Raw genomic sequence first — 131,986 nt, 5'->3', positions numbered from 1 at the left:
AGTTGTTGCCGTTCCTGGGTGATTTATAGTTATTGCCATATTCTCTTCTAAATCCATAACCGGTTCTTTGTTGAAATCTATTGTCGTTTCTTGGTGCGAAGTTTTCGCGTGGTTCGTAATTATTGTTTCTTCGTACTGTGTCTTGTGGATTCCACTGCTTTTTGCTTTCGTTTTCACGTGAGCTTCGTCTTTTTCTTGAATCATCTTCCGAGAATATGAACTCTAGTTTCCTTAGAACACCTTTAAATGCTTCGACGTCATTGCCTCCGCGCCCTACTAATGATTGCTGGTATTTCAATGGTAGCTTCATCGCGCATAATTTAATCAACTCTCCGTCACTGTATGGTACATCTAAGAATTGATTTTTGTTTGCCATTGCTTCGAAAAATTTCCCGGGACTCTTCTCTCCTGAATTTTCAAATATGGGTTCTGTAATAATTTGTACTTCACTCTGTTCTGTGCTTCGCTGGACGAGTATCGTGAGAGAAACTTCTCTCTGAAATCTTCGTACGATCGGCATGTCGCTGCAACATTCTGCATGGTTTCTGCGACTGTTCCTGACATGTGTGCACATATAAAGTCTAATTTGTGTGCTAGCGTCCAGTGTTCTGGTAATCCTACTCGGAATTGATCAATAAAAGTTCGTGGATGTAATGAGTTTCCTTCTCGAAAGTGTTGAAATTTTCTGACTGTGAGGAAATGATCGTTGTCGTACTTCGTCATAGTTCCATATGAAATTCGCGATTCTTCACCACTTTTGTTTCTAATCATTTCTCTCGTCGTTCTTTCCTGTTGTGGTAGATCCATTGGATATTGTCCACTGTAACTTTCGCGTACCCGCGGTGCAGGCTGTCTGATTTCACGTATGTTACTTTCCGCCTGTAATTGGAATCGCAAATACATAATATCTTTGTTAATTGCTTGTTTTTCCGGTGCTGTTACAGATACGGATGTGGTTGCAGACTCAGTGCTTGTTCGATCCTGTTCACTACGCTCTTCAATGATATGCAACAATTCTGTCCGCAATTTCTGAAACTGTCGCCTCGTTTGCGCTTCTATTTTGACTATGCGGTTATCATATTTCCTCAGCGCTGCTTTTGTGATACGTTTGTGTAACACACTTTTTTCAACAATTTCACGCGCTGTACCTGCTGCTTGTCTAGTAATTACGTTTATCTGTTTCTTTCGTTTCTTGACTTCTCCCTGGGTGTTGTTACGTAATGTTTTGATCTCGTCCTGAGTGTCATTACGCAATGTTTGTACGTCCGCTTGTTCCTTGTCAATGTCTGTTCTCAATTGATTGTGACCTATTATTAAGTTTCCTATCACTTCTCGAGATTCTTTTGCCTCGTCTTCAATATGACTTAGGTGTAACTGAATTTTTTTGTTTTGTTCTTTAATCTCACGCATTTGTCTCGTGGTTTCCGCATTCTGAATTTGAATTTGGTTCGCTATGTCTTTATTTTGCCTTGTCATGGTTTCCGTAATTTGTTGTAATAATTCTGCCAGATTGGTGGGTCCTATTGCGTTTTCTTCCGACGTCCTATGCTCTGTGTTTTCGCCCAAGTGTTGGTTCGCAACCGATTGCATTGACCTCTGCTGTGACACGTTTCTGCTCGCATTCCTTGTACTCTGTGGTGAGGGAGCTCTGATTACTTGTACTATGGGTTCTACGTATTCAAGACGCAAGTTAGAATCCTCATCGCCTGTCTCTCTACTTTCCTGCTCCTCTGTCGTATGCTGACCTAAGTTTTATGAGCCTTGGCGTACATTATCCTCGTTATGGTGCGTCATCTGTCCTATTTCTCGCGATACTGCATCGTCTGTTGTACTGTCCTCTATTCTCTGTCCATTTTCATGCTGGGTCTCTACCTCAATTAGGTCAAGGTCTCGATTTGTCATTGCTAATCTTTCCGAATCCCTTATTTTCTGTTTTAAAAGCAATTCACGCGCCCTACTTCGCGTCACAATGCGCTCATACGATCTCACACGTTTCATAAACTTTTTGTTCACACGACTTGGCAAACCATTCACTTACTTGTTGGGTCAGAACCAACTTGTCAACGATGTATCCGCCACATGTGCGCTTCCATTGGAGAGAAAACTTAATTCTAACAATTTTCAAAATTCATAACTTAATTATGCTATTGCCACTGCTAGAATTCTCACTTTTTCTTGAACACTTTTACTATCTATCGCTGCAGCTACTGTTTTCGACTATGTATAACTTTAGAGGAGAGAAAAAAAAATTTTTTTACAAAAAATTTTTCAACAAGATATTTTTCTGACCTAGTTAGGCATGTGGTCGACCTTCAATCATGGTATTTTACCATCCTGGCAGGGTCGCCATTTTCTAAACATTCATGGTGGTGTCTGTTTGTACTATATCGTGTCTCCCAACCACTTTCGCGCAACGACGCTCTGACCGTGTTTTTTAGGGAACTAGTTTGAACCTGGGACCTGTTGCTGGTAAGGAGACGCCAGACCACACATGACGTGTAGAATTCAGAAGAGTTCAGTGAGAGTAGCGATGATATAATCAAATGCTTAATGATCTCAGCGTCAGCTCCACTGCACTCCCTGTAAAAGAATCTTAATTCTAACTAAATATAGTGGAAAGGGTTCAAGGCTTTCCTACTTTTAGTTAGCTGGTAAAATAACGTCGAAAAAGCAGTTAAGTTTACCACTGGAAATTTATTCTAATCACAAAACATCGTTTATAAGTTTGCACTATTGATAAAAGGAAATGTTTTAATACAGGATGGTAAAAACCAACTGCGTTCAACAAAAATGTGAACGAATATTCCCTGAATGGGTTTCCAAGTTCTACAATCGACCTATGCCATATCACATCTATAATCTATGTTAAATTTAAGTTTCACAAAAGAAAAAACTGTCATAATGGTCTACAGTGACCCTCAATTATCTTTAATTACTTATCTAACCTGTCGTAAATTACAGTGGCTGATGTGGCTTCTCAATAACTATAAAATAGAAAAATCATCGCGTTTCAGATTTTTACTTCAAGTGTCAAATGTGAACACCATTAGTTTTAATTAACGATCGACACTAGTATTACTTAAAAAAAGGGGGTGTAACAGATGAGACTTCTGCAGTTCTGAGTGAAGCCTTATGCGCTCAAAAATGCGGCATCGCGTGAGTTCATTACCTTGTCGGTGTTTAGGCAGCGTCAGGGCGGCAGCGGCCGGCGCAGCAGCCATCCAGCTCGCCGTCCCGGAACCAACTCTTCTCTAACTTTTCGTTACTACAATTTACCGAATTTGCTTTAAAAAAACTATCTGGCTGTGTTTTCATCTGACCAATCAGGGTCTCAATGTTAACCTTTAGCTCCGCCTACAAAAATTCTGTCTATCCAATGAGAAACGTTATACTTTTCGTGGTGGGGCAATGTTTTTTAAAGTTTGCAACGTAACAGAGACGCTAAAAAGTCTCACGCTAAAACCTGCAGCTAGTGTGGTCCTTTTAGCGTTATCGTAAGATCTATACTGCTCTTCTGGAGGGCTCTATCTTTTAACATGGGCTGGGGAGTGATTCTAATGTAACAGACACGCGAAAAAGTCTCACGCTAAAACTTGCGGGTGGTAGTGGCCCTTTTTGTGTTATCGTAAGATCTATATTGCTTTTCTGGAGGGCTCTAGCTTTTAACATGGGCTGGGGGTGGTCCTTGACATACCTGAGACGCGAAAAAGCCTCACGCTAAAACGTGCGGGTTGTATAGTCGTACAGGTAGGCTCGAGGCGTGGGTGCCCAGCCCCTCCCTTATCTAGCTTAACACGGTTCTGCTCTCGGCTTCTGTCCTCGTTTCTCCCCTCGGAACTGCGTCTGCCTCACGGTGGTAAGGTACGACATGCATTTAGGCATTCTTGTGTTAGTCTGTGGCATTCCATTTGCTCACTCGTTACTTGTATTGCTTTGGTTAATTTCATGTCACGATTTATTGGGAGCTATGTGACATACTAGTAAATTTGCTTATTATGTCAGGGTTTTCACGTAAGGTGTTGGATTTGCCTGACACCTTACAACCGATGCTGATGATTTGCTGTCGCCGTACCATAGGAACACTGCATACTATCCCACAGACGACTGTTATGAAAGCCCAAGACATCACGCCGCATAAAGGTGGTCTTAGCCGGCCGGAGTGGCCGAGCGGTTCTAGACGTGTCAGTCTGGAACCGCGCGACCTCTACGGTCGCAGTTTCGAATCCTGCCTCGGGCATGGATGTGTGTGATGTCCTTAGGTTAGTTAGGTTTAAGCAGTTCTAAGTTCTAGGGGAATGGTGACCTCAGATGTTAAGTCCCATAGTTCTCACAGCCATTTGAACCATTGGAAAGATGATCTCATCTCTGAATACGATGGATAACACACATCCCGGAACCGTGGTTTCCTGATGAAAAAACCAATGACAAAGCTGCTCCCGATATGCAAAGTCTGTCGCTAGTAAGCCCTGCATACGCTGTAGGTGGTAAGGGTCGTAACAATTGTCATGGAGAATGTTCCATACGGTCGTCTGGCTTACCCTTACTAGCGGGCCAACTGCCTGGTATTGTCAGAGCGGTCTCCTTCCACAATGTTAATCACATTTTCCTCCAAATATCGTTCCCGAACTTTTCGGGTACGTCCTTCATTACCTCCTGCTTCCTGAAACAACCCTGTCTCAGAACACTATTCAAACGTTGAATGCTTTGACTGTTTTCGGCGTGGATAAGTCTTCTGATACAACCTCGCAGCCCGCCGCCCGTTGTCATTTGCCTTTCTGTAAGTAAACACAATGTCCGCAAACTCTCGATTCGAATACGGAACCGTTGTGTACAACGCTACATCACCACACTACATGGTGAGTCAGCAAGAGAACTGAATCGGACACAACATCACGAATTAGCTATGGCAGGAGAGGGCGCTAGGGAATGACGTATGAGGAACAACATCACGCTCTAGGAGGAAACTATGCTTACTGTAACGGTGCATGTATGGTACAACGCGTATTAGATCGCAGTCTCTGTGAAAAGTATGGTTGAATAAATGGTTTGTAGCATGGAAACCATGCATTTCCTAAGTTCATTAGACCAATTTTGTTCCCTATCCTCTCATCGATGAGTTCCTGGAGTTTGTACACGATGGAAAAAATCACCCTGTATAATTGAATACTGTTATTATTATTTTGCATAATTATTGCTGAATGTTCACTTTACTACTTATTAAAATACAGAAGTTTCCGCAAGTAATTGTTTTAATCCACAAAATGAAGCGAAGTGTACAAAGTATTTACAGAAAACGGGTACATATTTTTGTATAAATTTTACATCTAAAATCATTAAAAAAATCCCGGAAGAGCATTACCACATAAAGAAAAATTTTCCTTTTTCTAGAAAGAATTCAGGACGGAACCGGTTAATATTTGATCTTCCTCTTTCCGAGAATTTTCAGGACAGTCAGACGCACCTACTTTAAGTTACAAGTTTGTAATTCACTGAAGAATCGTAGTTACTTCATTATTTATTTGTAATTTGATGCTCTTGGACAGTCACAAGTACATTTAAAACGGAAAAGTGGAAATATCAAACGTTCCAAATTAAGAATCTCTTACACGTCGGGAGAAACAACAAGCAATGTATCTAAAAATGGTTCAAATGGCTCTGAGCGCTATGGGACTTAACTTCTAAGGTCATCAGTCCCCTAGAACTTGGAACTACTTAAACCTAACTAACCTAAGGACATCACACACATCCATGCCCGAGGAGGATTCGAACCTGCGACGGTAGCGTTCACGCGGTTCCAGATGTAGTGCCTAGAACCCCACGGCCACCGCGGCCGGCAGCAATGTATCTCTTTCTGTATACAGCTTACCTATGTCCAAAAAATTTCAGAAGATGTTCTGCTACCACGGAATTACGCTGCTTACCTCACCATTGCAAAGAATAACGAGAGAAATTAGGAAATAAATAATTTATTAAGAACATTCAACCAAACAACTGACTGGTTCTAAGGGCCATTAAGAAAGTGTTTGCTTCAGGTCCCGTTATTACTGTAGCACTGCATTTAATTTATGATAATACAGCTACAGAAACACAACAGTAATGTTTTAGCTTATAGCGCTGCAGTCAATAAAAATCAGTTCTCATATCTTTTACATTTTTACAAAAGAATAACATAATTAGCTTCAAGGAAAACATCTTTCAGTACTGACTCCTGTTTCGTAAACAGCGCCACTCATGGGACGAGATATTGCAAAGTTTACCTTACAACTTCCTGAGTTTTCGAGGGAAAAATGGCGATATCGTCAACAGGTCTATCCAGAGATCCGGCAAAACCAAACAATGGGCTGCCCTGAACGATTTTTGCAGCGGCACAGACATCTCGATGTAGAAGCAGCCGACCACTACATACATACGCTCCTACAATTCTGAGTAAAAGAAAAAAAGCCATCATTTGTGAAACACCGGTTGAAAGGCGTCTCATAACGTCGTTGCCTCTTGTAAACTCCTCCACTTGATCCTCTTAAGGAGTGGATTGTCTAGTGAGCTGTAATTGATGGCAGGATCCTGTTCTTGATAACGAACTTCCTGAGTCCCCGGAATAGGCTGCAAGGTCGGATATGTTTTTCCAGCGTGGCCACATCGTCCACTTTCTGGTCGTCGGGTGATAGATCATTTAATCCTAAAATTCTCCGGAAGATGGATAGGCAGAAATGGTTACTTTTCTTAGCACCAATGTCCACGGACCATACCCATTTAGACGCTAGCGTGGCAGCATTGCTGAAAGGTGCAGTGTGCAAAGAAAAAGTAAAGAAAACAGAAACTGATCGTTCGGATAATGGGTAGTGCTGCCCTCATAACAGAACTCCAGGACTACCTCAGAAGAACTGCACATGGTGATGAAAACCCCTGTTGAATGGCCAAGTATACATGCCAAGCAATTCATTATTTACACTACTACATAAAATAATAGAATAACGCCCCAAAGAGGATTAATCTAATAGTACTGTCCAATGTAATAATAATACCACCCAACATCTTTACACTCACCTATCCGGGAACCCCTCTACAGAATATGGATACGAAAAGTCAAATCAGCTGACACCAAAGTTTTCGACCACTCGATAACAGGTAGAACAACGCCATAAAATTCAAAACACCAATTGGCTCGCAATATTTACGTTTTGAAAAGCAGTGTCCCGCGAAATAGTTATATCGAGTGGCGAATGAACATAGTACATCCCAGAAAAGAATGTGAAACATGGTGAACAGTGCCTGTATGGCAGTAGTAAAAGTGGTAGTGCCACCTCCAGACCAGATGTGAGGAAAAGCAGATCAACAAATCGTAAGTAATTACTTTTTTACAAAAAAGAGGAACCGCGGCGTGAACTTTTTCATAATCTAAAACTACCAAAACTGTATCCTTATAGATCCCACTGATGGTGCCTTAGAACAAGATAAGGCTAAACGCGTATGAGATAAATAAATTAAGAACAAGCAGGAAAAGGCAGTTTTATTTACAAAACAAGTATTTATATGCTTGCTGTGGAGGATGGCCACGCAAAGAAACATGTTATGCATTATCGTGTTGGAGCAAAATTTGTGCTGGATTCTTCTCCGATCGAACACGTCGGAAACGGTTTTTGAGTTTATTCAGAGTCTTTACGTATGCCTGTCAATTGATAGTTGACCCTCTTGACATCACATACACCTCAATGACCCCATCACAATCCCATAAGACTGTCACCATGACTTTCCGGCAGAGAGGGGTTGCCTTGAATTTCTTCTTCTGTGGTGAATGAGTATGATGCCGCTCCACGGACTGTCCTTTTGTTTCCGGCGCAATGTGATGCACCCAGCTTTCGTTCAAGTGGTTCAAATGGCTCTCAGTACTATGGGACTTAACTTCTGAGGTCATCAGTCCCCTAGAACTTAGAACTACTTAAACCTAAGTAACCTACGGACATCACCACTTCCATGCCCGAGGCAGGATTCGAACCTGCGACCGTAGCGGTCGCGCGGTTCCAGACTGTAGCGTCTAGAACCGCTCGGCCACCCAGGCCAGCCCAGCTTTCGTCCTCAATAAAGATCCGTCGGTCCCAAAACGCTCCAAAAATTCAGATGAAATGACCTTTCTTTGAATCTTGTGGTACGCTGTGATCATGCGTGGAACCCATCGTGTGCACCTCTTTGAATATCCGAGAGTCTAGATCACTGCAGACGTATTTCCAATGCTGACCGACAACTGTAGTGCCAACTGTTGAATTTTGATGCACCGATCGGCACGAATAGTGGCATCCGCACGATTCGGCAAGTCTGGAGCAGTGGCTGTGACAGGACGTCCCAAGCGTGGCTGATCGTCGAGCTATGTTTCTGCGTTTCCTGAGGCTGTTACTTTCCTTACTCATCGACCAACTGTACTCCTATCAACTGCATTACTTATCGAACGACCCTCGTACATTCCGTACTTTGCTGAATGTATTCTGGCAAATATATGGAAATGATCGCCAGCAAAGATACATTGATGTTTGGTGACAAATTGGACTGCATAAATTCTTATCTTTCTATTGTGATATGATTACATCAAAGTGACTGTCATCCTACAGATTCAATTATGTTATATTACAGAACAAAATGTACTAATTTTCTGATATCATGGCGGAACGATAGCTATCATGTTTAACACTATCACAGAAACAATCAGTCCAGTACGTAACAATTATTTACTTATTAATTCTGGTAATCGGTTTCGGTCTAAGCCACCCCCTTCAGAGCAGAAAGTCCCTGATGTTTGAAACCGACTAACGGAGCCGATGTGCGTACCGAAAAGAACCGGTCGACAACTGTTTGGTACCGAGGATGGCTGAAAGCGAGGGGAAACTACACTCGTTATTTTCTGAGGTCATACAGAAATGTATGACTGAATGATGGTGGCACGGTCATGTGAAAAATATTAAAGAGGTATAATTGTCCCCCATTCGTAGCTCGCGGGGGAACTATTTACGAGGATGTCATCTTCACGAAAAACGAAACGGGCCTGTTACTTGGAAATATTAAATCCCATAATCGGGTACAGAATTAACAAAGGGAAATCGATAAATTGAAGTTACTTGCTGTGGGAATTATTGAAGTGTGGTGACAAGAAGTTTCCTTTTCGGTTCGTACAGGGTTACCAGCACAAAATCAAGTAGAAGTAAGGCTAATAATGAAAAAGACATCATCATCATCATCATCATTTAAGACTGTTTATGCTTTTCAGCGTTCAGTCTGCCCTGCATAACCCCCCTTATAAAATTCCTCCATGATCCCCTATTCAGTGCTAACATTGGTGCCTCTTCTGATGTTAAACCTATTACTTCAAAATCATTCTTAACTGAATCCAGCTACTTTCTCCTTGGTCTGCCCTGACTCCTCCTACCCTCTACTGCCGAACTCATGAGTCTCTGGGGTAACCTTGCTTCTCCCATGTGTGTAACATGACCCCACCATCTAAGCCTATTCGCCCTGACTGCTACATCTATATTCCCAGTTTTTCTTTGATTTCCTCATTGTGGACACCGTCCTGGCATTGTTCCCATCTACTAGTACCTGCAATCATCTTAGCTACTTTCATGTCAGTAACCTCAACCATGTTGATAAGATAAACTGAATCCACCCAGCTTTCGCTCCCATACAACAAAGTTGGTCGAAAGATTGAACGGTGCACAGATAACTTAGTCTTGGTACTGACTTCCTTCTTGCAGAAGAGAGTAGATCGTAGCTTAGCGCTCACTGCATTAGCTTTGCCACAACTCGCTCCCAGTTCTTTCACTATGTTGCCATCCTTTGAGAATATGCATCCTAAGTACTTGAAACCGTCCACCTGTTCTAACTTTGTTCCTCCTATTTGGTACTCAATCCCTTTGTATTTCTTTCCCACTGACATTACTTTCGTTTTGGAGATGCTACTCTTCATACCATAGTCTTTACATTTCTGATCTAGCTCTGAAATATTACTTTGCAAACTTTCAATCGAATCTGCCATCAGAACTAAGTCATCCGCATATGCATATTTTGTGTTCACATATCTTAATCTCACCCAGCCAGTCTATTGTTTTCAACATATGACCCATAAATACACTCTTGGAAATTGAAATAAGAACACCGTGAATTCATTGTCCCAGGAAGGGGAAACTTTATTGACACATTCCTGGGGTCAGATACATCACATGATCACACTGACAGAACCACAGGCACATAGACACAGGCAACAGAGCATGCACAATGTCGGCACTAGTACAGTCTATATCCACCTTTCGCAGCAATGCAGGCTGCTATTCTCCCATGGAGACGACCGTAGAGATGCTGGATGTAGTCCTGTGGAATGGCTTGCCATGCCATTTCCACCTGGCGCCTCAGTTGGACCAGCGTTCGTGCTGGACGTGCAGACCGCGTGAGACGACCCTTCATCCAGTCCCAAACATGCTCAATGGGGGACAGATCCGGAGATCTTGCTGGCCAGGGTAGTTGACTTACACCTTCTAGAGCACGTTGGGTGGCACAGGATACATACGGACGTGCATTGTCCTGTTGGAACATCAAGTTCCCTTGCCGGTCTAGGAATGGTAGAACGATGGGTTCGATGACGGTTTGGATGTACCGTGCACTATTCAGTGTCCCCTCGACGATCACCAGAGGTGTACGGCCAGTGTAGGAGATCGCTCCCCACACCACGATGCCGGGTGTTGGCCCTGTGTGCCTCGGTCGTATGCAGTCCTGATTGTGGCGCTCACCTGCACGGTGCCAAACACGCATACGACCATCATTGGCACCAAGGCAGAAGCGACTCTCATCGCTGAAGACGACACGTCTCCATTCGTCCCTCCATTCACGCCTGTCGCGACACCACTGGAGGCGGGCTGCACGATGTTGGGCCGTGAGCGGAAGACGGCCTAACGGTGTGCGGGACCGTAGCCCAGCTTCATGGAGACGGTTGCGAATGGTCCTCGCCGATACCCCAGGAGCAACAGTGTCCCTAATTTGCTGGGAAGTGGCGGTGCGGTCCCCTACGGCACTGCGTAGAAACCTACGGTCTTGGCGTGCATCCGTGCGTCGCTGCGGTCCGGTCCCAGGTCGACGGGCACGTGCACCTTCCGCCGACCACTGGCGACAACATCGATGTACTGTGGAGACCTCACGCCCCACGTGTTGAGCAATTCGGCGGTACGTCCACCCGGCCTCCCGCATGCCCACTATACGCCCTCGCTCAAAGTCCGTCAACTGCACATACGGTTCACGTCCACGCTGTCGCGGCATGCTACCAGTGTTAAAGACTGCGATGGAGCTCCGTATGCCACGGCAAACTGGCTGACACTGACGGCGGCGGTGCACAAATGCTGCACAGCTAGCGCCATTCGACGGCCAACCCCGCGGTTCCTGGTGTGTCCGCTGTGCCGTGCGTGTGATCATTGCTTGTACAGCCCTCTCGCAGTGTCCGGAGCAAGTATGGTGGGTCTGACACACCGGTGTCAATGTGTTCTTTTTTCCATTTCCAGGAGTGTATATCAGTTCATGATATACAGTATTATAAATTTACTCTTTCTGATAAAAACACGTCCAGATCGTTATCTGTCAAAATTCTGCCATATCTCACCCCACATCCACCACTGCTGGCGGCTCACCTCCAACGCTACGCGCTATTTACATCCAACTGCCCAACACTACAATAGCAAATAATCCAACAATGCAAACCAGCCACAGACTTCACACAGCACAGTCAGTGCTACGTGGCGTTACCAACATAAAAACCTAAACAGCCTACTTACACCTTATGCATGTTTCTTGTTTACAGAGTATTTTGGTGGGGATATGCACTGTGTGATCAAAAGTATCCGGACACCTGGCGGAAAATGACTTACAAGTTCGTGGCGCCCTCCATCGGTAATGCTGGAATTCAATATGGTGGTGGCCCACCATTAGCCTTGATGACAGCTTCCACTCTGGCAGGCATACGTTCAATCAGGTGCTGGAAGGTTTCTTGGGGAATTACAGCCCATTCTTCGCCGAGTTCTGAAATGAGGAAAGGTATGGGTGTCGGTCGGTGAGGCCTGGCACGAAGTCGGCCTTCCAAATCATCCCAAAGGTGTTCTATAGGATTCAGGTCAGGACACTGTGCACGTCAGTCCATTACAGGGATGTTACTGTTGTGTAACCACTCCTCCATAGGCCGTGCATTATGAACAGGTGCTTGATCGTGTTGAAAGATGCAGTCACCATCCCCGAATTCGTCTTCAACAGTGGGAAGCAAGTAGGTGCTTAAAACATCAATGCTCTGATAGTGCCACGCAAAAAAAACAAGGAGTGCAAGCCCCCTCCATGAAAAACACGACCACGCCATAATACTAACGGATCCGAATTTTACTGTTGGCACTACACACGCTGGCATTCGCCATACCCACACCCTACCATCGGGTTGCCACATTGTGTACCGTGATTCAATCGTTCAATCGTCGAATGTTTATGCCCCTTACACCAAACCAGACGTGGTTTGGCATTTGCCGGCGTGATGTGTGGCTTATGAATAGCCGTTTGACCATGAAATCCAAGTATTCTCACCTCCCACTTAACTGTCATAGTACTTGCAGTGGATCCTGATGCAGTTTGGAATTCCTGTATGATGGTCTGGATTACACATTACCAACCTCTTCAACTGTCGGCGGTCTCTGTCAGACAACAGAAGAGGCCGGCCTGTACGCTTTTGTGCTGTACGTGTCGCTTCACGTTTCCACTTCACTAACATATTGGAAACAGTGGACCTAGGGATGTTTAGGAGTGTGGAAATCTCGAGTACAGATGTATGACACGTAACACCAAATCAACTGACCACATTCGACGTCCGTGAATTTCGCGGAGCGCCCCATTCTGGTCTCTTACGATGTCTAATGACTACTGAGGTCGCTGATATGGAGTACCTGCCAGTAGGTGGCAGCACAATGCACCTAATACGATAAACGTACTGTATTAGTTTGAGGGTGTCCAGACACTTGGATCACATAGTGTATTTTGCTTTCCGGAGGCCTACGTTGTTCTGTGTGTCCTAGTATGAACGTTTGCCTCTGCCTTAAAAAATGTCAACTCACGTTTCATCAACACGTGTACGTTGATATAATGAATATAACATCCACTACTGTTTGTCTGAATACCTTTGTTTTATAATTACACATCTCGTTTGTGCCTGTATAGTATTCAATTTCCATGCCGTTTAATTTGTTTGTTAACCTTATCTCGTATACATCCTTGTCCTTAAATACTCGCACTTTCAGCGATCTGGGCCCCAGTTACTGAAAAGTGGCTCGCAGAATACGACGGCTTCTACAATATGCATTATCTACTTTGTTTATAATGATTTTGAGAACAGGTGGCGATGATCTGGTGGAAACTGTTAAACTGGAGATGTTCAACTTCAAAATACTGACGCAACTTACTCGAACATCTAAAAAGATTCAGGTGATATATAGGAAGATTATTGTGATCTAACATAACCCATCAAGTTTCAAGTGATACCGAAATGCATTACACTTGCCTGTTTATTTATTTTCAGTACTATACTTACTGGAGTGAAATTTACATCAATTTGCCGGTACCGGCAGGAAAATACTCTCTCAGACGTACCGGCAGGAAAATACTCTCTCAGACGCGAAACTGCAGCTTGGGCTGGCTCACGATGCCTTCACTTAACCTGGAAACTTGCAGGGATTCTGGTTCAAAGTATGTCTGAGAGTTTCCTCTGAAGCTGTCGTGATACTTACTGTGTAACGAAGGGAGTCAAGCCGTAATCAATACATGCTTGCCGTGAATTCACTTCCATATGCACCGGACAAATTCGAATACTCCTTCATGTCAAGAAGGACAGTGCTTTTGTTAAATGTCTTCACAGGGCAGGCGAGAGAAGATTTTTCCACTCAAGGGGCGTATCATTTGGCACCCCTGGCTCTCCTCACACAGACATGAGTTGTCTTTACTTACGCTCTTAATAACTTTAAAACACATCTAATTCTAGTGATCGAATGCTTGTTTTCTCCTTTTAAAATAGACATACAGAAGTAAATTTCTGAATCCTCTTCCAGAAGTAGAGACTAAAAGAAAAAACATTCGTGTCCAACTTAATGGCAGATTAAGACTTCATTTCTGACCGGGATTCGAACCTGGAATCTTTACCTGCGTGCGTTTTCCCAGTCATGTATGTGTGTGTGTGTGTGTGTGTGTGTGTGTGTGTGTGTGTGTGTGTGTGTATCCCGACTCACGACCAGTCTCACCGCTATATAGCTTGAACAGTTCAGTCGGTGTTGGCTGGCCCAGCCGGAAGAGCACTTGCTCATGGAAGGCAAAGGTCCTGCGTTCATGTCTCGCTCGGGCACATAGTTTTAATCTCCCATAAAGATAGACTTTTTCGCGCGCTTAACTGCAGGATGAAAATTATTCTGAAATTTATTTGCATTTAGGGTATTTTCTGAGATCTTCAAAAGCTTCTAATGAAAGCAGAAACAATTGCACCTATTGTACTGTTCCAACATCAAATAATGGGTTGCTTATTAAATCAAGAGGCTCTCATTATACTAAAAGCATCCAGTTTAGAACCTTAGCTGTTGTCACAACAACATCATACACTTACTCAATGTACTACCTAACAGGTTCCAAGTCATCTATTTGGCTTTGCCGCTAACGGGCTTTTATAGATTTAATACATGCTTCTTCAAAATACCCCATCGATTAGTAGGCGCAGGAAAGAAATTGAAATCTTCTTGCCCGATACTGAAAAAGTTGTTAGAAATAGGATAAGATAGCCCTGAATCGATCACGCAAGCTTTTAACAAAGGAGCCACACATGGAACAAATTTTTTTAACTCTTTTTCTTTTCCTTCATATTCGCATAACAATTTTGTCCTGGGCTTTGCATAACTTTCAAGACAATCTATCAAATACTTTAAAGAAACGTCAGCTTTTCACCAGTAGTGTCTGTAATTGTAATAAAAGGAAGGAAATGTTCTTCGATAGTTATTTCTTCACCAGGCTCTATCTCAACATAACTAATGACAATTGAAATTTGTTCTGTGTGACACAAGGCACGAGTACCGTCTGAACTAACTCACTAATATGTTGCTTTTCTGAAGTTCATTTAAAATATAATGTTAGAGTGATGAATGCATTTTGTATTACTTTACTGAGACTATGAACAATGTTGTCATGAATACATACCCTTCGCAAATACTGCTTCAACACAACAGCAAATTTGATGGTGTGTTCTATTAGGTTCAAGAAATTCTTTCTGTTTTCGTTGAGGAGAATATCTGTTGCTCCTCTAAACGCCAGCCTTGTGTCCACAGGAATTGTGTTACGCGAAGAATACCAGCATTCAGTTTCAGCCGGAACGAATCTTTGATGTTGCCAAGAAGCAGACATGTGTGTAATTTTTGCCGTCATTACTATTTACATGGTTTGGGGATTTTTTGTGTTTTGCTTGAATCCCGTATATATATATATATATATATATATATATATATATATATATATATATATATATATATATATATATATATATTCAGTCTCAAAATCCTGCCGTTCCTGCAAGTAAGATAGCTTCAATGCTGAAAAGTTTGATTTTTGAAACAGAGTAAATGAACAACGCCTTGTGGATTTTTTCATCATCGGACAACATTCTTTTGTTTTCAGTGGGAGTGTAGATTCCACCTCTCTTATACAGAGGAAAATTGACATCAGTTGGTTCAAAACCGCATCGTTATACAAAAGTTTGTGGTATGCTATCAGTTACTTTCTCTGGCCATTGTTCCGTAAGTTAACAATGTGTGAGTCAGGTTGTCCTTCCGGCAAAATAAAATGCAATCTCTGAAATGTTAATAAACTGATAAGCAGCTCATACTGCGGTCAAGCAGTGAAAAATTAATATTATATGTACATCTTACCACAGTGAGCCACACGAAAAACAAAAAGACAGTACTTTCCGATCCTTCTACAGATGTCTACGGAATACATTGTCGTATAAAAGTATATTTTTACTCAGTACAAGGGCGGATTAATTCGAGAAAAATCATTAAATGTTTGCACTTTCACAGAATGTTAAGATATCGCTACGTAATATTGCCTTCATCAGATTTTCACTGATACAGTACTATCTTAATTTTAACCATTCGTTGGACCTGGAATTGTTAGTACACAATGCTTGGATCGATGCAAGAAATGCATTGTCTCCATTAATAAATATTTGGACTTGCCAAAACAACAAAATATAACTTTACGGCAAATCATAAAAAAATGTTCACTAGGTGAAATCAGTTTTTACAACTGCAGATGGTAAACTTGCGCGTTGTTCGTCAAGCCTCTGAACAGGTAACATTAAGACAGACAAACAAGCTTGATGGTGTACAGGCAGCTTATTGCAGACTGCTCCAGCACTTCTCCATAGGGCGTGTGCATTCGTGCCCGGAGAAAGCGTGGTGAGGGGCGATATGTCACACATCTAGACCGAAACAGTGGAACTTGTCAACGTAAACTGCAACCTCCCCTTCTCTAACACGTGATGCAAGTGAGTGTGATCGCGTGAACGTAATCGGATGAGAAAATTAAAGCAATCGCTCTCGAAATAATAATTAATTAGAGGGGAAAGTAAACAAAAAAAGTTACTTTTACAAATAACTTATTGAACTTTCTTTTTACATAAATTTTGAGTAATTTTTATAAAGTAGTGCAAATCACGCACAGCAACGACAGCGAATTACTTCATGTATATCTAAATACCACACAGCAAGTCGATGACGTTATTTCTAAATTCGGTCACCAGTACAATCGGGTTAACTATTTGCTTATCGAAACAGTAGATATCACGTATCTTATCTAAGCAAAATGAGAGCCAACGAAATAGTTCGTATCTGAAGTCAACAGGAAACACTTCTAGAAATAAGATAGAAAAAGTTAGCTATGGTTTTAAATTACCAAACAATATCAAAGTTAATAAATTGAAAAAAAAAGTGTAACTAGTCGTTACATAAATGCTTAAGTGATGCGCTGTCCCTGTTACGAAGAAAACTGCGTTACCATGCAATAGCGTTTACCTACAGAGGAAAAGTACGTTAACTTCCCCAGTAAAGATTATAGAATTTCCCTGTTTTAAATTGTTTTGAAAGTTTTGTTTCAACTGATAATGATCAAACTTCAAAACAGTCGCCACGCCGAAATACGAAAAACAGAGAATACAAAACTCTAACGAAATTAATTACGATATTAAAAGTTCAAAAACTTTTTTTACCAGTCTTATTGAATGCATGTTATTTTTCTCTATTACTGTACTAATACCCTCATTCCAGTTATAAAGATGTGCACTGCATTTGATTGTTTTATTGAACAAATTGGCTGAGACGCCAATAGCGAATAATTTTTCTTCAAAACAAAACTGGTATAAATTTTGAAATACGTTCTTTCTTTTGGCAGATTAATGACACTCAGCTATATTACAATAGGGAAGTTGGAGGTGGTAAAGTAACAATGAATGAGGCTAATTAGAAGGTAGTGGAGAATTTTACGTAACTAGCGTTGTTATTCGGGTATCATTAAATTCGAAAATTGAAAAAAACGCCAGCGGCTTAGCAGTTGCACCGCGAAAATTGCGTGTTGAAGTTAAACGCTGTAGTTTCTGTTGGTAGAGCCGAAAGGCCGATTACGTCAGCGTTTCTCCTCACACGTCTTCTCCCACCGCGAAGACCAACCTCGTCATTTAGATTTTTTTTCATCAGTTTCAGCAACTTTTCTTAGAGAGTGTCGGTGTGAAGAAGTAGCACACTAGTTGCGTTAAAAAATTGTATTTAACGCAATGTAAGTTGGCGGTAGCGGAATCGTTCTGCAGTCGGCTTCAATTGTTAGTTCTCTAAATGTGCTCAGTACTGTTCCCCGAAAAGAATGCCGCTTTCCTTTCAGGGATTCCTGTTTGAGTTCCTGAAGCATATCCATCATACTTGAGTGTTGTTCGAACCTAAAAAATCTACCTGCCAGTCTCTGAACTGCTTCGATATCATCGACCTGGTGCGGATCCCAAACACTCGAACACTACTCAAGAACAGGCCGCACTAGCGTCCTATACTGAATAGCCAAAGAAACTGGTACATCACCCCAAAATCGTGTAGGGTCCTCACGAGCATGCACAAGTGCTGCAAAACAACATGAACTCGACTAACGTATGTAGTAGTTCTGGAGGGAATTGACACCACGAATCTTGCAAAGGTGTCCATAAATCCGTAAGAGTGCGAGGGAGTGGAGATCTCTTCTGAAAAGCACGTTTCTAGGCATCCCAGACATGCTCAATAATTTTCGTATCTGTGGAGTTTGGTAGACAGTGAAAGTGTTTAAACTCAGAAGAGTGTTCGTGGAGCCACTCTGTAGCAATTATGGACACGTGGCGTGCCGCATTGTCCTGCTGGAATTGCCGCAGTCAGTCGGAATACACAATGGACATGAATGGCGCAGGTGATCAGACAGGATACTTACATACGGGTCACCTGTCAGAATCGTATCTAGATGTGTCAGGGGTCCTCTATCACTCCAACTGCACACGTCCCAAACCACAACAAAGCCTCCACCTGTTGACGTGCATGGTCCATGGATTCATGAGGTTGTGTCCATACCCATACACGCCGTTCCACTGGATAAAATTTGAAACAAGACTCGTCCGACCAGGCAAGAGTCCAATGTTGGTGTTGACGGGCCCAGGCGAGGCGTAAAGCGTTGTGTCATCAAGAGTACACGAGAGAGCCTTCGGTTCCGAAAGCCCTTACCGATGATGATTCGTCGAATGATTCTTACGCTGACACTTGTTGATAGTTCCAGCACTGAAATCTACACAATATGCGGAAGGGTTGCACTTCTGTCACGTTGAACAATTCCTTTCAGTTGACGTTGGTCCCGTTCTTGCAGGATCTTTCTCTGGCCGCAGTGGTGATTGGATGTTTTACCGGATTCCTGATGTTGACGGTACACTCGTGATATGCTCGTACGGGAAAATCCCTATTTCATCGCTTCCTTGGAGATTCTGTGTGCACCGACTATAGCGCCACTTTGAAACTCTCTTAAATCTTGATAACCTGCCATTGTAGTAGCAGTAACCGATCTAAAAACTGTGCCAGACACATGTGTTATACAAGCGTTGCCGACTGCAGATCCGTATTCTGCTTGTTTACATATCTCTGTATTTGTATACGCATACCTATACCATATTCGGCGCTTCATTGTATATGTGGTCTCACTTGCAAATGAACCAAACTTTCACAAACTTCTCCCAATAAACCGAAGTCGACATTCGCCTTCCTTACTACAAACCTCACATGCTCGTTCCACTTCATATCGCTTTCAACGTTACGCCTGGTAATTTAAACGACGTGACTGCGTCAAGAACACTACTAATATTGTTTCCATACATTATGCTTTTATTTTTCCTACTCACCCGTATTAACTTACATTTATTCATACATTTAGAGCTAGTCGCCATTCATCACATCAATTAGAAATTTTGATTAAGTCACCCAGCATCGGTAACAAACAACCGCAGATTCCTGTCCACCCGGTCATTGTTGTACATATACAGTAACAACGTTCCTATTGCATGTCGCTGAAGCACTCATAACGATACTTTGATGAAAACTCGCCGACCAGGACAACGCACTGGGTTCTATTACTTAAGAAGTCTTCCAGGTACATACATACCATCTATTCAGTATGCTGGTATCTTTGCTAACACTATGCAGTGGGGCACCGTGTCAATTGCTTTCCAAGTATCTTCAAATATGGAATCTGCTTGTCCCCCTTTGTTCATAGTTTTCAGTATTCATGTGAGAAGAGGCAGTCTGAGTTTCTTCGCATGAGCCATGCTTTCTAAAACGGAGCCCACTGGTGGATATAAACTTCTCGGTCGCGAAGAAATTTATTATATGTAGACTGAAATGTGTCCACACCGTCACCACATGAAAAAGGCTGAGTTGATGATGACGGAGAATATGTCCAAGGATCCTGCAGCAAATTGATGTTAAGGATATTCGTGCCTCTCAAATATCTGCACCTTTCATTTTCATGACGTAATCGCTAGAACGTCCCGGAAAGAAACCGCAACTGCGTACCTAGACTTCAAATTCGTTAATTTATCTGAACTTGCAACTGAGGAGCAAGAAATACGAGGGTCAGTCAAAAAGTAATGCCTCCTATTTTTTTTCTACGTTTAATTGTCAGGAAATTTAAATGCAATTACATAGGTTGAAAACCACAACATTGAGGATCATTTTGTCATTTTTCAATGTAATCTCCGCCCATCTCTACAGTTTTGGTCCATCTTTGAACAAGGGCATGTATCCCAGCACGGTAAAAATCACAGCTCTGCTTCCTAAGCCATTGACGCACGGATGTTTTGACGGCCTCCTCATCTTCAAAATGAATCCCACGATGAGCTTGTTTTAGTGGCCCGAACAGATGGAAGTCTGATGGTGCCAGGTCAGGGCTGTATGGGGGATGAGGCAAAACTTCCCATCCAATTTTGACAATCTCGTCAGAGGTGTGACGACTGGTGTGTGGTCTTGCATTGTCATGCAAAAGAAGAACATCTGCCATTGATTTAGTTGGGCGAACTCGCTGAAGACGTGCTTTAAGTTTTTTGAGGGTTGTGACGTATTGAACAGAATTTATTGTGCATCCCTGCTCCAAAAAATCAACCAGAATCACACCCTCTGTATCCCAGAAAACTGTTGCCATAACTTTCCCTGCCGATCGCACAGTTTTGAATTTTTTCTTCCTCGGCGAGCTTGTGTGACGCCACTCCATTGACTGCCTCTTTGATTCGGGTTCAAAAAAATGCACCCATGTTTCGTCCCTGGTCACAATTTTTTTCAGAAACTCATCTCCCTGCAAACGGAAGCGCTGCAAGTGTTGGGAGGCTATTGTTTTCCTTGCCTCTTTATTCTGATCGGTTAACATTCTTGGAACCCACCGTGCACAAACTTTTGAGTACCCCAATTGTTTAATAATCGTGATCACACTGCCTTTACTAAGAGAAATAATGCGACACACTTCATCTGCAGTCACCCGACGGTCACCACGAATGATGTCATCAACTTGCTGAATGTTGTGTGGAGTCACTGCACTCACCGGCCTGCCGCTCCGCTTTTCGTCAGTCAACGGTGTTTGCCCTTCAGCTTCCTTACAACGACGAACCCATCGTCTAACAGTGCTGACATCCACTGTCACAACACCATACACCTTCTTCAGTCTTTCATGAATGCGTATGGGCGTTTCACCTTCTGCATTCAAGAATTCAATCACACAACGCTGTCTCAAACGAACATCGATGTCGGCCATCTTACAAACTTCTGCTGTGCTGCCACCTGTTGACACAGAAAGTTACTACTGCAGTGGATTGCAGAAGAAGGTTTGAGGAATGGCGCCAAATTCAAATTTTTCACTTAACTTAATTTTTTGAAGTAGAAAAAAAATGGGAGGCATTACTTTTTGACCGACCCTCGTAGTTTGTGGGACGTCTTCTGTTCCCCTCTCGGACATAAACTAGAACATTCACGGATTCACTAAGAAACGTACTCAACTACACGGCAAATGTGAACCACTAAAGACCGTAAAAGTAACAAGAAAACCTGCGCGTGCACCTTGGCTAACTGAAGAACTAAACCAACTCGTGAATCTCAGAGACGCTGCACATTGGGCATACAAACTACACCTTATGCCTGAAAATCACATTGCTTACAAGCAGAAGCGGAACTGAGAGTCAAGCTGTATGAAATGCTAAACTCAATTGTGCCCATACATCAACCGACAACAGAAGTAGACCAGCAGTGGTATGAAAAAACCTGCATGATCCTGGTTACGACTGTAGCCACAAAAAATTCTATCTAAAGCAAATTACTTGCAATATCGTCAAAAAATCCATCATGCGTACCAGATCAGCATCTGCTGGACACTATGTCCTCTCATTCCAAATTATGAAGTTTATCACTGACCCACTACTGCCAATTGTGACAGATATCTTGAACCACGCATTAACAGAAAGTGTTTTCACTCGGGCCTGGCAGCAAGGACGAGTTAAGCCACTATCTGAGAAGGACGCTGCCGCAGCACTATCTGATTACCGACCTATTTGCATTCTTCCTGCACTGCTCAACGCCTGAGAATATATACTCCTCGTCCTGCTAAGAAACAATCGAACTACCTACTAGACGAATATCAATGAGGTTGTCGTAAACATCGCAGCACGATATCGGCCTTTATAAAGGTTAGACAAGACCTGACACTTGTCATAGACGCACAAGAGTCGACTATGACGTGATTATTAGACTCCAGCAAAGCCTTTGATACTGTCAACTTCGACATTTTACTTCCCGAACTTAGGAGCCTAAATTTATCGGCAAGAGCAATGCAAAGGTTTCTCTCATATCTGAGGTCTCACCAGCAATGCCTAATGTCCGACATCATGAAGTCACAATAGAGGCAGGTAGTATCATACGTCCTCCAGACTTCAGTATCAGGCCCTGTACACTTTTCATTGTATGTCAATGATGTGTCATCAGGTTTGTCCTACTGCATGTACAACATGTACGCTGATGATCTCCAGTTGTATGTAAATGCAACACCAATAAACTTGAAGACAGTTACCGAGAATCTCAATACCTACTTGTGCGCACTATCAAAATGGGCACAGAATACAGGGTAAAGCCCATCCAAAACGCTAGCGGTACTGGTTAGTCGTTCTAGGCTTATTAGCTCGCAGTTTAGGGAATACCTACCACCTTTAGTCCCAGATGGGAGGAATATCAATTTCTCTTCCTTAGCAAATACTCTAGGACTAATGATAGATGAAAATCTAAATTGGACTTAGCACGTTCCTGCGATGTGCAAGAAGGCATCAGCATCAACGTCCAATAAAAATACATAGAGATCTTCCCTCTTGACCTGAAAAAGAAACTTGTAAAAACACTTATACTTCCTTTCTTTTCACAAGTCCGTCTTGATCACACAGATTTATTACACTTTATTACTGGTTTCGGCGTACTACCGTCCTCAGGTCTGTTACAAAGATAAGTATTGTGTAAGCGACAGGTTCAATCAGTTGACGCTAAATCTAACAAGCCTTAGTGATACATAAAACATAAAATTATAAAATGTTTATAACCGCATATAACAGCCATATATACAATTAAAATATTCTGATGTAAATCATCGACAAGTTAAACATGTGAGTACATGGAATGTGCTGGTAATAAGATTGAATCTGGTATTTGTACAAGACACTAATGCCAGTAGAGGGCAATTTAGCTAGAGCGCATATTAAAGCAGTGTCGCCAATGTCATGATTAAACAGCCTACGGAATATCAGAAGAGCTGTGTGGCTGGATTGAAGAGTTTTTAGCAAACAAAAAAGAGCATGTTGTTCTCAATGGAGAGACGTTTGCAGACGTTAAAGTAACCTCTGGCGTGCCACGCCTCTGGCGTAGCGAAATGCAGGAAGATCTGCAGCGGATAGGCACTTGGTGCAGGGAGTGGCAACTGACCCTTAACATAGACAAATGTAATGTGTTGCGAATACACAGAAAGAAGGATCCTTTATTGTATGATTATATGATAGTGGAACAAACACCGGTAGCAGTTACTTCTGTAAAATATCTGGGAGTATGCGTACGAGACGGTATGAAGTGGAATGATAATATAAAATTAATTGTTGGTAAGGCAGGTGCCAGGCTGACATTCATTGGGAGAGTCATTAGAAAATGTAGTCCAGCTACAAAGGAGGTGGCTTACAAAACACTCGTTCGACCTATACTTGAGAATTGCTCATCAGTATGGGATCCGTATCAGGTCGGGTTGACAGAGGAGATAGAAAAGATCCAAAGAAGAGCGGCGCGTTTCGTCATAGGGTTATTAGGTAACCGTGATAGCGTTACGGAGATGTTTAGCAAACTCTAGTGGCAGACTCTGCAAGAGAGGCGCTCTGCATCGCCGTGTAGCTTGCTCTCCAGGTTTCGAGAGGGTGCGATTCTGGATGACGTATCGAATATATTGCTTCCCCGTACCTATACTTCCAGAGGAGATCACGAATGTAAAATTACAGGGATTCGAGTGCGCACGGAGGCTTTCAGACAGTCGTTCTTCCCGCGAACCATACGCGACTGGAACAGGAAAGGGAGGTAATGACAGTGACACAAAAAGTGCCCTCCGCCACACACCGTTGGGTGGCTTGCGGAGTACAAATGTAGATGTTAATTGCAGCTTGCACAGTCATTAGTTAAGAAACTTCTTAAAATTACTTCTCATAGCAAAACGAGCGTCTGACAATAAAACGTAACTGATGTGAAATTGGTTTCATTCTTAAAATACCATAAAAAGTACAAATACTAATATCATACAGCCACTAGCCTAAATAGGTGAAACATACAACTTATATAAGCTAGTATAAAAAGTGAACAATAAAATATCTAAAAAATCTTGCTGCCTGAGAGATCAGTTACCATAAACGTAGTTGTAGTACAATTAATAAAATAGTAACTGTACATTAGAAGTCAAAAAATGGCTAGTCGATATCATATCCAGCGTTGGGCTCAATAGCGACCTGTAGTAGTGTCCATGTTTTGCTGTGGTGGAGCTCACGGAGGAAGGTCCAGTCGCTCCGTCGTCGGCGCACGTCGATCCGCTGGGGTGCTCCACGCTGCTCAGGCTAGTAGGTCTCTGCATGTATCAGAACAAACATTTCGGCTAAACTCATTCTGTTCATTCAGCAGTAATTCCCGTTGTCTTCATTTCTTCGGGTACGTTCAGTAACTGTACGTTTCGAGCCATATGCAAAACTTTCATATTATTGTCTATGCTTCTTACTAAATGTCTTTCTCTGTCTAAATGTGAACCGAAAGCGCTCTTGTATTGATTATGCGTAACGAGTCTGGAAATTCCTTCCTGTCTGACCGATATAAAAACTGTCACAGTCTAGGCAGCTGATCTTATAAACACCAGGTCCAAAATATTTATTGCCATTGCTGTGAACTTTGTGCCGTAGCTTACAAGGAATTGTACCTTTCGTTTGAAACCCAGTTTTTATTTTCGTTTTATCTGAAGGTCTGCGCAATTCTGTCGGAAAACGCACCATTGTACGTCATAGCGACAAACTTGTTGCCCTCTGGTTCTATTGACTCTTACCTGTCAGATATCTTTGATTTTAGTTTGTAATAAATTTTCATTACATCACGATCTTTATATCCGTTTGCTTTACCTACTTCTCTAATCACGCTTAATTTCTCCGCCTTGTCAAATGGGGCAAGTGGTAGTTTTAGCATCCTGTTGATCATAGCCCTGAAGTTTGCCCATTATTGCTTCCTTGGGTGACAGGATTTCGCATTTATATTAGTGTCTGTGGCCATTGCCTCCCTAAATACGCTAATCTTATGTCTTCCATCTCTTTTAGTTAACCTAAGATACAAAAAAACTTATACTTCCCTCTTCAAATTGCACTGTGTATTTAATTTTTTCGTGCATTTCATCCATTCTTTTCGCTGTCTCGCGTATTTCACTTTCGCCCCTTTGTACGGTAGTATGACATCGTCTACATATCGTCTGTAATAGCCATTTTTTTTCGCAGACGTAAGGATGTTGTTCAAAAAGATTATTTTCTAGCTCATCTACAAATATCTCAGCTAAAGTACCAGACAAGCTGTGACCCACTGCAAGTTCACCCTTCTGATCAAAAATCTTGTTGTTAAATTACAATAGTTAAATGACAACACAAGTCCTAAGACTTCCAAAAGTTCTGCTATTTCACCCTGACTAATTTTCTTGTACGTTACCAAGTTGTTCCTTATAATTTGCGGACAGCGTGGTTAATCTCACGAACATAAAAATGGTGGATAATGAAATTATTAGGACAGTGGCGGTAGGAGCACACTCTTCTTTGTTGCAAGACGTCATTCAAGATGGTGGCGTGTAGACTTTGCAGCAGCGGATGACATCATCCAAGGTGGCGGATTTTGGCAGGAATATTGGACAATTGGATTAACTCCACTAACCTATCACCCTACCCCCAAAAATGGTGAGAAGTTCAAACTTCATCAAGTTAATCCAATACACCACAGTTACCTCTACTAACCTATAAAAATGGCAGGAAGATACCTCCACTAACCTAAGTCGCCCAACCGCCACCTCTTCCTAGGGATTGCTGGGGAGACGACTTGACCTGTGCTGGACGTAAGCCTTTATTTTGCATGCACTATTTAGTTAACAATTAGAGGCACTACCACCATCCAATGTAGTCGCCATGGGGTCTGAAGTCCAACTGATCTGATCTAGTATACAGTACTGCCACTAGAGCGCTCTGTAGTCCATTCCGTGACATAATCCAAGATGGCGGCCATGATGTCAGCTGATCCAAGATAGTGGAATTTATCGGGAAACTGTGTTCACCACGAGGTGTGGACCTAGTACACAGTGCAGCCACCAGAGAGTGATTTCGACCATTCTGTGACATGACCCAAGATGGTGTGTGGGGAGGGGGGGGGGGGGTGGAAAACAGTGTATTCACCATGAGAGATGGACCTAGTACACAATACTGTCACCAGAGGGTGCTGTCATCCATTCTGTGACATAACCCAAGATGACTGTCTGGAGGGGAAAATGACTCTGCATGCTCTGGGCTGCTGGAGAAAGGAAGGAGTGTACCTTATTTATTTTAGAACAATTTATTTAGGGATGGATTTTGAAAGATAGTATATTTATCACTTTGATACAAAGCACAGTCATGTTCTGACATGCTTGGGGTCATGTCACACAGCCAACAAACTTGTAAACTACTCCTAAATAACGCTCTGCAGACACGCAAACAACACCTGAATTGCCGAAATAATTTCAGTACAGACCTGCAAACTGCTCCTAAATAATGCAGTACCCCAATGTGCAGACGCGAAATCAACTCTTAAGCTGTCCAAATAATGCATAGCACATCCTACAGACCTGCTAGCAAAATAATACACAGTCATGCAATCAATGTGCACAAGCACCGGCCACCGTCCCCTGTCCACTTGCTCGCACAGAAGGCTACCACAAACACTCCCAGAATTTGAGATGCAACATGTCAATTATGCATATGTCAAACCACGTACAGGTGCGCTCAAGCATGAGGCAGCAACATCCCTTTCATACTTGACAACTGAGAAATTCCTCTCGAAAATCCGCCTGCTTCGATAACAGTACTTATGTCATCAGCTGACATCTTGCCCGCCATCTTGGATTACGTCACACAATGGATGACAGAGCTCTCTGGTGGCAGTTCTGATTACTAGGTCAGTTGGGCTCTGGACCCCATGGCGATTACACTGGGTGGTGATAGTGCCTTTAATTGTTTAACTAAATAGTGCATGCAAAATAAAGACTTACATCCAGCACAGGTCAAGTCATCTCCCCACCAATCCCTAGCAAGAGGTTGCAGTCAGGCAATGTAGGTTAGTAGACGTAGTCCAAGTGACCTTTCTTTCCCCCCATTTTCTTAGGTTAGTAGAGATAACTATGGTGTATTGCATTATCCTGATGTAATTTGAACTTCCTGCCACTTTCTGGGGGAGGGCTTTAGGTTAGTGGAGGTAGCCCAATTGACCTATCTCCTTACCAAAATTCAAACTTCCCTCCAAAATCCGCTATATTGGATGACGTCATGTGCTGTTGCCAAGTCTACAAAAATGGTTCAAATGGCTGTGAGCACTGTGCGAATTAACTTCTGAGGTCATCAGTCGCCTAGAACTTAGAACTACTTAAATCTAATTAACTTAAGGACATCACACACATCCATGGCCGAGGCAGGATTCGAACCTGCGACCATAGCGGTCGCTCGGTTCCAGATTGTAGCGCCTAGAACCTCATGGCCAGTCCGGCCGGCGCCGAGTCTATACACCGCCATCTTGGATGATGTCATCGCCACCATCTTGGATTACATCACAGATGAGAGTGCCCTCTCGCGACAGTACTGTGTACGAGATCAGTTGGACCTTGTGGCAAACACACTGGATGGGTTTTTCTGCATCTAATTGTTTAAAAAGAGACTGGCGCAGGCAAAATAATAAACGTTTGTGTCTAGCACAGGTTGAGTCCTCTCCCCACCAATCCCTAGGAAGAGGTGGCAGTCTTATGACAGGTAGCCCAAGTGCCCTTTCTTTCATGTCATTTTCTTAGGTTAGTAGAGACACCCCAATTGACCTATTTTCCTGCCAAAATTCAAACTTCCCGCCCGTTCATAGCATGAGGTGGCGGTCAGATGACTTAGGTTAGTGGAGGTAGTCCAAGTGACCTACCTTCCCGCCATTTTCTTAGGTTACTAGAGGTAGCCATAGTGTATTGCATTATCCTGATGGAATTTGAACTTCTCACAATTTTCTTGGGGAGTGGGCTTAGTTAGTGTAGGTAGCCCAACATAACTACTTTACTGCCAAAATTCAAACTTCCCGCCAAAATCCGCCATCTAGGATGACGTCATGAAATGTTGACAAGTGTACACACTGCCATCTTGGATGATGCCGCCAACTTGGATACATCTGGCGACAATGAAGAGTGTGCTCGTACCATATTGTCCCAATGCTATTGAAATGGATCTTTTGAATAAGTGTTTACATTTTAGTATCACTCCGAAATCGAGTCCAGGCATAATTAAAAATACCTTGTGGAGGTGAAAGTTGCGTGAGACATGGCTAAACTCAATAAATTCGATCAAATGGATACAGCAGCAAAAACTAGTAAATGTATATCCAAAGTAGGTCGCTGCAACCGTAAAATTCAAAACATTAAAAAACGCAAAATATTAAAAGCCTAAATCAAAAATTGGAAATAGTTAAGGCTTTAATTACGAGGGCTGACAAACGTAATTCGATTGTCGTGATTTATGATTGCGATTACAGTCATAAAACAGTAAAGTTTCTTGCAGATAATAATATAGTTGAGGTCAATAGAAATCCTGTAAACAAACTCTCGTTATGCTATGAGAAGTAATTTTAAGGAAAACTAATGAGTGTGCATGCTGCAATTTAATCATGACATTGGCGACACTGGTTTAGTATGCACTCTAGCTAAATTGCCCTCTGCTGGAATTAGTGTCTTGCATACATACCAGACGCAGTCTGAGTATTACCAGCACATACCATGTACTCTCATGTTTAACTTGACGATGGCTTACATCAGCATATTTTAATCGTATGTATGGCTGCTATGTGCGGTTATAAACATTTAATAATTTTATATTTTATGTATCACTGTTGCTTGTTAGATTTTGCGTTAACTGATTGAACCTGTCTCTTACACAAAACTTGTCTTTGTAACAGATCCGAGGATGGCAGTAAGCCGAAACCAGTATAAAGAGTAAGAAATCTTTGTGATCAAGACGGACTTGTGAAAATGCAGTTCCAAAAATTATTGCGGACTCATTTACAGAGTCTATGTCTTCAGTTATTTGACTTCCAGTTATTGATTACCTCGATTTTATCCTGCAAGTTCTGTCTCAGGAGAGATCACGGCCTCTGGAAGTGGTTACGAATGCCTTTGTTCGTCATATCTTTGATGATCGATCCTTTGATCATATTTCTCCATCATGTGAGCAAGTATTGTAGCTGTGTGGAGACAAGCACAGACATTTCCCCACCGCCTTCTCTATTGTCTTACCAACGTACACTGTCAGTCATATCCTCCCTCGACCTTAACATTCTTGTGTGAAGCATTCTTTCTACCCTACACCATCTTTCATACGCTTTCTCGAATTCCTTCTCATTAGCAGGAACCCGACTGTAGAATAAGCTGCCGCTTGATATTGGAGAACAGAATAACCTCTCCAGCTTCAGAAGATAGTTACTGACCAACCCTGTATAACATTCCTTCCAAACAAATCTTCCTCATTTCCCAGAATTCTTAGTTGGTGGAGTCTCCTTAAATTTCTTTTCCCCAGAACTCGCTGTATCAGAAAAAATCTATGTTCGACACCTATAAATTCTTTTTTTTTTCTCTGTCACTATCGTTATTGTTATTATTGACAGATTACTACTATTATTATTATTATCATAATCATCATCATCACCTTTTGTGGCAGCAGCAATTGTAACAGAAAAATTGCCAGTGTTTACTTCGTTAGTTATTTTATTTACTTATTTATTTATTGATTTTGAGAAATCTGTCTTACGACTGGTTTGATACGGTCCGCCACGAATTCCTCTCCTGAGTCAGCCTTTTCATCTCAGTGTAGCACTTGTAAACTACGTCCTCAATTATCTGATGTACTTATCCCGATCTCTGTCTTCATTTACAGTTCTTACCCTCTGCAACTGCCTCTAGTACCATGCAAGTTATTCCCTGATGTCTTAACACGTGTCCTATCATCCCGTCCCTTCTTCTTGTCATTGTTTTCCGTATATTCCTGCCCTCGCAGATTCTGCAAAGAACCTCCTCGTCGCTTACCTTATCCGTCCACCTACTATTCAACATTCTTCTGTAGCATCACATCTCAAATGTCTCTGTTCTCTTCTGTTCCGATTTTTTCACACTCAATGTGTCACTGCCGTACAATACTGTGATCCAAACATACATGCTCAGAAATGTCTTCCTCAAATTAAGACCTAGGTTTGATACTAGCAGACTCCTATTAGTAAGGAAAACGTTTTTCGCTAGTGCTAATCTGATTTTTATGTTCTTTTTGCTCCGTTGTCATGGCTTATTTCGCTGCTTAAATAGCAGAATTCCTATACTTCATCTATTTCGTGATCACCACTTATGACGTTATGTTGATCGCTGTTTCTGCTGCCTCTCATTTCTTTCGTCATTCTTCGATTTACTCTTAATCCATATTCTGTACTAGTTAGTTTCTACAGTCTATTCAACAGATTCTGCAATTCTTCTTCACTTGCAATGAGAATAGCAGTGTCATCAGTGAATCTTATCACTGATATCCTTTCATCTGGAATTTTAATTTCACTCTTCAACCTTTATTTTATTTTCGTCATTGCTTCTTCAGCGTATAAATTGAACAGCAGGAGAGAAAGACCATATACCTGTTATTTCACCCTTTTTAATCCGAGCACTTCGTTCTTGGTCTTATTGTTCCCTCTTGGTTCTCGTTCGTATTGTATGTTACCTGTCTTTCCCTACAGCTTTACCCTATTTTTCTGAGGATTCGGAACAGCTTTCATCACTTTACATTGTCAAACGCTTTCTCCAGGTGAACAAATCCTATGAATGTGTTTTTCTTCAGTCTTGCCTCCATTATCAACCGTAGCGTCAGAATTGCCTCTCTGCTGCTTTTACCTTTCCTAAAGCAAGACTACTAGTCATCTAACACATCTTCAGTCTCTTCTGTATATTATTCTTATCAGTAACTTGTATGCCTGTTAAGTTGATTGTGCGATGATTCTCACACTTGTCGGCTCTTACCATCTTCAGAATTGTGTGGATCATGTTTTTCTGAAACTCTGATGGTACATCTCCAGTCTCAAGCATTCTATACAGCAACGTGAGTTATTGTTTTGTTGCCATTTCAACCAATGATTTTACAAATTCCGCTGGAATGTTATCTATACCTTTTGCCCTACTTGATTTTAGGTCTTCCAAATCTCTACTTAATAATGATGCCAATACTTGATCCCCTATCTCTTCCATATTGACTCCTGTTTCTTCTTCTGTAGTGTCATCAGGTATGTCCTCCCCTCACAGAAGCCCTCAACATACTCTCTCCGCCTATTTGCTCTCTCTCCTACATTTATGGTTACTTTGACTTTTCTTTATGCTGAGTCAGTCCTTCCGACAGTCAATTCTTTTTGGATTTCTTCACATTTTTCATGTAGCCATTTCGTCTGAACATCCCTGCTCTTCCTATTTACCGCATTTCTAAGTAACTTGAATTTCTTTATTCCTGAATTTCCCTGCACATAGTTGTACCTCCTTCTTTCGTCGATCAAATGAAGTATTTCTTCCCTTACCTATCGTTACCCACGGTTCCTAGTTATCTTCATTACACCTATGTTTTTCTCTACAATTCTGTGATTTCCCTTTTTAGAGATGTCCTTTCTTCTTCAACTGAACAACCTACTGAGCTACTCATTATCTCAGTTTCTATAGCCTCAGAGAACTTCATGTCTTTTAATTCCATATTACTTCCGTATCTCACTCCTTTTCGCATTAATTCTTTCTGGCTAGTCCCTTAAACTCACCCCACTCTTCATCACTGCCAAATTGTGATCTGAGTCTATATCTGCATCTGCGTTGGCTCACGCCTTACCCTACTGTATCTGATTTCAGAATCTCTGCCCGATCGTGATGGAATCTAACTAAAATCTTCCTGTACCTCATGGCTTTTCCCAAGTATATCTCATCCTCCTCCTATTGCAATTCTTCGCTATTACCATCTGAAATTTATTGTAAAACTCAGTCTTTGTCGTTTCTCGTTCCTATTACGAAGCCGATATTCTCCCGTAACCCTTCTTCTGCTCCTTCCCCTACAACCGAATTCCAATCGCTCATGACTATCACGAATATTATATTTCATATCCCTTTACGCACTCAATTACCTGTTCAATATCCTCATATAGTTTATCTCCTCTCCAGTGCTTGCGACGTCGACATTTTTATTTGAACTTTGCTTTCGATTCTCATGAGAACAATCCTACACTCAATTGTTCACAGAAATTCATTCTCTGTCCCCCCTTCCTATTCATAACCTTCCTATTCATCCCGTTATGCCATTTTCCGCTGCTGTTGATATTACTCTGTCTTCGTCTAGCCAGAAATCCTTATTTCCGTTTCACTTCACTGACGCCCACTATATCTAGAATGAACCTTAGCGTCTCCCTTTTCAGATTTTCTAGCTTCCCTACCATGTCAAACTTCTGACATTTCACGCCCTGACTCGTAGAACGTTATCCTTTCGTTGATTCTTCAATCCTTTTCTCATGGTCACCTCACCCTTGGCAGTGCCCTCCTGGAGACCTGAATGGGGTCCTAGTCCGGAATCTTTGCCGATGGAGTGATAATCAGTACACTTTTTCAGTTTCAGGCCACATGTCTTCTGGATACACGTTAAGCGTCGCTAGTGCAGTGCTTTCCATAGCCTTCCTAATCTTGCTGCCGTTGATCATTGCTGACACTTCCGCCACCCCTAGGAGAAGAGAGTGCCCTGAAAGTCTGTCTGCTCCTCCGCCATTCTTGACAAGGCCGTTGGCAGAATGAGAGAGGCTTCTTATTTAGGAAGTCTTCGGCTGCTGTTTCTGTTGATTTTAATTCAAAATTTAAGCAGCGAATCCGGGGCCGAGAACGTTTTGATTACTCATCGAAAGCCCTGCCCCTAACCAAATACTACAGTATTGGCCACACTTAGACTCAAGAGATATGACAAATACTAATACTATCACTGATTGACGTGAGACTGAAAGCCAGCACCTTGTGATCCGTTGCCTAGGAGAAAAGTATGTGCACCACATAATCATTTTCGGATCTAGAGGAGATATAAAGGATTTCGTGATTCCCAATGGTCTCTATAGATACTCAGATCATTTTAATACAATTTGCCATATTAAAATTATTATTTCTTAGGCAAGTATGATTTAAAAAAATTATTGTTTGAAACCCTGGTCCGATTTAAGAGAAGAGCTGATGGCCCAATAAGTAAATAAAATAACTAAAATAAAATAATTTCGATGGAAAAAACTCTAGTATTACACAAATCTCAGATCAGAATGCTTTTCGAAATGCTCAATCAAGTTGTCCAGTCATGTAACAGTTATTTCGTATAAGGAGAGAAAGAACAGCTTCTGATCTTGTACAGATTGATGATAGTACTTTATTTACTGAAGACAGTGTACATAAAATATGAATCTTCGCAAGCTGCAGTAGCGACTCCGGAAACGTCTACTGGAAGTGCTCCAGGGGCAGTTCTCTGCTCTTGTAGATCTGCGACATGAAGGCCAACGATGCTTTCGCCGTTCTGGTTTTGTTTGTACTTTCAAAGTCAACTTCATACAGCCCGCGTTTTATTCTGAAAACCGAAAAAAAATTGTATCAGAAACGAAAAAGTATTGTATATAGTCTTTGAACATTTTCTGGATGAACAGAGTAACAACCACACAGATTACGTTGAATAAAAAAAATTATAAGAAATGCAATAGCTTGAGAGTATAGAACGGAAGACGAATTTACCTTCTTTTCTAGTTGTTAACCTACTACAAAAGAAGAGGGAAAACAAGTCACTGTGTGTAGATTAATGGTCTTTCAAGTACTATTTCTCACATTAACGTAAGTTACAGATAATTCCTGCGTTAATGAGCACCTGACACGATTTCACTGTGTCTAAATGTATGAACACATTAAGGTTAAATGGATCTTTTTTTCTTTCAACATTGCAGCACAGTCAGCAATCGTGATAATCTAATATATAAGAAACTATCAGCCTTGATTGCAGTAATGAAACTATCCTTTACCTAGGTTTCAGCCCAAATAATTGAGCCTTCTTCAGAAGATATACCTGAATCTATAATTTGTCTAAGAGAGCATGGTCTGGAAATAACGCTAAAACAGCCTGAATAGGCCTAGTCACATTTTAAAAATGCGGTACGCAAGTTGTAAGTCACCACGAAGACTTGAGCTCTGGCGTGTGCCTCGTCTTCATGGACGCCGTGCGGTGGGCCTCGGCAGGTCACGTGAGTATTGATGAGTTTTCGAGTGTGTCCTGTATACCGAGAAGCAATGGAGATTTTAGAGGATTCAATGGGAAAAATAAACTATGGATGGATACCAGCGTATGAGGCCGTCATACACCGAGGCAACAGAGCGTCGCATTCATAGCAGACAAGGCTTGCTTACTCGGCAGTGGCCCCGTAGCGTGTGTGTGTGTGTGTGTATGTGTGTATGTGTGAGTGTGTGTGTCTGTGTGTGTGTGTGTGTGTGTGTGTGTGTGTATGTGTGTATGTGTGAGTGTGTGTGTCTGTGTGTGTGTGTGTGTGTGTGTGTGTGTGTGTGTGTGTGTGTGTGACAGAGAGAGAGAGAGAGAGAGGAAGAAATTAATTTTCTGGTTAATAGTGTCAATTCCAGTGTGCAAACAAAACTGTTGCACAAAAACCAACACGAGGAACATGAAGAAATGCACCATAAAAGAATGTCATGAACCGCAATGGTACACATGTGTACTGCAATTGGCAAAAAAGAAAAAAAATTAAGGAAACAACTTTGTCATCAGTAAAGAATGTAGTTCGGCATCGTCTCTAGGTAGGTGTCCAGTGTGCCAGTGACATTCAATAAGCTAACGAACCTCCGGGAACCTTGGAGAGTTCAGTTATCGCTGGGTGGCTACCGATTTGGTGAATCTGGGTTTCCTGAGATGGAACCTGTCCTCTGGTACCGTAAGCTATCCGCAATGACTATGTTCGTAGTTCGAGGATCCCCCCCCCCCCCCCCCCCCCTCCCCTGTAGGGATCTTTTTCTTCATCCATCACGCGTACAATAACTGCCTGGACACACCACATCATGCTCCAGTTTTCTGTATACGCCACTCCCCACCCCACTGCGCCCTCGGTACACACTGTTTTGGATTTATAGACAGAGATTAACACATTTCTTCGGGATGTCCTCTGATATACAGTAGCAACGTGAGCAGCTGCCGCCTACTGCAGCTGTCAAATGTTAACTGATGCTTGGAAAATTAGATGCAGCTCTCCATGCGCTCTATGCTGTGCAAGACTCTTTATCTTCGAATAGCTACTACAACTTACTATTTTCTGAATCTACTTGACATATTCATCTCTTGGTCTTTCTCTACAGTTTTTACCCCATACACTTCCCTGTATTACCAAACATAATTCTCTGACACCTTAGAGTCTGTAATTTATACCGATTCCTTCTTTTAATCAAGCTGCACCAAAAATTTCTTTTCTCTCCAGTTTTATTCATTACGGTCTCATTAGATGCGCCATCTACAAATCTAATGTTCCACGTTCTTCTATCGCACGAAATTTCAGAAACTTCTAATTCCTTGTCTGAACTGTTTGTTGTCCATTCGGTACACAAGGCTACATAAATAACTTCAAAAAAAGACTTCCTAATACTTATATTTATATTTGTGTTAACAACCCTGAGCCGTGCTGCGGCTCGCATTGGTAATGTTGTAGGGCCGGCCGGTGTGGCCGAGCGGTTCTGGCGCTACAGTCTGGATCCGCGCGACGGCTACGGTCGCAGTTTCGAATCCTGCCTCGGGCATGGATGTGTGTGTTGTCCTTAGGTTAGTTAGGTTTAAGTAGTTCTAAGTTCTAGGCGACTTATGACCTCAGCAGTTGAGTCCCATAGTGCTCAGAGCCATTTGAACCATTTTTGAACTGTTTGTAGGTACAAAGAAGGTAGCTGCGAAGAAACCATGGGTAACAGAGGAAATACTTCAGTTGATTGACGAAAGGAGGAAGTACAAACATGTTCCGGGAAAATCAGGAATACAGAAATACAAGTCGTTGAGGAATGAAATAAATAGGAAGTGGAGGGGAGCTAAGACGAAATGGCTGCAGGAAAAATGTGAAATCATAGAAAAAGAAATGATTGTCGGAAGGACAGACTCAGCATACAGGAAAGTCAAAACAACCTTTGGTGACATTAAAAGCAACGGTGGTAACATTAAGAGTGCAACGGGAATTCCACTGTTAAATGCAGAGGAGAGAGCAGATAGGTGGAAAGAATATATTGAAAGCCTCTATGAGGGTGAAGATTTGTCTGATGTGATAGAAGAAGAAACAGGAGTCGATTTACAAGAGATAGAGGATCCAGTATTAGAATCGGAATTTAAAAGAGCTTTGGAGGACTTACGGTCAAATAAGGCAGAAGGGATAGATAACATTCCATCAGAATTTCTAAAATCATTGGGGGAAGTGGCAACAAAACGACTATTCACGTTGGTGTGTAGAATATATGAGTCTGGCGACATACCATCTGACTTTCGGAAAAGCATCATCCACACAATTCCGAAGACGGCAAGAGCTGACAAGTGCGAGAATTATCGCACAATCAGCTTAACAGCTCATGCATCGAAGCTGCTTACAAGAATAATATACAGAAGAATGGAAAAGAAAATTGAGAATGCGCTAGGTGACGATCAGTTCGGCTTTAGGAAAAGTAAAGGCACGAGAGAGGCAATTCTGACGTTACAGCTAATAATGGAATCAAGGCTAAAGAAAAATCAAGACACGTTCATAGCATTTGTCAACCTGGAAAAAGCGTTCGACAATATAAAATGGTGCAATCTGTTCAAGGTTCTGAAAAAAGTAGGGGTAAGCTATAGGCAGAGACGGGTCATATACTATATGTACAACAAACAAGAGGTAATAATAATAGTAGACGATCAAGAACGAAGTGCTCGTATTAAGAAGGGAGTAAGACAAGGCTGTAGCCTTTCGCCCCTACTCTTCAATCTGTACATCGAGGAAGCACAGATGGAAATAAAAGAAAGGTTCAGGAGTGGAATAAAAATACAAGGTGAAAGGATATCAATGATACGATTCACTGATGACATTGCTATCCTGAGTGAAGAAAAATTAAATGATCTGCTGAACGGAATGAACACAGTATGGTTTAAGAGAAAATCGGAGAAAGACGAAGGTAATGAGAAGTAGTAGAAATGAGAACAGCGAGAAACTTAACATCAGGATTGATGGTCACGAAGTCAATGAAGTTAAGGAATTCTGCTACCTAGGCAGTAAAATAACCAATGACGGACGGAGCAAGGAAGACATCAAAAGCAGACTCGCTATGGCAAAAAAGGCATTTCTGGCCAAGAGAAGTCTACTAATATCAAATACCGGCCTTAATTTGAGGAAGAAATTTCTGAGGATGTAAGTCTGGAGTACAGCATTGTATGGTAGTGAAACTTGGACTGTGGGAAAACCGGAACAGAAGAGAATCGAAGCATTTGAGATGTGGTTCTATAGACGAATGTTGAAAATTAGGTGGACTGATAAGGTAAGGAATGAGGAGGTTCTACGCAGAATCGGAGAGGAAAGGAATATGTGGAAAACACTGATAAGGAGAAGGGACAGGATGATAGGACATCTGCTAAGACATGAGGGAATGACTTCCATGGTACTAGAGGGAGCTGTAGAGGGCAAACACTGTAGAGGAAGACAGAGATTGGAATACGTCAAACAAATAATTGAGGACGTAGGTTGCAAGTGCTACTCTGAGATGATGAGGTTAGCACAGGAAAGGAATTCGTGGCGGGCCGCATCAAACCAGTCAGTAGACTGATGACCAAAAAAAAAAAAAAGTAACTGTTGCCCTATCATTGGGGCGACGTCGTGTTTTCCGGGTCGTGTGAGTGGACCAGTTCGGTGCGGACCAAGGAGGAGTCAGGTCTGCACAGTTGGCAACACGCTGGGACCGCTGGCGGCGCACATGGACTGCCTGACGAAAGGGCTGTGGTCACGAGGGTGCACGACTTCGCCGTAAACCAGATACAGCAAGATTTAAGAAGAGTCCATTTCAATGCGAGTAGAGAGATACCTCCACCATTGTGACATCTCGCGATTCTCTACTGTCCTCGGTTCGTGTTGCTGATCGCAGTGTCGTCGAAGGTGAAGAGCAGCGAGTGGAGTGCTTTGGGAAGGAGGATCTGGACTTCTTATTGCTATTTACTGCGTTCGACTTGTTACAATTTGTTAAGTTCAACCGGCGGTAATTTTTCTTGCCTGTGGCAACTCCCAAGTTACCTACTCTGGGGGTTGGTGTATGTAACGGCAGTGTACTTTTCCTCACGTTGCCGCAGCTGTCCGGTAAGGCGTGTAGTTTTGACAGCTTTCTTGATTGTAGGCCGGTTGGTGATTCTTCTACTCTGGTGATAGTGATTCCTTTCTCGTTCTGGGCACTCTAAGCAGAGTATTCTGGGGACGTAGTGTTTTATTATTGCATTATTTATTACAATACCTTGTAATGCCTACATTAAAGGTTATATATGTCTAGTTAATAGTTCGGCTTCTGGAATAAAACTAGCTGTGTAGCGTTCAGTGTTGTGTTACAAAGTTTACCATCATCTTATTTCACCCGTTTGGTGGTCAGTTGCAAGTTCTTTTTCAAGTAACCTTTACTATTGCATTTGCTGTTTTACAATAGGTTTCTAAATTTTTCATATTATTCCCGTTCCTAGAGTGCAAGTGCGTCAGCTGTGATCGTGGTCATTTACCTTAAAATTCTAATTAGGTATCTGGATTTTAGTAGTAAGCCTTAAAACCTTTTTTACAGCCATTCCTGGCGCCTGATGCCATCTGCTGTTTTTGTGGCTACTTGCCTTTATATATTTCAGTACCAGTAATTTGAAAATTGCAGCGAGTTTTAAACAACTCCTAAGTTATTGCCATTTATGGCGTGTAAGGCCTTCTGCCCAGACCACAGGGGCTTGCTTTAAAATGTTATCTGCTGTATCTGAATTTAATGGTGATTTGCTAAATTGAAACTCAGTGAAAACACTATTATTTACACAGTTGTTTATTCCTTCATTAATAACGTGTGGTATTTTTATTCATTGTTGTGTCAGGAATTGCTGTTTAAAGTAAATTGTGTGTAACTGTAAAAGGCCACCAATAGTAATTGATAGGGGCCTCGTCCACAATCGTAACCGAATCCTACCTTCCAGTGACTTCCAGGTTTCAAATCCCCTCTTTTTCAAAAATGCTTTCGTTACTATACAAAAGCAGTAACTTATGTTCTCTACTTCCTGCATCGTCAGTTATTTTGGTGCAGAAATAGCAAAACTCAGCTGCTACTATTAATGTCTTATTTAGCTAATTTAATCCTCACACCACTATGTCCTCTTTTCAAGACTCTACTCGTTCCTCTAAAGTAACTGTTCTTCCACCTCCTTTGTTGTCCCAAACAGAATAACAATGCTATCGACATAACTTAAGGTTTTTATTTCTCCTCTTCAATTTATTTTCTAAATTTCTCCTTCGTTTTCTTTACTACTTGCTGAGTACACAGATTATACAATCCTAATTCACTCCCTTTCTCAACTATGGCTTTCCTTTCATGTTCTTCGACTCTTGTAAACGCCGTACGGTTTCTGCACAAGCTGTATACAGGGTGAAGAGAAAAAATCCCGCGCTCGGACTTCGCAGCGCGATTCCTCGCACGCTAGCAAATACAAAAATGTCTCTCACAGAATTTCGTCCTGCGAACTGCTGCCAGAAATCATGTCGCTAATTCCTGCCGATTATTTTGCGTTATCGCCGGCGGAATATCCAGATTCTTGTATCCAATTAGCTACCTCGTTCAAACAGACTTTCGTTTATGTTTCAGAAGTCCTTGGTGTTGATTTCTTTTTCGTCAGTATACAAAGGCACCAGAGAGGCAATTCTGGCGTAGGGCTTGATATACACTCCTGGAAATGGAAAAAAGAACACATTGACACCGGTGTGTCAGACCCACCATACTTGCTCCTGACACTGCTAGAAGGCTGTACAAGCAATGATCACACGCACGGCACAGCGGACACACCAGGAACCGCAGTGTTGGCCGTCGAATGGCGCTAGCTGCGCAGCATTTGTGCACCGCCGCCGTCAGTGTCAGCCAGTTTGCCGTGGCATACGGAGCTCCATCGCAGTCTAACACTGGTAGCATGTCGCGACAGCGTGGACGTGAACCGTATGTGCAGTTGACGGACTTTGAGCGAGGGCGTATAGTGGGCATGCGGGAGGCCGGGTGGACGTACCGCCGAATTACTCAACACGTGGGGCGTGAGGTCTCCACAGTACATCGATGTTGTCGCCAGTGGTCGGCGGAAGGTGCACGTGCCCGTCGACCTGGGACCGGACCGCAGCGACGCACGGATGCACGCCAAGACCGTAGGATCCTACGCAGTGCCGTAGGGGACCGCACCGCCACTTCCCAGCAAATTAGGGACACTGTTGCTCCTGGGGTATCGGCGAGGACCATTCGCAACCGTCTCCATGAAGCTAGGCTACGGTTCCGCACACCGTTAGGCCGTCTTCCGCTCACGCCCCAACATCGTGCAGCCCGCCTCCAGTGGTGTCGCGACAGGCGTGAATGGAGGGACGAATGGAGACGTGTCATCTTCAGCGATAAGAGTCGCTTCTGCCTTGTTGCCAATGATGGTCGTATGCGTGTTTGGCGCCGTGCAGGTGAGCGCCACAATCAGGACTGCATACGACCGAGGCACACAGGGCCAACACCCGGCATCATGGTGTGGGGAGCGATCTCCTACACTGGCCGTACACCTCTGGTGATCGTCGAGGGGACACTGAATAGTGCACAGTACATCCAAACCGTCATCGAACCCATCGTTCTACCATTCCTAGACCGGCAAGGGAACTTGCTGTTCCAATAGGACAATGCACGTCCACATGTATCCCGTGCCACCCAACGTGCTCTAGAAGGTGTAAGTCAACTACCCTGGCCAGCAAGATCTCCGGATCTGTCCCCCATTGAGCATGTTTGAGACTGGATGAAGCGTCGTCTCACGCGGTCTGCACGTCCAGCACGAACGCTGGTCCAACTGAGGCGCCAGGTGGAAATGGCATGGCAAGCCGTTCCACAGGACTACATCCAGCATCTCTACGATCGTCTCCATGGGAGAATAGCAGTCTGCATTGCTGCGAAAGGTGGATATACACTGTACTAGTGCCGACATTGTGCATTCTCTGTTGCCTGTGTCTATGTGCCTGTGGTTCTGTGGTTCTGTCAGTGTATCCTGTGATGTGTCAATAAAGTTTCCCCTTCCTGGGCAATGAATTCACGGTGTTCTTATTTGAATTCCCAGGGGTATATATATATATATATATATATATATATATATATATATATATATATATATAGGAAGCACTTACTGCTCAATATTAGAAGTTTCATTACGAGATATCTCAAGACGATTCAAAAAGAAATTTCTCGTATAGTTCATATCACTCACACAAGAATTAATATCTATGGGCTGTAATAACGTAGATATCTAGTGAACTAATTTCAAAGTAACCAACCAGTTTGGATAGATCTGGCTGAATACTTTACTACTGAGACATCGTAGGAAACGTGGTATCTCCGTATACATCTGCACTCTGCAAACCAGTGTAAAGTGTATGACAGAGGGTACTTCCCATTGTACTACGTACCAGAGTTTCTTCCCATTCAGTCTCGTTTGAAACGTGGGGATTATAAGTCGCCTCTGAGCGCGCTGTAGTAAGTGTGACCTTGTCGTCACGATCTCCACAGCAGTATATTGTAGCTGGTTCTAGTATGTTCGAAGGGTCCTCACGAACAGCTGATCGCTGAAACTTTACAAGTAATCTTTCACGAGGTATTCGGCATCTTTAGGCTTCCATCAGTTCACATTTGTCACCATGACTGTCTGCACTGGTTCAGACACACGAGGGCGTGCTGTAAAGTAATAACTCCGAGTTTTTTTCCTCTGTTCTCAATATGGGTAGAGGTATTAGATGTAATGCAGATTACTATCCAGGTTCGCTGCACCCCTCTGCTGCTAGAGGCTTCCCAGTTGTCGCTTATAACATTGCGGTGTATAACGTAACTACGTCAGTGCGTGGGAAACAGCGTCCTGTAATCGAGTTTCGAATTCGAAGAGTTCATTCAGACTTGGAGCTCGCTGTGTATCAACATAACAATCCCAGACCATACATGGGCACTACCTCCTCTGCAACAATCCGACGCTTTGGGTTCACTATCATCGATCTTCGCTCATAGAGTCCCGAGTTGGTCCCATCCGAGTTTTCAAAACTTAAAGGACACGTTGAGGGGCTTGCCTTTCGCAGAAGTGACGGTATCAACAAACTGGTCTCTCGTTGGGAGAAATGTGTTCGTTGCAAGGGTGACTATGTTGAGCAACATACTTGTAGACATCAATAATATACATGTAGAATGTTAATAATACTTGTTGTATTTAAAAAGCTTTAGGCGTTTCCACACAAAAAGTACGGAGGCACTACTATTCAGCACGACCTCTTAAATGAGACCATTTGAACGTCGGTGCATTCGACGGAGAGTCATGTGTTCTACGCTGCAAGCGACCCAAGGAACATATAAGAAACTGTCAGTTTTGAGGAATCAAGGACGGTATTTTAGTGTTTAGCACTTGGGTAAACTCAAATTTCCATCATGATTAAGACAGAGAGCAGTTACACTATTAAAAAACTCACGCGAATCTGTAGTTCCATTCGAAGTTGTCCATAAGGCTCCAAGCATGATAACCAACTACAGGAACTCCATCCATGTTGACAGCTTGAAGCAACGCCGTCAAAAATCTCTACAACAGGAAAATTTGGTTTGTCAATACATGCATCTTCTTGCGGTTGGGATTTAACGCAATTCTTGTCTTAGGTAAACTAGCTGATCTTACTGTGTAAGTATAAATTCTGTTCTGGTCGTTAACACCTCCAGAGTCTGGCAGTCCATTCGCTGTCACGATAATAGGGTAGCCTGGATATTCAGCAGCAATCCAGTTGAGCAGCTTTCGGAATCCTTCTGCACTACGCTGGAAAAGTAGAAATAAACGTCACCAATTTATTATTCACCAGGGTTAGGAACAACACAGTTGGAAATTTGCTACGTCATTATACTTTTGATAAGGTGCAAGTATCTCTTGCATACTACGCTGCGCAACACAATTTAAAGTATTCTTTTTGGAAACTCCGTAAATGTCTCCCACTGCAGCACAGAAGTTTGAAATTTGGCTCAAAGCTGCCTGCAACGTTCCTATATTATTTTGCAAAACCGAGCTCACCTCGACGGCGTCCTAGGGCTCGGCCGCTCTTCAAAAGTGTGTTGACACATCGTAAAAAGGAGACCAAAAGCTCAGAAGTTCATGTGAGAATTAAGGTGCGTTAAATGTTGGAACACGTGAGGCAATACTGACCCTACGACTTATCTTAGAAGAAAGATTAGGGAAAGGCAATCCTACGTTTCTAGCATTTGTAGATTTAGAGAAAGCTTTTGACAATGTTGACTGGAATACTCTCTTTCAAATTCTGAAGGTGGCAGGGGTAAAATAGAGGGAGCGAAAGGCTACTTACAATTTGTACAGAAAGCAGATGGCAGTTATAAGAGTCGAGGGCCGTGAAAGGGAAGCAGTGGTTGGGAAGGGAGTGAGACAGGGTTGTAGCCTCTCCGCGGTGCCTTATCAATCTGTATATTGAGCAAGCAGTAAAGGAAATAAAAGAAAAATTCGGAGTAGGTATTAAAATCCGTGGAGAAGAAATAAAAATGTTGAGGTTCGAAGATGACATCGTAATTCTGCCGGAGACAGCAAAGGACTTGGAAGAACAGTTGAACGGAATGGATACTTTCTTGAAAGGAGGATATAAGATGAACATCAACAAAAGCAAAACGAGGATAATGGAATGTAGTCGAGTTAAGTCGGGTGATGGTGAGGGAATTAGATTGGGAAATGAGACACTTAAAGTAGTAAAGGAGTTTTGCTACTTGGGGAGCAAAATAACGGATGATGGTCGAAGTAGAGAGGATATAAAATGTAGACTGGCAATGGCAAGGAAAGCGTTTCTGAAGAAGAGAAATTTGTTAACATCGAGCATAGATTTAAGTGTCAGGAAGTCATTTCTGAAAGTATTTGTATGGAGTGTAGACATGTATGGAAGTGAAACAGGTACGATAATAGTTTAGACAAGAAGATAATAGAAGCTTTTGAAATGTGGTGCTACAGAAGAATGCTGAAGATTAGATGGGTAGATCACATAACTATTCAGGAGGTATTGAATAGAATTGGGGAGACGTTTGTGGCACAATTTGACGAGAAGAAGGGATCGGTTGGTAGGACATATTCTGAGGCATCAAAGGATCACCAATTTAGTACTGGAGGGCAGCGTGGAGGGTAAAAATCTGCAGCAACGAACAACGCTAAAATACTACATGCTGTTGTACTTATTGTAATTTTTTCCACCAAAACTTCATGATAGTAGTCCGACATTGTTTCGAAAGTGTTTATATATGTTTCATTTCTATGTTTCAAACAAAAGAATTTCCAGTTTGGAATGTCTACAATATAAGGAAAAGGTAGATTGCTACTTACCATAAAAATGACTTGTTAAGCCGCAGACAACCACAACGAAAAGACTCTTGTACATTAGGTTTCGGCCACAGCCTTCGTCAGAAAACGAAACATGTACCCATTCATTCACACGAGCAAGCACACACTTCACGCACACATGACTGCCGTCACCTGCGGTCATGTGTGCTTGAAGTGCGTGCTTGCTTGTGTGAATGAATGGGTATGTTTTTCGTTTTCTGACGAACGCGGTGGCGGTAAGTTACTGTACAAATGTCTCTCCGTTGTGCTTGTCTGCGGCTTAAGAGTCATCTCTACCGTAAGTAACAACGTATCTTTACTTATATTGTTCATTTCTATCATTTTTTACTTAATTATATTTACAGGCGGCATGGTTCTCGCCACATGTTACGTTCCATCTCACTGTTATGTGATAGAACTTAACCGGTTTATCTTATGTAAGGCCACAGAACTGTTGGAGCTCTTGTCATAGTAAATCATAGTGGAGAAGACCATAACAGCAGACTAGGACGTTAAACTCTATTCTTCATTTCTTTTTCTTTTATACCAATAGCTGTAACAAAGAGGATATTCGTTAATGACAGCGAAATGTAATATTCATTCACAACAATTTAGAAATTAGAAATTTCAGCTATTACACGCTTTAATAGAACTGACATAGTATTCAAATGCTTCTGAAATAATGTTTTGAACCGATTTTATCCAAAAATTTGCACTGCAGCAAGAGAGCGTGTTTCGAAAATGTGTTACAGGTAACGTCTGGAACTTACCTCACTAGTGCTGACAATCACGCCTGTGTCCTTGGCTTTCGATGGCGATATTCCAATGTCAGACGGAGACACGTAGCCAGTGCGGAAGTTGTTCACTCCGAAGAAGTCAGCGGAACCTGAAAAATAATTGTTGTTGCTCAGTCATGTGGACCTGGTGGACATGAGAAGAACGCAGCTAATGTCGTCGGCTTAACAGATCTACAGTAGAACTGGACACTTATATGCTTTGTTCCTGTGAATTGCTTCTATAGTTTCAGAACCATAAAATGGGCGGATAAAATACAGGAGAGAACATTGATATCAAGACGGTATCAGTACAAAAATATATGAAAAATATCATGCAGATTGCAGCGTAACAGTATCTTCTTACAGGTGACATCGACTCCTGATTATATTCTTAACATCGCTTCCCGCAGAGTGTTAATATGAAGACAGATTCAGTACAAAAAAACTATTGAAAAATGTAAAGTTACAGTGAAAAATTATCATGTTACAGGTGACGTCGGCTCATAATTATTTTCTTAAACACTGTTTCGCATTGAAATTCTAAGCGCATGTCAAGGTACTGCTCGTAGGAGGCGAACTTCATTCTATGTATGGCGAAAGTACGTCAGGAAAACGACACAGGTTTAGCGTACGTAAGTACATATTTGCGGATGAAACAAATAACTGCCTCTTAGTATAACGTGGCTAGTTATTTTGCTCTGGGATCTGCTTAATTCAGGAGAACATTACATAAAATAGACATGCCTGGAATGAAAGAAAAAAAGAAGATGAAGAAGAAGAAGATAACATTGAATGAAATAAGTCTCAATGAATCACATAAACTCTATCGCTGACCTGCACGGCATACCATATGCCTAATCCCAATACGAGTAATTTTCACGCCGACAACATATTGTAAAATATGAAACTTCCTGGCAGATTAAAACTGTGTGCCCGACGGAGACTCGAACTCGGGACCTTTGCCTTTCGCGGGCAAGTGCTTTACCATCTGAGGTCCCGAGTTCGAGTCTCGGTCGGGCACACAGTTTTAATCTGCCAGGAAGTTTCATATCAGCGCACACTCCGCTGCAGAGTGAGAATCTCATTCTGGAAACATCCCCCGGGCTGTGGATAAACCATGTCTCCGCAATATCCTTTCTTTCAGGAGTGCTAGTTCTGCAAGGTTCGCAGAAGAGCTTCTGTAAAGTTTGGAAGGTAGGAGACGAGATACTGGCAGAAGTAAAGCTGTGAGTCCCGGGCGTGAGTCGTGCTTCGGTAGCTCAGATGGTAGAGCACTTGCCCGCGAAAGGCAAAGGTCCCGAGTTCGAGTCTCTGTCGGGCACACAGTTTTAATCTGCCAGGAAGTTTCATATCAGCGCACACTCCGCTGCAGATTGAGAATCTCATTCTGGATATTGTAGAATAAGTAATCTAAGCATCTACAACTGCTGTTCTGATACGGACGGCTGACAACAGTGTAACGACACAAGTTTATCTCTGATGTAATCAATTTCTTCCTGTGTAAAAGTTGGCAACCGTGACCGGGGCCTCCCCTCTGCTGCGCTGTTGGCATCCACCCTCTGCCGAACCACTGCTGGGTAATCGCCTTCTTTGGTGAAAATGGGGTGTGCAAATATTCCAGCCTGGTCAATAAGAGAAACATACGGTTAAGCTTTCATTGCATTAACTTTGTTATAGCTGCACACGTTTTTTTTTACTTACAGCCGAAAGTAATAAGTATGAACTGCATAGGAGCCATTGCTACCACTCATTTATCTTTCCCACTTTAGATCATGCATATGTAAAATGTTGAAAGAATAATATGTCACAACAAACTGAAGAGACAAATACATCAGCAAAATTTATTGCACAACTTATAGTAGAAGGAAAATACTAAAATTCATTACATTTACTAGCGTAAAGAACGTGTAAATATAAGAATTGAGATTTTCTTGTGATAAGGCAACGCACATCAGTTACACTGATCGTCGGCTAAGGATATGAACATGTAGAGGTGGCGGTAGTATCGAGTACACAAGGTATGAAAACACTCGTTCGATCTATACTTGAGTATTGCTCATCAGTGTGGGATCCGTACCAGATCGAGTTGACGGAGGAAATAGAGAAGATCCAAAGAAGAGCGACACATTTCGCCACAGGGTTACTTGGTAAGCGTGATAGCGTTACGGAGATGTTTAGCAAACTCAAGTGGCAGACTCTGCAAGAGAGGCGCTCTGCATCACGGTGTAGCTGCTGTCCACGTTTCGAAAGGGTGCCTTTCTGGATGAGGTATCGAGTAAATTGCTTCCCCCTACTTATACCTCCCGAGGAGATCACGAATGTAAAATTAGATTCGAGCGCGCACGGAGGCTTTCCGGCAGTCGTTTTTCCCGTGAACCATACGCGAGTGGAACAGTAAAGGGAGGTAATGACAGTGGCACGTAAAGTGCCCTCCGCCACACACCGTTGGGTGGCTTGCGGAGTATAAATGTAGATGAAAAGGGATGTATTTCGGCAGAGCTCTCATTTGTACTCGGGTAATTCATGTGAAAAGGTTTCCGACGTGATTGTTGCAGACGTTGGGCAATTAAGAGACATTTAACGCGGAATGGTAACTACAGGTGAAGGAATGGGATATTTCTTTTTCATTGTTCCAAGATCCACAGCGTCAATAGTGGGCCCAGAGTACCAAATTTCAAGGAATACCTCTCACCAGGGACAAAGCTGTGGCTGACGGCCTTCACTTAACGACTAAGAGCGGCGTTGTTTGCAGAGAGTTGTCGGTACTAACAGAAAAGCAACACTGCTTGAAATAACCGCACAAATCAATGTGGGACGTACGACGAATGTATCCGTCAGGAATATGCGGCAAAATTTGGCGTTAATGGGCTATAGCAGCAGACAACCGACACGAATGAATTTACTAACAGCACGACATCGTCTGCCGTGCCTCTTCTGGCCTCGTGGCCATATTGGTTGAACCTTACACGCCTGGGGAACGGTGGACTGATCAGATAAGTCCCGATTTCAGTTGGTGAGAACTGATGCTAGGGTTCGAGTGTGACACAGGCAACTCGGAGCCATGGACTCAAGTTGTCAACAAGTCGCTGTTCAATCTAGTGGTGGCTCCATAATGGTGTGGACTCTGTTTACATGGAACAAACTGAGTCCTCTGGTCCAACTGAACTGATGAGTGATTGGAAATGCTTGTGTTCGGCTACTTGGACACCATTTTCAGCCATTCATAGACTTCAAGTTCCCAAACAACGATGGAAACATTATGGATGACAGTGGGCCATGTCGCAGGGTCACAGTTGTTCGCTGTTGGTTTGGAGAACATTCTGGACAATGTGAGAGAATGGTACAGCCACCCAGATCGCCCAATATGAATCTCGTCGACCATTAATGGGACATATCGAGAGGTTAGTTCGTGTATAAAATCCTGCACTGGCAACAGTTTTGAAATTATGAGAGGCAATAGAGGCAGCGTGGCTCAGTATTTCTACAGTGGACTTCCAGAGACTTGCTGAATCCGTGCCACGTCGAGTTGTTGCACTACACCGGGCAAAAGGAGATTCGACACAACGTTGGGAGGGATCCCATGAGTTTTGTTGGCTCGATGTACCTCTGAAACAGACTGAAAGACTGAAATTTGTGAGAGTGAAATTAGAGAGGTTATTTCGGTCCTAAGTTTATTCAAATGCACTTGATCGTTATCGGACGCTTACTGAGACGTACGAGTACTATCATGTTGCAGGATGTCTGCTGACTTTGATGCCAAGGACACATAAGAAATTTGGCTACGTAAAATGACTTCTTTCATTATAACCAAAAACCTTGGGAAACACGACATAACGTCCTAAATGTAACGAGAACACTAACGCACTTAAAAGTTTGTTTCTCATATGCAGATACATTCTGTTTGATGGAGGAGTACAAAACCAGACTTGAAGGACTACATTACACATTTTAATTGGTCGGTAGTCATACTTTCCTATTCATCCCGAAAGCGTCTCCTCAAGATTTACCTGGTGACGAGAGTTTCAAACGTAGTGACACTCGAAACTTTAGCCCTTCGCTAAAGAGGAGGGCACCGATAGTTTTTTCTCATTGCGAATCTGTTTAGGATCTCAGGGAAAAAGAATCATCGCAACAACAGAACCACTGGAGGCTCAGAGCATATTTAGGTATATCACAATGCAGGGAAAAAACAAACTACACCGCTGTGTTGCAGGTTAGTAAGAATAAAAGCTTCGGAAATTAGGAGTTTATATTAATTGTTTATTTTATTTGGACCAAATTCTATACGGTCCATGTATTGCCCCAAGATGGAGTTTACTTGGTCTGAAAATACAGCATGTTGTTCTCTGGATGCTAGCAATTAGATTCGAACTCACTTGCGGTTGTCTGGGTGAGCGATAATCTATGATTTATGATCTATGAAACAAACGTATTTTCCTCTAATGCCGCTGAAATGGAAATGCTCCGTGTTCAGAGGGCTCTTGACTTATTATATGATGGTTGCTGTTCTGGTTTTCCATTCTAAGACTGGCTTAATACATCTTTCTACGTTATTCCGTCGCGTGTAAGTCTCTTCACCTCTGAATAGCTATGGCAGCTGCATACATCTGAAGTTGTTTACGCTAGCCAGTTCCTGGTGTTACCCTACAGTTTTTAGCTCCACGCTTCCTTCAGTTACCAGATTCACTACTTCTCGATGCCTCAGGCTCCCTTCAACGATCCCTTTCTGTAATCAAGGGATTATTTAAATTTTTACATTCCCTTCTTATATCCCAGGATAATAGCCGGCGTGAAGCACATTTTATAATAGAGTCAAACCTGGTTTTACCCGCGCACGTAACACTCATATGGCACACCGGTACAAAAGTGACGCAAGTCTAGAAACGGCAATATTTAGTTTATGTCCATGAAAAATACATATGAAATGCCCCTAAGTGCACGAAAAAAGTCACATCTCTATCTCGCATTTTCTCCACTTAAGGGCAGTTGTGTCACTTCGTTGTAGGCTACTGATTCGCCACGAAACGAACAGTGTCGCTTCAGCGTTCCTACTGGTGGGTGTGTGTATGGGTCATTCAGGAAGAGCCGCACATTCTGAGAACTGCAACACTACTCGCGTATAAGGTAAGATGTATGTAATTTTTAACGAAAATTTCGTAATATTTGTAACAGCTGTAATCGTCAAAACAATGTGTGTTCATTCACATATGCATACATGGCTAAAGGATATTTTAATGTAACATACAGACACTGTATAAAACTTAGCATGTTGCATGTATATACTTTATTGGTAAAACGACTGAAGTCTCTGCAATTCAGTGCATTGCTGCGTATAACAAAAAAAAGAATATTTCTGCTATAAGGAAAGCTCATACTGAGACCTTGTTCTCGGTGACATGTATTACTGCAATACATCAGCCCAATTATGATTTCATGTTTTTGTAAATTGTATTCCTTAAATTGTACCTGATGGTGTTCCTTTTTATAAATGATAATTTTCCATTTTGTATCTTTTCAAGAAAACAGTCTCAACTTTCTTTTCATTTTTTATTCTTAATTACTAATTTTGTCTGACAGACGTTCGAATATACCATAAAACCGCAGAAAGTTAATATATGTATGGATTGGCACAAAGGTGCTCGTATTTTAGCCAATAAATAAATTGCAATAATATTAGAAAGAATGTTTTTGTGAAAACATACAGTTTTTTTTTTAAATTGGAACAATGCCTATTGCCATTAACAAACTACGATTGGGATAAATTGGAATGTTTGTTACAGGATTCTAGTACGATTTGTTTACGAGATATCGTATTTTAAAAAGTTTCCACACCCCGACACCTGTTTGTGCCATTCAATCTGAGTAGTTGCTAAGTACAATGCTGTAATGTTTGCTTACAGTGTGCTTCTGCGTTCCTTGAGTGCATTGCGACTTGATAGTCCAAGCAGTAGATCGTCGGCGAACAATGAGATTTACCAATGCAGAAAAAGCCTACATCCTCAAGGTGTATGCAGAATGTAGGAAGAATGCAGTTCGTCATTGTATGGTATATGTGGCGAGATATCGCAGTAGACGTTAACCATCTCCGCCATTATTTATCAGCCTCTTCAACCAGTTACGTGTAAGGTAGTCTTACAAGTAGGCGACTTACCAGAAGGAAACAAGTGACGACAGAAGGGGAGAAATTAATGTTTTTGCTGCTGTTGCAGATCATCCGCAAGTTACCTCCCTCGCAATCGCACGAGGAATTGGCATGAGTGAGGAAAGGGACCTGCGCCTTCCCCATCGACATAGGTTCCATACCCATCACGTCTCTATCCATCAAGACATCTTCGGACATCTCCGCTGAAAGGCTAGCGCGTGTGCAGAAGTCGTTTTGAACACAAGCTGTGATGGTCGATTGTCTCGTATTGGTCAGAATCCACCAAAAGGATCCACATACCTAGCTTAAGAAGTTTTGTTGTTCTTTAGTGTGTGCTACCACAGGTATTGTACAAGCGCCGATGGGAGCTTTTCAAAATACACTAGTGGCCATTAAAAACACTAGTGGCCATTAAAATTACTAAACCACGAAGATGACGTGCTACAGACGCGAAATTTAACTGGCAGGAAGAAGATGCTGTGATATGCAAATGATTAGCTTTTCAGAGCATTTAATAAAGGTTGGCACCGGTGGCGACACCTACAGCGTGCTGACATGAGGAAAGTTTCCAGCCGATTTCTCATACACAAGCAGAATTTGACCGGCGTTGCCTGGTGACACGTTGTTGTGATGCCTCGTGTAAGGAGGAGAAATTCGTACTATCACGTTTCCGAGCCGGCCGTTGTACCCGAGCAGTTCTAGGCGCTTGAATCAGTAACCGCGCGACTGCTACGGTCGCAGGTTCGAATCCTGCCTCGGGCATGGATGTGTGTGATATCCTTAGTTAGGTTTCAGCAGTTCTAAGTTCTAGGGAACTGATGAACTCAGATGTTAAGTCCCATAGTGCTCAGAGCCATTTGAACCATTTGAATGTTTTCGACTTTGATAAAGGTCGGATTGTAGCCTATCGCGATTGCGGTTTATCGTATCGCGACATTGCTGCTCGCGTTGGTCGAGATCCAATGACTGTTAACAGAATATGGAATCGGTGGGTTCAGGAGGGTAATACGGAACGCCATGCTAGATCCCAACGGCCTCGTATCACTAGCAGTCCAGATGACAGGCATCTTATCCACATGGCTGTAACGGGTCGTGCAGCCACGTCTCGATCCCTGAGTCAACAGATGGGGACGTTTACAAGACAGCGACGATCTACACGAACAGTTCGACGACGTTTGCAGCAGCATGCACTATCAGTTCGAAGACCATGGGTGCGGTTACCCTTGACGCTGCATCACAGACAGGAGTGCCTACGACGGCGTACTCAACGACGAATCTGGGTGCACGAATGGCAAAACATTGTTTGGGGTGAATCTAGGTTCTGTTTAGAGCATCATGATGATCGCATCCTGGTTTAGCGACATTGCGGTGAACACACATTGGAAGCGTGTACTCGTCATCGCCATACTGGCGTATCACCCTGCTTGATGGTATGGAGTGCCATTGGTTACACGCGTCGGTCACCTCTTGTTCGCATTGACGGAACTTTGAACAGTGGACGTGGCTCTACCCTTCATTCGATCCCTGCGAAATCCTACATTTCAGCAGGATAATGCACGACCGCGTTTTTCAGGTCCTGTACGGGCCTTTCTGGATACAGAAAATGTTCGACTGCTGCCCTGGCCAGCACATTCTCCTGATCTCTCACCAATTGAAAACGTCTGGTCAATGGTGGCCGAGCAACTGGCTCGTCACTACTCTTGACGAACTGTGGTATTGTGTTGAAGCTGCATGGGCATCTGTACCTGTACATGCCATCCAAGCTCTGTTTGACTCATTGCCCAAGCGTATCAAGGGCGTTATTACAGCCAAAGGTGGTTGTTGTGGATACTGATTTGTCAGAATCTATGCACCCAAACTGCGTGAAAATGTCATCGCATGTCAGTTATAGTATATTTGTCCAATGAATACCCGTTTATCATCTGCATTTCTTCTTGATGTAGCTATTTTAAGGCCAGGGTTGTATGATCTCTCAGAAATGACTCGCACTTGAATCCTGTAAGAAACATCTATGACATATTGATTTACTCTACTTCAGTTCGTTAATATCAATATTTAAAAAAGTGTATGTTTGCACAAAAGGTCTATCAGTACACTATATTGACTGGCTAACAATAATAACCACTGATTATCAGTCCAAATATAAATGTCCATATTACTGTTGTATAGAATGCGATGGAATATACTACCAGAAATACTTGTTTGAAATTTGGAGGAAGCTTCTACTATTTCAATATACGTTTTATGGAATTCTTTAGGTCCATTTGTAAGGTGTCAGGCAAATCTCACACCTTCAATGAAAACCCTGACATGATAACAAATCCGGCAGTATGTCACATAGCTCCAAATAAATCCTGACATTAAATTAACCAAAGTAATACGATCAACGAGTGAGCAAATGCAATACCACAGACTAACACCAGAACGCCTAAATGCATGTCATACCTTCCCACCGTGAAACAGACGCAGTTCCGAGGGGAGAAACGAGAACAGAAGCCGAGAGCAGAATCATGTAGGCTAGGAGGCCCTACGATAAGGGACGGACACCCACATCGACAGCTGACCGCCAAAACCACCCCACCAGCGCATGTTAAAAGATAGAGCCCTCCAGAAGAACAGTATAGATGTTACGCTAACACTAAAAGGGCCACACCAGCTGCAAGTTTTAGCATGAGACTTCCTCACGTCTCTGTGACGTAGCAAACATTAAAAGCATTGCCCCACCACAAAAAGCATAACGTTCCTCATTACATAGACAGAATTTTGTAGTCAGAGCTTAAGGTTAACATTGAGTCCCTGATTGGTCAGTTGAAAACACAGCCAGATAGCTTTTTTTAAACCAACTTCGGTAAATTGTAGTTAGGAGAAGTTAGGAGAGAAGTGCTTGCGAGACGGCGAGGTGTGGAGCTGTGCCGCCCGCCGCCCCCTGACGCTGCCTAATCACCGACAAGGTAATGAATGCACGCAATGCCGCATTTTTGAGCGCATAAGGCTTCACTCAGAACTGCAGAAGTATCATCTGTTACATGCCCTTTTTACGTAATACTAGTGTCTATCGTCAATTAAAGCTCATGGTATTCACATTTGCTACGTGAAGTAAAAATCTGAAACGGGATGATTTTTCTGTGTTATAATTATTGAGAAGCCACATCAGCCACTGTAATTTACGACAAGTTAAATAAGTAATTAAAGATAATTGAGGGTCACTGCAGATCATTTTGATAGTTTTCTCTTTTATGGAACTTAACTTAAACCTAGATTATAGATGTGATATGGCATAGGTCATCCTTCGATCCATTGTAGAACTAGGAAACCCATTCAGGGAATATTCGTTCACATTTTTGTTGAACGTAGTTGGTTTTTATCATCCTGTATTAAAATATTTCCTTTTATCAATAGCGCAATTTATAAGCAATGTTTTGTGAGTAGAATAAAATTTTCAATGGTAAACTTAACTGCATTTTTCGACGTTATTTTACCAGCTAACTAAAAATAGGAAAGCCTTGAACCCCTTCCACTAAAATTAGTTAGTATTAAGATTCTTTTAAAGGGAGTGCAGTGGAGCTGATACTGAAATCATTAAGTATTTGATTATATAATCGCTAGTCTCAATGAACTCTTCTGAACTCTACATGTCATGTGTGGTCTGGCGTCTCCTTATCAAGTTCAAACTAGTCAATAACGTAAAAAACACGCTCAGAGCGTCGTTGCACGAAAGTGGTAGGGAGACACGACTTAGAACAGTCGCAGAAACCACGCAGAGTGTTAGGCATTTTTCTCAAATATTGTGTGTCTGACTTGTCACTGCGCCTACCACGTTGCAATATGGTAGTAACTCCATCTTCATTTTAGCATTTCAGCCGCAAAAAAATTCTGGGATCAGACTGATAATTAATTTCATTTCTGGTAAGTCACGTTTTGCGCAGTCTTCCAACTTCAATTGTAATATAATTACGTTTCCTATAAACCAGCTTCTGTTCGAATGTTGATGGTCCTCTGCACTAAATGTTAATTTCGTTAGCCAACCAGTTTTGCAAAAAGGGTGTTAACTTATAAATTACCAGTAAAGTATATGGGATAGTGTTTTAACTGCGGAATAGTGTGCCTAGGAACACATGGTGTTTCATTGTCGGTGTCTCATTCTAGTGTCCGATTTTAGAATCACAGCAAGGAGCGCGCACGAGACCGCAATAAGTAGTTTCCGGCTTTTTCTACTGTTTTAGTTGTAAGACATGAGGTTGTGTTCTGCGTTGCTTCTGTGGTGTTCTCCAAATTTAAGCGTTGCATAATATATCAAAGCTACAGAGTTACTGAATTTTATGGTGAGTAAACTTCTGTATATTTTTAAAACTATTTACATAGCTTATGGACGATTCATCCGTACATGAGTTGTTCACCATCTTGTACCTTGAAAGGTAAGGTGATTTTACCATGGAACATGTGATATTTGCAAATGAACTAAGCTTCTTTAATGTCTCAACAATTTTTCCTGTCTCGAAAATGGAAATGTTTGTTGGTTGCCAATGGTTTCTACCTCAAAATGTTTTTAACTTGTAACTAGTTCTTTATAATATTTCTTCTTAATGTTATTTCCTTCACTGATTATTGCTAGGCAGTAATGCTGCCATGTAACATATAGGCTATTAAATACTGAAGTCTCACAATTTTCTTGATTGCAACACGTGTGAATTTGAATAGAATATTCGTACCTAGGTATATGACCATGTTGTATCTCGGAACTATTTTCATATTTAGAAAAAACTTTCTTTTCAGGAGTAATACATGTAATATCAGAAAAAGTCTGCAGTGCACACTAAGTGACTGCTGTCGTTCCAAAATGAAATAAGAAAGTACATTAAGCTCCTGGTCAGATATGGAAATCTTGGAAGTATCCTTTTTTATGTTGGCAGCGCTGTAAACTGCGTTAATATCGCCGACAGCGCTCTGCGCCCTCGGCAAGAGTTTCTGTGGTTGGACGGACTAGCAGTTAGCGAGAGGATAGGTAAGCGTATGGACATGATATTCTTAGTGGAGACACCATGTTGATAGGCCAAGCATTGTAAACTGACTGAGATAAAATGTTGTGTTTATAAGAAAATACGAAAGGAAATGTATGATGATGGATGTCTGGTTGATAATGTTTGGACAGTGGAAATATTGGCAACTATATAATTTTTCGAACTGGATGTCACATGAATAAGGTAAAATTTTCTAAATACAGTGTTCCCTCTTCAACGAAATCTTTCTTTCGTTAACCATATGCCTTGTTGTGTACATAGTTCCGCGAAGCCAGAGTGTACACAACTTTCCCACTAGAGTGCGCCCCACTAACCACAACAGCGCAGGCGCAGCACTCGTCCATCTCCGCACTACGAGATGGCGCTGCCTTAGAGACGGACCAAATTCTGCTTCCGCCGATGCGCATATTAACATGTTACACAGCCAATGAGATTGCTACTAGCGTAGAACCTTTCCTCCTCGAGATCACACTCGCGCAGTGATACCTCAATGTGCGAGGTATTATAATGAGTGTACAGACCTCCGATTGGGCAGTCTGCATCCGTCTACACCAGTCTGTACGAGTCAGCATTAGTCTGTAGCAGTCTATAGTCAAGTTTCAGTTTGCGCCTAATAAGATTACCATATTCCTGTACATAGCCATGAAGAGAAATGAACAGACACTTTGTCAAGTATCTGAGATATGTGAGAATAAGATTAACGTACCAACACCAAAGGAACTTCAGATTGTCAATTCTAAACAGCACCCAGAATCAAGTTACGTAATGTCTATGCTTTTTATTATTTTAATAAATGTATGTGAAAATTAATCAAGTTCTGTTTAAAGTTGGTCACTGTCAATCTGTTACTATAAGCGTGCAAGTGTCATTTCTATCGTCTGACCTAACGGCAGAAGATAAACACGTCACGATAAGACCACAAGACATATTGCTGACGCCTACTTCGTTAGAGTGACAAGTCAAATAATCGGATGGTGTGTTTACCGAAGGTCTCACAGTACGCACACCACATGCCTCCTAGTAGTTTGAGTCTATGGTAGTTACAATATTTTTATTTAGTGGGCTGTAGAAGCTACTTGCTGTAGTTAGTGCTATGAAGATTTCCTGTGAGGTAGGTGATTTATGAAAAGGAATGAGGTTTGCACTGTAGGGATACATGAGTGACATGAGATGAAGCAATTAACAGAGTTGGAGGTAGTTTCTTATTTCTTTAATTTCATACTTTTTGGATTTGTATTATTGTTAGGATTTCTTGCAATTCAGGGCCATTGTTTTCTGTTAATTATTGGAAGTCATGATGTCAATATATAGCAGTCAGATTGCGCCGAGCTTGTATATTGTGGGTAATAAGCGTTTAATAAAAATAATTGAAGAGGTAGTATCAATCTAAAAAGTGTTCCATGATACAACAATCTTCACTACTTACTTTCGCACTGAACTCACTATCCTGATGTACCAGTATGAAATTCGTATTCGTGGAACAAGAAGTTGCTAATTTGAGAACAAATGAAAGTAGAAGCTGAATGCACATTAATATGCGACTTTTGTGCCAAACTGTCAGTTTGCGCTGCACTGGTGCAGACAGGACAGTAGCTGGTTGCCGCATTTCTTCAAATGATTTAATCCAGAACTGCAGTATCACCGAACTGTCGCGAGGGTAAAATAATTTTAAAAAAAAGTCCAAATGTGTGTGAAATTTTGTTGGACTTAACTGCTAAGGTCATCAGTCCCTAAGCTTACACACTACTTAACCTAAATTATCATAAGGACAAACACACACACACCCATGCCCGAGGAAGGACTCGAACCTCCGCCGGGACCAGCCGCACAGTCTATGACTGCAGCGCCTAGACCGCTCGGTTAATCACGCGCGGCAACATAATTTCGGCTTGCGCGTATGTAACTGTCGCTCTACGCACTGAACTCTCAGTTTAAGTTCTCAGGGTAGCGATGGAAGTGGTGGCGACAACCGGAGTCCCGGCAGTTTCAGCATGCCGGCCCATCCTGCCTCGCACGGCCCGCCGTGCTGCCATAACGCTGAGGATACTCACGTTGAACTGCAGCTCCCTGTCTGCGGCGGCCCGGTGCTCGCTGTCGTTCACCGCCGGCTCAGCAAACTGTATGTCCAGCACGATCCCCACACTGCCTGCAAGTATTGAAATTTTATTGCGTCATTGATTAATGTAATTCACTGAAGTATGAAAGTTTTTTCGAAGATTATCGTTGCTCATTCTTTTAACACTGAAGTAGATCGGTGCCCAAAGTTATAGCAACGAATGGAAATTTTGCAAGGCTGCGTTTATTTTGCCACAAAACATCATCAACAGCTGTTAGTAGAGTACAAATAATGCAAAGAATAAAGAACGTAAAAAACTGTAACATACACTACTGGCCAATAAAATTGTTACCTCAAGAAGAAATGCAGATGATAAACGGTTATTCATTGGACAAATATATTATACTAGAGCTCACATGTGATTACATTTTCACGCAATTTAGGTGCATAGATCTTGAGAAATCAGTACCCACAACAACCACCTCTGGCCGTAATAACGGGCTTGATACGCCTGGGCATTGGATCAAACAGAGCTTGGATGGCGTGTACATGTACAGCTGCCCTTGCAGCTTCAACACGATACCACAGTTCATCAAGAGTAGTGACTGGCGTGTTGTGACGAGCCAGTTTCTAGGCCACCATTGACCAGACGTTTTCAGTTGGTGACAGACCTGGAGAATGTGCTGGCCAGGGAAGCAGTCGAACATTTTCTGTTTACAGAAAGGACCGTACAGGACCTGCAACGTGAATTCGTGCATTATCCTGTTGAAATGTTGGGTTTCGCAGGGATCGAATGAAGGGTAGAGCCACGGGACGTAACACATATGAAATGTGACATCCACTGTTCAAAGTGCCGTCAATGCGACCAAGAGGCGACCGAGAAGTGTAACCAATGGCACCTGATACCATTACGCCGGGTGATACGTCAGTAAGGTGATCACGAATACACGCTTCCAATGTGCATACACATCGTTGTCGCCAAACACGGATGCGAACATCATGATGCTGTAAACAGAACCTGGATTCATCCGAAAAAATGATGTTTTGCCATTCGTGCTCCCAGGTTCGTCATTGAGTACACCACCGCAGGTGCTCCTGTCTGCGATGCAGCGTCAAGGGTAACAGCAGCACGGTCTCCAAGCTGATAGTCCATGCTGCTGCAAACGCCGTCGAACTGTTCGTGCAGATGGCTGTTGTCTTGCAAACGTCCCCATCTGTTGACTCAGGGATCGAGACGTGGCTGCACGATCCGTTACAGCCATGTGGATAAGATGCCTGTCATCTCGACTGCTAGTGATACGATGACGTTGGGATCTAGCATGGCGTTCCGTATTACCCTCCTGAACCCACCGATTCCATATTCTGCTAACAGTCATTGGATCTCGACCAACGGTAGCAGCAATGTCGCGATACGATAAACCCTAATCGCGATAGGCTACAATCCCAATCCGATCTTTATGAAAGTCGCAAACGTGATGGTACGCATTTCTCCTCCTTACACGAGACATTACAACAACGTTTCACCATGCAATTCCGGTCAACTGCTGTTTGTGTATGATAAATCGGTTGGAAACGTTCCTCACGTCAGCTCGTTGTAGGTGTCGCCACCGGCGCCAACCTTATGTGAATGCTCTGACAAGCTAATCATTTACATACCACAGCATCTGTTTCCTGTCCGTTAAATTTTGCGTCTGTAGCACGTCATCTTCGTGGTGTAGCAATGTTAATGGCCAGTAGTGTACATAACGGTAGACAAAACTGTTCGTTTTTCTCAACTTAATAATTTGCACGCACTTTCCCACAACTGGTTAATGTAATCAGTACGAAGTGTGAAAACCTCAGAAGTACAACCCCTGACAACGACGGGGCATGCTGTGTGTCATGTCATCAATCTTATATCAAGGCAGTAAGGCCCATTCCTCCTGCAGAGCTGTTTGCAAGTCTTGGAGAGTTGTTGGTGGATGATGACGCGATGCAGCCCGTCTCTCTAGCGCATCCCAGACATGCTCTATGGGATTCAAATCGGGAAAGCGAGCAGGCCACGCCGTGCGCACGGTATCTTCCGTTTCCAAGAAAACATCAGCCACCTGTGCTCTACGAGGTCGAGCATTATCTTCCATCAGTACGAAGTCTGGGCCAACAGCACCTCGCAACAGTGGCACATACGGTCTCAAGATCTTGTTAGGATATCTGCCGATCGGCCCATACAAGTTCATGAAGAGATATTAGAGTGGTCAACATAATCACTGTCAACATCATTACGCTATCGGTCTCTTTCCATCATGTTCGGGTCTCGAAATCGTCTTCCATGTGCCCTACAGGTGCGAATCTGCTGTAAATCACTCTCCAGATCAAATCGGGACTCATCTGAACATTGACCCATTGCTCCACCGTCTACATGGCATGTTGACGACTGCACTCTAGATATTCCCTTCTGTGAAGGCCTGTCAGAGACACATGCAGCAAATCTCCGACAATAAAGGCCACTCAGCCGAAACCTTCTGAACATCGTTTGCCTCGATACAGCACGCCCAAAGGACGCTGCGAGGTCAGATGCCAGTTGCCGTGCAGTACTAAGGCGGCACCGTCGTACCATTACAGCCAAATAACACTCCTCTCTTTCTGATGCATCACGTGGTCAATCCTGCCCTGGCCTTCGGGATACAGTTTGGGTCCCTATAAACTGTAGCAGCATCTGAGAAACAACGCGACGACTCACATTAAGCCATTAGGCCACATCAATCTGCGAGTGTCCTGCTTCCATTCTTCCTATGGTCCTCCACTGGAGAGAGTCTGATACGCGTCTTTTCTGTGCCGTACTGCACCGTCTGTGACTGTGTACACAGCGATTGTTGCTGTGGGACTACCCAGCGAAAACTAACCCGTTCCGTAGGTGCCCTAACATAATCGTTGACATGGTTGTCCGTTGATCGGACTGCATCTTGCGTGTAGAACACAAATAGTACTGACGTCTGTTAGGGTTTGTATGATTACGTCGTGAAGCAGACATAGCATGGGGAAATAGCAGTTTGTTGCTTTGATTTTGAACACCAGTGAAGCTGATGAGGCACAACATTATGACGACGTTCTTGGTGACGTGTGCATCCGTCTACGGAACGACATACACAGCAACGTTTCTCTTTGACAAAGATTCAGTAAGTCCTCAAAGTGTTTTCGCAAATATACGGCAGCACAAACCTACGAAAAGATCAAATAATTTCATTTATAATGGACCCACAGCTGACAAGTGGTCGAATGGCTCAAATGGCTCTGAGCAATATGGGACTTAATATCTGAGGTCAGCAGTCCCCTAGAACTTAGAACTACTTAAACCTAACTGACCTAAGGCCATCACACACATCCATGCCCGAGGCAGGATTCGAACTTGCGACCGTAGCAGTCGCGCAGTTCCGAACTGAAGCGCCTAGAACCGCTCGCAAGTGATCGAATAACGACATACTCTAAGTATACGTTTTTTGTTGCACTCTCTATTGACTTACTCGTAGTGATACAAGTTGTCGCAGTGGTAACACCGGTTCCCGTCAGCTCACCGAAGTTAAGCGCTGTCGGGGTGGGCTAGCACTTGGATGGGTGACCCTCCGGCCTGCCGAGCGCTGTTGACAAGAAGGGGGCACTCAGCCCTTGTGAGGCAAACTGAGGAGCTACTTATCATAGCATGTAAGCTTTCACGGCTGGCGACTTCATTAATTAAAAATTCCGGGCTGAATTGCCGTGGTCCATACATAAAACTTCTTCCTGACGTTTCGTTGGGGTTTGCGGGCAACATCTCCTGAGGTGAATCGGCGACTCCATGTTTTGAGCCAGAGTAAATAGTTTAATCAGACAAACTTTAATCTTTGCCAATAAATTGCCACACAGTGGAGTGTTAACTATTTGTTGCATCTATTTGTATTGCCAACTGTTGTGTACATAGTTCCGCGTAGTCAGCGCATACACAAGTTTCCCAACAGAGCGCGCCCCGCTAAGCACAACAGCGCAGGCGCAGAGCTAGTCCGTCTCCGAACTACGAGATGGCGCTGTCTTGGAGACGGACCAAATTCTGCTTCCGCCGATCCGCGTATTAATATGTAACGCAGCCAATGAGATTGCTGCTAACACAGAACCTTTTCTCCTCGTGGATCACACTCGCGCAGTGATACCTGAACGCGCGAGGTATTATAACGAGTGTACAGAACTCCGATTAGTCAGTTTGCGCCGAATACGATTATCATATTCCTGTACATAGCCATGAAGAGAAATGTATGTACACTTCGTCAAGTATCAGAGATATGTGAGAATAAGATTAACGTACCAACACCAAATGAACTTCAGATTGTCAAATGTAAACAGCATCCAGAATCAAGTTAAGTAATTTCTATGCTTTTTATTATTTTAATAAATGTGTGTGAAAATTAATCAAGTTCTGTTTAAAGTTGATCACCGTCAATCTGCTACTCTAAGCGTGCAAGAGGCATTTCTATCGTCTGACCCAACGGCAGAAGATAAACACGCGACGATAAGACCACGAGACATACTGCTGACACTCGCCTACTTCGTTAGAGCGACAAGTCAAATAATCTGATGCTGTGTGTACCGAAGGTCTTACAGTACGCACACCACACCAACAAATCATGAATCATTTGTCATCACGCTTAACTTGTATTTTATGATCAATAAACCTGTGCCATAATTTTTATAAGAGATCAGTGCTATGATGTTACATTATATCCCGTCAGTATTGACAACAGTAATGAAAGGGTCACGTTTTCATTAAATTATTTATGAATTCAAGCTCCTTTAGATTCTGATGGAAGTGATAAACTCTAATACAGAATAACAAAAACAACCGCAGGTCAAAGGGTAAAATCAGTTTAGCAGATTCATCGGCCAGGTAGTCAAGTGGCAGGCATACTAGTTAAAGTGATTGTTGTCAGGGCATAAACTCACAGCCACCGATAGTCTTTCAGATAATACCGTGAGGCCAGAGTAGTCTTGCACCCGTAATCAAATGTAGTGCCAAGAGTGAAATACGGAGGAGGTAGTGTTAGGGTATGGCAGTGTTTTTCGTGCGGTCCCATTCTTGCGCGTAGTGCTAAATGCTGAGACCCAAAAATATTTAATAACATTGTGTACGGTGTAGAGTTGAGATACAGTACAGAGACGATGACTGTATCAGCATGACAACTCATCCTGTCATAAAGCAAAATCTGTGAAGCAATGGTTTGTGGCCAAGAACGTTACTGAAGCGTATGGGCCTGCACAGAGTCCCAACCCGAATGCAATAGAACGGGTATGGGATGAGTTAGAATGTCGACTTCCGTTCGGATCCCAGTGTCCAACATGAGTACTTTCTTTATTTTCGGCTCTTGAGAAAGAATGGACCACAGTACTGGTACGAGCACGAAGCTCACAACCCGAACTACACGCCACTGTTAAGCACTAATGAAGGACTGGGTCCCTTACTTCGATTGCACATAAATCATTATGGTCAATGCAACACATTTATTTCAAATAACATAAATGAAGTTACATTTGTATCTGTCTGACATTAAACAGGAATAAAAAAAAAAACAATTTCGAAATCAGCTGATTTAATGCGTGAAGCGCGAGTTACGCCAATAGCCAGATGCACTAAACAATTCACCGTAATTAAAGAGAAAAACAAAATTGAATCAATACACCGCACTGACAAATATAAAAAAAAACCTTACAATACTACTCAAAAGAATACATTGAAGTGGGGAGCAGTCGTTCACCCAACAGAACACTTCAAAATTAGTTCAATAACACAGCTGCGTGCCCCAGAAAACAGCAAGACATTACACACACTTCATCTGACGAATAACAAATGTTCATTAATATTACGCCACTCCTGTTTTAACTGCAGTGTCCCAAAGAAACAGGCGCTTATTCTGAAAGAACAATTTTTTCAATATGTTTAAATTACAGCATTAAGGAATTCCAAAAGATGTCCCATCGACCACCCCCCCCTTTCCAGTTGAGGCAAAATCTTTCACCTTTCTAGGCGGAGGCTGAGCCACAAACACAGAATGCCACCAAAACACAGTTTTGCTGTGAAATCTTACAAGACACCCGGAAGCAGTAACAGACAAGGGGTCGGACCCACAAATAACATAGGCTAAGAGTCAGGCTGGGAGCACATTCTACGAGCCACAAACTGTAGACGTTCCGGCCGAACATCCGCTTGCGGTGGCTGCCAGAAGGACGAAACAACCAACAGGCCCACGCCGTGCTTCTCACACAGGCACCTCATTTTGTACAAACATCTAGGCCAACACCAACTCCGGACTCCCCTCTCACTGTGCGGCTTGGCACAGTTTATATGAAACGCCTTCCAGGTAACCAGCAACCGCCGCTGGAGTTTCACGATTAGCAAACCGCCCCAGCGTAACAGACATCACACCTGTGCTTAGGCCCGAGCCACAACTCCGCCAGTCTCATTGGCCGCCCCAAACCGACTGTCTCTCGCCGTCCCGCGCGCCCCAGCCGAAAACGCAAAGATGCTCATGCCAGGGGACGCGCCAAAGATAACAAGCCGATCGCTGATGATCGACCAGCGATCTGGCTCAAGTACCTCAACAGACATTCAGACATGTTACAGAAGGCATCCTCAGCATTCAAGCTGTCACATATTAACGTCTACTAATAGCTGTCCAGATACTTTTGGCCAGATAGTGTAACGTACTAGCGTTCGTGTGATATTCCAGTGAGTGGGGTAGGACGTCGGAGAAGGGTAACAAGTACGAGGGGCATTCAATAAGTAATGCGAAACATTTTTGTCTGCAAGGAAGTTAGTTTTACTCGGGATTCCAGAACAACATATTATTCCCCACTTTTTTCGCTACAAAATCTTATTTCTCAATATGATCTATTTTGAGTGAGATAGCCTTACCCCACCTTACTGATAGGGCCTGTATGCCCGCATGGTACCACTCTACTGGTCGACGTCCGAACCAACATCTTGCTGCGTCAGTAGCCTCCCTATCATCCGTGTACTGATCGCTGCAGAGTTCATACTTCGTGGCGACAAACAGATGGAAGTCGGAATGTGCGAGTTCAGGACTATAGGGTGCATGAGGAAGAACAGCAAAATGGAGTTCTGTGGGCTCGTCTCGGGTGCACAAACTTGCGTGAGGCTTTGCGTTTTCATGCAGAAGAAGAAGTTCGTTTTAATTTTTGTGGCGACACATCCGCTGAAGTCATTTCATAAATTTGCTGAGGCCAGCACAATATACTTCAGAGCTGATCGTTGCATCACGAGGGAGGACGTCAAAGAGAAAAACCCCTTCAGAGACGTAAAAGACTGTCTCCATGACTTTACCAGGCGAGGGAATGGCTTTAAACTTTTTCCTCGGAGGGGAGGTGGTGTGGTGGCACTCAATGAATTGCCGTTCTTTTCTGGTTCGAAGTGATGAACCCATGTTTCTTCGCCTGTGATGATGTTCGACAAAATATTATCACGATCAGCTTTGTAACGTGCAAGAAATTCAGCACAGGTGGTACTTCGTTGCTCTCTAAGGTCTTCTGTTAGGCGGTGAGAAGACGAGTGGGTACGTACCTTTGGGTAGCCCAACTGGTGGGTGAGTGTGTCGGCACTACGTCCAGAGAGATCCAGATGCGAAGCGAGACTGTCCGCACGTTCCAACACTGCTGGAGCCACAGCCGTGTGTGGTCATATCCGGGAGGCGGGAGATGGAAGAGGCCTGCGCGATCTCGTTGCGATGGCGATGGACGCCTCGCTCAACGATTCACCGTGAAATTGTTCACCGCCAGGTCTCTGTAGATTCTTTGCAAGCGCCTATGACTGGCTGCGATGGTCTGGTTTTCCGCCAAAAGAAACTCAATGACAACTCTCCGCTTAGGACGCAGCTCCGTTACAGACGCTCTTTTGAAGACCACGCATTGCGCCGCCACGTAAGTTCACTGCATGGGATGAAGAGGACAGATTCCACGATGTCAAGTTCCGTATTGTTTCAACGGAAATTGGGCGAGAAAAATAATCTTCCATTACTTATTGATGCAGCTCGTAAAAGGACCAGAATCAGTGAACGATAGGAGGAATTAAAACCAAACTTGACTGATATACGAGGGGAGACCCAAAAGAAACTGGATTTTTGTCATAAAAATTTATTGATGAACCTTTTTACAAAATTACTTCAGTTACCTACAAAATACTCTCCATTACATGTGATGCACTTTTCAAGTCTCTTTTCCCACTGTTGGAAGCATATTTGGAACTCTTCAAGTTTGATATTGTCCAGTGCCCTTTGCAAAGCTGTTTTTACCGCCTCCACATCCTCATAAGGCTCCCCTTTTAGCGTTTTTTTCATTCGTGGAAACAGGAAAAAGTCGCAAGGGCCAGGTCCGGCGAATAGCGAGCATGGGGAACGACAGACCACCTCTGAGGTGCCAAATAGTGAGTCACTCGTAAGGCCGTGTGTGCTGGAGCGTTGTCGTGGTGCAGAAACCAGTCACCTGATCGCAAAGTTCCGGGCGTTTCCTCCTCACATCCGCTCGCAGACGCCTTAAAACATCCAAGTAAAAGTGATGGTTAACAGTCTGGCCAGGGGGTACGAATTCCCGATCCACAATTCCACGAACATTAGAAAAGACATAGATCGTCGTCTTCACATTTGACCTCACTTGTCTTCCTTTTTTTGGTCTGGGAGAGTTGGGAGTCCTCCACTGGCTTGACGCTTGCTTGGTTTCTGGGTCAGACCCGCAACACCAACTCTCATCCCCTGTAATGACTTTGTTCAAGAAGTTTGGATCACGTGCAATCTCTGTTTTCAAGTCCTAACACACATTGATGCGGATGGTTTTTTGCTCCTGTGTGTGAAGGTGCGGAACAAATTTAGCAGCAACACGTCTCATGTGCAAATCCTCACTCAAAATCCGCTGGCACGAGCTCCAACTAATTCCTGTCTCTGCTGAATTTTGGTCGATGGTTTGGCGACGATCCTCGTTGATCTTTTGGCGGACCTTTTCATTGTTCTCTCATATCGCCATGTTGAAGGGCGTCCAGAACGAGATTGGTCTTCAACACACATCTCCCCACGTTTAAAGCGGCCAAATCGCTCGAAAACCTGTGTGCGGCTCATAGCATCCTCCTGGAAACCATCCTGAAGCATTTGGTGTGTCTCCGTTGCAGTTTTTTTAAGCAGGAAACAAAATTTCACACACACTCTTTGTTCTTTTAAAGTTGCCATAACGACTTCGCAGAGGTAACCCGCCAACAGTCAGAGAAACACAATATCACACTTGCACGTTCAGCTCTACACCGAAGCCGTCTGCACAGCTGTTTCATGAAGGTCTCTACTAACACCATCTAGCATGAGAACCCTGCACTACGTCTACGAGTGGCAGCGCCCTCGGAGTCCTGTTTCTTTTGGGTCCCCCCTCGTATGACTCACTAACGGTACGTTAGTGTCACGTTAAAACGCCGTTCGGATACATAGCGTTAGGAATGAGGACGGAAAGTGTATGATATAAAATGACCGAGAACGACAGATGTTAGCCTCGGATCCATAGACTTAAGGGTTGTGTGGGTGGTGGGTGTCAGGCTTTGATGTCTGATCAAGAAGATAGAACAGAACATTCTAAGAAACGATAGAAATAAGTGTAATTCATTAGAAATTTCTAGGAGAGGCGCAACATTCAAGGTCTAATTTTCTTCTCTCTAAATACATAAAAGCTACCCCTAGTCGTTGCTGTTGCGAATATCAATGCCAATGCGCAGAAAAAGTGTACCTTCTATTGATCTCGTCATTACTAACAAGGAAACCTCCCCATCGCACCCCCCTCAGATTGGGCACAGTGGATAAGCTTTGAAAAACTGAACGCAGATCAATCGAGAAAACAGGATGAAGTTGTGTGGAACTATGAAAAAAAATAAGCAAAATGTACAAACTGAGTAGTCCATGTGCAAGATAGGCAACATCAAGGACAGTGTAAGCTTAGGAGCGCCGTGGTCCCGTGGTTAGCGTGAGCAGCTGCGAAACGAGATGTCCTTGGTTCACGTCTTCCCTCGAGTTAGAATTTTAATTTTTTATTTTCAGACAATTATTATCTGTCCGTCCGATTCGAGGTAACTGCGCCATAGTATGGCGACGCTACACCTAAACGGAAAAAATTGAAAACGTTAAAAACATATGTTTTGGCAGAGCACAGGGAAAACTGTGCGACTGTGAAACTGTTGCATTCATTTGTTGCAGTTTATGTGGCAAACTCTTATGTTTTCATCAATTTTTTGGAGTGATTATCACATCCACAAGAAAACCTAAGTCGGGCAAGGTAGAAGAATCTTTTCACCCATGCGCCAAGTGTATAAGTTAGGTGGGGCAACAAGATATTTCTATCATGTGACGCAATTGCCGTCACCAGTGTCGTATAGAATATATCCGACGTGTTTTCCTGTGGAGGAATCGGTTGACCTATGACCTTGCATCAAATGTTTTCGGTTCCCATTGGAGAGTCACGTCCTTTCGTATACTAATCGCATGGCTTTGCGGTGCGGTCGCAAAACGCAGACACTAAACTTATTACAGTGAACAGAGACGTTAAGAACGAACGGACAAATCATATCTTTGCGAAAATAAGGAAAGTAGATTTTTCACTCCAGGGAGGACTTGATTTATCAAGGTCAGCATCTTCAATGGCGCTGCTCGATCACTTCCCTCGGATTCTGCAGAGGAAATAAGACTGGAAACATGCAGTGCAATTATGAAGGCTCGCCCACAAAGGAGCAATATATCTGTGTGCAGAGAGGGCTGCTCTACGCAAGCTTCGCCTGGATCTTGATAAATCATGGAATCCGGCACTTGCTGTAATAAACTCACAAAGACGTCGTCACAGTGCAGCTCAGAATGATATATCGATGTGCCAACACAGATCGACTGCAGAGTCATAGATACAACTAACGCATTTTACACGTCTCTGCCGCCGACCAACGTCTTTGGCGCATTTGCATCTGTGACCTCATGCGCAGCTGCGCGGTACACGGGTATAAAGAGACGAAGCGAGCACTGGAGGGGTCCGACCGTACGTGGGGTCTGGACCCCCCACCATGCTTCACACCTAAAAACCCTCATCCGCCCTATCCTTTGTTACACCCATCCAGCCTGGATCTCCGCCCCCCTATCTTTTATAAATCCCTTCAAATCCTTGAACGCCATGCTCTCCGCCTCGCCTATCGCATCCGTCTGCCCTCCCCCACGCGGATCCTATACGATCTCATTCCGTTCCCCCACCTCCTCCTTTTCCTTGAAAGGGTACGGATCCTGTACACCTTCCGCAATCTCGATCTTCCTCACCCGCTCGTCTCGTCCATCCTCTCTCGCCCCCACCCGGTGCTGCGCCTGTATTCCCACGTCCCACCCGGTCTCCATCCTCCTTACCCTCTGCCAAGGTGGCTTCCTCCAACTCCCTCTCCCTGACGATGCCCTCCTCCCCTCCATCTACCACTCCTACCAACTGTGATCTTCCCTCCCTTTTCCTGTTTTTGCTCCTTTGGGCACCCTCCCACCCTTCTCTCCCTCTTCCCTCCCTCCTCCATTTCTCCCCACTCCACCCGCGGGCTTCACCTCCCCTGTCCCTCTCCTCCTCCCCCCATCTCCTCAGCCATTGGAATCTTTGTTCTCCCTTCTCCCCCACCTCACCCTTCTTCCCCTCTTGGCAGGTCCCCGGACTCACACACACTGACATTCGCGCGCCGGAGATCATCGCCATGAGTGTCTCATGTGTGCCGTCGTGTTTAGTGTTTAGTGTTCACCGTCACACTCCATCGTTCACCTGTGCCATCGCCATCTTCAGTGTTAGTGCGTCGTGGCAACAGTTTGTAGTGTGGATTATCGTCGAGTGTGATCGGCTCCGTGTTTGTCTTTATGTGTCTACTGTTTTATTACCCACTGTTATGTCACATCTTTGTATTCTCTCTGTTGTTTATTTATCTACTCTATGGCTGAAGAGCGGCGTAACATGCTGCTGACAGCCTGCCTGTTTGTACGGGTTTGAAAATAACAATAAAGAAGAAAAAGAAAGAACTGGAGCGGCAGTCTTGCGACTCACTCTGAAGATCACTGGACGATATACAGCCGAAATATTAGAAGAAGAAGAAGAAGGAGATTTCTTGCGGCTGCACACCCGAAACTTAATGGAACAGTCTTTGCACCGCTAAAACCTGAAGATTCACATTCGAGGGCTAATTTTCTTCTCTCTGAATACATACGAGTTAGCCCTAGTCGTCGCTGTTACGAATATCAATGCCAATGCACAGAAAAAGTGTACATTCTATTGATCTCGTCACTACTAAGAATACTCCCCCCAAACACGCTGTGCCTCTGTGTTCTGGTAAATCGTTCAGATACGTGCATACCCGCACAGCGGCGTCCACAGTGAGCTGGTCTGTAACGCGGCGGCACGTACCGTTCTGCTCGGCCCTGTACTTCCGGTCGTAGAGCCGGTAGGCGCGGCCGTGCGCCCTGAGGACGGTGTGGGCGGCCAGGTAGTCGCCGATGCCGGGCGCGTTCTGCGACGGCGCGTAGTCGCGGCTGTCCGCGTAGCCGCTGACGAACTGCGCCGGCTCGTCGAACGTCACCCAGCACTTCACCTGCCACACCGCGCACGCCGTCACAATACACACCATTCTGCACCGGGCGTACCGCCACAGAGAGGCACGGCGCCGTTACTCACTCTGTCTCCGAAGTTTTCGAAGAGCACCCTCGCGTACTCCACGAAGTAGTCAGCGAGCAGTGGGTTGGTCCATCCCCCGATGTACTGCAGCGCCTGTGGCAGGTCCCAGTGGTACATCGTCACCTGCAGAAGACAGGCCACACACAACTCTGGAAGTTCAGTATGAAGATTTAGTTTTTTAACTTTTTCCTTACAAAAGACATTAACAGATACCACACAAGACATAAATTACAATGCTCCTGCACTTGATAAGCCTGGGTCGTGACTTTTGTTAGTACCTTCCCTTAATTAATTACGGTTTGCTATTCACATCCTAAGGAATTACTGTTGTTCATCATAAAATGTTGCTTAATCTCCAAATGATTTACTTGTCGTGGATGTGTATGTATGTCTTAAGCCAGAAAGTCTGTCATATCTCCTAATAATACACAGTTTACAACACAATCTTACATCACATACATTTTTTGCTGTCACAGCCGGCCGCGGTGGTCTAGCGGTTAAGGTGCTCAGTCCGGAACCGCGCAACTGCTACGGTCGCAGGTTCGAATCCTGCCTCGGGCATGGATGAGTGGGATGTATTTAGGTTAGTTAGGTTTAAGTAGTTCTAAGTTCTAGGGGACTGATGACCACAGATGTTAAGTCCCATAGTGCTCAGAGCCATTTGAACCATTTTTTGCTGTCACAGTCACACTTAATGTACCTTCTCTACTCCTTTGTTGTTCTTTTTAACGTCATAAATGCTATAGCTGATATTTCCCCTTTTAGTCTAACACATATGTATGTACACGTGTACCCTATTAATATTGTTATATAGGTCTCTCATGTTAAACAGTGGTATAGTATTAATTTCTAGCTTTCACTGTTATATACATGTGTTTCCAACATTCCAACACCAACGCAAAGTTAACCGCCAAATCTGAGCACATCAGCCGGCCGGTGTGACCGAGTGGTTCTAGGCGCTACAGTCTGGAACTGCGCGACCGCTACGGATGCAGGTTCGAATCCTGCCTCGGGCATGGGTGTGTGTCATGACCCTAGGTTAGTTAGGTTTAAGTAGTTCTAAGTTCTAGGGGACTGATGGACTGATGACCTCAGAAGTCCCATAGTGGTCAGAGCCTTTTTTTCATTTTTTTCTTCTTTTTGAGCACATCGATAGTTGGGCGAATTATTATGCTGACGTCCGATCTGAGGTAAAATCGTAAGAAGTTTTCGTCTTGCATAAAGTCAGTTAACGGATCAAATCACTGACTGAGTCGCTCAGTGGCAATAGGAAAAATGACAGATAGATCACGTAACCGTCTGGAGATACTGCAGAAGTACAACACACTTATGTAGCACAACCAGACCATTAGACGTTACATCTGGTAAAAGATTTATGTAGCGTTTTTGTTGTGGTTGCGTTGTTTTGGGGGAAGAGATCAAACACCGAGGTCATCGGGCTCATCAGGTTAGGAAAGGACGGGGAAGGAAGTCGGCCATCCCCTTTCAAAATAACCATCCCGGCATTTGCGTGGAGCGATTTAGGGAAATAACAGCAAACCTAAATCAGGATGGCCGGACGCGTGTTTGAACCGTCGTCCTCCCGAATGCGACTCCAGTGCGCTAACTGCTGCGCCACCTCGCTCGGTGGCGTTTTTGCTCAATAAAACGATAATTAGACAGTTGTCCACGTTCACTTGTTGTTCTGAGGTGACATCTATTTTGCAAATGCTGCTTAACTGGGAAAGTTACATCTGGGACAACTAGAGCCAACATGCGATCACAGAACTCACCAGTGAGGGTTTTCAGAGAGCATTTGAGCCAGGGACAGACAGCGATCTGTACTTCTAAAAACCGCTTACGACCTTAGCCTCTTACACTGCCGGTGTATCGCACCTACTGAACTAGCGGACGCATTACCGCTTTCTGGGTACAGAATCTTCTTCTGGAGCCACTGCTCGCTTCAGCGATGACGCATGCGTACAAAGCCGGGTGTTGTCCTTACTGTTTTTGGATAGGTCCAGGACGTTCACCTCGTTTAACACCTCTTAATTGTTTCTTTGCCGGTTTTTGAGGAGTGTGTGATATATTCCACCACACTTGCACTGATGATCCAAATCAATTGTTTCACAAATTGAAAGATTATCTTACCTTGACCTATATGATTTGACGGCCATTGTTGCGAAGGCAACAATTATGTACTGATGCTCAAGGCAGACTGTCTGCACGCTCGTTCCAACTTGCTTTTATAAAATTGTTTGTGAAGAATTACTCGTATTCTTAACTGTGCCCGTAAATAATGGCATGATATCAGTGCAAGGAACCAGTTTTGAGTTGCAAAGAGTCACTAACAACCCAGCTAGTACAATGGATGTGCTTGAGAAGTTAAAAACAATGGTGTAAAATGACTGAGAAGCTCCTCATAAGCCAAACATTTTTATAGTGAATGCTGGAATTCGTTTAAAGAACGACGTAGCTTGATAATGGATGACTAGAAACGAGTCATTTCGAGTGATAAATCATTCTATATTCTGTGGCAAAGTGACGGTAGGATTTGAGTGAACGCCTGGAGAATGTTACGTGCCATCATCTGTAGTGCCAACAGTGAAGTACAGAAGAGCTGTTGTAACCATATGGGACGTTTCTCTTCGTTAGGTTATGGTCCTGTTATTGCTCTTAAGAATACGCACGTAGCAGAAGGATATGGAGACATTTCACAGCACTGTGTACCGCAGACTAGAGGGATATTTCATTGTAGTAGTGTGACATCACACCCTGCCACAAACCATCATCTGCTGTAAGGGCCATCTAGTTCGACCATTATGTTTATTTAACCCTCTGGTAAGTCGTAAGGTTAGGGTAATTTTATAGACGACTCCCGCTGAGCGGAAAGGCAAAATAGTAGTGAGGGAATTTGTTTATGTTAATGATTGTATAAATGTGTTACAGAGGCTATAAATTACAACAACAAAAAATGGTTCAAATGGCTCTGAGCATTATGCGACTTAACTTCTGGGGTCATCAGTCGCCTAGAACTTAGAACTAATTAAACCTAACTAACCTAAGGACATCACACACATCCGTGCCAGAGGCAGGATTCGAACCTGCGACCGGAGCGGTCGCTCGGCTCCGGACTGTAGTGCCTATAAATTACAACTAGTCTCGCGGTATCCAGATGCGTTGGTGTACATAACAACACTTAGTATCATAAGATCCGAGCAACGACGATATGGCTACAGTCACGACCGTCAAAGTAGTTCAGCGACGTATAACGAAAAAAAAACATGAGAAATAGTGTGACGTACATGCTGCTGTATTGTCATCTTGTACGACTTGTGCACCATGCCAAGATTATACGTAATGTCGAATTCATTTAACTCTGAACAGAAAGCTAGCCAGACATTTTAGGCCACATAGCCTATAGTAAATTATGGAAGAATATATGAAGAATTTTGCTGCAGCATTTGTACTTTTATGATTGGTGGATTAGAACTTGGTGGAAGTGAAGGTTTTTGAGTGACATTGCTTGAAGCTTTATAGGTTGAACAGTATTATTTGGAAGTGTGATTCATCATGTGGATTAGCATTTACTTGAAAATACTGTGATCTCTGAGAATGGAAAAAAGTGTTTTTTTTTCATGCAGTGACGAAGCCAGTTCTATAGTTTGCAGTAGGGACAGGGTTCTAGTCACTTCCAGCAACGTGACCTGAAATTTGCACTTAAACTGGGGAAGTATATAAATTTTCTTTTGTAACCATCCACAACTGGTTTACACGTGTCAGCTCTTAAGTGGCCGGAATCAGGAAGATGTCAATTTCGGTGATCGACCTAACAACACCTTTTTACATTACTCCCCGACAGCACACCATCACACTGGTGACCTTTTGTGCCAGGACCGTTCTTGCAATTTATTAATTCTGTGCTGAGTGTTCAGTGGTGATTCTTGCAATTTATTAATTCTGTGCAGAGTGTTCAGTGGTGATTCTTGCAATTTATTAATTCTGTGCTGAGTGTTCAGTGGTGGTACGTGGCCACTCCTGTAAGTGCTGCTAGACCCATCTCAAGGTGTGGTGCAGTGCACCACATACCTCGTGGTGTCTGTGACAGCAATTTCCAAGTCTGGGGCAGTCGATGTGCAGCTCGCAACCTAAGTAGAGGACAGGTAAATGAGCAGCAGTGGCAGGTAAATCGCGGGTTGTGTGACGCTTGAGTTCACCGAGCAGTCTAGAGCAAGTTTGCCTGCTCACTTGTTCTTGGTGGTCCGTTCGAGCTAGTGCTGTGTGTGGTGGGTTTTCCACCTACAGAATGGGTACACAGTGCTACCTCTAAATATAGCAGAGCGAGTCGCAGGCTTGCACAGCAGCTGTCGGCAGCTAGTGGAGGCATCCTTAGTGTGTGGCGATCAGTGGTGGCTGGCGGGGCGCCGCCCCATCAGTGCATTGGGCGGCTCAGCAACGGTGGGGTTGCGAGTGGCTGTCCTGTATAGAGGCTGTGACTGCAATCCAATACCCATGGCTCCATTGGCAGCTGATCACACCACTGGCTGCATTGTTTGTATTATCACTTTTATTTTAGGTAAACATAAAGACATTATTTCACTAATTAACTAAGGTAAACATGGAAAGGGAGAGTGATAATAAGAAAGACCTGGATGTCAAGTATGGCGCGGACGAGAGTTATGCGATAATATCAAGAACTACAGGAAGTAATAGTGATAAAAACTTCACTGATGAGGTCTCTGTTAACTCCTTGGTAGAGCAGATTAGGAAAAGGGAAAGTTATTGTGAGGATGAAGACAAATCAGGACTATGTAACATTATACAAAGCATGAATGGAGAAATGGGAGCTGACCACAGTGAATTAACATCTAAATTAGATTCTAATACTGTAAAATTTTGCGGGTAAGATAGATGCTAATTACATGGTACTGTAGTTTGATTTGGAGGTATCAGAGGCTAACTGTATACAACTGAAGTCTGATTTACAAACTCAAACTCGTGAAGTAAGGAATGAATTGTAAGCCAATTTTAATGTAATTGAACGTGCAGTCGAAATGACGAGGCAGAAAGTATTGAATATATGTCATGAAAATTTCTTTACGATTTAAGGTGGTAATCTCTGAGGAGCTTCATAATTAACCAATGATATTTCGAGACATTTAGATGGGTTGAGGAAGGAACAGTATTACGCTACTGGTGCCATTAAGAGTAAAGTTTCTGAAATAAAGAATTTTTGTGAACAACCAAGAATAGATCATTCAAACATAATCCACTGATTTAAGTAAGACGAAATGTGATGTATGAGGTAGTAGAGGAGACATGTGTAACGCTAAGGAACTTAAACATGGTGTAGAAGATCTGTATATATTAGACCTGCAGTCAGTGAATAACAATGAGCTTGCTTCTGAAGCAAGTTACATACCACTCCTGGGCAATATACGCCCAGTTGTATTTTTAAAGTAAGTTGAGGGACATTTACCCAAGTATCGGAAGGAAGTAAAAATAAATAGTATTATGGTTGGACATGAAAGAGGAGAAGCAGCTGTGCAGCATAGTAAATATCAAAGTGACATTAAAACCTTAGACTAGTTTCAAGTAGCGTTTAAGAAAACATTTGTGTGTCACAGTGAGTGTGCTAAATTGTATGACTAATGTGAGATATAGTATGAAAAATAATTAAGTTGTAAGCCTTGAACAAAGTGTATGTCAAGGAAGAGTGATTACGAGTGAAGACGCTAACATAAGTACTAGTTCAAAGTTTTGTGAAAATGAACGTTAAGGAATATGCGGGTGCAGTTTCAAACAGGAGATTCATATTACATAAGCTGGTATATGAATCATTGTCTGTGACAGCTGCATACATGAATACTGATGAGTAGCGCAGCCTATGTAACGTCAGACATTCTAATTTACCTGGAGCTGATTTGTTTGCAAGGAAGAAGAATTATATATAAAGGTATGATAGGAAGTAATGATGTCTCGTGGGCCCCTACCACCACGGTACAGCGTGTCCCCAGGTTGCGGACAGGGCATACGGCCATCAGATATGAAGGGTAGCTGCGAATAGAAAAAATACGCAGTCGCGGACAACCGGTGGGGAGCAGGCGATGGCGTGATGAACCATCCCTGTTTCTTCTTCTCTTACTATCAAAACTATTCATCAAGAATCAGCAACATTAATGGGCATGGGTCCCTTTGAAGTAAAATATTCCGGAGGTAAACTAGGTTCCTATTCGGATCTTCGGGCGGAACCTACTTCGAAGAGATTCAGGCCGAAAGGAACTTACAGGTTTGGAACATGGAACGTTAAAAGATTGAACAGGCCAGGAACGTTCCAGACACTATTAGACAAGTTAGATACGATGTAGACATTACAGCTATTCAAGAAACTCGGTGGCACGGGGAGGGTAGCCTGAAGATGGGTGAGTATACATTTTTCTATAGAGGAGCGGAAACTCACTGTTTCGGAACAGGTTTCGCAGTACAGAGAAAAGTGCTTCCGCAATCAGAGATATAAGGTTCATTAGTGACCGACTATCAGACATAGTGTTGTCCGGCAGGTTGAATAAACTAGTAGTAATTAATGTACACGCACCAACTGAGGACACTGAAGAGGTTGTTAAAGACGGCTTTTATGAAGAACTAGATCAACTGTGGGATGAGTTCTCCTCGTACGGCACAAAATTAATCATAGGTGATTTTAATGCGAAGATAGGGAAAGAGGAATCATTCCGGCCTACGATTAGGAAAGAAAGTTTGCATAACATTTCGAATGATAATGGCATCAGGGTGGTTAATTTTGCTGTTTCAAAAGACATGATTGTCGAGAGCACATATTTCAAAAGGAAGGACATTTATAAACCAAGATGGATCTCTCCGGATGGACACACCCGAAACCAAATTGATCATTTTCCCGTAGTTCGGAGAAGGCACACTAGTATAGAACATGTTAGGACTTTCAGGGGAGCAGACTGCGATTCTGTTCATTTTCTTGTAGTTGCCAAAGTTCACCAACGGCTATCTACAGCAACATCAAGGTGTTACAATGCAGAACTTGTTAGGTTTGAAACCGACAAGATAAGTGATGAAACCTTTAGAAGAAGGTACATGGTAGAAATTTAAAATAGGTTTGATGCTCTCAAGACACGTGAAGATCAAGACGAGGATGTAAATAAACAATGGATCACTGTGAGGAGTAATATCAAAGAGGCAGCGAAGGTCACAATAGGTACAATTAAGAAGAACAAGAGGAAACCGTAGTTAGATGAGGAATGCAAGAAATTTGAAGAGGAAAGGAGAAAAGCGCGATTAGATTGGGATCGAATGGGAGACAGAAAAAGAGAGGAGTTCTTGAACAAGAGAAGGGACGTTGGTTGGCTAAGGGCAAAAAGAGGGATTATTTGAACAATCACATAAAAAAATTGAAACAAACAGTGTGAGCGTGTGGGTGCTATTCTGTCATTCTGCGCAACGGATCAATCTGAAATGTACCCTTTACCCTGTGGCTCCTGCAAGATGCAATTTCCACCCCCATACTACTACAGAAGTCAGACAGACGCTCCTAACGTTCTAAAGAGAAATGCCTGAAAAACTTTCAGCAGTAGATATCTTCTGGAGTCGTCCGCTGTAAGGAAATGACACAAAAATTCACAAAATTTATTACGTAACTAGTGGGTACTGGAGTAGTGCTAGTTAGTGTAAGAAAAACATGAAGCTAACGAAAATTATTAGTTATTTTGCAAAAATTCTGAGAAATCACAATGGCACTTTTAGCTATGAAGTGAACACGTTATTTCCAGGTTCTTTTCAGAATGTGAAGTTACCTCTCAAGGATAGGATTCACTAATGAAATTTCTATACAGTTTAAGATTGTTAATGACTTGGCAGAATGGCTGAGAGTCACGCCTACTCTACTTGAATTATTATCAGTTAGAATGTTGCTAGGGACAGTCAAGGCTGTCACTTGTGAAATGCAATGAAGTGTACTGCTGTGGAGGAAATATGGGGTTCGCAAGAGCTGTAGCGCACAATACCGTAAGCTGTGATGACTGCTGCCTGCGCTGCTCGTTGCTGACAAATAAGATAACTCTCATTCTATCACTCATATAACCAGTCCACAGCGATGCCACTCAAAAATTAGCTCGCAGGCGTTTAACTATTCCTCTGTCCAGTCACACTGCACAATAAGTGTGGCAGCCAACACAGTGAATAACGCTAAATCGAAAGCACTCAATATAGAGTCGTACTCCGATTCGCTTTCGACAGAGGTGCTCTCCCAGTGAAGTGCTGAGGAGAGACTTGTTCCTCGGTCTTTGAGTACACGTTCGAGTGCGCACGCTGTCGTTACGTGTTCTCTTTCCAAGAGCGACACCGGAACGGCCCCTCTCCACTCCAGACATGAAGGGGTATATCTTTCGGTCTCTTCTATTACTCCTTCTGCTCAAGTCGTCAGAAATATCGTCTGCCAATCAGCATTGCTCTTCAAAACGGGAGAATGACGTTTCGTTTAATGCAACCAATCCCGAAAGCTGTAGCATCGGCGTTTGGCGTTTGCTGTCTCCATGTGAAAATCTCTCAAATTGCGTGCTACGTTGTAAAGAATGCGTAGGCTGGGCGCTCCCACACAATGTAGCGGAATTTGCTTCTAAGCCGAACACAGGGTCGTCCTTTCACTCGGGCAAACGCTGTCTGCTCTACGGGCGGTCACTGGCCGACGTGGATAGGTTGCGACCAGCCTCCTGGAATGCGGTTGGTCTCCTGAACTAAAAGCTCCTGTGACCGTCGTGTCTGGAATGTATGTGTGTACGCCTGACTCGAGTAGATCAATCTCGGTGCGCATTGGCTATTTACTAGTTTTTGCATATCGTTTACAGGAATTCATACTACATTGACTATATCTTATCGAGTCCGAATGAAGCGTCTTGATGTGCGGAATATGGTTGTGAGGGCGGAAAAAAGCAATGAAGGTCAGGAGACCACGGCGTCTTACAACAGTAAAACAAAAAACATTAGGGAACTTTACCTAGACATAAATGGGTATAGGAAGGCGTTCAAGTCTAGGACAAATGCACTTAGAGGGGATGCCGGGAGAATACTGACAGACCCCAGTGCTATATTAAGTAAATGGAGGGCGTATTTTGAGCATCTATTAAATGTACACCGGGAACCAGGAAATGAGAAGGCATACGAAATACATACAGCAGTACCCCAGATACCTGAGTCGACGTTGAAGGAAGTAAGTGATGCAATCAACAAATTGAAAAACCACAAAGCACTAGGATCAGATTGCATAACTGCAAGAATTAGTTAAAAATGAGGGACAGGAATTGGTGGAAGTAGTTCACAAAGCGATAACTAAAGCATGGAACTCAGATATGGTACCTGAAGAGTGGCAGCAATCGATTCTGATCCCAATTTTTAAGAAGGGCGACAAAATGGATTATAGTAATTAGAGGGATATCGCTATTACCAGTATGTTCCAAAATATTCTCGAATTTTCTGCTAAGTCGGGTTACACCATATGCAGATGAAATTGTGGGGGATTACCAAGTTGGCTTTCGGAGGAACAGATCAACTATAGACTAAATATTCACCCTGTGTCAAATTTTGGAAAAGAAATAGGAATACAATAAACCAGTTCATAATCTTTTCATAGATTTTACAAAAGCATATGATTCAGTATTGCAGTCAGAATTGTACAGAATTATTTTGGAACTTTGAATACGAAAGAAGTATATTAGACTTATAGAAGCGAGTTTGAAGAACACAAAAGGTGGAGTACACGTGAGGAAATTGGAATCGAAGAATTTGTATTAAAGAACGGAATTAAACAGGGAGATGCCCCTTCACCGCTACTTTTTAATGTAGTCCTATAATATATTGTACGAATGACGCCAGTTAATTCAGAGGGTGTGGAGTTAAATGTAACTATTAAGATAGTAGGGTATGCAGATGATCTAAACATCATTAGCGATAGGAAAGAATCTGTAACAGCAAATGCGAATGCGTTAATCAAGGCTAGTGAAGATGTAGGTCTAAGGATTTCTTTTTTTTTTTTTTTTTTTTTTTTTGTCATCAGTGTACTGACTGGTTTGATGCTGCCCGCCACGAATTCCTTTCCTGTGCTAACCTCTTCATCTCAGAGTATCACTTGCAACCTACGTCCTCAATTGTTTGCTTGACGTATTCCAATCTCTGTCTTCCTCTACAGTTTTTGCCCTCTACAGCTCCCTCTAGTACCATGGAAGTCATTCCCTCATGTATTAGCAGATGTCCTATCATCCTGTCCCATCTCCTTATCGGTGTTTTCCACATATTCCTTTCCTCTCCGATTCTCCGTAGAACCTCCTCATTCCTTACCTTATCATTCCACCTAATTTTCAACATTCGTCTATAGCACCACATCTCAAATGCTTCGATTCTCTTCTGTTCCGGTTTTCCCACAGTCCATGTTTTACTACCATACAATGATGTACTCCAGACGTACATCCTCAGAAATTTCTTCCTCAAATTAAAGCCAGTATTTGATATTAGTAGACTTCTCTTGGCCAGAAATGCATTTTTTTACCATAGCGAGTCTTCTTTTGATGTCCTCCTTGCTCCGTCCGTCATTGGTTATTTTACTGCCTAGGTAGCAGAATTCCTTAACTTCATTGACTTCGTGACCATCAATCCTGATGTTAAGTTTCTCGCTTTTCTCATTTCTACTACTTCTTATTACCTTCGTCTTTCTCCGATTTACTCTCAAACCATACTGTGTACTCATTAGACTGTTCATTCCGTCCAGCAGATCATTTAATTCTTCTTCACTTTCACTCAGGATAGCAATGTCATCAGCGAATCGTATCATTGATATCCTTTCACCTTTTATTTTAATTCCACTCCTGAACCTTTCTTTTATTTCCATCATTGCTTCCTCGATGTACAGATTGAAGAGTAGGGTCGAAAGGCAACAGCTTTGTCTTACACCTTTCTTAATACGAGCACTTCGTTCTTGATCGTCCACTCTTATTATTCCATCTTGGTTGTCGTACATATTGTATGACCTGTCTCTCCCTATAGCTTACCCCTACTTTTTTCAGAATCTCGAACAGCTTGCACCATTTTATATTGTCGAACGCTTTTTCAGGTCGACAAATCCTATGAACGTGTCTTGATTTTTCTTTAACCTTGCTTCCATTATTAGCCGTAACGTCAGAATTGCCTCTCTCGTGCCTTTACTTTTCCTAAAGCCAAACTGATTGACACTTAGCACATTCTCAATTTTCTTTTCCATTCTTCTGTATATTGTTCTTGTAAGCAGCTTCGATGCATGAGCTGTCAAGCTGATTGTGCGATAATTCTCGCACTTGTCAGCTCTTGCAGTCTTCGGAATTGTGTGGATGATGCTTTTGTGAAGGTCAGATGGTATGTCGCCAGACTCATATATTTTGCACACCAACGTGAATAGTCGTTTTGTTGTCACTTCCCCTAATGATTTTAGAAATTCTGATGGAATGTTATCTATCCCTTCAGCCTTATTTGACCGTAAGCCCTCCAAAGCTCTTCGAAATTCCGATTCTAATACTGGATCCCCTATCTCTTCTAAATCGACTCCTGGTTCTTCTTCTATCACATCAGAAAAATCTTCACCCTCATAGAGCCTTTCAATGTATTCTTTCCACCTATCTGCTCTATCCTCTGCATTTAACAGTGGAATTCCCGTTGCACTCTTAATGTTACCACCATTGCTTTTAATGTCACCAAAGGTTGTTTTGACTTTCCTGTATGCTGAGTCTGTCCTTCCGACAATCATACCCGTATCTTTTTCGATGTCTTCACAGTTTTCCTGCAGCCATTTCGTCTTAGTTTTCCTGCACTTCCTATTTATTTCATTCCTCAGCGACTTGTATTTCTGTATTCCTGATTTTCCCGGAACATGTTTGTACTCCCTCCTTTCATCAATCAACTGAAGTATTTCTTTTGTTACCCGTGGTTTCTTCGCAGCTACCTTCTTTGTACCTATGTTTTCCTTCCCAACTTCTGTGATGGCCCTTTTTAGAGACATCCATTCCTCTTCAACTGTGCTGCCTACTGCGCTATTCGTTATTGCTGTATCTATAGCGTTAGAGAACTTCAAACGTATATCGTCATTGCTTAGAACTTCCATATCCCACTTCTTAGCGTATTGATTCTTCCTGACTAATGTCTTGAACTTCAGCCTACTCTTCATCTCTACTGTATTGTGATCTGAGTCTATATCTGTTCCTGGCTACGCCTTACAATCCAGTATCTGATTTCGGAATCTGTGTCGGACCATGATGTAATCTAATTGAAATCTTCCTGTATCTCGCGGCCTTCTTCAAGTATACCTCCTCTTGTGATTCTTGAACAGGGTATTCGCTATTACTAGCTGAAACTTGTTACAGAACTCAATTAGTCTTTCTCCTCTTTCATTCCTTGTCCCAAGACCATATTCTCCTGTAACCTTTTCTTCTACTCCATCCCCTAGAACTGCATTCCACTCGCCCATGACTAATAGATTTTCGTCCCCCTTTACATACTGCATTACCCTTTCAATATCCTCATACACTTTCTCTATCTGTTCATCTTCAGCTTGAGACGTCGGCATGTATACCTGAACTATCGTTGTCGGTGTTGGTCTGCTGTCGATTCTGATTAGAACAACGCGATCACTGAACTGTTCACAGTAACACACCCTCTGCCCTACCTTCCTATTCATAACGAATCCCACACCTGTTATACCATTTTCTGCTGCTGTTGATATTACCCGATACTCATCTGACCAGAAATCCTTGTCTTCCTTCCATTTCACTTCACTGACCCCTACTACATCTAGATTGAGCCTTTCCATTTCCCTTTTCAGATTTTCTAGTTTCCCTACCACGTTTAAGCTTCTGACATTCCACGCCCCGACTCGTAGAACATTATCCTTTCGTTGGTTATCCAATCTTTTTCTCATGTAACCTCCCCCTTGGCAGTCCCCTCCCGGAGATCAAGGATAAGTGAAGACAAAACTAAATACCTGGTTACCAGTAGAATGCCAACAGCAGTAGATCAGGAAATGTTAAGAGTTGGAGACATGCAGTTTGAAAAAGTGAACACATTTAAGTATCTAGGCATGGACAACACTTCGAGAAATGAGATTGAATCCGAACTGAAGAAGAGATTACGGGCGGGAAATGCATGCTACTTCTCACTGAATAGATTACTTTCATCAAGGATATTGTCTAGTAATTTAAAGATTAGAATATCCGAAACAATTATTCTGCCAAGTTGTTCTGTATGGGTGTGAGACTTGGTCTCTCACTTTGCAAAATGAAAAGCCGTTTCGATTATTTGAAAACAAAATTTTGAGGAACATTTTTGGAGCAAAAAGGGATGACATTAGCGGAGAGTGGTGAAAACTGCATACCGAAGAGGTTCACGAACTCTATTCAAGCCCTGACATAATCAGTATTATTAAATCACGTAGGCTGCGATGGGCGGGTCACGTAGCTCGAATGGATGAGGGCAGGACAGCTCGCAGAATACTGGTAGGGCACCTAGAGGGAAAACGTCCTGTGGGGAGACCGAGGCGTAGATGGGAGGACAATCTGAAGGCTGATTTGGGGAGTCTAGGTATTGAAGGTGAATGGAAGGAAATAGCTCAAGACAGGGACAGATGGTGAAAATACTTTGCTGCGGTAATGGACTCTCGAGTCCGGTATGACTAGTGAGTGAGTGAGTGAGTGTGGTAGGAAGTAATGACTGATATGCCTTTACTGGATATGTGATGTCACGTTGGGGACGCCATAAGGCAATGCTGATGCAGTATGCTTCATAGAAGTAGTATCTGAACTTGAAGGAACTATAATTCTTTCAAAAATTAAATAACAAGACTTGTAGCTCAAATGTGTGTGAAATCTTATGGGACTTAACTGCTAAGGTCATAAGTCGCTACGCTTACACACTACTTAACCTAAATTATCCTAAGGACAAACACACGCCCACGCCCGAGGGAGTTCTCGAACCTCCGCCGGGACCAACCACACAGTCCATGACTGCAGCGCCGTAGACCACTCGGCTAATCCAGCGCGGCACATGAGTTTTAGTTCATTATATTTACTTATTTTAATTACTTACCTGAAGTCAAATGGTTTATCCACACATTTAATTCATTATTGTTAAAGAAGGGAGGAGACCAGGGAAGGTTTTAATATGAGTCAAATTACATTATGTTGTCGAGTAATCTATTGCTTTGACTGCTACTACAGAGAATTTAAGTGTTAAATATATTGAATGGTTCTGTGACAAAGAGTAAGTTTATTGTCTGATTAATTGCAGGCGGTAAAGCATCTCCGCCTTTTACGTTGTGTAATTACTTCATTGGAAACTTAATTTGAGTGTGTATATTACTGGTGAAAAAGAATACCTAGTAATCTAAGGCAGTCCCAGCTATGTGGGTTAACTGCATTACTAGCTGTATACAAGGAATATATCTTACGTTAAACTAAATTACGTTTACGAGTAATATGATCCTGTGGTTGCATTTATGTAAGTACAGAGGTGGGCTTGGCCTTATTTTCTTAGTTACTTGTTGTTAAATGAAAGTTATATAACGAATATAGTTTGATTATTTACATGACGTGAAAAATGTTATTAAATGTCCAGTTGTTTTGCCAGCAGTGGCTGAATTCAAAGTGTGTTCATATAATCATGGGGCTGTGATAAGCATGGAGCTTCCTCACAGGGGTTTGTATGTGACTGGATAATAAACTGGCTGGCTGTTTTAATAGCACTGTCAAACAGAAGAAACTTGTATGTTGCTTGAGTCATGTCGACAACGAACAAAGAATCGAGTTTTAAGAAACTGCTTGGTAAGAAAGAACATTAGTTTCAAATAAAAGAACTGCTATTTTAGCATGTACTATTACTGTTTTTTTTGGTATCTCGTCGTTGCAAGAGGAAATGTATGTCGTGTAAATGAAAAATGGAATTAAGCTACATTAGCACTGAAAACTACGACACTGCTGTTCATTAGGTGCAATGTAAAGGTGAAATAAGTAAGTAAAGTTATATTATGTTTCCTGAAATTTAGCAAGAGCAATGAATTAGGGTATCAACATATGCGACTCTGTATAATTTGAAATAAAATAATGAATTAATTATTATTGTAACTCAAGGAACCTATATTTATTTGCGCATCATAGAAGTTATTGTAAACTGAAATGAAGGTGGTGTGCAATTTTATGGTGGAACAGAACAATAAACGTATACAATGAAGTACCAATGTTTCCTTTTTTGGATGGTGTGAGAGGAAGAGTTATTTTATATTATGAATCTAGAGAGAGACTGATCAGGAATGGATTATTATCTATGTAGGAAGACGGAGAAAAGTAAAATGGTACAATTGTATATGAGAAAAAGTGAGATACCTGATTGTAAATAAACTTGAGGATGATATCGAACTTTCATAGAGAAGAACCTTACCAGGTAATATTAGTACAAGTGTGGTTGGAATCACCTACTGGTCTGACGAGAAACTCTGTGCTATGGTCTTATTCAGGGCATATTAAGAATTAGAAAAATGTACTACATCAAGTGTCCGAAAAGGGCACATAGAGGTCAACTTTCGTTTGCATGAGTTCGTCAATAAGCAAAATTGCCGCTTTTGGGGGGTTGAAAATCGGCATTTCGAATCAAGAAGTCTCTTCACTCTCAATGGGTGACTGTATGGTGTGCAATGTCCAGTCACGGAATAATCGATTTGATACTCCTTAATGGCAAGGTGACTACCGAACTGTACGTTTTGGAAGATGATTTCATCCCCAATATCCAAAGTGACCCTGATTTCGGCAAGATGTGGGTCACGCAAGACGGAGCTCGACCCCATCAAAGTAGGAGAGTGTTTGATGTCCTGGAGGAGCACGTTTGGGGCTGCATTCCGGTTCTGAGGTATCCAGAGGCCACCGACATAGGCCTCGATTAGCAGCCACATTCTCCGAATCTGAACGCATGCGACTCCTTTTTTGTGGGGCAACATTAAGGCCGACAGCAAAAACCGCAAAACCGTTATCGAGGTCATCGGCAGCATCGATGTTCCGACACATCAGTGGGTCATGCAGAAATTCGCTATTCGTCTGCGCCAACCCTAAAGGCCTCTTACAAGTCACCCTCCTCGTAGTTTTTGGAGCAGGTTAGACGACTTCGCTTTGTGCTTTCTCTTAGCGAGGAAGAACGTAACGCTTCGCCTAGTGTGACCATCAATATTTATTTAAGTTCTCGTATAGTTGTGGAAATTTTATCGATGGCTTCTACTGAACAACCAGCTGAGGTATTAGTGAGGAAACTTATTGATCCTAAATTTTATATAGATATGTTACAGAAGCTATGAATAGGAATGAGTCTCATGGTATCCTGATGTGCAAGGGGAGTTAACAGTACCTCGTAGCGAAAGGTGGGAGCGACGCCGGCAGGGCTAGAATCGCGACCGTCAAAGACATTTATCAGCGTTGCCGTAGAGTGATAAAACATGAGACGTATTGTTATATACGTGGAGTTCTCCATTGTACTGTAATCTTGTACGATTGGTGCGTCAGGCCGAGATTATACTTACTATTGAAATGAAAGTTAGCCAGTAATTTTACGGCACGTAGCCTGCAGTGTTTCCTGGAAGAATAAATTAAGAATTATGTTGCAACGTTTGCGCTTTTAAGATAGTTAGATATAAACTTGGCAAAACTGAACGTTTTTGAGTGATAATATTTAGCTTTGATCATGGCTTGAAGCTTTATAGGTAGAACAACGTTATTTGGAAGTCTGATTAATTAAGTGAATTTGCAGCGAATATTTTATTTCTAACGGCTGAAAGCAAGTGGAAACTACGGCTGTAATTTTTCCCGAGGGCATGCAGCTTTACTGTATGATTAAATGATGATGGCGTCCTCTTGGGTAAAATATTCCGGAGGCAAAATAGTCCCCCATTCGGATCTCCGGGCGGGGACTACTCAGGACGATGTCGTTATCAGGAGAAAGAAAACTGGCGTTCTACGGATCGGAGCGTGGAATGTCAGATCCCTTAATCGGGCAGGTACGTTAGAAAATTTAAAAAAGGAAATGGGTAGTTAAAGTTAGATATAGTGGGAATTAGTGAAGTTCGATGGCAGGAGGAACAAGACTTCTGGTTATAAAAACAAAATCAAATAGAGGTAATGCATGAGTAGGTTTAATAATGAATAGGAAAATAGGAATGCAGGTAAGCTACTACAAACAGCATAGTGAACGCATTATTGTGGCCAAGATAGATAAGAAGCCCCCACCTACTACAGTAGTACAAGTTTATATGCCAACTAGCTCTGCAGATGACGAAGAAATTGAAGAAATGTATGATGAAATAAAAGAAATTATTCAGATAGCGAAGGGAGATGAATATTTAATAGTCATGGGTGACTGGAATTCGAGTGTAGGAAAAGGGAGAGAAGGATGCGTAGCAGGTGGATATGGATTGGGGATAAGAAATGAAAGAGGAAGCCGCCTGGTAGAATTTTGCACAGAGCACAACTTAATCATAGCTAACACTTGGTTTAAGAATCATGAGAGAAGGTTGTGTATATGGAAGAACCCTGGAGATACTAAAAAGTATCAGATAAATTATATAATGGTAAGAAAGAGATTTAGGAACCAGGTTTTAAATTGTAAGACATTTCCAGGGGCAGATGTGGACTCTGACCACAATCTATTGGTTATGACCTGTAGATTAAAACTGAAGAAACTGCAAAAAGGTGGGAAATTAAGGAGATGGGACCTGGATAAACTGAAAGAACCAGAGGTTGTACAGAGTTTCAGGGAGAGCATAAGGGAACAATTGACAGGAAAGGGGGAAAGAAATACAGTAGAACAAGAATGGGTAGCTTTGAGGGATGAAGTAGTGAAGGCAGCAGAGGATCAACAAGGTAAAAGGACAAGGGCTGGTAGAAATCCTTGGGTAACAGAAGAAATATTGAATTTAATTGATGAAAGGAGAAAATATAAAAATACAATAAATGAAGCATGCAAAAAAAGAATAAAAACGTCTCAAAAATGAGATCGACAGGAAGTGCAAAATGGCATAGCAGGGATGGGTAGAGGACAAATGTAAGGCTATAGAGGCTTATCTCACTAGGGGTAAAATAGATACTTCCTACAGGAAAATTAAAGAGACCTTTGGAAATAAGAGAACCACTTGTATGAGCATCAAGAGCTCAGATGGAAACCCAGTTCTAAGCAAAGAAGGGAAAGTAGAAAGGTGGAAGGAGTATATAGAGGGTATATGCAAGGACGATGTACTTGAGGACAATGTTATGGAAATGGAAGAGGATGTAGATGAAGATGAAATGGGAGATACGATACTGCGTGAAGAGTTTGACAGAGCACTGAAAGTCCTGAGTCGAAACAAGGCCCCGGGAGTAGACAACTTTCCATTAGAACTACTTACCGCCTTAGGAGAGCTATTTCTGACAAAACTCTACCATCTGGTGAGCAACACTCTCTTTCAAATTCTAAGGTGGCAGGGGTAAAATACAGGGAGCGGAAGGCTATTTCAAATTTGTAGAGAAACCATCTACACGACTACTCTGCAATTCACATTTAAATGCTTCGCAGAGGGTTCATCGAACCACAATCATACTACCTCCCTACTATTCTACTCCTTAACAGCGCGCGGGAACAACGAACACCTAAACCTTTCTGTTCGAGCTCTGATTTCTCTTATTTTATTTTGATGATCATTCCTATCTATGTAGGCTGGGCTCAACAAAATATTTTCGCATTCGGAAGAGAAAGTTGGTGACTGAAATTTCGTAAAAAGATCTCGCCGCGACGAAAAACGTCTTTGTTGTAATGACTTCCAACCCAATTCGCGTATCATATCTGCCACACTCTCTCCCCTATTACGTGATAATACAAAACGAGCTGCCCTTTTTTGCACCCTTTCGATGTCCTCCGTCAGTCCCACCTGGTAAGGATCCCACACCGCGCAGCAATATTCTAACAGAGAACGAACGAGTGTAATGTAAGCTATCTCTTTAGTGGACATGTTGCATCTTCTAAGTGTCCTTCCCCACAATATTATCTATGTGGTCTTTCCATCTGAAGTTGTTCGTAATTTTAACACCCAGGTACTTAGTTGAATTGACAGCGTTGAGAATTGTACTATTTATCGAGTAATGGAATTCCAACGGATTTCTTTTGGAACACATGTGGATCACCTCACACTTTTCGTTATTTAGCGTCAACTGCCACCTGCCACACCATACAGCAATCTTTTCTAAATCGCTTTGCAACTGATACTGGTCTTCGGATGACCTTACTAGACGGTAAATTACAGGATCATCATCAGCGAACAACCTAAGAGAACTGCTCAGATTGTCACCCAGGTCATTTATATAGATCAGGAACAGCAGAGGTCCCAGGACGCTTCCCTGGGGAACACCTGATATCACTTCAGTTTTACCGCACACGCCCGCAGCTTGTGAGGAACGGTGTCAAAAGCTTACCGGAAATCTAGAAATACGGAATCAACTTGAGATCCCCTGCCGATAGCGGCCATTACTTCGTGCGCATAAAGAGCTAGCTGCATTACACAAGAGCGATGTTTACTGAAGCCATGCTGATTACGTGTCAATAGATCGTTCCCTTCGAGGTGATTCATAATGTTTGAATACAGTATATGCTCCAAAACCCTACTGCAAACCGACGTCAATGATACAGGTCTGTAGTTAGATGGATTACTCCTACTACCCTTCTTAAACACTGGTGCGACCTGCGCAATTTTCCAATCAGTAGGTACAGATCTATCGGTGAGCGAGCAGTTATAAGAGTCGAGGGACATGAAAGGGAAGCAGTGGTTGGGAAGGCAGTAAGGCACGGTTGTAGTCTCTTCCCGATGTTATTCGATCTTTATATTGAGCAAGCAGTTAAGGAAACAAAAGAAAAATTCGGAGTAGGTATTAAAATCCATGGATAAGAAATAAAAACTTTGAGGTTCGCCGATGACATTGTAATTCTGTCAGAGACAGCAAAGGACTTGGAAGAGCAGTTGAATGGAATGGACAGTGTCTTGAGAGGAGTATATAAGATGAACATCAATAAAAGCAAAACGAGTATAATGGAATGTAGTGGAATTAAGTCGGGTGATGCTGAGGAAATTAGATTAGGGAATGAGACATCAAAAGCAGTAAAGGGGTTTTGCTATTTGGGGAGCAAAATAACTGATGATGGTCGAAGTTGAGAGGATATAAAATGTAGACTGTTAATGACAAGGAAAGTGTTTCTGAAGAAGAGAAATTTGTTAACATCGAGTATAGATTTAAGTGTCAGGAAGCCTTTTCTGAAAGTATTTGTATGGAGTGTAGCCGTGTATGGAAGTGAAAAATGGACGATAAATAGTTTGGACAAAAGAGAATAGAAGCTTTCGAAATGTGGTGCTACAGAAGAATGCTGAAGATTAGATGGGTAGATCACATAAGTAATGAGGAAGTATTGAATAGGATTGGGGAGAAGAGAGGTTGGTGGCGCAACTTGACCAGAAGAAGGGATCGGTTGGTACGACATGTTCTGAGGCATCAAGGGACCACCAATTTAGTATTGGAGGGCAGAGTGGAGGGTAAAAATCGTAGAGGGAGACCAAGAGATGAATACAGTAAGCAGATTCAGAAGGATGTAGGTTGCAGTAGATACTGGGAGATGAAGAAGCTTGCACAGGATAGAGTAGCATGGAGAGCTGCATCAAACCAGTCTCATTACTGAAGACAACAACAACAACAACAACGACGACAACATTTTATTTCATGGGAACACTGCTCTCTCCGTGACTTAGAAGAAGCTCTTTGTTTGCTCGCACTTCAGATAAGGTTTTAGTTATTTACAACATCTTAACCGAATCTTGTACTTAATCTGGGGATGTGTATTAGCCCCCTTTTGCTGCCGACCCCATTGGCCGAGCGGTTGTAGGTGCTTCAGTCCGGAAGCATGCGGCTGTTACGGTCGCAGGTCCGAATCCTGCCTCGGGCATGGATGTGTGTGACGTCCTTAGGTTAGTTACATTTACGTAGTTCTAAGTCTAGGGGACTGATGACCTCAGATGTTAAACCCCATAGTGCTTAGAGGCATCTGAACCATTTGAAGCCCCCCTTTAGATGGCTCCGCACCTAGTTTAGACTTTATACACTCCTGGAAATTGAAATAAGAACACCGTGAATTCATTGTCCCAGGAAGGGGAAACTTTATTGACACATTCCTGGGGTCAGATACATCACATGATCACACTGACAGAACCACAGGCACATAGACACAGGCAACAGAGCATGCACAATGTCGGCACTAGTACAGTGTATATCCACCTTTCACAGCAATGCAGGCTGCTATTCTCCCATGGAGACTATCGTAGAGATGCTGGATGTAGTCCTGTGGAACGGCTTGCCATGCCATTTCCACCTGGCGCCTCAGTTGGACCAGCGTTCGTGCTGGACGTGCAGACCGCGTGAGACGACGCTTCATCCAGTCCCAAACATGCTCAATGGGGGACAGATCCGGAGATCTTGCTGGCCAGGATAGTTGACTTACACCTTCTAGAGCACGTTGGGTGGCACGGGATACATACGGACGTGCATTGTCCTGTTGGAACAGCAAGTTCCCTTGCCAGTCTAGGAATGGTAGAACGATCGGTTCGATGACGGTTTGGATGTACCGTGCACTATTCAGTGTCCCCTCGATGATCACCAGAGGTGTACGGCCAGTGTAGAAGATCGCTCCCCACACCATGATGCCAGATGTTGGCCCTGTGTGCCTCGGTCGTATGCAGTCCTGATTGTGGCGCTCACCTGCACGGCGCCAAACACGCATACGACCATCATTGGCACAAAGGCAGAAGCGACTCTCATCGCTGAAGACTACACGTCTCCATTCGTCCCTCCATTCACGCCTGTCGCGACACCACTGGAGACGGGCTGTACGATGTTGGGGCGTGAGCGGAAGACGGCCTAACGGTGTGCGGGACCGTAGCCCAGCTTCATGGAGACGGTTGCGAATGGTCCTCGCCGATACCCCAGAAGCAACAGTGTCCCTAATTTGCTGGGAAGTGGTGGTGCGGTCCCCGACGGCACTGCGTAGTATCCTACGGTCTTGGCATGCATCCGTGTGTCGCTGCGGTCCGGTCCCAGGTCGACGGGCACGTGCACCTTCCGCCGACCACAGGCGACAACATCGATGTACTGTGGAGACCTCACGCCCCACGTGTTGAGCAATTTTCCGGTACGTCCACCCGGCCTCCCGCATGCCCACTATACGCCCTCGCTCAAAGTCCGTCAACTGCACATACGGTTCACGTCCACGCTGTCACGGCATGCTACCAGTGTTAAAGACTGCGATGGAGCTCCGTACGCCACGGCAAACTGGCTGACACTGACGGCGGCGGTGCACAAATGCTGCGCAGCTATCGCCATTCGACGGCCAACACCGCGGTTCCTCGTGTGTCCGCTGTGCCGTGCGTGTGATCATTGCTTGTACAGCCCTCTCGCAGTGTCCGGAGCAAGTATGGTGGGTCTGACACACCGGTGTCAATGTGTTCTTTTTTCCATTTCCAGGAGTGTATATTGTGCGGCCACAATCTCGAAAGTTTAATTTAGGTGAATTTAGGCCATCAATCTAAGAAAATCTTTTTGCATATACTGCCCGACAGGCACACCGCCGCTCTTTGGCGCAAACGCTGATGGACAATAACATTTCTTAATCGGTCTGACCTGATCAGAATCCCGACATGAAGCGAATCAGCCACCTCTCCAGTGAGCTACGATGTCGACTTCGCCTCAGATTCCAACGCCTATAGTCCCTCGTTTCCTCTCTTGACAAAGAATGGGCCGCCATTCTTCCACAGACGTGCAGAAACCTCACTGAAAGTGTCTCCAGCTGATTGGAAGCTGACGCCAAGGCGAAAAGTAGAGACACTGCATGTTAATGTCCAGTAATTGGTGTCAGGGACAGTCTGTAGTCTGGTCTCTTCAACCGCCACAAACCATCCTAATTGCTGTCTGGATATTATTTAACGGATAGTGTACGTTCCTTCACGGTATTAATATCTGTCACTTACCTGGGATAACATTGTCATTTCTGACTCATACGTGTTTATCCACAGTATTGTGTCAATTGTTCTGCCAGTGACTCGTCTTGAAGATGACTGTACGGTAATGAGCAGAACTATAGGAAGAAGAAGTAATACCGTCCCCGATTCACACCCAAAAGATGATGGAACATTTTAACATATTAAACATTTTGTAGCTGTGCGTTCAGCAACAGTGTATGTAATTATATAAAATGTACCCCTCAGCCAACCGGTTGCACACAACTTTTTTAAAAACACATTAATCTGGTTTCTATGGCTCTAAGACTATCTTCATCAGAATGGTAAAAGTTCACTAGAGAAATATCCAAGGTACAGGTAATATGCATCAATTACTTAGATATGTGAAAATTCTCAAATAAGAATCTGAAAACTGTACTTGCAACTCTCATGACAACTTTTAAATTTTCATCAACAGTGATATCATCAAATGACATGTTTATTGTTTCATGAGTCAAGAATATAGGTCATAATAAGGAAGACAGACAGTTATCACAGCACAATACAAATAATAGTTGCAAGCGACGGCGCAAGTTAACTGCTGTAGCCGGCTAGGACCGGCACATACAGAGTGCAAGAGGCATCAGACTAAATGGCTTGTACACTCCTGGAAATTGAAATAAGAATACCGTGATTTCATTGTCCCAGGAAGGGGAAACTTTATTGACACATTCCTGGGGTCAGATACATCACATGATCACACTGACAGAACCGCAGGCACATAGACACATGCAACAGAGCATGCACAATGTCGGCACTAGTACAGTGTATATCCACCTTTCGCAGCAATTCAGGCTGCTATTTTCCCATGGAGACGATCGTAGAGATGCTGGATGTAGTCCTGTAGAACGGCTTGCCATGCCATTTCCACCTGGCGCCTCAGTTGGACCAGCGTTCGTGCTGGACGTGCAGACCGCGTGAGACGACGCTTCATCCACTCCCAAACATGCTCAATGGGGGACAGATCTTGCTGGCCAGGGTAGTTGACTTACACCTTCTAGAGCACGTTGGGTGGCACGGGATACATGCGGACGTGAATTGTCCTGTTGGAACAGCAAGTTCCCTTGCCGGTCTAGGAATGGTAGAACGATGGGTTCGATGACGGTTTGGATGTACCGTGCACTATTCAGTATCCCCTCGACGATCACCAGAGGTGTACGGCCAGTGTAGGAGATCGCTCCCCACACCATGATGCCGGGTGTTGGCCCTGTGTGCCTCGGACGTATGCAGTCCTGATTGTGGCGCTCACCTGCACGGCGCCAAACACGCATACGACCATCACTGGCACCAAGGCAGAAGCGACTCTTATCGCTGAAGACGACACGTCTCCATTCGTCCCTCCATTCACGCCTGTCGCGACACCACTGGAGGCGGGCTGCACGATGTTGGGGCGTGAGCGGAAGACGGCCTAACGGTGTGCGGGACCGTAGCCCAGCTGCATGGAGACGGTTGCGAATGGTCTCTCACGCCCCACGTGTTGAGCAATTCGTCGGTACGTCCACCCGGCCTCCCGCATGCCCAATATACGCCCTCGCTCAAAGTCTGTCAACTGCACATACGGTTCACGTCCACGCTGTCGCGGCATGCTACCAGTGTTAAAGACTGCGATGAAGCGCCGTATGCCACGGCAAACTGGCTGATACTGACGGCGGCGGTGCACAAATGCTGCGCAGCTAGCGCCATTCGACGGCCAACACCGCGGTTCCTGGTGTGTCCGCTGTGCCGTGCGCGTGATCATTGCTTGTACAGCCCTCTCGCAGTGTCCGGAGCAAGTATGGTGGGTCTGACACACCGGTGTCAATGTGTTCTGTTTTCCATTTCCACGAGTGTACATCATTGCCATGAGATGGACACGAGGATTAGTAGTGCCATCTAGTAATAAAACGGCAAACTTATAGACATCTACGATAAGAGCAAAAATGCTTATCTGTAGGCTAGTTTCCAAAACTAGTAAATCAGTCTTTTTACAGGTAGTTTTAAATAAAATAGAATACTGACAATGGCCGGCCGCGGTGGCCGAGCGGTTCTAGGCGCTGCAGTCCGGAACCGTCGGACTGCTACGGTCGCAGGTTCGAATCCTGCCTCTGGCATGGATGTGTGTGATGTCCTTAGGTTAGTTGGGTTTAAGTAGTTCTAAGTTCTAGGGGACTGATGACCTAAGATGTTAAGTCCCATAGTGCTCAGAGCCATTTGAACCATTTTTTTGAATACTGACAATGACGGTTGAATCAGGGAAACGGAAATTCCCTACTCTACTGTGAGGAAAATTCCAAAAATAAGGCAGTTCTAAGTAACGACTCTAAACCTTGAAAGAAATTTTTATTACGCAACTGCAATTGTTCGTTAAGGATAAAACGACTCTAAGCGACAAATGTTTGAAACTTCCCAGCTCTTCAAGGAATTTGTGCCGGATACCGTTTTTCTCGGAGTGTTGGAGACTGACTTCTTGCACTCCGTTGAGTTCGTGGCCTGTGCAAGGAACTGCATCTGTAAAACTGCTGACTTACTATTTTTGCAAACTTCCATATTGCATTTTATCTAACTACTATATGTTACAAATGTATCCCTACAGCTATGTAATTTTGATCTTAACGCAAATGTTTATAAATTGGCCGTTTTGTTACTATATGGCACTACTAATCCTCGTTTCCATCTCATGGCATTGATGTATATGCCGTTTAGTCTGATGCTTCTTGCGCTCTGTATGTGCCGGTCCTAGCCGGCTACAGCAGTTAACTTGCGCCGCCGCTTGCAACTATTATTGTATTATTCTGTGATAACTGTCTGTCTTTCTTATTATGAGCTATATTCTTGGCTCATGGTGCAATAAACATGTCATTTGACAATAGCACTGTTGCTGAAAATTTAAAAGTTATCATGTGAGTTCATTGTAAGTGCTGTTTTCCGGTTTTTATATCAGAATTTTCACATACGTAACTAATTGATGTATATTACCTGTACCTTACACATTTTTTTAGGTACGTTTCACCATTCTGAAGAAGATAATCTTAGAGCTACCGAAACCTGGTTAATGTGTTTTTAAAACCGTTGTGTGCAACCAGCTGGCTGAGTGGTACGTTTTACATAATGGAATATTTTTATTCTCCGGGAAATATTCAAGAGACACATGTATATCAATTATTTGCTATTGAAGTACAGTTAGTTTAGTTTATCAATCGATCAAATGTTCAAATGTGTGTGAAATCTTATGGGACTTAACTGCTAAGGTCATCAGTCCCTAAGTTTACACACTACTTAACCTAAATTATCCTAAGGACAGACACACACACCCATGCCCGAGGGAGGACTCGGACCTCCGCCGGGACTAGCCGCACAGTCCATGACTGCAGCCCCTAGACCGCTCGGCCAATCGATCAAATGATTTTTCGTTTAGTAGAGTAATGTTTGGTCTTACGAACCGCGGATTGCCTTAGGGTAGTAATTTACTGACAGATACAGCCGATACTAGAATGAAATTTTCACTCTCCAGCGGAGTGTGCGCTGATATTCAACCTCCCGGCAGATTAAAACTGTGTGCCGGACCGAGACTCGAACTCGGGACGTTTGCCTTTCGCGAGCAACTGCTCTACCAGCTGAGCTACCCAAGCACGACTCACAACGAGTCCTCATTGCTCTATTTCCGCCAGGTTCGAAGAAGAGCTACTGTGAAGTTTGGAAGGTAGGAGACGAGATACTGGCGGAGGTGCAGCTGTGAGGACGGGTCGTGAGCCGTGCTTGGGTAGCTCAGTTGGAAGAGCACTTGCCCTCAAATGACATACGTCCTGAGGTGGGGTCTCGGTCCAGTATATAGTTTTAATGTGCCAGGAGTTTTCACGTCCAATATTCATCCAGTCTATAGTGATCAGATCGAAAGCAGGCAGTTAAATGCCATTGACAGAACAGATTTTCATCGCCACTATTTGGGTGCCCATAAGAAGGAAGCGATCGTTACAAAGCTGTCGATCTTCAAACTTTGTGTCTGTGTTTTAAGTGTCAAACTTTTTTGCCGTGTTGCAACATTTGAGAAGGTGTGACAGTGTAGATCGTGGACCTTGGTGCCACTCGATGATGGTAGGTCATACGTTGTCAACGAGATCCTCGCTGTGCATTCAGTTCTAACCATGTTCATCCCAACATTCCCGGGCGCTGATGACCACGCTGTTAAGCGCCCGTAAACCTCAAACACACACACACCAACATTCCCAAAACGCATCGCATTAGTAAACACACTCACGTGAGAAACTTTTACTAAAATCTTGTACGAGAAGTCTTGCTAATTTCGGAGAATGTGGTTGTTAAATGGTTGGAACGTTACCCATATTACAGGAGAGTGTGTTTCAGATAACATCTATTTTTGAGCAACCAAATGTCTGCATCGTATTACAATACATACTTAACGCTGTGGAGAACTATTGCTGGTGTGGCAGACGATGTGATTCGCCCTTACCATAGGCTGGATTCCGTTTGCTAGCAGCTCGTTGATGAGGTTATTGTAGTAATCGATACCAGGCTGGTTGATGACGTCGAGGTCTCCAGTGGGCAGGATTCGCGGCCAGGAAATGGAAAAACGGTACACATCCGCCTGTTGGTAAAATAAAAGAATAATTGAACAAAGCATTTTTAGTCTATCCTCCTTTTCTGAAGGAGTCTTGATGTATGTCTGGGGAAAGAGAACCAAAGCAAAGCTAAATTTCATTGTACAACATTTGGAGATAATGTTAGTTTGTTATTAGGTATAGCTAGCCGTATAAAAACTGCTAATAATAAGACATAACAGCGTCAGAGATAAGTTCGCAATTACTGCCAGCCGAAATGAGAACTGAATAAACACTCATGAAGTGATAAGCCCTTATATGTTACAACTTTTTATACGATTCAGAAAGGTAACGTTTAATTCAAGAAGTCGCTCGATAGTCAGAGGATGTCAACTGGACAGGTCACTGCTTTTAAATTCTAGCGGGACTTGTTTTCTATGTTCCCAAACAGGTTGCTTAAGAAACTCTTCAGGTCTAACAACTTAGACTACTAGAAACAGCTGAAAACACCAAGCAGCTCTTTTATGTCCTTTTGGTTAATTCTCTTGATGTCAGAATTTTTTGCTGCTCATTTTCTTTATTGTTTATTTGTTACTTCTTGAACAGTTTTGCACAAGCCAAATAACCATGACAATTGTAAGAGTTTACGCCTTACAGCAAATTGTTTTGTTTTTCATTTACTATAATTTAACAACTGTTTTAGTGAACTAAAAAAAACTGCGGATACCTCAACTTGACTCCAAAAGCAGTTAACTTGTGTAGGCCGGTCCAGTTAACCACAATATAATTATTTACTTTTGTGAATTACAGATCTTTTTAATTAAAAAAAGTCTTTTATGTAATTCCGCTTGTAATAACTAGAAACATTCGTGCATTAAACTTTCTGTGTTCACATCCGACAGACCGTCCTTTTGAGCCATGCGAGAGTGAGAGCAGTTTCAGTTTCAGAAAATGTCTTTACTGCAGTTCGAGGTTCAGTCCGTCCATTTGCTCCTGCTACTGCTTGTGATCCAGTTCCTTTAGTTTGTCCTACCTCCGCTAATAAGCTCATTCATGCATGTCCTCAGAACCAAGATCTCCAGGCTGAATTACTTGTACCAAGTGAAACCTTGCTTCCATTCCTTCAGTATGGTCCTCGAAAATGAGATCGTTGTAGCCGAAAGAAAGAAGGAGCTCATATCCTCACCAAGGAAGGCCTGCGAAGAAAAAGCCTCTGCCAGAGAATAAAACTAAAAGTAGGATGAATGCACGTGCTCCAAAAGAACAGTATTCATCGTCAGAGGAAAGCGCTGACTTGGTATAAGAAGAATCTGACTTTTTTGGAATGAAGGCTTTGAAGAGATGAGAACTTTCCAGACATTTAAGCACGTGGCATCATAAATGTTAAGGTGCGCGGAGAAAGAAAACAAAATTTTAGTGACACTCAGTAAGCGGCACATACCCTCCAGTAGATTTGCTATGACAGCTGAAAGTATTTATGCTGCCGCTGATGATGTCACTACAAAGCTTCCTCGTCATCTTAAGAAGTTACATCAAAGATCTGAACACGTGTTTCGTACCGATTTTGTTTTGTATGAGTACAGCATTTGCTAAGACTGATTTCAATTAAAACTTCAATCAGTTGTATTTGGAGCATCGACGACTAACTATTAAATGTTGTTGCAATGCACTTTCACGATGTTTTCAAGTTAAAATTAGATTGTTTTAATGGATTTCCATTGATTTCACTAACTGTACTAGTTAACCTTACCGGTTAAGTAAAACTGTCGCTTTGGAAACGAGTTTATTAATTCAGATTCTACAATAATTGAAGGTAACACGTAGCCCTTGAACACCTCATTGTAAAGAAAACATGTAACGCAGACTTCTTATAAAATTTAATGCAGGTGAGTTACATAGAAAGAGCCTCATAACGGGTTTAAAAAATTTATCACAGTTAACCTGACTCTCTCCTACATCGTCACCTGTTGTAGTGAGTGACGTCTTATCGTGACTGCCTCGGTTCGAGCAAAAACCGCCGCTGCCACATTGGTGCTGTGAGGGAAAAGACATATCACTCACAGGAGGAGGGAGGGGGGATGGGGGGGGGGGGGGAATGGTAGATGTCATCAACAGTGGCGAATTGTCGCTGTCGCCAGACAACCCAAAATGCTACGAATGATATCTTGATAGTCCCAGGCAGAGAAACTCTATGTTCCGAATACATACACGAATACGGAACCTTGCCTTTCTCAGGCATTGCCCACCACGTATTCCTAATTGACTACATCTACATCTACATGACTACTCTGCAATTCACATTTAAGTGCTTGGCAGAGGGTTCATCGAACCACAATCATACTATCTCTCTACTATTCCACTCCCGAACAGAGAGCGGGAAAAACGAACACCTAAACCTTTCTGTTCGAGCTCTGATTTCTCTTATTTTATTTTGATGATCATTCCTACCTATGTAGGTTGGGCTCAACAAAATATTTTCGCATTCGGAAGAGAAAGCTGGTGACTGAAATTTCGTAAAAAGGTCTCGCCGCGACGAAAAACGTCTATGCTGTAATGACTTCCATCCCAACTCGTGTATCATATCTGCCACACTCTCTCCCCTATAACGCGATAATACAAAACGAGCTGCCCTTCTTTGCACTCTCTCGATGTCCTCCGTCAATCCCACCTGGTAAGGATCCCACACCGCGCAGCAATATTCTAACAGAGGACGAACGAGTGTAGTGTAAGCTGTCTCTTTAGTGGACTTGTTGCATCTTCTAAGTGTCCTGCCAATGAAACGCAACCTTTGGCTCGCCTTCCCGACAATATTATCTATGTGGTCCTTCCAACTGAAGTTGTTAGTAATTTTAACACCCAGGTACTTAGTTGAATTGACAGCGTTGAGAATTGTACTATTTATCGAGTAATCGATTTCCAACGGATTTCTTTTGGAACTCATGTGGATCATCTCACACTTTTCGTTATTTAGCGTCAACTGCCACCTGACACACCATACAGCAATCTTTTCTAAATCGCTTTGCAGCTGATACTCGTCTTCGGATGACCTTACTAGACGGTAAATTACAGCATCATCTGCGAACAGTCTAAGAGAACTGCTCAGATTGTCACCCAGGTCATTTATATAGATCAGGAACAGTAGAGGTCCCAGGACGCTTCCCTGGGGAACACCTCATATCACTTCACTTCAGTTTTACTCGATGATTTGCCGTCTGTTACTACGAACTGCGACCTTCCTGACAGGAAATCACGAATCCAGTCGCACAACTGAGACGATACCCCATAGCTCCGCAGCTTGATTAGAAGTCTCTTGTGAGGAACGGTGTCAAAAGCTTTCCGGAAATCTAGAAATACGGAATCAACTTGAGATCCCCTGTCGATAGCGGCCATTACTTCGTGCGAATATAGAGCTAGCTGCGTTGCACAAGAGCGATGTTTTCTGAAGTCATGCTGATTACGTGTCAATAGATCGTTCCCTTCGAGGTGATTCATAATGTTTGAATACAGTATATGCTCCAAAACCCCACTGCAAACCGACGTCAATGATATAGGTCTGTAGTTAAATGGATTACTCCTACTACCCTTCTTGAACACTGGTGCGACCTGCGCAATTTTCCAATCTGTAGGTACAGATCTATCGGTGAGCGAGCGGTTGTATATGAGTGGTAAGTAGGGAGCTATAGTATCAGCGTAATCTGAAAGGAACCTAATCGGTATACAATCTGGACCTGAAGACTTGCCCGTATCAAGCGATTTGAGTTGCTTCGCAACCCCTAAGGTATCTACTTCTAAGAAACTCATGCTAGCAGATGTTCGTGTTTCAAATTCTGGAATATTCCATTCGTCTTCCCTGGTGAAGGAATTTCGGAAAACTGCGTTCAATAACTCCGCTTTAGCGGCACAGTCGTCGATAACAGTACCATCGGCACTGCGCAGCGAAGGTATTGACTGCGTCTTGCCGCTTGTGTACTTTACATACGACCAGAATTTCTTCGGATTTTCTACCAAATTTCGAGACAATGTTTCGTTGTGGAACCTATTAAAGGCATCTCGCATCGAAGTACGTGCCAAATTTCGCGCGTCTGTAAATTTTAGCCCATCTTCAGGATTTCGCGTTCTTCTGAACTTCGCATGCTTTTTCCGTTGCCTCTGCAACAGCGTTCGGACCTTTTTTGTGTACCACGGGGGATCCGTTCCATCTCTTACCAATTTATGAGGTATGAATATCTCAATTGCTGTTGCTACTATATCTTTGAATTTGAGCCACATCTCGTCTACATTCGCATAGTCAGTTCGGAAGGAATGGAAATTGTCTTTTAGGAAGGCTTCTAGTGGCACTTTATCCGCTTTTTTAAATAAAATTATTTTGCGTTTGTTTCTGATGGATTTGGAAGAAATGGTATTGAGCCTAGCTACAATGACCTTGTGATCACTAATCCCTGTATCAGTCATGATGCTCTCTATCAGCTCTGGATTGTTTGTGGCCAAGAGGTCAAGTGTGTTTTCGCAACCATTTACAATTCGCGTGGGTTCGTGGACTAACTGCTCGAAATAATTTTCGGAGAAAGCATTTAGGACAATCTCGGAAGATATTTTCTGCCTACCACCGGTTTTGAACAAGTATTTTTGCCAACATACCGAGGGTAGGTTGAAGTCCCCACCAACTATAACCGTATGAGTGGGGTATTTATTTGTTACGAGACTCAAACTTTCTCTGAACTGTTCCGCAACTGTATCATCGAAGTCTGGGGGTCGGTAGAAGGAGCCAATTATTAACTTAATTCGGCTGTTAAGTATAACCTCCACCCACACCAATTCGCACGGAGTATCTACTTCGACTTCACTACAAGATAAACCACTACTGACAGACACAAACACTCCACCACCAATTCTGCCTAATCTATCTTTCCTGAACACCGTCTGAGACTTCGTAAAAATTTCTGCAGAACTTATTTCAGGCTTTAGCCAGCTTTCTGTACCTATAACGATATCAGCTTCTGTGCTTTCTATTAGCGCTTGAAGCTCAGGGACTTTTCCAGCGCAACTACAATTTACAACTAAAATTCCGACTGTTCCTTGATCCAAGCACGTCCTGTAATTGCCAAGCACCCTTTGACATTGCAGCCCATCCCGCACTTTCCCGAGGCCTTCTAACCTAAAAAACCGCCCAGTCCACGCCACACAGCCTCCGCTACCCGTGTAGCCGCCAGCTGAGTGTAGTGAACTCCTGACCTATTCAGCGGAACCCGAAACCCCACCACCCTATGGCGCAAGTCTAGGAATCTGCAGCCAATACGGTCGCAAAACCGTCTGAGCCTCTGATTCAGACCCTCCACCCGGCTCTGCACCAAAGGTCCGCAGTCGGTTCTGTCAACGATGCTGCAGATGGTGAGCTCTGCCTTCATCTCGTAAGCAAGACCGGCAGCCTTCACCAAATCAGATAGCCGCTGGAATCCAGAGAGAATTTCCTCAGATCCAAAGCGACACACGTCATTAGTGCCGACATGTGCCACCACCTGCAGCTGGTTGCATCCTGTGCTCTTCATGGCATCCGGAAGGACCCTTTCCACATCAGGAATGACTCCTCCCGGAATGCACACGGAGTGCACACTGGATTTCTTCCCCTCCTTAGCCGCCGTATCCCTAAGGGGCCCCATTACGCGCCTAACATTGGAGCTCCCAACTACCAGTAAGCCCACCCTCTGCGCTTGCCCGGACCTTGAAGGCTGAGAATGATCCTCTGAAACAGGGCAGGCGGCTGCATCTGGCTCAGCCAGAGACAGTGCCTGAAACCAGTTTGTCAGACGCACCGGGGAGGCTTTCTGATCAGCCTCCGGGGACGCCTTTCGCTGCCTGCCACGCCTTGGAACGACTTCCCAATCAACCACAGGCGAGGGCTCAGCCCCACTGCGGGCAGCAACCGGGGCAACCACAGCGGCGGACCGATCTGGGGACAGACGGGACGAGGTTGACATCCCCGTGATACCCGACTCCGGCTCCCCACAGTGGTGCCCATTGGCAACAGCCTCAAGCTGCACGACCGAAGTCAGCGCCGATTGCAGCTGTGAGCGAAGGGATGCCAAGTCAGCCCTCATCCGAACACAGCAATCGCAGTCCCTGTCCATTCTAATCGATGTTTAACAACAGTTACCGAAACACGAGTCAGTGCCTAGATAACGCAAGCGGAACACGCAAAAAATGTATCAACTAACCTGTACAAATGCCTTACGACTGCGCTACAATCTGCTGAATTTACGATTACAGTAACTAAAACTCGAAATTGCACCTCCTATACGAAACTCACACGCAATTTAAATAAGAATCTACGAAGTAAACACTAAAGCGCGATGCTACAACCCTCAAATACTATAATACGCCCTAAATATATGAATTAAACAATGCAAGTACCCAAAAACACGCAAAGAAATTAATTAAACTAACAAATAAGTAAGCTAGGGTTATACGACTAGCTGCTGCAGCTGCTTATCCAACGGCGGCAGGGAGCACAATGACTGTGACCAACCGACACTGGCTGTTCAAAACAAAAACAGAAGACAGACGACTACGCGAATTTACACTATTCAGGTACTAAGGCGCGATGCTATAACCCTCAAATACTATAATACGCCCGAAATATATGAATTAAACAATGCAAGTACCCAAAAACACGCAAAGAAATTAATTAAACTATCTAACAAATAAGTAAGCTAGGGTTATACGACTTGCTGCTGCAGCTGCTTATCCAACGGCGGCAGGGAGCACAACACATTTGTTCGACTACGGCATGTTCAATTCTTCCATGCGTTACCCGCTTATGTCCGCAATGTGTCAGCACGGTTGAGGAATAGTTCACGGACATGGGGGCGTTTGTGTAGTCCCCTACAGCTCACAATAACTCAACCTTATTCATCACGTTAGGTGCATTGTCGTCCCGCCCCAGTACACAGTTATTATCTGTCAGAAAGAGTCAAAACCGCACACACTTTGCTGCAGAGCAAAAGAGTACTTGCATTAACCTATAGCCGTTTAGCAGACATCTCGACACCATGAGTTACAGAATGACTCGTACCTCTACTTTAGGCACCTCACAGGGCTCAGATGTTTTCATGGGTATCGGCACGGGGTGCTCTAGGCATGGAAAGACGAATGGTGAGTAGTATAACATGCTGATAGGCAGAGGCGCAGAATGGCACCAGTTCATCGATAGGCAGATGAGACGATGCATTTGTTCCGTCAACAGAAGATGTTTATGAAGATGGTTTATGTATTCTCTTGCAGGAAAATAAAATAGAATGAAAACTGTCGCCAGGTACGCCTGCCATCGCCTGTCGTCGACGAACTATACACGACCTAACTGTCCAATCGTGTAACACCTTTGTTCGACTACGGCATGTTCAATTCTTCCATGCGTTACCCGCTTATGTCCGCAATGTGTCAGCACGGTTGAGGAATAGTTCACGGACATGGGGGCGTTTGTGTAGTCCCCTACAGCTCACAATAACTCAACCTTATTCATCACGTTAGGTGCATTGTCGTGCAATATGTGTGTACCACTTTGGTCTAGTTGCGGTTGTGAGCGTTCTTGGATCAGGATGAATCTATGGCACTTTGAGAGTATAGTGGGATAGCCGCTGTCACCAGGATACTACACACTATTGTTGTTGTTATTGTTATAGTTGTTGTTGTCCTCAGTGCGAAGACTGGACACAGGCAGCTCTGCACGCTACTCAACCTTCTTCAAAAATGGCTCTGAGCACTATGGGACTTAACTTCTGAGGACATCAGTTCCCTAGAACTTAGAACTACTTAAACCTAACCAACCTAAGGACATCACCCACATCCATGCCTGAGGCAGGATTCGAACCTGCGACCGTAGCGGTCACACGGTTCCAGACTGTAGCACCTAGAACTGCTCGGACACCCCGCCCCGCTACTCAATCTTGTGCAAGCCTCTTCAATTCTGAATAACTGCCGCAGCCTACATCCTTTGAACCTGCTTAGTTGGGTCATCCATGGGTTTCCCTCTACACTTCTGAACCCCACCCACAATTCGCTACATTACAAAACTGACTCTTCCTTAATGCATCAGAGTATGCCCTATCATACGATCGATTTCTTTAGTCAAGTTGTACCACATATTTCTTGTCTCTCCAGTTATATTGAGCAACTCCTCATTCGTTAAGTGATTTCGTCAGCGTTTATCTGTTGCACCACATTTCAAAAGCTTCTGTTGTCTTGTCGTCTGAACAGCGTATCGTCCACGTTCACAAAACGCTTCCTGACACTCACGTTTACATTAGATGTTAACGAATTCCTTTTTTTTTTCAGAAATGCATTCTTCGGCCATCATTAGTTGTTTTGCTGCCCACATAAAAAAACACGTGCGTTACTTTTAGTGTCTTATTTTCCAATCTCACTCCTGCAGCACGACCACGTTTAATTCGAGTACATTCCATTACACTTGTTTTACTCTTGTTGGGGTTCATTTTACAAACGCTGTACTAGGACGGTATATATTGTGACCTTTTTCCACTGGTCACAACATTGTGCAGCCACAGGAGATTAACAGTTTTAGAGCAGCATAATGGCCAGTGATAAGACATTGCCTCAACTTCCTGTCTCAGAATGTTGGGCTCGGTTGTCTCGTGTTAACGCGAGTGCCTGAAACCGAAAATTCGTGGGATCAAATCCCGGTTGGAGTACGCAATATTTCAATCTGTCTTTAACCTAGACTTCACCTGTCAATGATTTGAAGATTCACCAGGAACGAAACTTCGTATAACACATAAAACTGTAGGTCCCTTTCAGCAGAACTAAAAATCAGCCCAGTGTTGCAATTTGTAACTTTGGACTGGTTTCTCATTGTTTCTGACCGGCAGCTGATCCTGCATGCCCTTACCTGGTAGGACTTTTTAGGCAGGTTAGGGACAAACATGTCGCCGAAGGACTTCCATCTGAATGAGTTGCGACAGCCCTTGGGGTAACACGGAATTATTGTTATTGTCTCTCCGGAAACATAACTACTAACCGTCCTTTTCAGGATCATCCAACTAGAGACGAGAAACCCATAGTTCGTATTATGCAGCTTAATATTGAAGGCACAAGCTTTGCCAAATGTGTCTACAGAAACAACTGCATGAACTTAACAATGATGTTGTCAACATTCAGGAAACACATACGACATATGAGCAAGATCTTCGGCGTAGAGGACGAATACCTGGTTATACACTGGTCGAAGCTATCCACCATCCACATTATATAATAGCCACTTATGTGAAGTCAAGCCTAAACGGAGAGAATGTAATTGAATCTACAGAAGTTATCCACATCTACACAACAGTAATCCAGATAAACGACTTAAAAATTGTCAACCTGTACAAGCCTCCAAGTGTGAATTGGACTTCCACAGTACTGCCGGCTTTCGATCACCCTTGTACATACACTCGAGACTTTAACAGCCATCACACGGATTGGCGGTACGACACCGTGGATGTCTGTGGGGAGTTACTAGCTCAATGGGCAGAAACTACCAGCATGCACTTGGTCGTTGATGTGAAAGACAAAGGAACCTTTCACTCTGCACGCTGGAATAAGGATTACAACCCAGACTTGGTATTTATGTCCAAAGATCAGCTAGATCAAGCACTTAACGCCACTCGTACTGTTCAGTCTAACTTCCCAAACTGCCAACGCCGTCCTGTTATGACAGAAACTGGTTTAAAAGTTCGCCTTGTAAACTCAATGCCCCTACACAGATGGAATTTTCAATGAGCTAACTGGGATGGATTCTAAAAAGACCTTGACTCCAACTTAGCTGCGAAGAACTTACAGACGACACCAAACAACTACGATGAATTCGTTACACTAGTCATCGAAGCTGCTAAGTCAAACATTCCCAGAGGTTACAGAATGGAATATGTGCCTGGCTGGAACCACGAAAGTGCCGCTTTATATCAAGAATACCAAAGTTCTAGAAATCAAACAGTGGGCTCACAGCTACTCCACTCTTTAAACAAGAACAGACGAGAGAAATGGGAAGCGACACTCAAAGAAATGAACCCTGCCGAGTCAAGCAGGAAAGAACGGAGAGTCTTGACTGAGCTAATTGGCAAGCAACACCTCAAAAACCCGTATCCTAGATTGAGTCCCAGCCTCACTGCCAACCTGACCGCAGACCTCACAAGGGCAAACAGAGACAAGAATCATACCACAGTAGTAAAATGTAACCTCTCTAACCTCAAGCGCAGTGCCCCAAGAAACGAGCCACTTTCCATAGCGGAAGTAGAAACTGCTGTCAAGTAACTGAAAGTCGGTAAGGCTGCTAGCCCCGACAACATCTATAATGAATTTATTAAGAACATGGGCCCACAATGCATACACTGGCTCACTTCGCTCTTAACTTACACACTCAAAGAGAACAAACTTCCCAGACATTTCAAACTGTCGAACGTTATAGCCACTCTCAAACCTGGCAAGCCTGAAGACAGCCCTGAGAGACCTATAGCACTGCTCAGCTGTACATTCAAACATTCGGAACGAGTCTTCCTAAGCAGAATAGCACCGTTCGTCGACGCTGCTACTCCTCCTGAACAAGCTGCCTTCATTAAAGGACGCAGCTGCACCGACCAAGTTCTTGCCCTAACTACCCATACTGAAGCAGATTTTCAAGGCCATCTGAAATCAACAGCTGTCTTCATCGACCTGACAGCCACGTATGACACTGTCTGGCGACAGGGACTGGTCTACAAGCTACTGCAAGTTGTACCAAGTCGAGAAATTGTGGGTCAAATATCTAGCATGCTTAGTGAAAGGCAATTTGATGCGTTTCTAGGCAGCTCTATAAGCCACAAACGGAAACTAAATAATGGAATACCATAGCGATCTGTTTTAGCCCCATCACTAATCAATTTATTCATTAATGATTTACCAACCACAACATCAACTGAATTCATCTATGCTGATGATATCGCACTGGTAGCACAGAGCACTAATTTCGAAGATGGTGAACGAATTCATACGGAGGATCTGGAGAAGATGTCAACTTTCTTTAAGACCTGGAGATTGGTGCCAAACACATCAAAAACTGAAGTCTCTAGTTTCCATCTGGCGAATCGTGCTGCGAACTACAAACCAAGAGTTCTGCTCAATGGACAAACGTTGAGGTACAATCCTTTTCCAAAATATCCCGGAATCACTCTAGATAGAACCCTGAGCTACACATCACCAAGCTTTCTCATAAAGTTGCTGGTAGGAACCACATACTACATAAGCTCAGTGGTACCACCTGGGGAACCTCCGCTGACTGTCTGCGTTTAACTGACATCAGTCTTGTGTACTCTCCTGTCGAGTACTGTTCACCTGTCTGGTTGGAAAGTGTAGATGTGAAGAAGGCAGAAAACTGAACGACACAACGCACTGCATCACTGGTTCCATCAAACCAACCCCATGCCACTGGTTACTTGTACTGAGTCACATCCCTCCACCTCACTTAAGGATGAAACAAGCTCTACTGAGGGAGGCCAAGAAAATATCTGCATGACCCTCTCTACCACTGCACCAGGAATTCTGTCATCCGCCACAGCAAGGACTGCGATCAAGAAGACCAGCAAGTGTTACTGCAGGACTCATTGCGGATGGTTTTGATCTAAATGAAAGCTGGAAGCATGAATGATCAACAGAAACATTGGGAACAAGAGCCCATCACCTTGATCCCACAAAGAAGCCAGAAGGTTTTGACCTACTGAGGAACCTCTGGTGCCGCCTCAACAGGTTAAGGACTGGACATGGTTGATGTAACTACTTCAGGTACAAATGGGACTGGATTAGTTCACCAATGTGTGAATGTATTCAAGAAGAGCAGACAATTGAACATCTAGTCCAACGCTGTCCACTTCATTCATACCCTGGAATTCCCAACGACTTGTTCACTCTTACACCCAGCTTAATTAATTGGTTGAAAAACACGAACTTTTAGGTTTAATCTTGTCTTATATTATATGTATATTGTACAAAATCACTTGTCTTATATCAACTGTGATTGCATAAAATCACCATACGATTAAATAAATAAATTGTTATTATCGCTCTATGGATATTCAAATATTTTCTTATTTCTTAAATCACTCCATCCCTAATCGAATTTGTTGTTTTAGAGATCTTTATTTGGAAAGCTTATTAATTACATACAAGTACAATATAACGTAAGACTTCACAAAAAACGTCCTATGGCGGATGCTGCTTCGGAGAAAATATGTCAAGTATGCAAGCAGGTAATCTGAGAAATTTCGTGGTTGAAATTAAGACGTTAACTGCAATCTTGAACAGGTGTTCCGTGATCGACACTCGCTGCATGGAGGTACTCACGTTCAGGGCCTTGAGCAGCTGCACGTCCTCCTTGTATTTGTGGTACGAGTCGCACGCCACGTCACCGTTTCCGACACCTAGGCCGTACTCCGGATTTTCGTGCGTCATCCGGTCCCAGATGCTCTCCCCTTTTCCTATGCAGAAAAGCAGCTACCTTGTAATAAGCTCAGAGGCTGAAACTGTTTCATATAAAAAGCATCAAATTGTGTCACATGTGCGTATTGGATCAATCGTCGTTTCGCAATAAAATTGAGCTCTAAAGCCAAAAGAAAAGAATACTTTGAGTTGCTGGCTCTTTGGACGGGGAAAAGTGCAGCACAAAATACAAAGTACTCCACAAATGATTAATTTTTTAATATAAATACAAAAACAAGACAATAACAGCAGAATTCAAGAAAAGTCAATAGTTACGAAAAGGAAGGAAATTTAAATCCTTTAGGCTCTAGATAATCCCGTTAACTTTTTTAAAAAATCTTCCGTTGGTTATAGCCCCATTAACTTACTTTAATTCACCTCTAATAATTAGCAAGTGTCTACAATTTTAGCTTGTAGGTTGTTTAGTCGTATATGAAAGGCGTATTTTATTGCTGCTATTGAGCTCTCACACGGGAATGGTCCAATCCAACATGTCGAAACTTACTCTGAAATTTTTTTATGTAGGAGGAATTCAACAAAAAAAATTAACTATGAAAATTTTAGATGCTAAGACGTATTCTCTTCAATTGTTAAAGTTACTAGTTTTTGCCGCACAGAGAACCGCTTAAGACAGCGGTTTGTACAGCCCTTCCTTCCTTCTGCAGCGACGAGAGAACGGACCGCCGCGTAGTGCTAAAACACAGAGTGACACACGCGAGTCTGGAGCACTTAACCATACAAGAAAGCTAACCTATCATTAATGTTTCGAGTGAGAGACACTTCATATCGTCAGCTAGACTGTTGCACATATAATGCTTACAAAGATAGCTAGCAGAGTTTCACTTGCATCTTAGACGACTTCCGTGAATCGCGACTTTAATTTTTTCAAATGAAGTATTCCTCAGACATACATCATTTAACAATAATTCGTGCAACGCAGTTCTTATGATAATTTCTGAATAATGTACGTTTTAGTGACAGCCGTCAGAATAAAGCGAAGTGTCATTTGAATGACAAAAACAAAAATGTTTCTCATTCCAGGCAGACCAGACGACAGAAAAACTAATGCTTTCAGGCACGTCACATTAATTACTAGTTTTATTTAGACAACATTGTTGTGGAGTAAGAAATGTTCGTGCCCATTCTTCTACTTGTTGTGCTCCATACCGAACGTACCTACAGCAGTTCGTAAAATGTGCCAACGGAAACAATGCACAAACGACTGTATTTTAAGGATACTATTCTCCTGATAAACCTCGAATGACACAGAGCTATCGGAAATTAGATTGTCCGACAATACTTTCTAAAGTTGAAAAAATTCTTTATCGAGAGACGCTAGTTCAAAAATGGCTCTGAGCACTATGCGACTTAACTTCTGAGTTCATCAGTCCCCTAGACCTTAGAACTAATTTAACGTAACTAACCTAAGGACATCACACACATCCATGCCCCAGAGACGCTAGTTGTTCTGGGTGGAATCTGAATTGTATAAACAGTCTTTTTCTCGTTTTGCAGAAAGACATGGCAAGGTTAGAGCAGAAGGAATTAATCTATCAGTTCCTGCAACTGGTTTGAAACCGTGTCGAATAAAATCTCCTCAGATTTTGGTAGGTCTGTTGTTAGATTTTTTAATTTTTGATCCTAATATGCGTTGAGGTCTACGAAGACACAAATACAGCTGCAGAAGCAGTAATCCACTCATATTCATCACACTGTCATTATTGTGTACAGATGTGTTATACCATTCAACGACTACACAACAGACTGTCTTCTTCTCCGCCTCGAAATGATGAATCTGCTATATCCGTGAGTAGCCGAATACCGGTGCTCACGCCAGAAATACACAGCCACCCGCGGACCGGATACAAACTCACTTCGAAATCGAGCAACAGGGCTGGCCGGACGGCAGACTCGACACAACAAGAGTTCCGCTAAGTCAATAGCAACCTATGCAGTAATGAAGTGCAACGAACTTCCGACACAACGCTGTGAACAGGTCAAGCACGAGCCGAAATCTTAATCAAGGCTAAAGAGGAAAACCAATAACAAAGCAAAGCAGTCGACGAGTAGTCAATAGTACGCAGGAGACAGTAACGAATGTTATCAGACCAGGTACCTGATTGAGAGGTCTTCTTTTTTTTCCTTTATTGAATTTCGATTCCTTCTCAGAGGGGGCGGGGGTTGTAGTAGCTTAATATTCCGCTCTACAGGCTACAGAAGAATTAAAAATAATGAGAAGATATCAAACAATAAGAAACAGCCTATAAAACGGTGACTATTTTTAAAAACTGTAAAATGGCGGAAAGTTGTGTAAATTAAGATACAAAAACACGGGTTGGCGATGCTAATGAAGAGACACAGTAAGTAGACAGGCACAGTTTAAAGAACACAGCGACAGACTGGTTTCCATTCGCACACCTAGCGACAGTATGGTTTCTGTTCGCAACACTTAAAAAAGGAGGCGCACAACACTGAACACTCACTCAAACACAGCACTGTAGAGTAGACGTGAAGATAACACACCACAGCCTAAGGCAGAGTTTCAAATGGCTCTGAGCACTATGGGACTTAACATCTGAGGTCATCAGTCCCCTAGAATTAGAATTACTTAAACCTAACTAACCTAAGGACATCACACACATCCAAGCCTGAGGCAGGATTCGAACCTGCGACCGTAGCTGTAGCGCGGAACCGGACTGAAGCCACTAGAATGGCTCGGCCACTGTGGCCGGCTTAAGGCAGAGGGGTGATGGGTGCTAGGACCTGGACAGATGAGGGGAAAAAAGGGGGGAGAGGAAAAGTAAAAATGGGGGAGCCAATGGAGGGAGAGGACACATAAAAAAGCAGGACTCAGTGGTCTTTTTTTTCCTTTATTGTAATTTCATTCCCCTGCTCCATAGGGGAAGAGGAAGGCTGGCAGTGGCATAGTTCTCCGCTCTTCAGCCAAATAGCTTTATCAAAAATATGAGAACAAGGGGAACTCTTACATAAAAAATGGGGATAAAAAGGGGGACATAAAATACAGTAAATGGAGATGATGGGAGTTAAAATATACACTAATATGCGGACATAGAGGGACATTAAAAACTCAAAACAGAGTTAAAAGAACACAGCTGGCAATTTGTTGCATACTTAAAATCACTGGAGTAAAACACAAGTTAAATGTCGGCCACAGTATAAAAATCACAAATGGTTCAAATGGCTCTGAGCACTATGGGACTTTACATCTGAGATCATCAGTCCCCTAGAACTTGGAATTACTTAAACCTAATTAACCTAAGGACATCACACACATCCATGTCTGAGGCAGGATTCGAAAGTGTGCCCATAGCAGTCTCGCGGTTCCAGACTGACGTGCCTAGAACCACTCAGCCACACTGGCCAGCTTAAAAATCACATAGAGCAAGACACTTTGAATAACAAAACCACTGGAAATGACAGAACACTCACAAAGAATAAAAAGTGGTGTTGGGGACCTGATGAAGGAGTGAGGTAAGAGAGGAGGAAAAAAGAGCGGAGAGGGGATGGGAGATGGGAGGAAGACGAAAAGAGGGGAAAGGGGATGCACCAAGAGGTAGGAAATGGGCAGAGCAGGAAATGAAAAGACAAGGCAGGAGGTAGTGCAGAGACACTGAAGGGGAGCACAGGAGAGGCAGGGGCATAGAAGGGGGAAAGCCACTCAGGGGAAGGGAGGTGGAGGAGAGGGAGCCCAGAGGAGGAGGCAGGAGGAAGGTGGGGTTAGTTGGTAGCAACGGTAGCCACCATGGCGAAGCTCATCATCTGGGAGGAGTAGATGCCGGAAGTTGCATTGGGAAATGAGATGGAAGATGTGGGAGAGAGGGCTCAGTGGTCAAGGTGGGGCAGCATTCATACTGGCCCGTGTATTCATGTAGCAAGGCAGTGGCACACCTACTAGGCGGGAGCAGCGCTGAGGCGGCACTGCCCTCTATCGTCCATCAAAGTCCATTTGCTCCAGCAGGCATTCAACTTCCACACAGTCCGATACCATAGGCTGATGCATTGGCTGTAACAACCAATGGGCGTTCGGGAGAAAAGAATGTGAGCCAGGGTGCACATGTCAGCATTGTTTTTAATTTGACAAAATCGACGTCACAGTAGGGGGTTCAGATATAAGGGATCCCTTTTTACACAACTGATTAAGAGGTTGTGCAATGTGGGCTACCTGGGGTAAGAATTTATCTTAATAGTTGTGCTTGCCCAAGAATATTTGTGATTGTTGTAAGTTCATTTGGCAAGGCAAAGAACTGATGGCAGCCTCGTTATGGTGAGTAGGTCAGATTCCATCTTCAGTGAGCCAATGCCCCAGATATTCCACTCCTGGGTGAAAAAAATCTGCACATCTTCAAAGAACACAAGTCCACGTTCTGCAGGGTCATGAACAGCGTGCAGGGGTTTTACAAATGCCCCTGGTGGGAGGATTCTCTGGCTATAAGTTCACCCAAGTAATTGACGCAACTGGAATATGCTGTATCAACTGTTCCAGAAACCGCTGCAACAATGAAGTGGCTGAGGAAATGCGATATGGGGGGGGGGGGGGGCGATTGTACATACACAACCCACAAATGGCGTATTGAGGACGACAGTGGTCTGAGACGCCTCATCTAAGGGTAGCTGGACATATGCAGCAGCATATCGATCTTGAATAAATATCCCCTCCTCCCCCCCTCCCCCCAGGCAGTTTGATGACTAGGTCTTCCTGCCAGGGAATGGGACAGGTTTTTAGCTGGGATTGAACATTAATGGCCACCTGGAAATCCCCACACAAGAGAAAAGATGCATTCAGCTTCTGGATGATGACTAGCAGACTGGCCCATGCACTAGGTTTCACAGGTTTGATAACCCCAGCAACCTGTAGACGATCGAATTCCTGCTTCACAGCAGATCATAATGCCACCAAAATTGGAATCGCGCGATAAAAACGAGGTGTGTCATCTGGGTGATGTGCGCCTGAAAGTCTGAACCACCCCCCAAATCCGGTTGACAGAGAGGCGAAAACGCTATGCAGAGGTCGCCAAAGTTTCTGGAAAGGGACCACAATGGAAACCACCTTGACTTCATCTGAGAGAGAAAATCCAAGCGCTATAAAGGCGTTGAGGCGAAAAATCTTGGTAGCCGATGGATGGTCGACGACAAAGAACGTGAAAAACCGAGTAACGTGGTCGTGGCGCCGGTAGTGGACGGGTGGAGAGGGACGTGCGATTGCGACATACTGAGCGGAGGTGCCCCTCTTTTCCACAGGGTGTACAGGACGCCCAGCGATCAATACAGTCTTCCTGGGAGCGAGAGAAAAAACACTGTGGACATGTAGCCATCGTTAAGGGGCGACTGCAGGCTTAGAAGTCATAGAGACATCGGACAAAGACGAATCACAACGTTGCTGCTACCTAGCGGTCGTCCTACGTTTACGACGCTGGGATGGCGCACGTGGTGAACTGCCTTACCATGTGTCGTTCGTTAGCTGCCTGGGCCATTCCGAACGAATCAGCGATGCGCAAGATGTCCTCTGACGACGGTTTATCCAGTCTCAAAGCCGTCGTGTGAACCCCTTGGTCAGGTGGCAGTCGAACCACCACATCACGAATCGAGGAGTCGGCGTAGGAAACCTTATAGCCTTATGGGCGCAAGTGAAATCACATTTTCGGCTGTCCTTGCAGTCAAACCACAAATGGTATGACTGTCCCAGCTTTTTATAGCATTGATTCAGTTCTAGCCAGGAGGCAACCACATCGTACCGCTGGGAATAATAACTAGCCAAAAGAACGTATATCTCCTGAAAGAAGAGGGTGACGGGTTAGAGGTACCATTTCTCAGAGGAGAAAAAATCTGTCTGGAGACGCCAAAGACAGAAAGGGTGACCGCTACAATGAATCGTTCATGACATGAAACCCCTTGAAATGTTGCTTCACTGAATGGAAACGTGTCTCAGTCCTCGACGAGTAGACAGCAGTACACTGGAGATAGTAATGAACGCTATCACATGAAGTACACGAGTGAGTGAGCGGACCTTTTTTTTCTTTATTGCATCCCTCGGGAGGGGGCGGGGGGGGGGGGAGCTGGCAGCAGCGTATTATGCTGCTCTACAGCCTACAGAGAAGTTAAAAAATATAATGAGTATATAAACAAACAAGAAAAACAGGTGATAGAACGGTGACATTGTAAAAATCTATTAAATAGCGGAGAGTTGTGGAATTTAAAATATAAAAACACGGCGTTGACGATGCGGATGAATATTGACAGTAAGTAGACAGGCACAATTAGAAAAAAAAACACAGCGACAGTCTGGTTGCTGTTCGCACGAGATGAAAAACACAACCAGTGACACTATGGTGGCTGCTCGCAACACTGACAGGGGACGCGCAACACTGAGCATTCACTCATAACAGCACTATAGGCAACATGGCGGCAGATGGGGGCGGGGTGGGAGGATCCGGTCCGACGAGGGAAAAAAGAGGGGGAGGAGAGGAAAAGGAAGTGGCGAGCCGTCGGACGGAGAGGACATAGAAAATGTGGGGGGAGGCGTGGCGGGCGCGAGAAGGAAGTGAGCGGTCGGTGTGCAGAGGTGTTTATGCCGGCTGCCAAAGACACTACTGGCCGGTGTATTCACGTGGCGAGACGGTGGCGCACTCACCAGGCGAGAGCAGCGCTGAGGCGACACTGCCCTGTATCATCCATCGAGGTCCGTGTATTCCCGTGGGCGGTCAAATTCCATGCAGCCAGATACCAGAGAAGTGCGCTTTGCTCACAGTTCTTTCACGATACCTGACTGACCGACGTTAGACACAACAGATGTCAGGATAACAGCCAGCTTCGTCGTCACATCAGCTACGAACCAATGGCGTGTCTTCTACGTTTCTACTTGAAGTAAACGTTGCATGATTTCTTAAATCTCGTTAACCTAATCGAAGAATACCTGAAATCAACAATGTTCATCTCATTTGCGATTCGGAGTGCCCAGTCTTGTAGAGCTCCATTCGTAACAATGCATTTCTTCTCTTCTCATACCTCAAGAAAACTCATCTAAAGTTCACGTTAATTATTTAATTTTAGGGGTTTATATTGGTTTTTAAGGACGAGGGGGGGGGGGGAGGGGGCGAGATTTTGTGGCTACCCTGTACAGTAAACAGTTTAGATAGCGTTTTCACAGTTTTGCGCTTTCACTTTGTCTCGTGTTTCTTACTTCTTGTAAGCCATTCTTCCATTTAAGAAGGAAAATCTGGTTTGCATACTGCTTCACATTAAGTGTTAAACACAATGCCAATTAATTCAGTTTTATCTCGATGATGACACTTATGCTACAGCAAAAGCAACCGCTAATTATTATGGATATTAAATGAGTCAGTAATTTTAGTAAACAGCAGGTTAAAAGACGGCGATGCCTTCCGGTGGTAATAGCCGTCAGGCACTTCCCCTTTCATTTTGTTTCGGTGATTATCATACAATTTCATTCGCCGTTGGTGCATGTAAGATTGATATTAATCTGATGGACTATTAGGGTTAGGGTAAACCACTGACTGACCTCACAGTGCATGCATGACTTGAGCAGCAGTAGTAGAATTAAACTCGGCTATAGAGACAGATTTTTTGACAAGATTGTGGTACGAGGTACCCTGCGCAACGCACCGTATGGTGGATTGCGGAGTATATATGTAGATGTAGATGTGATGGAGGGGACCATTGCATTAAGGGCAGCTTTAGAACTTTCGCCGAGCAGCAAGCGAGCTCGCGGATTCCTTTGTACTCACCGATACTGGCGGTGGGAGGTGCAGGGCTGTGGTTTATGGGCCGCTATTCTGGCGGACGGCCTTGTTCCGCTAGCGGCCAAGCAAGAGGGTGGGAAAGGCGAAGCTGAATGCGAAATGACACGTTTCGAGAAACTGGAGGCGCCGGGCATCCTGTCGCGGATTCACGCATTTGGCTACTCGCCTTGCGTGTTCTCGCTAACCAGCGTTTTCTCTCTTTCCTTCAGAGTCGACATCAGCCTGCAAGGGCATTTAGGGACTCGTGCGGCAAAATCCACGTGGCGTGACCCCACCCTCTGAGAAAGGAAAAACTGTCGTGTCGTTCTAAAGAGGCAAAGTTGTCGTGTTGGGGTTTACGACGTGTAGGAGGAGCCGGGACGAGAAGATCGCTCCGGCGAGACGCAGGGTGTGGGGCAGATGGCGGTCTAAGGGAAGTTTCCCGGACGACGGCAGCGCCTGGCCCCCCACCACCGACGAGGACGACGGGTGAGAGTGTCGCTCGCGGCCGCCGGACGGACGCGAAAATTTCCGCGAACGGGCGGCGTCGCGCCCGCACTCTGTGTGTGCCGAGACGACGCATCGAGCCGCCTGATCCCCCTGACAAAGGAGGAATTTGCCGCCGCCATCGCCGTGCTGACTCCCGAGGAGAGTTGGATCTGCATGCAACTCTTGGCCACGGGCACCGATGCGGACAGGGTGGTGGTACTGACGAGACTCCGGTGCCTGGTACCTGTGGGTCGCGACAGGCAAGCCGCCGCGACAGCTGCCACGCCAGCATTCGCACCAGCCGTGGTGGCTACAGAAAGCCGCCACGCCCTCACCGACGTCCAGACTGGCAACAACCGACGAGCCTACCGGGGTCGAGCAAACCTCGCTGAAGCGCCCGACCGCGGCCGTAGAGGACACTCCCTTCCCCCAACCCCCCAGGCAATTTCAGGTCGCGCCAGGCGGAAGAAGAGGAGGGTACGTCGCAGGACGACGACGAGGAAGCCTGACGAAGAAGGCTTCATCGCGCCCTCCCGGCGCCACACAGCGAGAGCCTGGCCGTTCGGACAGGTGACGCCGGAACAGGCCGAGGCTGCAAACCGGTTTGCAGATCTGCCGGAAGCAGCCGAGACCCACCGGGACGGGACCATACCGACTGCGGCGACGAAACCGCCCCGCCGCCCGCCGCTGATTACCATCCAGTGGAGTGACGGCTATAGCGAGCTCAGAGAGAAGCTCTACTCCGTCGCAAAACCGCGAAAGATGATCGCGGGGACCGACACTTACAAGGTCAGAGCAGAGTGCCTAGAGGACCACGCGAAACTCGTGCAACTCTCTGAGACCGAGAAGTGGAACTGCTTCACGCAGAGCACGAAACAGCTGAAGCAGCTGAAGGCCGTTTTCCGCCACCTGCCGCCAAAGATGGAACCGGCGTTCCTAGAGCGGCAGCTGGAGGAACTCGGCTTCCAGGCTCGCCACGTCGGCCTGATGAGGTCGCCCAGGACCCACTGGGACATGTCCTTGTGATTTTAGTCGACAATGTCGACACCCGGAATATTTTTTGGATAGCAAACATTTCCGACTTCGACTTGAAAGTTGAGCCACTCCACGCAAAAGGCAGGCGAGGCCAGTGCTTCAGCTGCCAGCGCACGGACTATGTGGCAAAGTTTTGCAGGATGCCTGTGCGCTGCTGCAAGTGCGCCGAGGAGCACTTGTCGCGGGACTGCCCAGAGAAGAAGAAAGACCGACCGACGTGCTGCAACTGTAACGGGGACCTCGTCGCCTGTTACCTGGGACGCGCGGGAAGCGCGCCAGCCGCGTAAACCCGAGCCGCAGCTTCGCGGCAATTGCTAAGGGGAAGTCTGCCGCCCCCTCCGAGAGGCCACGGCCGCTCGCAGGGGAGGCCGCACCGGTACTGCAGCTGCCATCGCCTGCGGCGCCGCCTGCAGTCGGGAAGGGCCGGCTTGCCGGCGCACGCAACTGTAGGAAGGGTTGCCGCACGTGGAGGGCGTTCCCAGCACGCCGCTCCGCTGCCGACTACGGGAAACGCCGCGAAGTTCCCGAAACGGCGAAGGAAGGCACCTCCGAGCTGGCCGCGCTTCTGGGGTCTCTCAACCAGCTGATGACTCAGCTACCGGTCCTCGTGGGAGCAGTGACGGTGGCCCATTTACACGTTCAACGCTCGGGGTCTCCACCCCCAGCACGGCTAGTTTTCCCAATTCCTATGGGACGAGGAGGACGACATCTGCCTTGTGCAGGAGACCTTCCTCAAAACTGGGGCCGATGTGCGAGCAGCAAATTTTTCCTGCTACCAGGATGACAGAGCCATCCACGTGGCCGGCGCTCAACGCGCTGGAGGCCACAGGAGTGGCAGTCAACACCACCACCGGAAAAGTTCTTCTCGTGTCGGTATACCGGCAGCTTGGCAGACCCCTAGACGAAGCCGACATCGACGCCCTGCTGTCGATGGAGGGGCTAGCTTTCATTGCCGGGGATTTCAATGCGAAACACACCGAATGGAGCTCGCAAACTGTTAGCCGCAGCGGCGCGATTACCGTGGGGCCGTTTGACCCCAGGATCTTCCCTGCACAGGGACAACCGGACATGCTCGATATTGCTGTTCTGAAGGGCATCGGGCAATTCGCGACCGCCGAGACGCATAACGACCTCTCCTCCGACCACGTACCGGTCATTTGTGGCCTCGACGTGGCCGGAGCTTCTCTTCCAGAGAGCCGTCCGAGTTATCGCAGGCTCGACGCCGAGCCCTTTCAGACGAAAGGCCTCGAACTGCTCGAGGACGCGCCAAACCCCTCTGTGGTAGGAGCAGACGCCGCCCTAGGATTCTCCACCCGAAGAATACTCCGAGCAGCGGAGGAGGCCACGGCGAGACATCGCCAAGGACCGCGAGACTTCTCGCGACAGCTACCGCGCCCCATCCTGGACGCGATCACCGAGAACAACCGACTGCTTCGTGAATGGCAGCTCACTCGCCAACCAGACACGAAGTGCCGCTTAGACCGCATGAGACGGGAAATTAAGGCAGCACTCGAGCAACACAGGAACCAGGAGTGGGAAGACCTTGTGTCTACACTCAGTCATGATGGCAGTGGATGGAGGGTGGTAAAGTCCTTCCTACGCCAGCGACAGAGAATACTGTATCTACAGGTCGGGAACGACTTCGCCAGCGACCCCGACGCGTAAGCCAGCGTCCTGGCCGACGCATTCGCAGCGAACTTCACACCGGTGACCGACGCCATCGACGACGACTACATACGGCATGTCCACGAACAACTACCAAGGGAGGAAGGCGACGTTATCGAGCCGATAACGGGGGAGGACGTTGCTGTGCAGCTCCGCTCGCTGAACCCCAAGAAGGCTGGAGGCAGCGATGGAGTCAAAAACCTCCTGCTGAAGTACCTTCCGCCGGGCTTACACCTGCAACTTGCCGATGTTTTCAATGAGATTCTCCGATCAGGTGTCTACCCCTCTGCGTGGAAACATGCGGAGGTCGTGGCCATTCTGAAATCCGGCAAGGACCCACGCCAGGCATCGAGCTACCGACCCATCAGCCTACTCCCGTCCCTCTCGAAAGTTTTCGAGAGGCTGTACGCGAGAAGGCTGATGCGACACGTCACCCAGGAGGGCATCATACCGGACGAGCAGTTCGGGTTTCGAGAAGACCATGCCACTACCCACCAACTCTTGCGGGTGATAGAACCGGCGATGAGGGCACTGGAAACAATGGAATACTTTGGGAGAGTGTTCCTCGACGTCTCCCGATCGTTTGACTCGGTGTGGCAAGACGGTCTCGAGCTCAAACGTTTTTGAACAAGGGATACCGACGTCCCACATGACGCTGATGCGGTTGTACCTGTCTGAACGGACCTTCCACGTGAGGACTGACGGCGGTACGTCCACAGACCGGCAGATACGTGCAGAGGTGCCGCAGGGGTCGGTTCTCGGCCCCCCTCTGAACTCCCTGTACACTGCCGACTCGCCGAAAGTGGCAAGAGTCGAACTGTCGCTGTACGCTGATGATACGGCCCTGTTCGCTAGCAGCATGAACACCCAAGTGCTGAGAAACCGCCTCCAACGCGGTGCGACGCCTTGGGCTCATGGGCAACAAAGTGGCGGCTGAAATTGAGCGCCACAAAGAGCCAGGCAGTCGTCTTCAAGCGAAGACGTCTTCCGCCAGAGCTTACGCCAGTCGAAATCCTGGGAAAACCTATCGACGAAATACCTAGGGGTTACCCTAGACCGCAGGCTCACCTGGAAGCAACACATCCGTGATGTGAAAGGGAGCAATGGGACTCCTTCGAGATCTGTATCCGCTGCTAAACCTGCAGTCGTCATTGCCACCGCAACACGGCGACACGTTTTATCTAACATGGGTTCGCCCACTCTTAGAGTATGCAGCCGTGGTCTGGAAAAAAGCCGCAGATGCTCACATTGTAACTCTGCAGCCGATACAGAACCACGCCCTGGAGACTGTTAAGCATCTTCCGAGGCGCTTCTCGACGAGCCAACTCCACGAGGACACCGGGATCCTGCCTCTCCGAGACAGGTTTCGCGCCATAAACAGGAAGTTCTACAAGAAAACGGGACGCTCCCGCAACCGGCTCATCCGTGCACTGGGTCAACAAACGCATCACAGGCCAACCACGCGTTGGCCTGACCTGCTGAGGGATTAAGTTTTACTAATCCCTCAAGAGAGTGTGTCTTTCTCTTTTTCAGGTTACACCAGCTGGGACCAATCAACAAGAGTGGTAATATATCTTTCTCTCTTTTACAGGAACCGCAGGAATGACAAATGTTGTCTAAACTGCACCACCTCGAGCCAAGGATAGGCTCGACTTTTCAGTGTCAGCGTCAGCAACCGTCGAGGAGTATAGTCGCTAGAACTCTCCCGTTTCCCACTTGACAGATCGTAAAAATACCGCAGTTAAGCGTTATCTCTGAGTTGATACAGCAAAGAAGAAATTAACCAATCCGATTGCGACAAGAATCTGTAATGAGATACGGCCTTCACAGGTGTAGCTTGCGACCTCACGAAGAAGAGGTATGTCGTCTAAGATCGTATTGCTAGCTGAATAACAAGCTAATCCGACATTACGGAGATCGTACTACTGAAAGAGTCTCACAGAATTGTAGTGTTATCAGAAAACTCTTAGAAGCGTATGTTTCTTTTCCCGAAAACTTATTTCCCTTTCCCCAGTTTTCTTCTCTATAACTGCTTCCCCATTGTACGGAGTGAATACGAGGCGGCGGGGTCGTTGGGTACTCTAGAACCTTGTCTGACTCCTTTCCAGTCTGGAACCGCGCAACCGCTACGGTCGTAGGTTCCAGCCCAGCTTCGGGCATGGATGTGTGTGTTGTCCTAAGGTTAGTTAGGTTTAAATAGTTCTAAGTTCTAGGGGACTGATGACCTCAGACGTTAAGTCCCATAGTGCTCAGAGCCATTTGAACCATTTGACTCCTTTGTCAGTTACTGCCTCCGTTACACACCCTTCGGTTCATAATTGGATTCCGACGTTTGTACAAGTTATGTAACACCAGAAACAAGTAACATCTCATGTGAAAAAGTTAAGTTTTAACGAATATTTAGTTCTACTAATTTGTTTAAACTCTTACCAAAAGTACTAAGAGACTTATAGTTTATGATCTGGGACTTCATTCAGGAAATACACTGACGGAAGAAAAATGGCAATACCACAAAAACAGTCAATGAAAAGTAACGAAATTTGTGGAACACATTTGTCTAGGCAACATATTGAAGTGATTAACACTGCAAGATCACAGGTTAAGCGCCAGATAAGCCACTGAAAATGTGATATGCTGGTACATTAATAACGAGTGTTAACGCTAGAATCTTGAATGCAAGCATGAAAAGGTCCTTGCGTTGCGCTCTGCAGGTGCTGGATGTGAGTTTCTGGGCTGGAGCTGGCTCTGAGCACTATGGGACTTAACTTCTTAGGTCATCAGTCCCCTAGAACGTAAAACTACTTGAACCTAACTAACCTAAGCACGTCACACACATTCATGCCCGAGGCAGGATTTGAACCTCTGACCGTAGCGGTCGCGCGCTTCCAGACTGTAGCGCCTAGAACCGCTCGGTCACCCCGGCCGGCGGCTGGAGTTGGTCGATCAGTACAGGGACGGTTAACACTGGTTGTGGATGACGCTGGAGCTGTAATGTGATGATATCCCACATGTGCTCGATTGCAGACAGATGTGGTGAGCGAACAGACCATGGCAACATGTCGACACCATGTAGAGCCTATTGGGCTGCAACTGCGGTATGTGGGCGAGCGTTATCCTATTGGAAATCAAGCCGTGGAATTTGTTGATGAATGTCAGCGTTCCGAAACAACGGACTGCAGTGAGAGTGCGTAGGATAACCTCAAGAGTACGGAATCGCATCCCACGACATAACTCCAGATGTAGGTCCAATGTGCCTATCACACAAATAGATTGGTAGCAGAAGTCAGCTGGCCTCCTCCTAACCAAAATACGGCCATCACTGACATCGAGTCAGAACAGGATTTCATCGAAAAACACGACAGACCTGCACCCTGCCCTCCAATGAGCTCTCGCTTGAAACTACCGAAGTCACAAATGGCAGTGGTTTGCGGTCAGTGGAATGCACGTTACAGGGTATCTGGCTCGGAGCTGACCTTCAAGTAACCAATTTGAAACAGTTAGTTGAGTGACTGTGTTGCCAACTGCGGCTGAAATTACTGCTGCAGATGCAGTACGATGCGCCAGAGCCATTCGCCGAATACGATGGTCTTCCCTCGCGGTAGTCCCACGTGGCCGTCCGGATCCCGCGGTCTTCTCGCGACCGTACAGTTGGTGAGCACCACTGTCAGCAGTCTCGTACCACATCGAATCTCTGAGGTAACTAACGCTCACGGCCATTACAGCATGTATTTAAAGCAAACCTGATTTGCATCCACAAAGTGGCGCTGCCAGTTTCAGTCATACAGAATGGTCCAAAAAAATGTATCCACTGTTTAAAAGTTCATAGCTTACAAACTAATTGACACAGTTGTCTCATTTTTGGTGAAAGTGTAGCTTAAAGTCCAACTTAAAGATATCACTGTAGGTTTTCTAAATGTTCACCATTAACATCCACACACAAACGATGCCGCTGAACTGCAGCACGAACTACTGACTGCAACGTGTTCAATTGGATATTTACACATGAACGTACGATGGATTCTTGAAGTTCATCCAATGTACGTGGCTTTTGTCGGTAAACGACGTCCTTTAGTGCTCTCCACATGTAAAAGTCCAGAGGAGCTAGGTCTGGGGAACGTCGGGGATACTCCACAGCACCTCTGCGGCCTATCCATCTTCCTGGTAGATTTTCGTCGTATACGCCCTAACACGATTCTGGTAGTGGGCTGGGGCACCATCTTGTTGAAAGTAAACTCTTCCGTCTCCATACAAGTCTTGAATGGCAGGTAAAATGGATGTCTGAAGCTTCTGAAGCTACACCTCACCGGAAATTGCGCCGTCAAAGAAGAATGGCCCAATCAAGCCCCGGTAAGACAACCCACACCACACATTTACTCCTGGCAAATTCACGGATTTGTCTACATGGACGTTCGGATTTTCGGTGGCCCATTAGATGCAACTGTGGCGATTTGCTGTACCATTGAGTTTTAACTGTGCCTCATCAGACCACACCATCTCTGCAAACTCTTCATCGTTGCGCACCATGTTAGCAAACCACTCGCAGTACTCCATTCTACGATCTTGGTCGTCTTAGTTCATTACGTTTAACAATCGTGGGATTTAGCTCTTCCACTTTGCTGTCTTCAAAATTCGCCGAACACTTGAGCGACGGACTCCAGTTTCACGGGCACACTGTCTCACAGACTTCTGTGGTGAGCGAGTGAATTGTTGTAACACACGACGGGAGTTAGCTGGACTTGTTGCTGTTACAGGTCGTCCAGATCGTTGTTTGTGTACATCTTTAACACAACCTTCAGCTTCAAATTTGTCTCGAATGTGACGAATCGTTAAACGTGTCGGTGGCTCCGTTTGATACTCATTTCGCCATTGCCGTTGAGTCTCATTAATGTTTTCGTACTTAAAATACCACTTAAAAACTTACTTCCTTTCATCGAATGTAGGCCGTACGCCAGCCATGTTTATTCGAGTAACTAGGTGCAACTAAGAACAAAACACTGACTATTCGGCGACTGCCATGTGACAAAACAAAACAACACAATACAATGCTTGTGTGGCGATTGCCGGAACTACAAACTCCAGAATGAATTTCCTTGAGACAGAGAAGTTGCTGTCCATGCATCAGCACGGCTTTAGAAAGCATCGCTCCTGCGAAACGCAACTCGCCCTTTTTTCACATGATATCTTGCGGACCATGGATGAAGAGTATCAGACGGATGCCATATTCCTTGACTTACGAAAAGCATTTGACTTGGTGCCCCACTGCAGACTCCTAACTAAGGTACGGCCATATGGGATTGGTTCCGAAGTATGTAAGTTGCTCGAAGACTTCTTAAGTAATAGAACCCAGTACGTTGTCCTCGATGGTGAGTGTTCATCGGAGGTGAGGGTATCATCTGGAGTACCCCAGGGAAGTGTGGTAGGTCCGCTGTTGTTTTCTATCTACATAAATGATCTTTTGGATAGGGTGGATAGCAATGTGCGGCTGTTTGATGATGATGCTGTGGTGTATGGGAAGGTGTCGTCGTTGAGTGTCTGTAGAAGGATACAAGATGACTTGGGCAGGATTTGTGATTGGTGTAAAGAATGTCAGCTAACTCTAAATGTAGATAAAAGTAAATTAATACAGATGAATAGGAAAAGAATCCCGCAATGTTTGAATACTGCATTAGTAGTGTAGCGCTTGACACAGTCACGTCAATTAAATATGTGGGCTTAACTTTGCAGAGCGATATGAAGTGGGACAAGCATCTAATGGCAGTTGTAGGGAAGGCGGATAGTCGTCTTCGGTTCATTGGTAGAATTTTGGGAAGATGTGGTTCATCTGTAAAGGAGACCGCTTATAAAAACACTAATACGACCTATTCTTGAGTACTGCTCGAACGTTTGGGATCCCTATCAGGTCGGATTGAGGGAGGACATAGAAGCAATTCAGAGGCGGGCTGCTAGATTTGTTACTGGTAGGTTTGATAATCACGCGTGTGTTACTGCAATGCTTCAGGCACTCGGCTGGGAGTCTCTAGACGAAAGGAGGCGTTCTTCTCATGAATCGCTACTGAGGAAATTTATAGAACTAGCATTTGAGGCTGACTGCAGTACAATTTTACTGCCGCCAACTTATATTTCGCAGAAAGACCACAAAGATAGGATAAGAGAGATTAGAGCTCGTACAGAGGCATATAGGCCGTAATTTTTCCCTCGTCCTGTTTGGGAGTGGAAAGGGAGGAAGATGCTAGTTGTGGTACGAGGAACCCTCCGCCACGCACCGTATGGTGGATTGCGGAGTATGTATGTAGATGTAGATGTAGATGTACACTACCAAAGATGAGACAAGTCCGTCAATTAGTTTGCCAGTTAATGACTTTTAAACAGTGGATACATTTTTGGACTCCTCTGTATACGTCTGGTGCGAAATTTGAATAGACATCACCTTTCCGATACAGGAAAACGTCTGCCAATTTTCGTTTATGTCACTCACTGTTGGTGCTGCGATGTTTTTTTCTTTTTTGGGTCAGAGTATTATGGATCCATCGCGAACGAAACTTATTCTAAAGCATGCTCTAGCACACACATATGGTATATCATCCTGGTGCTCAAACAAATCGTGACACTAGTTACGAACGTAAAGGAAATGGTAGCGACTCGTATAGTTCCCATCACCAAATTTTCCTTTTGTCTTCATGTTCAGTTAAACGTATATCGTCCTGCTTCTGCACTCCTAGTGCAGTTAGCACGTCACTATTTCTCAAACATTTGGGAACCGTTGTACAGGGAGGCATCTTAATTTATTCAGTTAACCACACTGATGCGAACGAAACCTGTACTTTCAGTCATTTTGACCATTTTGATAATTTTAACTGATCTGAAGTGCACAAGGGTTCAAATGTGTGTGTGAATTCCTAAGAGACCAAACTGCTGAGGTCATCGGTCCCTAGACTAACACACTACTTAAACTAACTTATGCTCAGAACTACACACACACATACACACACACACACACACACACACACACACACACACACACGCACACACACGCATGCCCGAGGGAGGACTCGGACCTCCCGCGGGAGAGGCCGCGCAATCCGTGACATGGCGCCTCTAACCGCGCGGACACTCCTAGCGGCTGCCCAACGGTAAACCTTTAGGTTTCTTCTTGGCAAAGTTGTGGTACGCAAATAATTTTGAGATATAGTTCGAATCATATCCGGGTGTATTTATTTTACAGAAGTTGGGAAACACATCTCGAGAGCTCTCGCAGACAGTAGAGGGCGAATCACAACTCACCGTCTTCATTCCAGGCGCCTTCCACCTGGTAAGCACTCGAACCCGTGCCCAGCATGAAGCCATCGGGAAAGCGGTTGACGGCGGTCTGCGCGTACCCAAGAGCCAGCCCAGCGGCGAAGACAACTGCCGCCCACATCGCGTGTGTCTCTCTCTGCCTGCCCGCGATAGCCGCTAGCAGCTCTCTCAGATGACACACGTATATATATATAGGCCTATACGTACACGTTTAGGATAGCTTGAGTACCCCATCATCATCTTTGTTCACAGGCAACGAGATAATATTCTGTTCGTCAAACGGTCATGTGTCGATAAATGTACAAAATAGAGTGGAGAACGATTTCTTTTATGATATCGAAAACAGGAGGTGTACACTTAAGCTGTGCGTCAGCGAATTGGTTACTGAGGTCACCACTAGGATTATTATTGACAAAAAGAAAAAAAAGCTCTTCATTATATCGTTCCAACTAACAGCCACAACTCGCTGTTGTTACTATCCAGAGTGAGTTATTTTTAAGTGCTGTAGACAACGGCTCGTTGATATCCCACGGATAGCGTCTGTATTGCCAGTGATACGCAGAAGCGCGTTTGGAATGAAGTTGAATTTGGCAGGCTCCCTCAGTGTCCTTATCAAGTGATATCGGTAATCTGGTAATTAACTCCGGCTCTTTTCAGCGACAGCAGAACTTACCAGTATCGGTGTGTGCTACTTCACAGAGTATCTGACGTAGTGTAGAAGCTGTTCGAATCTTGTCGGCTCAGCTTTTGATGCAGCTACAGCTACATCAAACAAAGGTGCTCCTAACAACGTTTCGATGTGTTTGTTGATCGTCCTAATTTTTTGTACAGCGTTGGGCTGAATGAAATCAGAAGTAGTCTCTCATTGAGTGGATGATCTGGCGATGCACTATTGGCTTACAGCAGGGCCGGCCGCGGCGTGGCAAACTTCACGCGTGCAGTATGTGCGGGCCTCAGAAGGGGCTGTCACTCCTCTTTGTACCCGTAAGCGCTCCACATTTCACTGAGTATTGCGATGGCCACTTTTCAGTCGACACAGCTCTTCGAATTCGGCAGGACTGTGCTGTCAGCGATGTTCGACCTTCGCTATTCATTTGTGGTACGACGGACGTTCACAGGCCCAGTGACTGTTTGCACAAAAAGAGCCAGTCTAGAGATCTATCGTCACAGACCTTTAAAATGAATGGGAGTGACAGGATGGGACATCTCAATTCGCATGACGGCAGGAACTGCACATTTGCTATGAAGTGACATTACAGTACAATGGAGGAGGATTTTAAATATTTTGTTGACAATAAAAGAACAAAAAATTCTAACGGAATTCATTGTTCTGAACTTAAAAAGAAACGGTTTGTGCCAAATTTGCAGGCCTGGAGCACGTGAAGAAATTGGTCGATCGAATAGTAAAATTCCTAAAGTCGCACACATTATTCCATTGTTAATTACAACCATTTTCGGTGGAAAAGAACGAAAAACGTGGAGACGTCGTTGGTCGCTGCAAAGTGCGTTGGTTAAGTCAAGGGAAATGACTGAAACGATTTTTCGGTGTAAAACTCGGTATTGTTGAATTTATGAAGGAAACGAAGGAAAGAAAAGTGGAACATTCGGAATGAATTGAAGATTTCGCATTTTTAAGAGGACTTGACTGTACACCGCCCACAGTAAGCAAGGTAACTTCGCTCTGATCTGATGGGAACGCATTTAAAAAGAAAATCGTGTAGTAGAATGGACACATTTTGACAAATACAGCCCACTGAATTCACTGCCATTGATGAATACACACGATTTGGAGAATTCATTGTGGTCT

General features: G+C 44.0%; 1 protein-coding gene across 1 annotated transcript; it reads right to left on the bottom strand.

Moving 5' to 3' along the window:
• Positions 1-33,888: 33,888 nt before the first annotated feature.
• Positions 33,889-130,300, bottom strand: LOC126282304 (myrosinase 1-like). The gene is made up of 11 exons (XM_049981959.1): positions 130,165-130,300; positions 111,803-111,936; positions 99,352-99,486; positions 71,792-71,914; positions 71,525-71,708; positions 59,076-59,170; positions 47,315-47,486; positions 45,859-45,974; positions 43,406-43,540; positions 43,206-43,312; positions 33,889-34,054 (listed from the first exon to the last, which is right to left on the bottom strand). Exons 1-11 carry the CDS (start codon positions 130,298-130,300, stop codon positions 33,928-33,930), a joined length of 1,464 nt encoding a protein of 487 aa, XP_049837916.1. The 3' UTR covers positions 33,889-33,927.
• Positions 130,301-131,986: the final 1,686 nt, after the last annotated feature.

This window comes from Schistocerca gregaria, chromosome 7, assembly GCF_023897955.1.
Source record: "Schistocerca gregaria isolate iqSchGreg1 chromosome 7, iqSchGreg1.2, whole genome shotgun sequence".
In the NCBI taxonomy this organism is placed as follows: domain Eukaryota; kingdom Metazoa; phylum Arthropoda; class Insecta; order Orthoptera; family Acrididae; genus Schistocerca; species Schistocerca gregaria.
The sequence above is the reverse complement of the archived record's forward strand: the minus strand, read 5'-3'. Positions and strand labels throughout refer to the sequence as shown.

What these genes read in the sequence shown, in the direction of transcription:
- LOC126282304 (XM_049981959.1), bottom strand. Translation starts at nt 130,300, where the DNA reads ATGTGGGCGGCAGTTGTCTTCGCCGCTGGGCTGGCTCTTGGGTACGCG. An exon ending in ACTTGTGTCGTTACACTGTT is followed by an intron (nt 45,975 to 47,314) that starts GTCAGCCGTCCG and finishes ATTATTTTTCAG; the next exon opens with GTTCCGCTGACTTCTTCGGA. An exon ending in GAATGGAACTACAGATTCGC is followed by an intron (nt 34,055 to 43,205) that starts GTGAGTTTTTTA and finishes TTCGGTTTTCAG; the next exon opens with AATAAAACGCGGGCTGTATG.